The sequence below is a fragment of the Periplaneta americana genome, chromosome 11 (assembly GCF_040183065.1).
Source record: "Periplaneta americana isolate PAMFEO1 chromosome 11, P.americana_PAMFEO1_priV1, whole genome shotgun sequence".
In the NCBI taxonomy this organism is placed as follows: domain Eukaryota; kingdom Metazoa; phylum Arthropoda; class Insecta; order Blattodea; family Blattidae; genus Periplaneta; species Periplaneta americana.
The window spans coordinates 13,634,865-13,779,043 of NC_091127.1; the positions used below are offsets into that span (position 1 = coordinate 13,634,865).

General features: G+C 36.0%; 1 protein-coding gene and 1 non-coding gene across 2 annotated transcripts; both read left to right on the forward strand.

Annotated features, from left to right (window-relative positions):
• Positions 1 to 4,968: 4,968 nt before the first annotated feature.
• THADA (Thyroid adenoma-associated protein homolog) lies at positions 4,969 to 70,965 on the forward strand. Its single transcript, XM_069839026.1, has 26 exons — positions 4,969 to 5,222; positions 5,808 to 5,905; positions 7,970 to 8,100; positions 10,210 to 10,443; positions 13,022 to 13,246; positions 14,441 to 14,597; positions 16,554 to 16,732; positions 19,639 to 19,862; positions 23,474 to 23,664; positions 25,859 to 26,209; positions 29,699 to 29,854; positions 30,449 to 30,652; positions 33,832 to 34,023; positions 36,063 to 36,213; positions 37,287 to 37,461; positions 39,856 to 39,992; positions 41,932 to 42,100; positions 44,587 to 44,857; positions 48,206 to 48,499; positions 50,641 to 50,919; positions 54,583 to 54,771; positions 57,438 to 57,695; positions 65,598 to 66,224; positions 67,947 to 68,097; positions 68,837 to 69,096; positions 70,485 to 70,965. Exons 1-26 carry the CDS (start codon positions 5,114 to 5,116, stop codon positions 70,824 to 70,826), a joined length of 5,754 nt encoding a protein of 1,917 aa, XP_069695127.1. The 5' UTR covers positions 4,969 to 5,113; the 3' UTR covers positions 70,827 to 70,965.
• TRNAS-ACU (transfer RNA serine (anticodon ACU)) lies at positions 66,746 to 66,818 on the forward strand. Its single transcript has one exon. It is a non-coding gene; the product is annotated as a tRNA-Ser (tRNA).
• Positions 70,966 to 144,179: the final 73,214 nt, after the last annotated feature.

The following is a 144,179-nucleotide window of genomic DNA, read 5'->3' on the forward strand; positions in this document are numbered from 1 at the left end:
CCAATATTCGAATAAATGAAATAGATTTACTTCTGATATTTTATAATACGTTAGAAAATACGTAAATAAATTATTTAAGTTATATTGCAAAGAGGGGTGGGGGATGTCTGCTAAGATGACATCTATAATATATCCAATGGCATTTTCTAAACTCGGAATCTACAATACACGTGACAAACATGACAGTGTAAACACACTTCTAATAGTAACATAAATCAAAGGGAACATATTAAGTGGAAAGTAGTTTCATTGTTAATAAAGATTTGCCATTTACCAAAAGCTAGTATTATTTTTAAGAAACGAGTGAAATCGACGCTGGTAGCCCTAATATAGAAAAAAAAAAAATCAGATGTTATCTTGCACTGAGAGATAAATTAATGTTTCACTATCCCAAACCCATAGACTGCTCAATTTCTATTATTCTTATTATAAAATTGACACATTGTTTTTTTTTTCCTTCCATTTTTCATTTGTATTTATACTTGTGTCTTGCATTTGTATCTGTTCTTATATCTTTTTTCATGTTATCTCCATTTTTTATGTTCTAATCAAATATTTGTACTGTGTATTGCAATTGGGGCTTTGCCCTGTTATAGACATAAATAAATAAATACATAAAAAAAATAATTTTTCTCCATCCCAAGACCACAATCTGTTCAATTTTTGTCTGTCAGTCTTAATATCAAGAAAATATAATCTGTCTACGAACTTCCAAATCTAAAGGAAACCCTAGTGTTAGTACTAATATGTACAGAAGTGGCACATGTAAACTCAGAATCCCTAATGCTATTGAATATGAACAAACTACAGTTACGTCAATAGAAAGTAATAAAATTGCCCTTAAAACACAAAAATAAAAACCTGCAAATGCAAACAATTATGCACGTACTGAACAACACTTACCAAATGTCAGTACTCCTATGGCAGAGTTAACCAGGAATGACCCAAAAGAATAAAGTGGAAGATCATAGGAAATGAGAGATGAACGCACCACCTTTATTGCCCATATGGAAGCACCAGCAGATACAAGATGGGCAAAGGCAGTGCTGTAGTATGTTGGCATGTTGCGTTTTAACCTATAATATCACCCGTGAAATATTCATTAGATAAAAATGACACTAGATTTAAATAATGTTTAACATATTTTAAAAAGTTTACCCTACCTAATTACACTTTTTATGTAACCAAGTTTAGATATGATTTTAATTAAATATATTCACCAAACTGAAAATGTATGAAATCATATACAGTAGAACTTGGTTATAGCGACCTCGTTTTGTGCGACATCTCGCCTACAGCGTCAAATATTCTGTGGTCTCAACTAATTCCCCATAAGACATATGCTTTTCTACCTTGCTTAATACAACAACCGTATATGTGTCTACCTCGCATATAACGTCATTTTCAACCTCAGTTTGGAATACAATTTTCTAAGAACCAAAGTATTTTAAGAAATATTTTGTTGAAATCTGGCAAATCCTTTACTGTTCCCTTCTATCATAGACCTCTGGAATGCAGGCAGATTCCCCATCCCATTGTAATCTGCCCGAATTCATGTGGTATTAATGGTACCTGCATGCGGTCAGTTTCGACAGGAAGTTTTCACTAAGTGCACACATTTTAACGCAGTATGGCCACTAAAAGAAGTGAGTGACACTTTAGAAGCCATTAGAATAATTGAGAACATTTCTATGAAGCTAGAGGAGGGAGCAGTGAAATTGCAACTGAAATAATGAACATAGAATTAAATTAAGAAAGTGTATATTGGGCAAGTAGGAGACAACAGAGTAAAATGACTGATTACTTCACTCCTCAGTAAATAAGTTTGATGATTAATGAACAGACTGTTTTAATACAGAATACTGTATTTATAATTGTACGTGTATTTTATTGTGTTCATGGTATGCTTAAAAGTGAATACATAAATCTAAAATAAGCCTAATTATGTTTATTATTTTTCATTTTCCACCTCACTAGACTGATAATGTGAATCTCGGTTACTACGACACTCGTTTATAACAACATAATTTTCAAGGTCCCTTGGATGTCGTTATAACCAAGTTCTACTGTACTTCAATATGCTTTGTAAATTAAACAACGCTGTAATTGAAATTACTATTAGATTCATATAGCTCATGCTTGAATTTGATGTTACATATGGTTACACCTATCTAAATGTCCTTGAAATATATCTAGACATTCATATTCGTCTGCTGACAGAAGAATTAAAAATGTGTGCTTGTAACCATATCTGGACATATGAGAACACACAAAATTTTGGGCAGAAAGGTGGAAAGGATAGCTCGAAAAGAATTTAGTGCTGTGTACATGTCTGTCTCCAGAGAGTTCACAGCTGTCTCTTCTTTTTTCACATTTTTTTTATTTTCCGTAATTTAAAATGCTTTAATTTATAACGACCTAACCATTGGGCCAACTGGGATTCAACAAGCGACTTTTTCTCATTAATTCAGTGTCCTGTTCACTTATCTACATCACAGCTTGACAGTTGACACGAAACGAACTTAAGTGATGCAAGGGTACTTAATACACTTATGCACCGTTGATGTCACTATTATAATTTATTAGGCACAAAATCCAGCCAAACGGGGAGGGGGGAGAGAGGTGTCCGTTTCACACCCATTTATCTTTACACAAAGAGAGAAAACTATCCTCTTCCTTTGAGACCTGTAGCTACTTCTAATCTTCAAGTAATTCGTTTTCCAGTCTGTTATTTAACGACGCTTTATCAACTGCAAGGTTATCTTAGCTTCAAGTAGCTCTTAATGCACATCACTCTGATATGGATGAATTATTCATCCATGCAGCATGGCTTAAAAACTATTTTCCTGATATCCACATTATAACAGGTATGCCTAATAGAGAACACAAAAAATAAGCTACGGTTCTGTTATTGTTATAAAAAATTAAACAATATTTCAGTAAAAAGGAGTGAATCATCCACGTCACTAGTTTATAATAAATTCCTAAGTCCGAAAGCGGTAATAATAGGCCTACTAAATGTCTTTAATGCAGGCCTACTCTTTCTCAAACACGTTTTTGCAACATTCAGAGACTTTAATTCCCAGTTTCTTCATGCATATGATAGATTTTTAAGATAAGAAAAATTGCAAATCAAGAAGACCAGTCATAAGCCCTATCTACTACGTACTCGTATAATTAAAGCCTCTGAAAATATATTTTATTTCCTTAACCACAAGACAGTGCAAGACAGAACTAATTATTTTGTGTTCATTTTGCCTTCCAATGCCTTTTTTTTTCAACAAAATCTATCTCTATGCACAGAAATGCTTGCCATGTCTGAGAAACATGGTACCGTAGGATTCCGATAACTAGCATAAATTTTACACAAGACAGTTCATTAACAAAGTTAAAAGTCACAATATGAAAATAATCTATTACAAAACGGCAAGACGTTAACTTTTTCTTTTGTTACATCATGAACTTCTAAATTACCCAATGTTTCGTTGGTCAAGATAGACATAGTATAGCAGAAACATACAGTTTCTCTTGCGAATTTACGATTAGCTTACTAATGTTATATGGATTATGGTAATATTTTTTAGTATTTGCCATTTGACTGCTTGAAACTTTTTATCCAAAAATTATGTTGTCAATGTCTATTATTTTATTTTAAGAATACAAATGAACGTAATATATAACTGTATTAAAATGTATACTTTTTTGAAGTAATAATTTTATTATAGAACCAATCAAAATAAACAAATGTACCACTCTTATCCAGTCTTTCCATTTATATTCTCCATCATACATATCATGGTTTATGTTTATTAATATATGGGACACTCTCACCCTTGGCACATTTTTGTAAAAAAAACTTTCTGATTTTTCCGGCGCAAATAAACTTCCTGTTATTAGCAAGAAAATAAATTATTACATAATGTGGGCGTGTCCTTTACGCTGTTCATTTGTTTACACAGCAAGCAAATCTAAAACACTGAAGTCTAGACTTTACTGTTTTATAAAGAAAATACAGAAATGGTGTTCACTAAGTATTTATGTGACTATGATTTACCTACTATTAAATATGATGACGAGCTACATAAACTGTGCGGTACAATTACCTTAATTGTCAAAAAATGAATATGCACTCACACTTATCAAGAGACGTCTGCAATTCTGACAGTAACCTTAAATGTCAAACTTAATCATTTTGTACGTTTTGTAGATATAATATTTCCAATATTCAAATTAATATTTGTCGCGCAATATTTCCATTTCAAAGGAACCTCAATGTCTAATGCTATCTATCAATTTAATAATTGAATAACAAACTCTTTTATTGACATTCCAATTTCCCTACAGTCTCAATATTTCCCTCCCACCACAAATACCAAATTTACCTGTTACTATATAAAGACGTGACTTTAATAGTTGGAATACCATTTATTTCAGACACTAACAATATGCTATTATCGGTCATTATATATATAAGCAAGTTTCCTGCACTACATAAAAGCCGATCATGTGATCAGAGATAAAAGTATAGTTTTATAATAGTTTTATGAGAGGATATAATTAGCTTATAAAATGCATTTTCACTCAGCTTTCCTAGGAGAAATATGGTGTTACATAATTTTTAACACGTATAGTATAGAGTTCCTCTATAATAATTGAGCCTGAGTGAACCTCGGGGTCATTCTAAACGTTTGGTGAACTCTCAACAGTTCAACACCACCCGGGATCGAACCCGGGACCTTTCAGTCCGTAACCAGTTACTCTAATGGGGGAATTTACACACACATTTTAATTTAATTTTCGAGAAACTAAATATAAAACAACATAATACTAGCCTCTGCATTCTATGGAAACGAATGATGAATGGAGATATGATGTTCGCCACAGACTGTATTACAGTAATTTGTACTAGGCTGTACTGATTTGTATTTTCACAGATTTTGTGAACGTAAACATAAATGACATTCTACATTGTCATATTAATTTGGAAAACGCTTGTGCTTCCTATTTTACAATTATAGCATAGTGATTTTAATGCATTGTATAATATAATTTGGAATATAATAAAACTATTTTCTCATTTTGGCTTCGAATTTGATGTCAACTGGTGTTTACAATGGCAACAATGACACTTCGTGTAGGTAGTGTACAGAGTGGTAAAATTCACAGCGAACGTAAGGAAATGCGGAAGGTTGCTGTGACAAAAAATTTTGTAGACGAAGCCTGTAAGTGTTTTGATAATTTTATAGCAGGTAGCGGTTAGTCAATGCTTTGAACTCGTGGAATGTGTGAGGTTATGTATAAGGTGGGCGAAACGAAGTAAATAAACTTTGGGAAATATCAGTATATGGACACCTCACTGACAATATACTAAAAAGAGCAGATTTGTTTGTGTTTGTCGAATGCGCATCATCATGCTTACGAAAAGACACTTTTCAGTGCCAATAATTAATTTTTTGTGCACAAGGTTGGAATTTTGGAAGAGGGAAAGAAAGATATCCGTGTTCTGAAATTTATCCACTCGATTTTTTTTTGTGGATATACGTGGTCACATATCAATATTTTCTACTAACACAAAATAAAAAAAAAAGAATATATTTATTAAGGAATGTAGTTGAAAGAGCATGATATTGTAAACATGAGTTTCAGCAATAAAATAAAAGAGAACATGAAAAAGTTAACAAGTTTATGAGTTATGAACTCGTGATTCCATTTTTTTTATACTATTCTTTATTTTCTCTTGAATGAAAGTAGGTACTGTACACACTGAAGGTATACTGTTTATGTACCAACATCATCATTTATTTCAGGTGAGATAGGTGAGGCAGAAGGCGTTCCACTGGGTGAAGATGTGAAGAAACTTGCTTCGGCTGCTACAATTGATGAGCAGCTCATTATTGTAAAAGAGGTAAGTTTTGGATTACTGCAAACTTTAGCAACATGTGTACCAGTATCATGTTCACAAAGAACATGGTGAATGTACAACAAGTATTTTTAACAAAATAATCTGCCCTCAATGAGGGTGACCATAAAGATCCAGAATAAAAGCACTGCAGAATAATTTAGAAAGACAAAAATATTAAATACAGGAATTGTTTAGTAAAACATCCAGAGAAATGCAAACCCAATAGAATCATCAATGGCCAAAATATAAATGGTAATGTAATATTTGGATTGAATCCTTAAGAATATTCAATAAAATTTTTTTAATTTAAAAAAATCGGAGACTGAGTGCTTTTAAAATATTCCATGTGAATTTAGAAAGTGTGCCACGCGCACCAAACAAAAGATCAGAAACACTCCACTGACTAGTGGGAAGGTTATATTTCTCACTTAGATATGGGATGCAGGACTCATAAATGGAAATCTTCTCCTCATCAACGTGTTGTGCCTGCAGGGCATCCCTCTCAAACCGGATTGTAGGATCAAGAACTATTCCCTTAGATTGAGTCCTGTGGATGGCTACAATATCTGCTCTTCTGTTCGAATCTAAGGAGGAAATGCAGTGGATTTCCTCATATACCTCCCATCCGCGACGCTTGATGACATCAGCAATACCGGTCCTGGCCTTACGGTGTCGATTGTTGCGCAGCAGCTCCGTTTTTTGACAGAATCCCAACACGTGACCAAGAGTTTCCGTCTCGTTGCAGCCGGGATGGCGACAACGGGTTGTGTTGAAACTTCTGCCGGGCACAGATCTAACCGCAGATAGATTGCTGGACATTTTAATTGCATTAATGTATTCTGAAATTGATAAATTTGCTTTTGAAGACATCCAGGAATTTGCCTTTGGGCACTCAGGATACAGGATAACACCTTTGCCCTTATGAGGTAATTTACACCATGATTCAAAACTTCTGTTCTGCAAGATCTCCCTCAATTGTCGACCTTTAGTGTTGGGAGCAATAGAAGACTTATTGATGTTTAGTTTACGTAGACTTAGTTGCTGTTCTACGTGCAGGTTCCTTTCAAAGTTAAGATGCATTCACACCCGAAAAAGCGAGATGCTTAAGGTTGAGTGTGACCAATAATGAAAACTGGATAGAAGAAGAAGAAGAGTAAGAAGAAGAAGAAGAAGAAGAAGAGGAAGAAGAAGAAGAGGAAGAAGAAGAGTAAGAAGAAGAAGAAGAGTAAGAAGAAGAAGAGTAAGAAGAAGAAGAAGAGTAAGAAGAAGAGTAAGAAGAAGAAGAGTAAGAAGAAGAAGAGTAAGAAGAAGAAGAAGAGTAAGAAGAAGAAGAAGAGGAGGAAGAGGAGGAGGAGGAAGAAGAAGAAGAGGAGGAAGAGTAAGAGGAGGAAGAAGAAGAGTAAGAAGAAGAAGAGGAGGAGGAGGAGGAAGAGGAGGAAGAAGAGGAGGAGGAGGAGGAGGAAGAATGTTAACTGTAATTACACATAAAATTTAAAAAGAATAAGAAAACAAAAACAATCAAGCAAACAGACATAGCCTATACACAAACATACTAAGTTAAGAATACGACATTATTAAAGTGACAAAAATAAAGGATAAGAATTTACATGATTATAATTTAAAAAAACAATTCAGTCGCTTGTTTTTTTTTTTTAATAATGTATTGACAGATTTGTAACTTTGAAAGATAGGAGGATTAACTTAGTACACAAGGCCCTTTTCCAGCAGCTAACACTGATTTCCAATTTCATATTAAAAATGTTACATGGTCATCATAGAAGTTTTTTTAACGATATATATTTTGAATATATATTATATTGAGACAGTGCTGGGCGAAGTTCCTGGGTTGCTCAATCGATGGAGCATTGGCATGCTTAGCCAAAGGTCTCGGGATCAATACCCGACTCCGGAACAATTTTTCCCTTGAAATTATTCAAGTCTGCTTCACAGGGAGCTCTATCTGAAAGCTAGATTTGCATGACATATATTTTAATAAGATAGTTAATACTTCTCAGTATAGCAATAAGCGTTTGTTCTTAGACATGTTTGTTTGTTTGTTTGTTTCAGATTGTTAAGAAGAATTTAGGCAAAAAGGAAACATTTGAAGAGACACGAACTTCTAATTTCTGCACTCGGCTTCTTGTTGACTTGTATCTGGTGTCGACTCCAAAGAACCCAATGAAAAATGCCATTGCTAGGTGTGTTTTTAATCCAATGAATAACAGGAGTTTAGCACACGAATGTACTTTCTTGATTGTCAGTTCTTTGTTGTTCTCAAATGGTTTTTGAGTATTCGATTTTGTGTATTTGCACTTGCATCCCACTTGTTTAGTCAGCAATCCGAAGACTGGTTGAAACCTTATAAGTGACGTCAATCAATAAGGCATCACTCATGAGCAGGGTTGAGCGAGTAAATTATCTGTACGTATTTTACGTGTAATTTACATGTAAAATACGTAATGTAGAACATTGTTTTATACACGTAGTAATAAACTAACATTTATTGATTTTGACAATCTAAACATCAATTACTTCATTCCTTTTAAATCCTGATAAGAAAAATGTCTGTTGCAGCAGAAAAAAAAAAAATATATTTTTTTTGTAATTTTGTACTATAGTTTTTACATAGATTATAACATTTGTTCATACATACTCTAATACTTAGAAAAATAGCAATGTTTTGCTTACTTTCAGTTTGTTTGTTGGGAAAACTCCATAACATCCTGACTAATTAATTTTTTAGGGGACTTTATGTATATTATAAAAAAACAACTAATAATGAATAAACTTAACATTTAGCAACTAATATTACTTGTTAAATACATTTTAACAATAAAAATAAAAATAATTAAACTAAATAGTTTTTATTGATTTCCCGAAAGTTTTGTTTTTGTCACTTGTGGGGTTTTAAAAATAAACGATTCTAGTGATAAAGGCCTTTTATAGTATAACAGTTTAAGATAAATATTATGATTTGAACATAATAATTAATTAACTGTGGTAAATGACTAATCATCAAAGAGTTGGGAAGCATGGCTGGATAGACTGTTTGTGTGTCAGAACATTAATAAACTTATTTTTTAAATTTTTGCTTCCAGTGACATTACTATCTTTATTGGTCGTAGGCCATGTGTACAGTTTTGTGTAGAAACCTTTCACGTCATCCGCTATGAATTGCAAAATCTTCTTAAGGTCTCCATTTTTTTTAACATTAATTGGTAGCCTCGAGTTATATCTAGGTTTGTTGACAGTTCAAGCTGTAAATTTTCATCACAAACTGAACAAAGAAAGACTAAAAATAAAAGTTTTTGGAGGTTTTTTACGTATTTTACATTTATTACGTTAATTATGCATTATTTACGCATATTTTACTGTAATGTAAATAACCTTTTTTTATGGGTAAAGTTCAAACCCAGCTCATGAGGCATCTAAGCCAGAGTTAATGGGGTACCTATCTAAATAAGGACCAACAACAAATCTTCTTCCTCCCATGTTCTGAAAAAATTTTTCACTAACAAGCAAAGGTTCTGATGGGGGCAGATAAAAAAGTTAAATTTTTTTCTTTCAACATGTTAATAATGTCAAAAGAAGTGCTTATGCAAATTTTGGCCACTCGACCGCAATTACGAGGGCCGTAAAAAAATAAATTCGCCAAGGGCCGTTAACAGAAAAGAAAAACAATTTCATTGGACAAATTTATTGCAATGGACACAGGAATTGTTGAGCTATTTTTCAACATATTTTCCATCGGAATTGAGACATTTTTCATATCATGGGATTGACAGAGAGAGGTGCAGACGAGGCCAAACGCTGGTTCCGATTTGAGGCGGCAGACTTCTACGACACAAAAATTGATCCCATGGTATGACAAATGTCTCAATTCCAATGGGGATATGTTGACAAATAGCGCAACAATTGCTGTATCTGTTTCAATAAATATTTCCATGCAATTGTGCTTTTTTCTAATAACGGCCCCAGGGAAAATCACTTTATGGACGGCCTCGTAATTGCGGTCGAGTGGCCAAAATTTGTATAAGCACTTCTTTTGACATTATTAACATGGTGGAAGAAAAAAAATTAACTTTTTTATCTGCCCCCATCAGAACGTTTGCTTGTAAGTCTTCTAAGTAGATGTCGAACAGGGTAGGTGATAAAAGATATCCTTGTCATACTCGTCTTCCTGTTTCACTTCCCTTTGACATTTCTTCTCCTACCTTGACTTTGACTTATTTAATATAAAGGTTACGGAATAGTCTCCTCGCTTGTATTGGATGTGTGGGAAGAAAATTAATATTGTCTTCTTTTAGGATGTTCCTGACATTGCCTGAGAGTATGCATGGCGACATTGTTGCCTACTTGGCAACACAGCTGCAGGAGATGATGAGGCTTTGCAGGAGCCTGGAAGAGATGAACTCAGCCATCATCACAATCAACTGCTGCTTTGATAACTTTCCAATTGGCGTGCAGGCGGTTGGCCACTGTTTCCTGCCTACACTGCAACTAGTGGAGACGTGTCTCTCCTCTTGCATTGCAGAACTCAGGTACTGTCTGTTAATTACTCCAACAGCTCTACCAATAGCTTGATCAACAAATATGTTGTTGTTTTCTAATGCCAGGCGTTTGACAATAAAGTCATTTGACCTCTTGCACTCCAATATTTTTCAAAGATATTATCATGGCCAGCCACTGAAGCACAGATTTTGAGGTGTTCTGAATTCATTTCTTGGTTTGAGTTGCACAATAGGCAGTTAAGGGACTGATATATTCCAATTCTATGCAGGTGTTTGCCCAAACAATCATGGCCTGTTGCCAATCTAAATGCAGCTACAGACGATTTTCGTGGTAAATCGGGAATTAACTGTGGATTATGATGCAGAGATTTCCATTTTTCCCTTGAGATTGTGTTATCAAATTTTGTTTGTTTAAGTCTAAGTATGTAGATTTAATAAATCTTTTCACAGAGTAATAAGTAGATTTAGTAACAGGTCTGTAAGTAGCAGTGCTGCCCTTCTGTGCTAAAGCATCCGCATTCTCGTTTCCCAGGATTCACAATGGGATGGTATCCATTGGAATACAATTCTTTATTGAGTGATATTAATTGAGAGAGCATTTTAGTTATTTCTGCTGTTTGAGATGAAGGTGTGTGTTTAGAGACTATTGATAGAATAGCTGCTTTGGAGTCTGACAATATAACTGCATTCCTAAATTTATTGATGTGGCATAGAAGATTCCTGAGACATTCACTTATTGCAATGATTTCACCATCAAAACTTGTTGTTCCATATCCAAGAGATCTATAAAGTGAGAAGAGACAGCACGTAACACCTGCACCTGCACCTTGTTCTCTGGAGATCAAGGATCCATCGGTGTATAAATGAAGCCAGTTTTGTGGAGGGTACCTAATATTAATTGTCTTTAAAGACAATTGTTTCATTATTTCAGTACTTACTTCTGGTTTCAGTATTTCTTCTGTTAAATTTAGATTATATTCTATATTTAATAGAGTTAAAGGGTTTGGTTTAATTTGTAAGTTTTCTTTTAAATTCCGGATATTGATTTTCTGTTTTAATTCTTGAACCATGGATATGAAACTTTTTTGGGTTTTCAGTCTACAGAGAGGACTGTATGAATGCCAATTGTTTCCTGGTAATCTGATAAGTTTTTCACATTGAATCAGTGCTTTTGATCAACAGATATAACATTATTAGATTTAGATTACATTATGGACGTAGAGATTAGACGATGCAAGTCTGTTCTGTTTACTTCATATTGATAATGTAGCTTCTCTTATTTCACAAATTTTATTGACTCTGTAGCAGTCTTCCGAGATTTTGCATCATGCTAGGATTCGATTTTATTTTTGTGATTTGGTTATCAGAGTCTCACACACAATGTACTGTATCTTGGACGATATATTGTCGGTGTTTCTTTCTTGAAGCCCACTGATTCAGGGACAGATTCAACACTTTACATAGAAATAAGGCAGCTAAGTCTTAGGCTTCAGGTCATTAAAGAGAAAATACTGTTATAAGACGAGAAACTTGGATAATAAACGAGATTCATTTCGTGCATCTAAGTTGAGCTTTGCTGGTAGGTGGGATGTCATTTCATTTGAGAAACTATATGTTGTTTGAGAAAGGCAACTCACAACACTGAATTTACACACTTAAGGGGTTAGGTACAGCTTACAACAGTAAAATTTTGGAAATATTCAACATTTTTTCCTCCATTACTGTATCTTGTACAATAATCAAAATTAGTATGTGTAAAACACTGTCCTTCTGCTATATGAAAAAAAAAAAATATATTTTTACGATTTAAAAAAATTATTTACATTTTTTTTTTATTTATTTATTTTTTCTCAAAATTCAGTTCACTGTGCAGTGATGAAGCGTTTCCCACATACCTCAAAAACTATCCAACATTCTGTGATGAAATTTTTTGTGTGTATTTATGGAAGTCATATCTATAATATGATCCAAGTTCACTTGTCTACCTTTGATAGATTGTCGATAAAAAATAAATTCATTTAAGAATGGTCAAGTATCAATATCTTTTTCTAACACAAAATAAAACAAATATTATTTATTAAGGAATGTAGTTGAAACAGCATGATATTGTAAACATGAATTTCAGCAATAAAATAAAAGAAAGAGAACATGATAAAGTTAACAAGTTTATGAGTTATGAGGGAAACACTTCATCACTGCACAGTGAACTGCCACCATTTTTACTTTTGAAAAAAAAAAAAAAATTTTTATTTCTAATCGTAAAAATATTTTTTTTCTTATAGCAGAAGGACAGTGTTTTATGCATACCAATTTTCATTATTGTACAAGATACAGTAATGGAGGAAAAAAATGTTGACTATTTTCAAAAATTTTACTGCTGTAAACTGTACCTAACCCCTTAATTCTTAACATGCTCTTTTATTTTCATTGTTATGTATTTTTTTTTTACTTTCAGTTATTTTTTTTGTTATTTGGAAATTCTTGTTTATTGTTGCTGCCAAATAATAAAAAAAAAAAACGTTACAAAAAAAATAATAAAAAATAAAATTTTTTTTGTTACCTAAAAGACCAGAGTTCGATTCATCTTGCTGCCTTGACCCTTTTTCAGTGTGAAGCTGTCCCCAGCAAGACGCATGGAGGTTTGTCAGATGGTACATGGTGCCCTAAGAGCTGCTGTTGCAGTACTGCAGAAGTACCAACCCAATATCAGACAGCTGTTACAGAGCGAAGTAGGACTGAAGGAAGATCAGTCATTGTCCATTACTATTCATAGCCTGACTGCCCTTCTGAGTTTGGACAAACAGAGCACACAGCCAAGTGAAGTAGATGTTTGGTAAGTTTCAAGTGGTTTGCAAGATAGGAATTTCAAATGTCAGTAGGTTAAAGTATGGTATCGCTAAACAAGTATCTCTCTCTCCCTCTCCCTCTAACCACCTATCCACTCCTCTTCCCCACCCGTCCCCATCCACCTCCCTCTCTCTCCCCCTCTCCCACTCTCTCCCTCTCTCCTCCTCTCTCATTATGCATCACAAATCCCACTTGGACTTACTAGGAATTTAGGTGTCAATATGGAAAACTGATGTTTTGGTGAAGTAACTAAAGGTACGGTCACACGTCGCTACTTTTGCAGCGCAACTTTTGTACTGCAGCTGCAAAAGTTGCGTGTTGTGTTCACACGTAAGCCAAAAGTAGCACGCTGCATGCTACTTTTTGTGCTGCGCAACCCGAGTGCAGCAAAAGTTGCAACTGGAGGTTGCGAGTCTGTTCACACGCAAGGCGCTACTTTTGCAGCCGCAGTCATGCTGCACGTTTCCATCTCCGTGTTGACTTCTCAATATACATTTTGTGGTTATGTTCGCATTATTAAGAAACTCATGCGAAAGATTACTTATCTATTATTTGCTTTCCTGTCCTAACTAATATTCAGAAATTGGCATTATTTTTACTATAAAGCTTTTAAAAACGCCTATATACTTAAATGATAACCAACAGCATATTCACGTGATCAATGTTGGCAACCCTCCTGTTTGAAACTACACTACAGAATATTAAAAAAGTGAATTATATCGTCAGCAAATATGCTCAGACTGTGTTGTGTATTTAATAACTGTTACAAATAATTTATTTTCATCACATTTAACATTAAAATATATCCAAACAATAAAAGTATCATTGGCACATTTGGGTGGTAGCACTGGTTGCAACCGCAGCAAAAGTTTCAACAAAACCGATATCAAAAATGCTGCGGCTGCAACCCTGAGAACCCTGTTCACACGTCGCTACTTTTAAGCTGCGCGCGGCATGGAAAAGTAGCGAGCAGCAGGTTCGGCAGCTGCTACTTTTCGGGTTGCACCATTGTTCACACGTCGCAGTACGAGAGTTGCGCAGTTTTTTGTACTGCAGCGCTGCAAAAGTAGCGACGTGTGACCGTACCTTAACAGCGCTTCGTGATGAAGCGAAATTGTGGGAACGAATATGATCAGCTTCTTTTGCTTTCTCTCCAGTAGTGCTCTTACATTGTTTGCAGTGCTAAAGTGTCTTGTCCTGGTGTTGACAACCTGACCTCTCTGCTGGAGTTGGTGTGTGCACTGATGAGCTATGCAGACCTTCCACTAGATACTCACACCAACTGCGGGATGGTGCTCATCTTTCTGAGGATATTGCTGCAAGGAACATCGAGCAAGGTGAGTGTCAGTATTTTCTTGTTACAGAATCCATTCTTATGTTCTTATCAATGTACAGGAAAAACCGTAAATAATCTCATTCATTTCAGGGGGTTATTCTTTGAGATATTTCAAACGAAAAAGTTTAATACGGTTTTGCTTATTTTTGCTTCCTTTTCGAGATAAAAATCGTTTTATATAAAATATTTCATAGCGTGTTTTGGGAAAGCTATTGATTTAATTCCCAATATGCTCAATTAATTTAAGAGAGCAGTGCATTATGATAATAAATGATTGAAAGAATTTTAGTTTTGTCCCTTAAATGTGCAGAAATTTGATCCAAACAAATGTAACATTGTAAAATTCCTTTGCAGAACGAAAAATTACATTTGTTGGGATCAAATTTTTGCACTTGAAGGACAAAACTAAAATTCTTTCAATAATTTATTGTCATAATACACTGCTCTCTTAGATTGACTGAGAATATTAGGAATTAAATCAACTGCTTTCCCAAAACACACTATAAAATGTTTCATATAAAACAATTTTTATCTCTAAAAGGAAGCAAAACCGAGCAAAATTGTATTACATTTTTTGTTCGAAATATCTCAAAGAATAATCCCATGAAATTAATGACATTACTTACAATTCACCCTGTATTTTTTTTTTTTTTCTGTTTTTGATTTATTATTTCTTATCCTTTACCTCCTCCTCCTATTGGTAAAGAATTAGGGTACCAGTGCCTATTTCTAGGTCAGAGTAAATTGCTCTGCCCATTTCTTATGGCATCTTACACTTCATTGTTCCTTTGTTATGTAAAGTGTATTTGTGATTTTGAAGTTCTGATGAACAACAATTACTGTACATATTCTCCTCTTCTTATTAATATATTTTTTCATTAGTTTGCATTTATATTTGAATTATAGTCACTAATAATTACAACTTGTTTGTTATAAGTTGCCACCGACAATTTCTATATCCTTGAACCTATCTTGATGTCACATTAGGTACTTACTGAGCCATGTAAGCCTCCTGACAATAATACTTTGATTATTATAAACAAGTTTTCAATATTTAGGGTGTAGTCTACTTGTAAAATTGGAACAGATGATTTCTCTTGACTCCATTAAATGACATTTGTGAGGTCTCGCATAGACATTCAGCTGCATTGCACAAGTTTCATCAAGTAACATGAATGAAAACTGGAAGAACATTTTGATTATCATCTGTGATGAAATCAAGGTGTGATTTGGAATTTATAGTTTCTGAAATTTCAGAACAAATCTAACATTATGGTCACCGAAACTTTGCCATAAAGCCATGATTTGATAACAAACCAAGATTGCCAATTCATTTTTAACTAGACTCATATTATTCTCCTTTCTTCACTGCATTTGACATTATGGTTGTACTTTGTAATGTTACAATTCGATGCCTCATAAATCAATGACTGTATTGTAGTTTGAAGTGCAGAATTTTAAGTTTACAGTTATTGCCTTTCATTCAGTTTAGTGAGTCGTAATTTGAGGATTGAGTTGAAGGAATCTTGGGACTCGTAGATCGTTGTTCTTCACGAGCATTTTCTATCTCCCAAGTATTTCTACAAAAATTTTAGGATTATTTTTTCTTCACTTGAACATTTTTTACTTTTAAGTTTGATGAAAGCTTTCAATTGTATGCAATTTACCAAGCAATAAAGAAACTAAACAATATTGTCAAAATTTCAGAATGTTCAGGATGTTATGCAATCCTCTTCAAGGCGTTCTGCGACAGTGTATTACTTTTTCATGTCATTTGAAATGTGTATGAAAGATGAATAATATTTAGAAATAGTTTAAATTGAGCACAATGTGTTAATTTCAAGAAAGAAGAAATATTTACTTGAAAGAAATCTTTTGTGATTGAATAAAATTTGTGAAGGCTGCATACAATTGAGGATACATTTAAAACTGCTTTTCTCTCTGTGTTTTATTGTAGACCATCAAGAAACTAGAGATGCCATGGAGAGTGGATCTATCAACTGATGTGTGCCAACTCAGCATTTACTGCGGCATGCTTAATGTTCTCAGTGCTTCAGAGCTGGGTTGCCTTCATCCTGACACTGGCACACCTCTTATACACTTCATATTCCGTCAGCTGTATGAAATTGGTCAGAGGTAATATTGTATTAACTTCTTATATTACATTATATTACATCAGCAGCAGGATATTATATTCCAAAATATCAAGAAAGTTATTTCATACCATGTTCAGCCTCCTCCAGTCTTGACACTGAATCGCTAGCTATTGATGCTGCTCTTCAGTGTGTTACTCAAATTTCTGAAAAATCTATTTGCATACTTACCGACTCCAAGGGGGCTATATTTAATACAATTAAATATGTACCAAACCTATATGCACATAGAATTATTCCAATTCAGAAACAACTAAGTAAACTAAAAGAACTCCAAAAGGAAATAACATTTCAATGGATACCTAGTCATTGTGGTATACCTCTAAACGAGAAAGTCGATAATATTGCAAAACAGGCAACATATTTTGAACCAAGTGATATCTCTATCCAGTGCTATTGCTTCAGTAAAGTCTCATTTTACAAACCTATGGATCAACAATTGGCTCTCTTCTGACAAAGGAAAAATTTTACAGTCTGTTCAAAAGAAACCAAATGACCTGGAAATGTACAAAAACTTGCCCAGACATGTTCAAACATTTTCAACAAGAGCCAGAACAGGTCACATTGTCACACAATTGTACCTACACCGATTTCACCTTTCTGATAATCCTACTTGTCTGTGGTGTAATAATCATGATGAAGATCTGGAACACATTCTTCTATACTATCCAGCCATAAACCACAAAAGAATTAAATTAAACTCATCAATACCGGTTACAGAAAAGACAGCCCTGCAGTATATATTGACTAGACCCCAACTCTGGCTACTAGCAACAGGCATCTATAATGAACACCGATCAAAATACCCCTCATTTCTCGTGAAAAACAACAACTGAATAGACTACAGTGGACTATAGTGGACTTTATGTTGTCAGCAAACAGCTGGATACATTAAGAAGATTGATTGATTATATTACATTAACGAGCTTCTTGTGTCATTTCATTCCTGTGTTATTTTTAGATAATCTCAGTACAGAATAAATAAGATTCAGATTCATAGTACATAGTTACAATCACGATTGTTCTTTGATTAATTTTTCGTGTTCAAAACATATTACCCTGTTTCACCTGGTGTTTGCATATTACTGTGCTAGTAAGTTGTACATTATGACAGCTGAAAGCATCAGATTGACATTTTTTTAATTTGTTATTTTACGACGCTTTATCAACTGCTGTGGTTATCTAGCATCTGAATGAGATGAAAGTGATAATGCCAGCGAAATGAGTCAAAGATCCAGTGCTGAAAGTTACCCAGCATTTCCTCTTAGTAGGTTGAGGGAAAACTTCAACCAGGTAACTTGTCCCAACCAGGATTTGAACCTGGGCCCGCTCGTTTCACGGTCAGGCAGGCTGACCGTTACTCCACAGTGATGGACTAGATTAACATATTATTATACATCCCTAATTTAGTAGTAATTTTTTTTTTTTTCCATGTTGTTCAAACTTCTTAGGTGAATCCGCAGACAACTTTTAGCATGCATCATGTATAGGAATGATATATAAATGATAATCGAATGCTAGTATTGGGCTATTTGTTTTTGTTTTTTTTTTCTTTCGGAGAAGGGCCTACGGGCAAGCACCGCAACCTTAGACTTATTGTGCAACCTTCTTTTATTGGAATGATTGTTGAAGTCCTTAGAATCGGTCTTCAAGCGCATGATCCACTGCATGGTGCCATCGTATCGATAAGTCACATCAGTCAGTTCTGACTGGAGACTGTTCCTCCGTCTGCCTGTGATGTTATTCTGCAGCCTCCTCAGATCGATGGCATCTGTTCGGAATTCATGTGCCTGAATCTGCTGCATCCTCAACCAGAAAAACATGTTGCCATTGATTCCATGACTCACCAAGGCGCCATCTATCTGATCCCGATCACCCACAGTCCACTTATTAAGCCCCCTGCGGCTTCACTGAATATATGCAGTTCCCACAGACAGATGTCGCCTATAGGCAGATCTCAAACTATGTCCACCATGTCCTCCTGGTCGACCTGTAAACTATTGAATGATTAATGGAAATGATACTAATGAAGGCGAAATGGGTCTGAAGTCGAACACCGAAAGTTACCAAGCAATTCTGCTTCGAGTGGTTGAGGAATAACCTCAGAAAAAACCCCACTAGGTAACTTGTCCCGACAGGAAAAATTTTACAGTCTGTACAAAAGAAACCAAATGACCTGGAAATGTACAAAAACTTGCCCAGACATGTTCAAACATTTTTAACAAGAGCCAGAACAGGTCACATTGTCACTCAATTGTACCTACACCGATTTCACATTTCTGATAATCCTACTTGTCTGTGGTGTAATAATCATGATGAAGATCTGGAACACATTCTTCTATACTGTCCATCCATAAACCACAAAAGAAGTAAATTAAAATCATCAGTACCAGTTGCAGAAGACACAGCCCTGCAGTATATATTGACTACACCCCAACTCTGGCTACTAGCAACAGGCATCTGTAATGAACACCGATCAAAATACCCCTCATTTCTCGTGAGAAACAACAACTGAATAGACTACAGTGGACTATAGTGGACTTTATGTTGTCAGCAAACAGCTGGATACATTAAGAAGATTGATTGATTGATTGATCACATTGTGGGTGTCATGGATTGTGGATGTGTTGAAGTCCCAGTGACTTATGCACCAACGAACTAAGATGAATTTAATTTCAGTGTGAAAATGATTAATATACTGTCTAAACCTGATTAAATTTTGTAATATAGAGGGAATGGGCATGAAATTTCATTGCTTAAAAATCGATATTTCAAAGTAGAATGGCACAGTATTAGGGAACTCTTGATGAGAAAGTTGTATTACAGTAAAATTGCTTTCTTAACAACAGAAAATAAAGGACGTGTTATGTGTAATTTATTTATTTGTAGAAGCACTGCCGACTCTGGGATGGTGCTGGTAGTGAGTCGAGCCCTTCTTCTGCTGTCCCGCAACCTGCTGAACATTGGCACTGTCACTGTGGTGGAGGGCATACTGCTGGAGATGCTGCAGTTCATGTGGATACACCTGGAACATTACATGGACAGCGTACGACACAGCGCTGCAGGCATCCTGCACAACTTGGTCAAGCTGGGAGCACTCCTCCAGAACGAAGGTTCGTCACTTGAATTCTTTCTTGTGGTCTGATCATAAATGTCACTTATGTCCGTAATTTTCCAGGTGGTTCGATTAGATTGGTTTGTCTTGTGGTAGTGTGTATGATGAAATCTAGGAACAGTGCTAGGGATTAGTTTTTATATACTACAATGTGTGTGCAAGGTTTGTGATGAATAATAGTGCAGGGATGCAGAACTGGGAGAGAGAGGGGTGGAAGCACGTGAAAGCATTAGTTCCTCTTCCATAGTCCACGAGCGTTGAATGACGTCTCCATGATCCGTCTTCAGCCTGCCTCTCAAGTATTCCCATTTCAGAAATTGAGTTTAACGCTGGCAAATAAGCAGAATTTCAGAAAGGTCTTAGTAGACCATTTCTAGAGGGAATGAAAACCAACCAATCAACCAGCTAATCAAAAATTAATGTAATGAAGCTCGAAACTGAGATGGTCTTTCATCAACAGGACCGATGTTGCATTTCCAGAACATTTTGTCCAAGTGGGCAAAGCAGTTTTGGACATAATTTTCTTCATATACACTACTTTAATTTTCCTGCGTATTTAATTCAACATTTCTCAGCTATCTGCAAATGTTAGTAGCATAGCTGTAGGTCAGCCACCTGATGGCATGGATTTCATTCAATTCCTGCAGATCCTACGAGATTTGTTCTGGAAAAAACATCTGTGTGAAAGAGCTCTCCCAGTATTTCAGTGTCATCTGCTATTCTCATTACAATAGTGTCTCATTGTTACCTTATCATTTCATCATCATCTGTGCAGTTAATCCAGCTGTTAAAGAACTGCTACAAATCTTAATCCCATAAAAAATAAAACGATCTGTTCTTTAAAACGTGCTTGAGCAAGGAAAGGTAATTTTTTTTAAGGATTTTCTACAATGCTGTAGTTTTCCTGAAGCAAATAAATTTGTAAACCATAAAATATCATTGCTCATTTAATTTTTTTCTCCATTGTTCCCAATCCCATGCAATTGCATCTTGCAATCCTTTCAGCCCCATGCACTGTCTCACTCCTTTCATCCATTTTTCAGTTGGTCTTCCTTCCCTGTTCCTTCCTTCTGGTTCCCATTATATCACTTTCTTCAGTATTCTTTCATCTTCTATTCTCATTACATACCATTGCAATCTTTTTTTCATTCACAATTGAGGACTTCACCCGAATAATGGTGTATACGCTTATACATCCTTTTCCGACGATCAAGGGATTAGATAGTTGAATGTACATAGTACACTGTAGTAAATTTTCGTGAGTCTAGCTTCAATACATAACACAGGACACAATGTTACGCATTTACGTTGAACAGGTGAACGCACCTATTACAACGGCAGTCACATGCTGTTGCAAGCCGTACTGTAGTAGGCTAATATTCGATGTTTAGGCCTACTTCAGGTTGTCAGTTGCAGCAGTGAATCATGATCGAAAATATAGGAAAAAAGAAGCTTGTGAACAAAACTAAACTGAAAACTGAATAAAGGAAAATGAATGGAAATAGTGGCAAGTCATACACAACTTGTACAGGCAAGGAAGTGGAAAAGAAGTCATTTACACCGGTAAGAAGATAATGTATGAAAATGTGTACACATGAAATTTCGAAGGACGATCAACTCTCTATTTTTAAACGTTTTTGGGACATGGGTTCGAAATTAGAATATTATTTTATTACTTCTTGCCTTGAAAGAGTGAATCTAAAAGCTAAGAATCTTCAGTCATTCAAGGAAAGGGATAATGTGTGGAAATGTAGTGTTTTCTGTAATGGGGGTAAAAAATTGATGTATGTCGAAATTTTCTATCGAGTCTATTGCAAATTTCAGAGAAACGATTAACAACAGTTCAGAATAAACTGGTTCCAGTTGACATACTCAGTGATAAAAGGGGTACAGACTTAAATCGTCCTCATACAATCATGATGCAAAAGTATAAACAAGTGCAATACAGTACATGAGGAGTATTTTCAGCTTGGACCTCATAATCTGCATAATTTGTTTCCTTCAACATTTGGAAGACGGGAATGGAAGTGTCACAGCTGAAACTTTTGACTCCAACACAAATGAACCCAGTGCCTTTGAAACCCTCCAAGGCGAAGGACTTAAGAGACTTCTTACAGTTTTTAGATGAAGATGTCCAAAGTTGGCTGAACTCAATGCTGAATAAAGCCAGGACATCATCACACAATGGTGAAGATGACTCTAGCAACAATAGTGATGATGCATGAAGAATAAAAAGACATAAAGTACGAGATGTTCCCATATATAATTAATTTTTATGCGAAGTTAGACACCTAGAACATCAGAATAATTAATAACAGTACTAAAACATATTGTCACCGGAAAAGGGCGTATACAGAGTTCCATATTATATTTATTTACTAATAGTAGAACATACTCTTTGCTGTTATGTTTCAATAATTTTGTTTTAAATATCCTCGAAACTATTTAACAGTGATGAAAACTTTTTCGACGCAACTATGATGAACCTGACAGCTGACAAACATTGAAATTAGTTTATATCAGAACTACATTTTGCTGTATACGCCCTTATTCGGGTGATGTCCTCAATTTCTACATTCATTATCTCCCTTATTACTAGGGACCTGAATTTTTAGCATCTGTTTTTCTGAAATTAGCATATACTTTTTCCAAATTAGCATCTGTTTTTTTTCCAAAGGAAACTTTGTGCATTCTACCTTTCATTTCGCAAAAAATAACATTGTGTACAGTTCAGCGTTTTCCTCCTTCAAATTACAGCACCATCCAAAACACATTGTTTGTTGGTGTCCACAATACTTGCAAATAACATGCTGAAAATGTTTTATTCTCTGTTCTTAAAGCATTAAATACTTTCACTATGTCATATTTTTCATTTTTCACCTGCTGTTAAAATAAATTTCTTAAATGAATTGTATGCACTTTGAATTTCTTGTTTTGGTCTACTCGAAAATCCTGGAAATATATCAATATTTGATTCGTCAACATTGTTCAATAGAACTACATTCTTTGGGTAGAATATCTTCGCTACAGCCTCAAAGTTCTTTCGGCCTGGGTCCTTTTTCTTCAAAATTGACAGTTTATTTTTTTCTGACTGAGAAGTTTTGGAAAACACATCTTTACATGTAGCTACATACAATGGACTTAAAAATTGTCTTTAATTTTTTTTTTTTTTTTTTTTGAGATTTTCACTTAAAAAACAGCATTTTACTAATAAATCGTTATTAAATAGTATTTTTCTCGCGATTTTGCAATTTGATAGGAAATTCAAATTTTTTTGCTCTTACAATTCAACCAGAAAATCATGCTAAATCATCTTACAGATGAACAAAAATACTTTCTACCCCACAATTAAAAAATTTGCGAAATTTTCAGATCCCTACTTATTACTGTATTCCTTATTTTTCCCCTTCTTGACTTTCTAGCTGCTCTTCCCCGAAAGTACACTTCAGTGGCTCTTAGTTTTCCTTCTTGTACTCTATTTATTGTCCAAATCTCTGCTCCGTACAGCATTATAAAATATTATATTATCAGAAGATTATTTCAGAGCTGGAAATAATATAATTTTGAATTAATTATTTTTACAATACAGAGCTGTTATTTTGTACGCAGGTTCAAATGGATGTGGAGTGATAACAACGATAATGAAGGAGGTTGTGCAGATTCCAGCACAGAAGAAGTCCAAGTACATTGGTTTGGCAGCTGTGGCAGATGAGATAGGCTGCCAGGTGCTCATAGATCAGATGCCACATCTCGTCAAGGATTTGCTCAAGGCCCTGGCTGATCCCAACCTTACAAGTCATGTGAGTGCACCCATGTGGTATTAGATACGGGGAATTGCTTAACAATACTTATGGTCTTAAATAATGCTTCAACTTTTACATGAAAAAGTCTAGTGCAACTATATCTGCTTATAGCAATTTCTTATACTGTATTTTAAGAAAGTAGTAATCTTGGAAGTAAGGATTTGATCTCTTGACATGATGACAGATATTACCCAAGTGCTGAATAGTCGCCAACAAACATCATAATATTCACGTTTTAAAATAATAAGTGAAAGGAAAAGATATTGAGAGTTTTGAGTAATCTTTTTCTGTACACAACTTTATGTATAATAATTGTATTCTGCGTGTCACTTTACAAAACGTGTATTGAAGATAACTGATGTTACCTTTAGGTCATACCTGCACAAACAACGCTCAATGAGCGCGGGCGCTCCTTCAGAGCGGGAGAGCCGTGTTTATTGCTCGCCGAAACGGAGAGGAAGATACGTCAGAATGACATAGACTTGCTATAGGTAGAGGAGAGGGAAACAACCACTCAGTTATCTAGTGGAGTGCAGTGTGTAGGCCTATTCTCAGTAACTGTTTCACGTTGCTTACCTACTGCTACAGTACAGTATGGAGGAATCTAAAACACGGAACATAACATTTAACATTTAACGATTTACAGCTCTTAACTTATTGATCTTCAATGTCACCTAAGGGCTAAAGAGTTTTACAAAAACTAAACATTAGCAATAATATCCACGACTACACAGGCTGGCTGTGAAAATGATTGCTATGTTTGGCTCAACATTTATATTTGTGAGCAACTGTTTTCTATTATCAACTTTAATAAAGACAGACATCGAACATCTGTAACTGATGTTTCATTATGATCAGTAGGCTACTGTTCCTTTCAGCTGCCAACAGCATAAAACCTCGTTTTGATGTACTGATAAATAAAAATATAACAAAATGATATTGTACATTTAAGTAGCTATAGAATTTCTATTATTTCTGTAAAATAAATATTTCTTTATTAATTAATAATAGTCAAAGATAGTTTTGCAAGCACTGAACGGGAATTCATTTCATAAACACTCGTAATAGTACTTCATTTTGTGTATATTTTGTACGAGATCACCCCTTCTTCCAGTCCACCCTTATACAGAGCGCAGCTAATATCTGCATTCCGCTCATGAGCTGTGAGCTGGCTCGGAGAGTGCAAACCTTGTGCAGGCCTGCTTTAGGTATTGAACAACAACAAAATTTCAGTCATACATACTTACAGTACATACATAACTTACGTAGTGTTCTGCCAAATGGCAGGTTGCAAACTCAGCATTCTCCAATCTTTCCCATTTTCTGCCTTTATCTTTGTCTCCGCATATGATGTCGTTTATCATCTGACATCTTCTTCTGTCTTGAACTCTTTTTCCCGTTCACCATTCCTTCCAGTGCATCCTTCAGTAGGCAGTGACTCAACAAATTCCTTTTCCTCTTCCTGATCAGTTTCAGCATCATTCTTTCTTCACCCACTCTTTCCAACACAACTTCATTTCTTATTCTGTCTGTCCATTTGACATGCTCCATCCTTCTCCATATCCACATTTCAAATGCCTCTATTTGCTTCTCTTCACTTCGTTGTAATGCCCATGTTTCTGCATCATACAGTGTTACACTCCACACAAAGCACTTCATTAGTCTCTTCCTTAGTTCTTTTTTCAGAGATTCGCAGATAATGTTCCTTTTTGTATTAAAAGCTTCCTTGGCCATTGCTATCCTCCTTTTGACTTCCTGGCAGAATTCCATGGTACTGCTTATAGTACACCCCAAGTATTTGAAGCTGTCCACTTGCTCTACTGCCTGATTTAGTATTCGCAGGTTTAGCTTCTTTATTTTTCTTCCGACAACCATGGCTTTCGTCTTGTTTACATTTATCTTCATCCTATAATGCTCACAGCTGTCATTTAGCTCCACTAGCATATCTCTTAGTATTGTCTGTTCTTCTGCTATTTTCTATTTTCGTTTACTCATTTCAAAGAAACCTTTATTTCCAGCAATGGAAAAAGAAACTTTATATTACAATGCCGGATAGATCCAGTCTTACTCATCACATCCATTAAAATTTCCACTGGTTCTCAGGGCATTAACACATAGAATTTCTGTTCATGAGATAAATATTAAAGGAGATTTCTGAAGTTTGTTGAGTCAGCAAGGCGTGTGATTGCAGGTGTCGTCTGCAGTAGAGCGCCTCATGCTGCAGCATGCGGGCGAGGTGCGAGATGCTGCACTGTGGAGAGACATGTGGGTCACGCCAGTGCTCGACATGCTGGCTTGGGTGCCCCCCTGCCAGTGTGGTCCACTGCAGGCCATACTGGCTACAGCTGTGAGCCGTGTTCCCGGCCTGGCGTCCCATATCTTGCCCTCCAGCCCCACGTCAACTCACTTGCGAACACTTCTTGCCTGTTTCCGTCTGGCCCGCAGGCAGGGTGCTCTAGATGGGCCGTCCAGACCAGGCATGTGGAAGGGTGTTGTTGAGCTTGAGATTTTGGAGCAGGCTCTATATCACCAGGACAGTGAGGTGAGGATGGACTTCTAATAAAATATTGGTCTTGTAAACCAAAAATAAGGAACATCTTTTAAAACTTCAGAAAAAACATGAAGTCTTTTCATTAATTCCCAAAAATAATATTTTAAATAAACTATTTTCTGATACTATAAATATTATAATTATAATATTAACTACAGGAATACTTTTTACACAAATAAATCATCCATGTATTCTTAAGGGAATTTAATTGAACAAGTCATTGAGAGTGTGTTAATCCATAAAATCAGTTTTTGTGTTTTTATTAACTACTAGCCATACCCATGCACTCCGCTGCACCTGTTAGAAATAAATATAAAGTGATTACATAATTAAAATAGGACGTTTGATCCAGGGAAGATTCGTGTTTGATAGAAGGATAAATCGTTTAATATGTTACTTAATTTAAATTGTATTTAAATAATTAAAATGCGGTCATTTTGGTCCAGAGAGCAATCATTTGGTGCAATGACAATTCCTTTAACATATTTCTTAATTGTTATTACATGCAACCATAGTTTAATGAAGATTGACATATCATTTAGTTTTAATGTGTATACTTTATATTACTTGCTATATGTTTCAGAAGTTACTGTAATAATATTGTAAAATTATATCCATCTAGAGAAACTACATCTTCCAATGGTGAAATAATAATTAAACAATTAATTAGCTTCCGATATTACTTCATACAAACACAGAAACATTCTCTGTAGGCTATGTTTAATAGTTTTCGATTGTTGTTGTCCAAGGCCTCTTATAGACGAAGTCATTTGTTTTTATTTCAATACAGCACCGTAGATGACATTGTTATTGTAATTTTAAAACTCATTTATCTCATTAAATATCAGTCCTATCAAACTTTTGTATAGAATAAAACTTATCGGAAATTATTTTTAAAGAAACTTTTGTTATGTAATATTTTTCATGATAATAATAAGCGAGATATTTCGATTTATTTAATTCAGGCCCCCTTATAACACCCCTTTTAAATAAAGTATTTTGAATGCCATATAGCCTAAATTCTAAGTTACAACGAACTTAATTTATATTCCAATTTTCATATAAATCGGTTCAGCCATTATCGCGTGAAAAGGTAACAAACATCCAGACAGACAGACAGACAGACAGACATACAAACAAAAATTTCAAAAAAGCGATTTTCGGTTTCAGGATGGTTAATTATACATGTTAACACCAATTATTTTTGGAAAATCGAAAATTACCAGAAAGATTTTGGCTACAGATTTATTATTAGTATAGATGTTATATCCTTATAACAATAGAGTTGCTATCTATCTTTGATGTGATAGAATTACCCTGGGAATGCCTAGTTTATCCTTGTTTTGCCCTCATTATCATGATATGCTATTTTTTCTCTTCGCAACAACCAGCTCATCTCTAGATTTAAATTTAAATTTAATGACTTATTTTCTATAGTACCTATCAGTAAACTAAATCTTGAATAGTATTTATTTATTTATATACATTTATTTTATTTATTTATTATATTATATTATATTATACACACATGCACACACGCAGTCCCCCCCCCCCCTCTCTCTCTCTCTCTCTCTCTCTCTCATTCTCATGTAAGATTTTAATGACATTTTATTGTTAGTGTAAATAAAAAAAAAATAGTATATTACGATACAAGGTTGGGAAATGCTTTTACAAAATCTCGAACATTGAAAAACTCGCAGATTTGTAATGCACTTCACAAATGTGTATTGTAGAACATTTTTTGCGCGATATTTTTAAAATTGCACATACAGTACAATATATTTTGCATTGAAAATTTAGAGCAATATTATTCCAAAGCCGTCGCAAAACTGCACTGTAATGGTAAATAAGTAACAATAAGTGCACTGTAATGGGTCTGTTTCAGTATAGTTTTATGTTATGATGAATGGTTTCCCTAGCAACAAGTTTCTATGTGGGAATTCTAACTTTCAAGGCCTAACAACAATAGCTATATATACAACAAAAACACGATCGTGCAAAACAGTATCTATACTAATAATAAATCTGTAGCCGAAATTTTTCTGGTAATTTTCGATTTTCCAAAAATAATTGGTCCTAACATATATAATTAACCACCCTGAAACCGAAAATCGCTTTTTTGACATTTTTGTTTGTATGTCTGTCTGTCTGTATGTTTGTTACCTTTTAACGCAATAATGGCTGAACGGATTTCGATGAAAATTGGAATATAAATTAAGTTCGTTGTAACTTAGATTATAGGCTATATGGCATTCAAAATACGTTATTTAAAAGGGGGGTTATAAGGGAGCCTGAATTAAATAAATCGAAATATCTCGCTTATTATTGATTTTTGTGAAATATATTACATAACAAAAGTTTCTTTAAAAATGATTTCTGATAAGTTTTATTCTCTGAAAAATTTTGATAGGACTGATATTTAATGAGATAAATGAGTTTTAAAATTAAAATAACTGCCATCTAAGGCGGTGTATTGAAATAAAAAACAAATGACTTCGTCTATAAGGGGTCTCGGACACAACAATCTAAAGCTATAAAACATAGCCTACAGACAATGTTTCTGTGTTTGTATGAAGTAATATGAGAAGCTAAATTAACCAATTTGTATAATTAATTATTATTTCATCATTGGAAAGTGTAGTTTCTCTGGATGGACATAATGCTATAATGTTATTACAGTAACTTGTGAGTGAATTGAGGACAGGTAAGGTTAAAATAGCTTCTTATGCACAGAAAACTTGATAGGTTATTCTGTATATTCATTTCCTGTATTTCTGAAAATAATGTTTATGAACATATTCATTTTTATCTCAGAGAATTAACGAACAACGAGAGTGTATTGATTTAGTATGCAGTAATAGTACGTTAGCTTAGCAATCCATTATTTTATAATTAAAATTTTAACTATGCACAATTGAATCGTGTTAAAATACATAAAATACATATGCAATAAATGCAATGCAAAAAAATTGGGTAATGAGCCAAGCAGATTATGTTGCGCTGTTGTAAAAGTTGTTCCTCCTGAGATTCAAGAGCTCCCACAACAAATTAAAAACTTTCTAATTCGAATACATCTGTTATCAACACACTTTTTCATAATATAATATAATATAAACACAATAATAAATCTGTAGCCAAAATTTTTCTGTTAATTTTCGCTTTTCCAAAAATAATTGGTAATAACAATTAAGAAACATGTTAAAGGAATTGTCATTGCACCAAATGAGTGGTCTCTGGATCAAAATGATCGCATTTTAATATTTTAAATACAATTTAAATGAAGTAACATATTAAACGATTTATCCTTCTATCAAACACGAATGTTCCCTGGATCAAATGTCCTATTTTAATTATGTAATTACTTTATATTTATTTCTAACGGGTGCAGCGGAGCGCATGGGTATGGCTAGTTTTACATATTATACTTATATGTAACCATGTATGGAGATGCACTTATGTAATGACATTACTGCTTTCCAGATTCGTGTGTCAGCCTTGTCTCTGTTGGCTGTCAGCCATCGCAGCACAGAGGCCTTCTCTCCATGTGAGCTGCAGCTGATTAAGACGTATTTGGTGTACAACGTGAACACGGAGGACCCATCATCTAGGCAGCAGACTCTCGCCCTCATGAAGAAGGTGTGTTACATACCATGACTTCTTTTTTTGCAGAAATTGTTTATGTCAACTTTTTCAGCCTTTACAAAAAGTTAGTTGTTAGATTATTTGAATAACAACTCTAGATTGGTTGGTTGACGGGTCCACTGGACCTAGCTGAGAGATCTTGTTGATCACCAGCTTTCCCTCCTTAAGCCACTGGAGGACGATTTTAGTGCCATAGCAGGTCAGCACTAGGAACAGAAAAGTAGAAAGAGGAGGAAGGAAAGGGAAATGAACCCCTAGGCCTCAAATGCTCTAATGCCGTCGGGGTCGAAGAAAGTAAGAGTTCAGTCAGAGGACTGGATAGGAAAGGGTAAAGAGGGAATTAGGTATTGAATAGAGGAAAATTATACCAAATTCAGTCATTAATTCATCAAGCTGACCAGTGCTAATTGATGAGTAGCCTCTCTATTTAGTTCAGCTTGTAAACAAAGAAATTGTGCTCTCTTAAATAATAGAAATTTACAATTGTGTATATAGTGTCACATTGTTTGTTCCCTTTGTGACGAAATTGTAATCTGGATGGGCGTAATGAAATCATTGTCTTGTTATGCCAACTGGGCATTGTTCCAGGTACTGACAAGACTTCATGGCAGCTCACAGGTTCTCTTTCGGAAAATAGAGCAAGGAAAGGCAAAGAAAAAGGAGCTGGAAACTGATAGTAACGAGGCCCATCTGCTCAAGAGTTACAACACTTTTCTTCTGTGGCTGCTTGACTTCTGCTTTATCAATTTGTTTCCAGGAGCGAATTTTGGACGTCGTGGATCTTCATTGCAGGTAACATATCCGGATCTTCACTAGCATGAAACAATATGATCATTTTTATAATTAGTGTAATTCATCAGTTGGATAGTATATGGTCATACTCAAGTTTGTTTTTTATGTTTAGTAACTGATAAAATATAGCATGCTAAACGTTTTATAATTACTTCGGAGATTTAGTGCTTTGAATTTTCGTATGAGGTTTATTTTTCTCTGTGAACTGAACGTTTTATTGCTGTTATTTACAAGTTTTCGATCTTATCCAGAATGAGTTCAGTTGATGATTTCTTACAACTGGCCGTGTTGTACATCTTCATTACATTTACGTCTGCTCTGATTTTCTTAATTGCCCCTCTTTCCCCTTTCGTCTTTCAACTAAGAATTTGTAAGCTCTCATTCATCACAGTTATAGTTTTTGATAAAAATTCTGAGAAAAATATGTATTGAAGAGAAAATAAGATATTTAGAAAATTCAGTCCATTTTTTTATGAAGCATGTATGGTTACAAAAATTCTATTTGGATTCTGGGTTACAAAAACACTAGAATATGTTAAAATATTATATATAAATATTTTATAAATTGAAATACTGGTACTTGAAAATATTTCCAAAATCATTGTTATTACAATATCAGGAGCATTTTAACTATTTTCTTAAAAAGCATTAATTTTGTATTTTACGTAATTGTGTCTCAATCTTACCATGAATTATATGGATTTTTCTATGCACACCATACAATTATTTGATGTTACATAAATTATATATAAGGTCCCATAAAAGGAACTGGCCACCCTACCTCATTATCTCCTGGCATTGTTGCCTCATGAGTGATGCCTTATTGGTGTTACTTATGAGGTTCAAACCTGTCTTCGGACAGTTGACTAAACAACAACAACTACAACAACAAGATCCCATAAAAGTTGGTTGGTTGGTTGGTTGGTTGGTAATGCTTAGAGTTCTTCCATTTGCCTTCTTGCTTCCCAGTATTGTAATGGCAGATCTGTAGCTGTTAAATTTGTACAGTTCTAGAGGTGTGTCATATCCATTATAGTATTATCTTCTGTATAAAGTAAACAGGAGTAGGAATAGTTCATTATGCAACGAGCCTATATTGATAGTAATTAAGACGCGAGTATGTTTGTTTATGAAACTCGCTTGCGCTCGTTTCATAATTTTCATATGAGCGTCTTAATTACCATTATAGGCAAGTTTCATATGACTTTTTATGCTCGACCATATTTCTAACTTGAAATTATTCAGAAGTATTCATTTTATTTGTATCTGACTGAAGATCGGAAGTGACCTTGTGCATAGCTCGTGAATTGTGAGATGTGCGCAGACGCGAAAGTATTGATTTTTTCCGAGGAACAATAATGTCATTGACCTTGATGTAATGTAAAGAATAATATTAATAATAATAATAATAATAATAATAATAATAATAATAATAATAATAATAATAATAATAGCCTAATGTGTCCCTTGAAGGGCAAAGGCCTCCTGCTAGAGGGTAGCTCTGTTTCACTAACGCAGTGAGTTACTCCGCGTTAGGTTGTGTCTAGTGTTTCTTTGTCTGGTTGGAGTTGATTTCACTGTCACTTTGATTAATTTGATTTCACTAACACTTTTATTATATTGAATGCACTTTCACTGAGTCAACTTGGGATGTTGTTTGTGGCTGGCACTGTCTTCGTTTGTAGTCGACTTCCAATTGTTCTCCATGTTCCCCTGTTTCTTGCTATTCTGGACCATTGCTGGCCTGCTTGTGTTGTGTAGAAGTCTGCCCACCTCTTCCTTGGTCTGCCTCTGTGCCGGTCTCCTGTGCACGGGTCCCACATGGTGGCTCTGTATGTCCATCTTTCGTCTTTCATCCGCGCGATGTGGCCTCCCCACTTCCACTTCAATTTGTTTGCTCTTTGTGTGACGTTTGTTGTTGATGCCATTTGGGACAGCGAATCATTGGAAATTCTGTCTCTCATAGTTATTCCCAATATCTTTCGTTCCATTTTCCTTTGGCATATTTCTAGTGGATTCATCTGTCTGTTTGTTGTCGACCATGTTTGGCATCCATAAAGTAGTGTTGGGTAGACGCAGGTTTGTAGTACTTCGAATTTGAGTCTTCTGCTGATTGTCTTATCCAGAAGTTGTAGAGAATAACATGAACTAATTTTGATATAACCTGGAAATTGATTTAGAATTGAAAAACGAGATGACAAATTGAATTTATTTGAATATTATTTACAATTAACGCTAATTATTATAGTAACAGAACATAACCTTCTGCGACAGTATTGGATTTCCAGCCTCCATGACGTTTCCCTCGTTGTCTTTCGATTGCATATCCGAGAATAATCGAAAACCTGAACTTTAATGAATAGGTGTACTTTAATGACATGCATTAAAGGACTGCTACCAGGTGTATAATTACTACATTTCGGCATGGTCGAGTATAAAAATATTTATTTTATGTAGATGGTCTCACAAAAAGTAGTTTGATTTCTTTCTGTGTTATTGCCAATTTGGAAGTGTTATTTTACAATTATGTTTTATGCAAGTTTTATAATCCTGGCCTAAGTTACTAAATACGATAAGAATGATATATTCAGCATTTTCAGTAATACCCATTTTCAGTTTTTACAATATGTTGTTGTTGATTTTATGAAACCTCCTATGTGACAGTACAGAGCGTAATTTTTCAGAAAGAGGAAAAAATTAATTAAATATCAATAGGTAATACACTGATCGTCGATGATATCATTCATGTCCATCATATTCACTAACATTTTCTACCGAATTCTCTAATATTCTTAAGTAGGCCTATTGATATTTAATTACTTTTCCCTTCCTCCTAAAAAAAAAAGTTCTGTACTGTCACATAGAAGGTTTCATATAATCAGTGAAGATATATAGATTTTAATACATGGCTGCCTCATTTGTCGATAAAATGGCGGAACGAAGTACAGAAATTACGGAACTTTAATTTAAATTTACTGTTAAGATTTTGTAAATAAAACAACAGGTATTGCAAAAATTCGTTTAAAAACTTGAATTATGTTTTTTTGCAATTTTATGAGAATTCCCGATTAAAAAGTGCGTTTTTTTTTAGGTTACGAGAAGAAGTATAAAGAAATGGTGTAAAAGATTTCTCAAATTTCACAGACCTGTAATTGTATATTGTGACCTTTCATTTCCAGTTGCTGACTTTGTGCCATGAAATCTTTGGATTTGATGCAACTGAGCCAGTGTGGAGCCCTTCTGCCCCCATGGTCTGGATACAGAGCAATGCCAACATTCTTCTGGAGTGCCTTAAAGACACATTCGAAAACAATAAACTGATGGCTTTACGTCTTCTCACTACATTCCCTGCAGAAGCAATTGGATTAGATGTTAGTTCAACTTGTAATAATTATATTTATGCTTCTTGAAGTGATCTTGGAGTTATATTTCCACTTGCATTGCAGATTAAGATCTGTTTCAGAATATCAGTATCTGTGAAATCCTTCGAAGTCTTTCGTGTAAAGTGCATACCTCGTCCAAGCATCATTGACCCAAATGTCCTGTTTCAGGAGTAATGCGGTGAAAATATAAAGCACTTCTACCTCTAGCAGATAAATAAAAAAGTACATCACAGTGCCTATTACGAACAAAACATGAAGAGATTCTCTATCTCTTGATATAACCCTTTCTGCTGTGTTTCTGTTGTCAGAATTCTGGAAGAACTTATTAATTGCCCTGTATAAAACATGTTTTATACATTTTGTTAATACTGTATCTAAAAATCTCTGAATTGTTTTTCTTTCATATCTTTGGTTTGGCTTATAATAAAAAAAAAAATATTGCTGTGTTGGTACTTGATTTGAGATTTACAACTTTAAAATTGAGGGAGAAAAGGAAATTTTTCAGAGCCAGCTTTCTTTTCAAGGAAGATATCTTGTCACTGTGCCTTCAAAATCCGCTGTGTGTTTTAAACAAGATTTTGGAGGAGAAAGAAAAAGCATTGTCACTTTTAATTCTCTTGATTTTAAAAGCTACTTTCGGTATAATTTCATTATTTTTCGTGTAATGTTTGAAATTATACCGAAAGTAGCTTTTAAAATCAAGAGAATTAAAAGTGACAATGCTTTTTCTTTCTCCTGCAAAATCTTTTTAAAAACACATAGTGGTAGCGGATTTTGGAGGTGCAGCGACAATATATGTCCTAATTTATACGTTTATTTATGAGGTAAGGAGTCAAATTTCTTAATCATTATTTCCCCATATAAGGATTACAAAATGGGTGTGATCATTCATTATTTCCAAGTAGACTTACAACAAACAAACAAACAAACAAACAAAGTAATTCGTGAAGATGTTACTTGTTTCTTTCTTCAATTGATTACAACTTATTTACTATATTCGTTCAAAATACTTCTTACAAACACAATGTTGTATTTTTTTCCAGCATTTCCCATATAACGTTATTTGTAAGAAAATAAATAGACTTTGTGTCGAGTTGCTAAACAAAATAACATTTGAAACAGAAGCCCTAGAGGGTATTTGTTAGATCACTTTTTTTTGCGTAAAACTACTAACGATTTTGTACTTATTGTATTTATATATATTATTTTATTTTAATGTACCGAAGTACATATGATATTTCCATGCAGATATTCTGCGTCATCATACGATGAAAGAGTAATGAAACGGAGAAAAATTCTCTCCGGCACCGGGATTTGAACCCGGGTTTTCAGCTCTATGTGCTAATGCTTTATCCACTAAGCCACACTGGATACCCATCCTGGTGTCGGATAGAATCGTCTCAGTTTAAGTTCCAACTCTTGGGTTCCCTCTAGTGGCCGCCCTCTGCACTACGTCATAGATGTCTATGAACGTAGGACTGAAGTCCACACATGTGCTGAGGTGCACTCGTTATGAGTGACTAGTTGGCCAGGTTCTGACGGAATAAGCGCCGTCTTAAATCACGAAGTGATTTACGCATATCATATATATTATTTTAATGTACCGAAGTACATATGATATTTTCATGCAGATATTCTGCGTCATCATGCGATGATCGTGATTTAAGACGGTGCTTATTCTGCCGGATCCCGGCCAACTAGTCACTCATAACGAGTGCACCTCAGCACATGTGTGTGGACTTCAGTCCTATGTTCATAGACATCTATGACGTAGTGCAGAGGGCGGCCACTAGAGGGAACCCAAGAGTTGGAACTTAAACTGAGACGATTCTGTCTGACACCGGGATGGGTATCCGGTGTGGCTTAGTGGATAAAGCATCAGCATGTAGAGCTGAAAACCCGGGTTCAAATCCCAGTGCTGGAGAGAATTTTTCTGAGTTCCATTACTCTTTCATCATATTATTGTATTTAGTTTGCTGTTATACAACACACAGAAGAAAATGCTTATACACTGTTTGTTGTGATAGGTACCTGAGCAAGCTACTTCATTGTTGGAAGTTTGCCTGCAGCTGGCATCGAGTTGTCGGCCCCCAGACTGCATGACTGCTGCGTACTTGCTGCGTGTTTTGATTCCTTTCCATAACACAGCTGTAGCTCTGAGAGCCTTATTGCCAGGAGGTATTCATCTCTTCTTTTAATTCCATTTGTTTAGAGTAGCTTATCACAGTCCATCGCTGTGGAGTAACGGTTAACACGTCTGACCGTGAAACGAGCAGGCCTGGGTTCAAATCCTGGTTGGGACAAGTTACCTAGTTGAGGTTTTTTCCATGGTTTTCCCTCAACCCATTAAGAGCAAATGCTGGGTAACTTTCGGCACTGAACTCTGGGCTCTCGCTAGCATTATTACCTTCATCTCACAAGTTGCTTTATGTATCTTCATGTTCAGCCATTATAATTTGTTCGTCAGCAAATACAGAGCATTCGCCTACGAGTGAAGCCAGGTAAGCGGCATGTACTGATATGCCGCTTTGTGCGCGCAGTTGTTGAGACACGCTCGACAATCAAGGACATCAAGGTCGACAAGTTATCAGTTGTGAGCCAGATGTTGCAGTATTTAACACGTACAGTGCAGTTTCTTGACACAGTTGCTTAAATATTCAGCGTGTGTGTAAAATTTGTTAACAATGCAAAATGCAAAATTCACGCTTGAACAGAGAGTTTTTATGTATGATGCACATGTGAAAACAGAGTCATGTAGTGAGGTGCGTAGGCAATTTGAAGTGAAATATTCGGGTGCTCCAATTCAGGGTAGAGAAGCTGTTAGACGTCTTGTTAACAAATTAAGGACAACAGGATCGCTAAATGCTACAATTCCTAAGCAAAGACAAAGAGTATTGATGGAAGAAACAATTGATGAAATCAGTGCATCATTTACACGCTCTCCTTATTAATTTCTAAGACGTGTTTCACAGGAAGTTAGTGTTTCAAAAACATCAGTCTTTACTGCTGCTAAACTTTTAAAATGAAAACCCTACAGACTATAGTATAGAAAGCGGAAGCTTACGGATAGACGATTCCCGCAAGCAACACCGCAGCCAGGCCGCTTTCCTGGCCCCACCCGTAGGCGAACGCTCTGTATAATATGTATTGTTCTGCTTCTTTCAGATTTTTTACTTTGTTATAGTACAAGTGTCCTATACAAATTTCATTGCTAGCCTGTCAATATAACAAGGTTTATCTCTTGTTGACAGATTGTGGCACACCATCGTCCTACTCAACAGTCTACTTAGCTGTGTCTGTTCTGGTTGGTCGTCTGAGTGCAGAACTTTCTGAGGCACGTAAAAGCTTGTTGAAAGCTGCCTCTGCAGGCCCCATGTATGGAAGCCTGTTCTGCGTACGACAGCTCTTTTCTGATGTGGATTGGACGTAAGTTAATCACATTTAGTATGTTGCAAAATTATACTTTGTAGCAGTGTTTTCCAGTCTGGAAGAATGGTTATATTAATTGCATCCAATTTTTACAATAATTGAATTAGTGATCGTATTTAAAATCTGTGTTGAAGTTCATTTGGGCAGTCAAATGTAACAAAGTAGTCACAGCATAAACGGCAAAATTTATTGTAAGAAATGACGAATCAGTAGTGAAATGTAGTATTAATTAGGATTTACTTGTATATAACTGATGTAGTCAACTGATCTTGCTCAATCAAAAATTGTGTCGTTGATGCAATCAGTGAAATTTGTGACTAGTATTTTGCTCCAGAATTTTCACTTTAAGCTTATATATTGTGGTCAGTGTTTTTTGAAATTCATTCTGACGACTACAGAAAAAATGTGTTTTTAGTTTCAGAATTTCATTTTGTGTTAACTTCTTTCTGCTGTTTTATGCAAAATCATTTATAAGTCTTGACAATTTGATGAGAAATACTGTTAATAATAGTTAAGTTGATTTGATTTAATCAAATTTCGTTAAGTTTTGCAAGTTGTTGTTGTTTTCTAATGCCAGGCGTTTGACAATAAAGTCATTTGACCTCTTGCACTCCATATTTTTCAAAGATATTATCATGACCAGCCACTGAAGCACAGATTTTGAGGTGAAGTTTTGCAAGTTTATGTAATATGTTGTTGTTGTTATCTAATGCCGGGCTTTGGCAACGAAGCCATTGGTGTTCTTGCTCTCCAATATTTCTCTGTGGTGGATCCATCAGGTAGAACTTCACAGAGTTTATGTAATATTGAAGTCGAAACATTTATGTAAAAATGTAGTAAATATCGGGGAAATATGTAATTAAATGTTTAATAGTAATAAAATATGTAATTTAAAATCACTGTTTATTAATGCATTAAATTCACAAAATTGTCACCACAATTTAACTGGTCGGTTGAGGTGAGAGAATGCAGCCTGATGGCTTAAATGACAAGCGCACCTGACCGTCCCATATTCTGAGAAAACATTAGTGCAAATATAGAGAGTTGAGGCACTTCGAACTTCTGTGTTTTACAGAAGAAGAGTATTTTGTATTTTATATAATTATTTTTTTGCCAGCAATAAAAAAGTCCAGTCCAAACCTCTTTTGAAAATGTGATACATTAAATAAGAACCGTAAAAGTGTAAAAGCCCATTCACAATGAAAATTAAACATAAACATAACGTAAGCATAAAACCTTGTGTCCATGTTATTTAATGAAAGCATTCACAATGAATTACATAAGCATAAACTTAATCTTAATCATAAGACGTTAACATGAAAGTTTGCAAACTCCAAACTTTCATGCTTATGTTTATGCGATTTGGAAACAGTACACAAGCGGAAAGCGTGTTTTCACTTTTTGTTTAACATCTCATGGGCTTTGCCTACAAGCAATATTTTGATCTATTGGCCGTGATGATAGCTAGGCGCGCAACATGGAATCATATGACGAAAAGTTGATTATTTTATACCAAGAAAACACTTGTCTATACGACAAGAAACATAAAACATACAAAGGTATTACATTAAAGGAGAATGTATGGAAAAAAATAGCACTGGAAATGAATTCTGAAGGTAGGTATTAGTTAAATCATTTTATTGGTGTTTCAAAATATATTAGTATGTGAATGTGGGTATAAAAGTCCCCCTGTTGTATTCTTCTCTGATTCAATGGATGAATCCACCATCGTTTTTTACATCTCCGTTTCTTTGATTTCAAGTATTGAAAGCCATATACTGATGCCATTGTAGTTATTAGAAACATAAATTGAATAGCTACATCGTCAGTCATTGTGCAATCCTCCATTTTTATGTAATAGATTCTGTAGTTTTGTTGATTCGGTATGTTTGTTTCCACACACGTGTTATGTTTACGTTATGTTTAATTTTCATTGTGAATGAGCCTTGGCTACTTAAATTTGTGGCATATGTTTATGTGCTTATGTTAATGTTTACGTTATGTTTAATTTTCATTGTGAATGAGCCTTGGCTACTTAAATTTGTGGCATATGTTTATGTGCTTATGTTAATGTTTACGTTATGTTTAATTTTCATTGTGAATGAGCCTTGGCTACTTAAATTTGTGGCATATGTTTATGTGCTTATGTTAATGTTTACGTTATGTTTAATTTTCATTGTGAATGGGCCTTAAATGCCTGAACAGCAACAGCACAGCTGGGCTACATTTAAGAAGTCAAAGGAAAAATTACGCAAATAAGTAAATCTCTGTTGTCACTGGACATTCAACTGTGAAACTTGCTTTTTCATTCTGTCTATTGTGATTATAAATGTTGGAAAATGAATTACATTAATGCAATGTTAATTCCCTTTCTCTCCTTACTACTTTCAGCTGCATCAGCCATGACAAATTGTGGCGTACTCTAATGGGTGAGGTGGTGTCCTTGTGCTTTCAACTGAGTGAGGTGGTGAGTCCTGTGGTGAACAGCTCTTCACCTGAAGGACTTCTACCTTCGGATTTTCAGCCAGGTAAAATAACCAAAATGTTAGTGTCAGACTTATGAAATATGTCGTTATTTTACATTCTTAAATATACTTTTAGCTCTGGAGTATTTTTTTTGTATGTACAATGTAGTTCTGACTGTCATTGTTTCTGCTAACTGTTGTGCGGTATTTAATTCCGTTAAATTTGATTATCGTCAAAATTTTTCTAATCGTCATTTTTTGTTTAAATCATGTATTGCTTCATTTCACGAGAACTCATACGAAATTTACAATGACAAGTGTCAGTTGGTTGTTTTTATAATGTTTTGCCTTGATCTACTGTTCCACAGCATAATGTTCAGCGTTTGTTTCATAAGAGGATTGGTTCAGCAGGTTCTCTATTCTAGCTTTGGGCATGCCATTTCATTGAATCTGGAATTAATTGTTGACGGGGAAAATTTACATTAAATTTACTCCCAAGTGCTGTACATTTTAATGTTATATCAATTTTTATACATTTTCCCGTAATATTATTCCTTTAAAGTCAGATAAGTAAGATATATTGTGTTAAATTATATTGTGTATTCTTACTGTATTGTGTATAAAATTGTATTGTGTATTGTATAATTGTATTGTGTATAAAATTGTATTGTGTATTGTATAATTGTATTGTGTATAAAATTGTATTGTGTATTGTATAATTGTATTGTGTATAAAATTGCATTGTGTATTGTATAATTGTATTGTGTATTGTATAATTGTATTGTGTATAAAATTGTATTGTGTATTGTATAATTGTATTGTGTATAAAATTGTATTGTGTATTGTATAATTGTATTGTGTATAAAATTGTATTGTGTATAAAATTGTATTGTGTATTGTATAATTGTATTGTGTATAAAATTGTATTGTGTATAAAATTGTATTGTGTATTGTATAATTGTATTGTGTATAAAATTGTATTGTGTATTGTATAATTGTATTGTGTATAAAATTGTATTGTGTATTGTATAATTGTATTGTGTATTGTAAATTTATTGTGTATTGCTTATCATTTTTTTTGTGTATTGTTTATATTGTGTATACCACTGCCACCCGGTGCTTGCCAACTAGCAGTGTAAATAAATACATGTTGTTGTTGTTGTTTTCTAATGTCAGGCGTTTGACAATAAAGTCATCTGACCTCTTGCACTCCAATATTTTTCAAAGATATTATCATGACTAGCCACTGAAGCACAGATTTTGAGGTGTTCCGAATCCATTTCTTGGTTTGAGTTGCACAGTGGGCAGTTAGGGGACTGATATATTCCAATTCTATGCAGGTGTTTGGCCAAACAATCATGGGCTATTGCCAATCTAAATGCAGCTACAGACGAGTAAATAAATACATACATACATACATATGATATAATGAAGAAAGTCATTTTTATAGTTCAGACCAGACATGAGCAAACGTGACTCAAATAAGCCAGCATGCTTTGCAGCTTTCAATACAGTGACATAAGCTAATTCAGCCCCTTGCTATCAGCATTCTTTTCAACTCTGCCAGTCATAACAAGTGCAGTGCGGCTGCGGGTAGTATCAGTGTGCTTTGGTGAATGTCTCGTGTTGGCCATCCCTAGTTTAGACATTGAAAGCTTGTTCTGTTTTCCCTTGTTCGTTTAACTCCACTTTTTGTTAGGACACTCATAATTTCTTTTGCCTTTAAGTTGATACTTTCGTATCAGTTCTGGTATTCTTTCATATTCATCCAAGATAGATGATGTTTCCAATTTTGTTTATATTCATCTATTTTATCATTTAGGAAGTATGTGCACTTTACATCACTGGTTTTTTTTGTTACAAATGCTGAACCGTTATGATGGGATACTTATGCTGAGTAGTCATACCCTTGAGTTAATTTAATTACTAGTTTAAATTCAGTCAGTGGTATCTATAGAGCTACAGACACATTAATGTAAATATGATGTATGGATTTTGTTAGGGATAAATCTCTTACTGGAGGATCGAAGTAGTCTTGAACCTGGAGTTTTGAACGTCACCGCCCAGATGTTGCTGTTGTGTTCATGGCGTACAGTGAAGGAAGTGTCTCTATTCCTTGGAGAGGTGGTGGAGAAGGCGTCCATCTCCAGTGAGAGTGACACCAGTCAAGAGTAAGTAGTACATAAAAAACTGCATGCCCCTACGATCGTTTTTATTTTTTTCTTCTTTCATTGTTATGAAAACTTGATATATTTGTCTTGAAATTATTTAATTTTACTTCCTCTAATTGAAGGGTGAAACTGGCAAAATGTTCTATGTGCCGTTGTGAATAATTTTACAGGAAGACAAAAAACTTTGTACAGCTTGAACAAAAGGTTATAAAATTAATTTCTTCGACGCAAAGTATCTTCATTGCTTGTAGTAAGCATATCCATGCACATTTACAACACAGTATCATGGCACATAGAAGTGAATTACGAGAAAAACAGTTTTGAAAGAAATGGCGCTTAGAATGTTTTGCCAGTTGTGCACCCTTCAATTATGAAGTCCAGAGAAATTGATTGTTGAAACAGAGCTTCCGGGCTAAGATGCCGTGGTCTACTGGTGCTGACGTTACCAGACGTTTCGTCTACTTCTACGGCAGACATCTTCAGTGGTTAGGTATCCTCGGTCGAAGTCTTCTGCTCGGGATACCTGTAGCAACTGATGACCTGACTGGTTGCTCGTCCTTATTTATAGCGCCGAGACTTGGTGTTCCGTTGTCGCGGCGGTCCGCGCCCGTCAGATCGTGACCTTGGACTGGCCGTGGCGTTGATTGGTCGCGGCGGCTCGCACCTGCTCGGTCCCGGTGGCCTTGGGCTGGTCGTGGCGCACAGTTGTTGCGGCGGTCCGCGCTCGCTAGAGTGCGGTGGCCTTGGCATCCTGTCCTGAAACGGACTCGTACAAAACCTGTGCACAGCGACGGTACGACGGATGGAAACCGAAATCCTGCGAGGGCTGTCCGCCACGATATTGGAACACAACAACCAGCCCAAGGCCACCGCACTCTAGCGAGCGCGGACCGCCGCAACAACTGTGCGCCACGACCAGCCCAAGGCCACCGGGACCGAGCAGGTGCGAGCCGCCGCGACCAATCAACGCCACGGCCAGTCCAAGGTCACGATCTGACGGGCGCGGACCGCCGCGACAACGGAACACCAAGTCTCGGCGCTATAAATAAGGACGAGCAACCAGTCAGGTCATCAGTTGCTACAGGTATCCCGAGCAGAAGACTTCGACCGAGGATACCTAACCACTGAAGATGTCTGCCGTAGAAGTAGACGAAACGTCTGGTAACGTCAGCACCAGTAGACCACGGCATCTTAGCCCGGAAGCTCTGTTTCAACTAGACACCGGCCGTGAAAGCCTGCATGCTAAGATCCAGAGAAATTATTGTGATGGTTCCAAAAATCAGTTGGGAGAAGATTTTTACGAAAATAAACACTTTCAGCAATCCTTATACTGATATAAAATGGTTCTTGACAAGCTGTCGCATGTGTTTCTGTCTGTCTGTGTACAGTTTTATTTTCTAAATGTTGTACTTCTTTTATTAATTTATTATATTCAGTATCATAATAACCTATATATGGTGCTAGGTCTCCCATGATTTATTTATTTATTTAAATGGTAAATATGAATAGTGCTATGATGCTGTGACAGTGATTATAATATATATTTTGAGTGTAATCTACAATGACAAATTCTCATTAATTTTCCAACCTGTTTTGTTAAGGGAAATTTCAATTGTAAAAGTTTCTGAATGAATACAAAGCAAGTGTTAAATATTAATAGTGCTATGAGATTCATTTTAAATTACTTTTGCTTACAGTTTTACTGTATATAACATGCTTCTAAAGGTAAAACATGTCGATAATATCTTGATGGAACGATTTTGGAAATTATTTACAAAATCTCCTGTATCTTCAGTTTGAAATCTGGCAACCCTAATCCTATAGTTTTTGTTAAAGAGAAAGCAATTATTGTGTATAGTATTTTTCATCCAGTTGAACATTTTTAAGGTAGAAAATTTAATATTAAACAGATCTACAAAAATTATTTAGAAAATTTAATGTAATATTTTCCATTTAGACAGTAGAGCAAAGAGGAGTATAGGTATCAAGCCAGTCATTTGTAAGATACAGTACTGAAAAAAATTATAAATGTACAACAGCGTGTCATAAATATTTTGAGTCCGCACCTGTGGAGTAATGATTAGCGCATCTGGCCACGAAACCAGGTGGCCTGGGTTCGATTCCCGGTCGGGGCAAGTTACCTGGTTGAGGTTTTACCGGGGTTTTTCCTCAACCCAATATGAACAAATGCTGGGTAACTTTCGGTGCTGGACCCTGGCATTATCACCTTCATCTCATTCTGACGCTAAATAACCTAAGATGTTGGTAAAGCATCGTAAAATAACCTACTAAAATAAAAAATAAATATTTTGATGAAATCTACCTCTATTTTCGTGGTGGGGAGAGGTGATACGGACTATGAGAATCAATGAACTGTGGAGGTCTTGGGTGCTTCTTTTTCTCATTTTGGCAGCTGGCGGTATTGTAGAAAGGAACGAATGTTAACATAATGATTTAATTTTTTATTATCTCCTTCTTGCTTGCAGTGCTGAATTTTCGATGCTCACAGAAACTCAAGTGCTTGCTATTGGCACACAGTTGGCCACACTACTGTCAGAGACAAAGCATCGTGGTGCATTTGAACAGGCTTATGTAGGATTTTCACGGTTGTGTGGACGACTGTGGAAGCATCCATCCCCTAAATTGCATTGTCTTCCTCAGCAATGGCTTGCAGAGCTTATGAATGCCATCACGTGGGGAACCAGCACCAAACTCTGTGCCACCAGACGGTCTGCAGGGCTGCCTTTCATGGTTCAGGTGTGTTACACTCATCATTCTTTTCCTTAATAATGTACAGAGTATTACTAACTTGATGTATCAGACTCACCTCTCAACTTTCCTTAGATAACTAAGTAACAGTGACAGTAAAACTTCGAGCACAAGCAAAATTCTATCAGGCATCATTTTTACTACAGCAGATAAAGCTGATAAAAAAAATGTATTTTTTATAGCTTATGCCATTCTAGAAATTTAAATCCATGTTGAATCTTTAGAAATTTAAAGATAATCTTAATTACTTACTTACTTATGGCTTTTAAAGAACCCGGAGGTTCATTGCCATCCTCACATAAGCCTGCCATCAGTCCCTATCCTGAGCAGATTAAGGGGTTAGGTACAGTTTACAGCAGTAAAAGTTTTGGAAATATTCATCATTTTTTTCCTCCATTACTGTATCTTGTACATTAATGAAAATTGGTATGTGTAAAACACTGTCCTTCTGCTATATAAAAAATATACTTTTACGATTTAAAAAAAATATTTCTATATATTTTTTCAAAATTCAAAATGTTGACAGTTCATTGTGAAATGATGAAGCATTTCCCTCATAACTCATAAACGTGTTAACTTTTTCATGTTCTCTCTCTTTTATTTTATTGCTGAAACTCATGTTTACAATATCATGCTCTTTCAACTACATTCCTTAATAAATAATAATTATTTTGTGTTAGAAGAAAATGCTGATATTTGACCATTTTTTAAAATGAATTTATTTTTTGTCAGACAATCTATCAAAAGTAGAGAAGTGATCTTGCATCGTATTGTAGATATGACATGCACAAAAAAAAAATATATATATCACAGAATGTTGGATAGTTTTTGAGTTATCTGGGAAACGCTTCGTCACTGCACAGTGAACTGAAATTTGGAGGAGGGGGGGGGGGGAAAGTAAATAATTTTTTTTAAATCAAAAAAATATATTTTTTTTTTTTCATATAGCAGAAGGACAGTGTTTTACACATACCAATTTTCATTATTGTACAAGATACAGTAATGGAGGAAAAAAATGTTGAATATTTCCAAAATTTTACTGCTGTAAGCTGTACCTAACCCCTTAATCCAGTCCCTACCATCATATTCCATCTCCCTCAAATCTACTCTAATATTATCTTTCCTTCTACGTCTCGGCCCCCCCCAAAGGTCTTTTCCCCTTAGGTCTTCCAACTAACAATTTATATGCATTTCTGAATTAACACATACATTAGGTGAATATAGGTTAAATGGGTCCGTCTTCTTGCTTGCTTTAACCTACCTCAGCTGTATTTTAAATATTTATTTAACATTTTAATATTTATCACTATTTTAATTCTCATGTCAAGCTACCATGGGTAACTACTAGAATATGTAAATACAATTTTAACAGCAAGGCTTTTAACACACAGCAATCATTTGTATCAAGCATGCTCTTAATTTATTTGTTTTCAACTTACATAACATATGGAACATAATATTTTCCACATGAAGAGTCAATAGCATATTGTCATTTTGTTTTCACATTTTATTCTATGCTCAGTGTTTAACAATATGATATCTTGACATTATATGTATTCCTCAATAGCATAATTTTTCAAACAGAGTAATCATTTAGCATCAAGCATGTTCATAACCTGTTAGTTTAATTTACGTATTATATGGAACACAATACTTCCACATGAATATTTAATAATAAATGTAATTATTGCACGTCATAATTCCATTTGTGTCTAATCTTAATATTATGATATTGTTCATGTAAACAGCTGAGTCAGTGCACGTCTAATTATAATGTAACATTTATCTAGTCACGTGGTAAGCGTGTTTGTTTGTCCGAATATTACTTCATTCCACTTAATTTCGTAATTCAGTATTCAGTGTGTATAACATGATATTTATGATGATCTGATGATGGCAAATAATTGTCGGAAAAAAAAATTACTTGATAAGCAAGAAGACGGACCCATTTAATCTATATTCACCTAATTTAATTGCTTAACGGTCTATACCACGTTTTCAAAATGAAAAATAACCCATACATGCTTCATAATACATCAACAGTGAAATAAAGGTGGAATGTACAGTACTTCTGGCAAAAATTGTTTCACAGCCTCTTTGACCATCACATATTATACTGGGTGTTCAGTTCAAAATGTGTCTTGGCTCGCTGTATGCCGTCGTGTGGCTAGCTGATGAGCCTAGAGAATTCAATCTTCCTACACTTCCGCAGCTCAGGTGTATAATCTAAGAGGCAGAGAAGTTGGCTAGCAAGTACGGCGTTCATTCTGAAGAGTACGTGCCGATACGTACGGTAACGCCGGTAGTGGCAGGAATGTGAACTGTTTGGAAATACGTACTGTCGGGATATGGGGAGAGGGTTAAGACGATTACTTATGTATTTGTTGACATTAACTTCGACGGTCAACATGGACACGGAGCATTTGATTTGTGTTGTGGAATGTTACCGTACGCAACCGATGATAACAAATACCCTGCGTACGACTTGCCGGCGCAAAACACAGTTCGAAAGAGGTTATGGTACACAGACCGTACAGACCGCCATCTGTTGCTACGACGTTCAAGTTATACCGTACACGTTCTCAAGTTCAGATTGAGGAACGCCTTAAATAATAGGCAACTTCTCTAACATATAAGCTGAAACTCGCTTCAAATCGGTGACCCAACAACAGTGACGTCATGACACACTTTGAAATGAACACCCAGTATAGTAATAGAACATCCCACTATTCATCCTCTTTTACTGTCTCAGTTCCCCGTGAATGGAATTCTCTACCTCAGAAGATTAGGGGCTGCCAGACAATAACCACTTTCAAGAAAAGGCTAAACAATTTCTTACGGGCGCAGTCAAATTGAAATTATACTTGTGATCGAGCTTAATAATTTAATTTAATTTAGATATGACTATTATTATTATTATTATTATTATTATTATTATTATTATTATTATTATTATTATTACGTAATTATTTTATTGGTGTTGTGAAGACGAAAAGAATTGTCATTGTATTATATTAATTATGTATTATATTGTCTTGTATTTGTAGTATTGTATTGCTTTGAATTGTATTGTATTGTATTAATTATGTTATATTCATAGCACTGTAGTAATTTTTTATCATACTGGTTGAGTGGAAGAGGAGGCCGAATGGCCTTAACTCTGCCAGTTAAAATAAACCATTATTATTATTATTATTATTATTATTATTATTATTATTATTTTCTGAGAACCAAACACCTTCCTTTTTGTAAAAAGTTATCAGCTTACTAAATTATAAATTGACAGCAGGAAAGAGTGGAAGTATTAAGTCGTATGGCATTTGTGTTATCCAACAGGCATTGGTAACGTCGGAACTTCAAGTTGGAGGGAATCGTGGCTGTTTTCAGCATTCGATGACAACGCTGTTGGCCCTTGCATGTAACACTGAGGTCACAGACATCAAAACAGACTCTGCGGAGCTCCCGAAACTGCCTGCACATGATAGCCAGATTGCTGAAGAGGCTCGAATTCACGCACTTAACATTCTGCGCTCCCTCTTCCGCCATTCCGTGTTGGGGGAGCTAATTTCACCGTACATTGCAAAGGGAGTTATAGTTGCTCTCCAAGGATACAAAAGTAGCAGCTGGATGGTCAGTAACAGCTATGGTCTATCTTACAGTATTACATTCTGTTGGGAAAGCATTTTGGGAATCATGGAATGTTAATATTTGTGTGTTTGTGAGGGGGGGGGGGTTGGGCGTGTGTGCATGCACGCGTACACACTGTGTATATGTGTGTGTGTTTGTGTGTATTTGTGTGCCTGTGATGGTGCTATAAATTTGTCTCAATGTGGCCCATATTCAGTGGCGGCTTCCCCCTATGTGCTGAAGTGCTGCAGCACGCCATAAAATTATCGTCGAAATGGTATTGTTAAAAAAAAACTCGCACACAATACAAATTCTACTTATAATAGTTTACGATTTTCGATAATTAGTGTTATAGACCCAATGGAATCCATCCTTACTCTCAAACGTTTCCAGCGTGCTAATTCCCAATTCAGCATGGCTAGCAGTGTCTGTTTTTTGCGCAGAACAGCACTTCACCTTGCCCCTCCATGATATTTTGTCCTGCTTTTTCACACAACACCGTGCTCATTATTGTGTATTATTTTGGTGAAATTGCTCTCTTCCCATTTATATTCTTTGGTTTGTATTGTATTGTATTGTATTTATTAACATTCCATGGTATTCATACATGCTTACAGCTAGAATATGGAACAAGTCAAAAACTTAATACTATTATAAAATCTTAATTTATAGTCACAGTCTAGATGAAATATATACAGACGAGATTTACAATATAGTCTACTAGTACAACACATAGTTTTAGTATCAATTTCATGAAGCGTTATTGAATGTCATGAATTCGCCTACAGAATAGAAGGCGTGAGAAATTAGGTACTTCTTTAATTTGGCCCTAAATAATTTTATGTTTTGAGTTTCATTTTTTTATATCGATAGGGAGGCTATTAAAAATGTTTACTGCCATATAACGCACTCCTTTTTGATAGCACAATAGACTTGTCGATGGAGTATGAAAGTCATTTTTTTGACGTGTATTTATGCTATGAACTGTTGAATTAGTTACAAAGTTTTCACGATTACACACGAGGAAGACTATTAATGAAAAGATATACTGACAAGCCATGGGCATTATTTGTAGTTTTTTGAAAATAGTCCTACACGATTCCCTAGATTTGGCACCTACTATTATTCTAATTACTCTTTTTTGTTTTTTGTAGCAGTCGACGGAACAGTACTGCCTTCACACTGCTAAAGATATAACTTTGAAATAAAGAAATGTTTTATATACATAGTCTATTTTTGCTCTTTATGTTTTTCATAAATATAGCTGTATTGAAATACATTTTTAATATTTGTGTAAACAGGAATACTTTTATATAATCTCAGCAGATAGTTTATTATCTACGAGTTATAGGTCTATGTTGACATGCGTTTCCACGGGAGTCGGTTAAAAATAGGGGTTATTTTCCACTTTCAAAACAGTGTGTGCAAGTTTATAGGGTACATCATCTTGTACTGTGGATATTTTAAAAGCCTATTCTATATTTTGTGCCTAGTGTAATTAAAAAAGTGTGACATATAAGTTTAGTGTGTGTGTGTAAATCCAAACTTAGCCTAGATTAAAAAATATATAGTAGCTATATCACGAACTCCGTCGATTCATTACTCAAAACTGCTTTTTTTAAGCAGCCATTAGAAGATACAATTAGAATTTAAAATCTAGGGCTCAATATTGTGCAGAAAGCAAAGAATGGTAAAAACTATGTGTACACTAGAAAATTTATGAAAATAGCGACAGGATATGTTCTGCTTCCCTTGCCTATTATTCCGTAGCGGTAATTCATGATCTATGACAAGTGGCAAAAAAAAAAAAAGATAAATCTCAGAACACGGATACCTTCCTTTCCATCTTACTCCAAAATTCCAATCTTGTACTACACACAAAATGAATTATTGGCACTGAAAAGTGCTTTTTCGGAAATATGCGAATTCGATAAACACAGACAAATCTGCTTTTTTTAGTATATTAAGATAATTGTCAGTGAGGTATCCGTATACTAAAATTTTCCCAATATTTTGTAGCACTCTATTATTTTCAGGTACGAGCTGCTACTGCCCATATTTACAAGCATTTAATATAGCTGATGAGCTAATTAATAGCCACCTTAATGAATTAAAAATTTGGGTAACTTTTTTTCATTTTGCAGGAACGAAATGCAGCCACATTGCTGTTTTCTGCCTTGATGACACGCATTTTTGGCGTCAGTCGATCTAGGGAGGAGCTGAACATCCGTAACCGCATGACAGGACGCATATTCTTCCAGCGTTACCCAATATTGTATGACTTCATCCTCCGTCAACTGATTCAGGGTATGAACGAGATGGAGGAATGCCACACCACTGTGCGACCCTCCCTCTTCCCAGTGTTATTGCTGCTTTCTCGACTCTATCCATCTTCACTGGAAGGGACTGATTCTAACTTGCAGGTACGTGAATTACTGTCACTGATGAACGTTATTGATTGTACGAAATGGAAATATAAAAATTGGAAATTTATCTTTTGAAGAGGTGGAAAGATTCAAATACCTGGGAGCAACAGTAACAAATATAAATGATACTCCGGAGGAAATTAAACATAGAATAAATATGGGAAATGCATGTTATTCGGTTGAGAAGCTTTTATCATCAAGTCTGCTGTCAAAACGTCTGAAAGTTAGAGTTTATAAAACAGTTATATTACCGGCTGTTCTTTATGGTTGTGAAACTTGGACTCTCACTTTGAGAGAGGAACATAGGTTAAGGGTGTTTGAGAGTAAGGTGCTTAGGAAAATATTTGGTGCTAAGAGGGATGAAGTTACAGGAGAATGGAGAAAGTTACACAACACAGAACTGCACGCATTGTATTCTTCACCTAACATAATTAGGAACATTAAATTCAGACGTTTGAGATGGACAGGGCATGTAGCACATATGGGCGAATCCAGAAATACATATAGAGTGTTAGTTGGGAGAGCAGAGGGAAAAAGACCTTTGGGGAGGCCGAGACATAGATGGGAAGATAATATTAAAATGGATTTGAGGGAGGTGGGATATGATGATAGAGACCGAATTAATCTTGCTCAGGATAGGGACCAATGGCGGGCTTATGTGAGGGTGACAATGAACCTCCGGGTTCCTTAAAAGCCAGTAAGTAAGTAATGAACTTTATTGAACAAATAATAACTACTTCACTGTGTTAATATTGTAAATTTTGGTGGTAAATTACCTGGTTGACTGGTTTCGACGTGGTTTGCGTCATCCTCTGAATCCTAGTGAGTTAGTGCTATCTTCTGGTTTCATGTTGTGGTGGGATGTGTTCATGATTGTATCGAAAAGGGTATGTGTTTTGAAATTCAGTTGAGTGTTCAGTAAATTTCATATCGTTCTAGAGTATCAAGTTTCTGTTTTTTTGGTTGAATGTTTAGTATTTTCATGTCGGTGTCTATGTTGCTGTAGTTGTGATTGGAGTCTGTGATGTGTTCTGCGTAGGTTGAATTGTTGTGTGGCTTATGGCTGTGATATGTTTCTTGTAACGTGTTTGAAATGATCTTCTAGTCTGTCGAATTGTATGATAGTTCGTATACACCTCTTGTATTAGTTTGTGTGTCTTGTCTGTGTGCTAAGATGGTTTTGTAGTGTGTTTTGTGTTCTATATGCAATGTTCTGCGGTATTTCTAGTTTCTTGGAAGATGATGCAATTTTGTATGTGTTCTTGTTTTCGTATGTTAGTGTGATGTGTTTCATTTTGAATCTTGTGTACACTACTTTTAACACTTGAATATAAGTAATTGATTAACTAGCGGACTTACTCGTGTTAATTATGTAAATCTGTGCGGCTTACAGCTTTTTCGGTGCTTCATCACACCATCCTCAGAGCCTACTAGATCTCGGCGTCATCTCGAACTTCTCTGCCTGTTGTGTGGGTGCGTTTGATTGTTGAAAAGTGTTGTTGTTGTTGTTGTTTTCTAATGCCAGGCATTTGACAATAAAGTCATTTGACCTCTTGCATTCCAATATTTTTCAAAGATATCATCATGGCCAGCCCCTGAAGCACAGATTTTGAGGTGTTCCGAATCCATTTCTTGGTTTGAGTTGCACAATGGGCAGTTAGGGGACTGATATATTCCAATTCTATGCAGGCGTTTGGCCAAACAGTCATGGCCTATTGCCAATCTAAATGCAGCTACAGACGATTTTCGTGGTAAATTGGGACTTAACTGTGGATTTTGATGCAGAGAGTTCCATTTTTTCTCTTGGGATTGTGTTATCAAATTTTGTTTGTTTAAGTCTAAGTATGTAGATTTAATAAATCTTTTCACAGAGTAATACGTAGATTTAGTAACAGGTCTGTAAGTAGCAGTGCTGCCCTTCTTTGCTAAAGCATCCGCATTCTCGTTTCCCAGGATTCCACAATGGGATGCTATCCATTGGAATACAATTCTTTTATTGAGTGATATTAATTGAGAGAGCATTTTAATTATTTCTGCTGTTTAAGATGAAGGTGTGTGTTTAGAGACTATTGATAAAATTGTTGAAAAGTGTTGAAAAGTGGAGTCAAATAGTGTGTGTGTACAGAAATTGATCTGTGTATTGAGAATTTGATCAGGTTGTGTTTTAGTGTGTTTGTATATTTCGTATTGATCTAGTGTGTTGAGTTTTTGGTTCTTGGGTTGTATGTGTAGGATTTCCATGTCCGCATTTATGTTATTGTATTTATGTTATGTTTCCAAACACTCTACAAAGAACACATTAAAGCAATAACCAGAGGACACAATACATCTACATACGCCGATCACATAACCAATGCTAACCATACATACAATAACATAAATGGGGACATGGAAATCCTACACATACAACCTAAGAACCGAAAACTCAACACACTAGAACAATACGAAATATATAAACACACTAAAACACACCCTGATCAAATTCTCAACACACAGATCAATTTCAGTACACACACACTATTCGACTCCACTTTTCAACACCTTTCAACAATCAAACGCACCCACATAACAGGCAGAGAAGTTCGAGATGACGCCGAGATCTAGTAGGCTCTGAGGATGGTGTGATAAGCACTGAAACAGCTGTAAGCTGCACAAACTTACATAATTAACACGAGTAAGTCTGCTAGTTAATCAATTACTTATGTTTGTTGTCTGTATTTGTTATTGTGATGTATAAGAAATTTATGGATTTGTTAGGCCTATTTTCTATTTCTAGTATGTAATGTAGTTTTGGGTGAATTTTGTTTTTTGGTAGGTTTTCAATCTGTCTTTTGTTTTCTTTGTATAATATTAGTATGTCGTCTACGTATCTGTGGCAGTAAATGATGATGTCTGCATGTTTATTGTTGTCCTTGTTTAGAATGTGTGTCTGTTGTTATTATTGTTCTCCAATGACACTGGGGATTACTTGATCTGCATCATTTTCCCCCTAGCTTCCCAATATAATGAAGTCAGACTATTGCCCGTCAGTCCTTTACAATTTTCCAGGTGGTATTTATTCAATAGTCCACACCTGTGAAGTAACGGTCAGTGTGTCTGGCCATGAAACCAGGTGGCCTGGGTTCGAATCCCGGTCGGAGCAGGTTACCTGGTTGAGGTTTTTTCCAGGGTTTTCCCTCAACCCAATACGAGCAAATGCTGGGTAACTTTCGGTGCTGGACCCCGGACTCATTTCACCAGCATTATCATCTTCATTTCATTCAGACGCTAAATAACCAGAGATGTTGATATCGCGTCGTAAAATAACCCAATAAAAAAAATAAATTCAATATGGCATCTTCTTGTCAGTGCTGTAATCCATTTTGCGTTATCCAGGGGACACCACGAGGAGGCGGATGTGTGTCTGTTGTGTATGAAAATTTTGCTAGGATGTTGGAGATGGGTAGGCCTTCAGTTTAGGTGAATTATTGTGTCCGATCTTGTTTTAACAACTACGAAGTTGAGATGATATGCTAATTAAACTCTTATCTTAAGAAAGCATTGTAATATTTTACACATTACTGTAACATTAGAAACTAGAACTTTGTACAGTGTATAATTTTTTATTTGTTATATCTATGGAGCTTGATGGTCATGTGAGTGGTTGGTGCTTTCTTGCAGCTAGGTGTATATGCACCGTTTGTGCAGCGATGTGTCCTGAACTCTGTGTTGAAGACCAGGTCGCTGGCTGCCCAGGCCCTGGTGCCTCTTATAGACCCACATCAACACTTGGAGCTCATCATGGAGCTAGTCTCCTCTGCAACATCAGTTTGGGTCACAGAGAACTACAGACATGGGTTGCTGCTGCAGGTAATTAGAGGATTGATAACAAGAGCTTTCAGTATTTGTCAAAGGCAAGGTTTTGTTCTCAGAAATTGATGTTCCATGAAAGTGTTGTCAGCTTTTTTCTCTTGACAATTGAGGCATTTGTCATATCTTGTAGTTTGTTCAGCCAAATGTATAGAAAACATGTTTCTGTTGTTGCAGAAGTCTTGTTTGACATTTACAATCTTCTTAATGTATCCAGCTGTTTGCTGACAACATAAAGTCCACTATAGTCCACTGTAGTCTATTCAGTTGTTGTTTTTCACGAGAAATGAGGGGTATTTTGATCGGTGTTCATTATAGATGCCTATTTCTAGTAGCCAGAGTTGGAGTGTAGTCAATATATACTGCAGGGCTGTGTTGTTTGACATTTACATTGTACATGAAAATGTTCCTTCAGTACAGAAGTGAGTATACCTAACTGACATACTTACTTACTTACTTACAAATGGCTTTTAAGGAACCCGAAGGTTCATTGCCGCCCTCACATAAGCCCGCCATCGGTCCCTATCCTGTGCAAGATTAAGCCAGTCTCTATCATCATACCCCACCTCCCTCAAATCCATTTTAATATTATCCTCCCATCTACGTCTCGGCCTCCCTAAAGGTCTTTTTCCCTCCGGTCTCCCAACTAACACTCTATATGCATTTCTGGATTCGCCCATACGTGCTACATGCCCTGCCCATCTCAAACGTCTGGATTTCAAGTTCCTAATTATGTCAGGTGAAGAATACAATGCGTGCAGTTCTGTGTTGTGTAACTTTCTCCATTCTCCTGTAACTTCATCCCGCTTAGCCCCAAATATTTTCCTAAGCACCTTATTCTCAAAGACCCTTAACCTATGTTCCTCTCTCAGAGTGAGAGTCCAAGTTTCACAGCCATATAGAAGAACCGGTAATATAACTGTTTTATAAATTCTAATACCTAACTGACATAGACGATTTATACTATTTTATTAGATTTTTCATATAATAATAATAATAATAATAATAATAATAATAATAATAATAATAATAATAATGATAATAATGGTTTATTTTAACTGACAGAGTTAAGGCCATTCGGCCTTCTCTTCCACTCAACCAGTATGACACAAAATTATTACATTGCTATAAACAAAACATAATTAATACAATACGTAATTAATATAATACAATGACAATTCTTTTTATCTTCCCAACACACCAATGAAATAATAATAATAATAATAATAATAATAATAATAATACTCATACCTAAATATAATTAAATTATTAAACTCGATCATGATTATAATTATAACTTCAATTTGACTGTGTCTGTAAGAAATCGTTCAGCCTTTTCTTGAAAGTAGTTATTGTCTGGCAGCCCCTAATTTTGTGAGGTAGAGAATTTCATTCATGGGGGACGGAGACGGTAAAAGAGGATGAATAGTAGGATGTTCTATGAGAAGGAATTGTTAAGATTTGGCTCTCCTGTGACCTGGTGTTTAGATTGTGATTGGAGGACAAGTAGTTAAACCGGGAATGAAGATAATTTGGAGTAGAAGTGTGGAGAACTCGAAACAAAAGAGACAGCGAATGAAGTTCTTTTACAGTTATTGAGTTACAGCCAGGATAAATATTTGGACGAGGGTGTAATATGGTCAAATTTGCGAGCATTGCTGATGAATCATATGTATAGTACGACAAAAATACCCCTCTTCAGTCTTGCGATATCACATTAGTTTTTGTAGTATAAAAAAATATTCTGAAACATTTATACGTAACTCAATAATAAAAATACGATAATAATACTTTATTGTTGTATATACACTTTTAACACTTATATAATCACTGATTAACTTCTTTACTGTGTTAACTTTTTAGGAAATTGTCTAAATTTGGACAATGAAGAATAACACTTCGAAACTAATCAGCCTAAAAAGTTAACACAGTAAAGAAGTTGTAAAATTAATCAGCGATAATAATAGAATGCAAGCAGAAATCCTTTAATTTTATTGTGAATTGGTTCCACATACTCACTCTCTTACGTCAGTGTGAATAGTGAACCTGAAATCCTTGCAGATATTTCTGTGCGACTGCATTAATGTAACGAAATGTTCATTTATTTATTTATTTAATGTATTTATTTATTTATTTTATTTTAATTTAATTTAATTTAATTTAATTTAAATTTATTTTTATTTTATTTTTATTTTATTTTATTTTATTTTATTTATTTGATTTTATTCAATTTATTTTATTTTATTTTATTCGATTTATTTTATTTTATTCAATTTATTTAATCTATTTTATTCAATTTATTTAATCTATTTTATTCAATTTATTTAATCTAATTTATTCAATTTATTTAATCTAATTTATTCAATTTATTTAATCTAATTTATTTAACGTAATTCATTTAATTTATTTAATGTATTTAATTTAATTTATTTAATGTATTTAATTTAATTACTTAATCTATTTAATTTAATTTATTTAATCTATTTAATTTATTTATTTAAATTTAATTAATTTATTTAATTTAAATTTAATTAATTTAATTTATTTTATTTTATTTTATTTATTTTATTTATTTTATTTATTTATTTGAGGTTTGGTTTTTGGTTTGGTTAAGGCCATCAGGCCTTCTCTTCCACACCACCATTTAGTGTCACGTTGTGTTTCAGGTGCTGGTTCTTGTGCGAGAAGGCATATCAGTTGGTACAGTAGGAAATGAGAGCGCAGAGCAGATCGAGCAGTGGGTCGTGAGCTTACAGTTTCTGTTAGGGTCGCAGGAAAGTCTTCACATCAGCCTTGTTACCTCACAAGTCTACTTGTGCGTACTTCAGACCCTGGCAGGAAACTTGTTTACAGCTGTCAGATGTGAAGTGTGGCAAGAGATTCTTGATCGCCTTCATTTGCACTTGGAACTACTGAAATCAAAGGTAATTATATGGTATGATATTTATTGTCTTCAACTTCCAATGATAGTAGTGACCCTTCACAATTTATATACAGCTCCACCACTTCATTTGTTTACATTTACATCATCAATGTTTCCTTATCATATGAGTCCCTCTTATTCTTTCCCAATCCTGTTATTCCTAAATTCTATAATTTCATGTACTTACCTTCTCCTTTCCTATTCATATTTCTTTACCTCCTACTCTCACCCTATCATTATTCTAAACTTACTAACGCCTACTCCCCTCAGTGTATTCATTTTTATAATAACTATCCCCTATTATATACACCAGAGGTCTGCATCGGACGTTTTCGCTGGAGTGTCAAGTAGTTCATAGCATAATCGGATAGGTAGCGCACATGCATGATGGGTAAAATTGTCACGAGCGATAAATCCTTGAACGGTATAAGCCGAGTGTTAGACATTCGTTCTTGTTATAGTGATGAACTGTGTAGTAACATCAAACTTTGCAGTGTTTAACTAACCTCTTCATAGTACAACTATAAAACTTGCTTTAAAATGTAATATAAATGTTGTACGCTAATATGTTTTCTCGGGATATCAGCCGAGTTAAGATTTTGGAATGCTCCAAGCTTTCGACTGCTATCTCTGCAGCCATCTTCAGGGAAGTGATGTCCGAACAGAAAGTCGAAAGGTTATATAGATGTTAGGCTGTCTCAGGTGAAACGGGATTGGTTGGCGGATCGGCCAATCTGGGGCTGGGAATTGTCATCCCTTGTAAGCTCCGCCCCTCCTGGGATTCCTGCGTGAAGTTTGGCGGGCGGCGAGCCCTGTTCCGCCGGTTGGAATCAGTTGCCGTCCTCAGTCCGTGATCTTCATGACCTTGATTGTAAGAGGACCTAAGTTGGTCTAAGGCCGGTGTCCATGCCTGACTGAGCTGGAGTCCACTGTCTCTGTTAAAGTTGTTTTTCTCCAGCTTGATCTCTAAGGCCTCCTTGATTGTACGATCCCAGTAGTGGCTTGGTTTGTTAATGATCTTGGTGTGGTCAAACAGTATTTTATGCTCCTTTTCTATGCTGTGTTGCGCCACTGCAGATTTTTCCGGGTAATACAGCCTCAGGTTCCTCTTATGCTCTTTGATTCTGTCTTCTATTGTGCGGCCAGTCTGCCCTATGTATACTCCGCCACACTCGCATGGAATCTTGTAAATCCCTGGAGTTCTTAAGCCCTGACTGTCTTTAACCTGACGTAGATGACTCCGGATTTTGCTCTGTGGTTTATGGATGGTTTTGATATTTACCTTCTGGAGGATTCTGCTTATTTTGTGTGACACGCTCCCTCAGAATGGAATGAAAGCTTTCTTTGTCGGTTCTTGCTTGCTGTCTAAGTCTATGGTGTTACATCTCGTGGTAACTTGTTTGAGGGCTTTGTTGATGTCTCTCCGGCTATAGTTGTTTTGTTGTAGTGTTCTACGAAGATGGTCCATTTCTGCAGGCAAGTTGTTGATATCGGAAATGACTATGGCGCGATGTAGTAGACTAGTCAGGACGGACTTCTTCTGCGAAGGGTGGTGGAGGCTGAGTGCATTCAGGTACAGATCTGTGTGCGTCGGCTTTCTATACACGCCATGTCCGAGAGTACCATCTGCTTTCCTGTGTATGTGGATATCCAGGAACGGCAGTGAGCCCTCTGACTCCACCTCCATGGTGAACTGGATATTCGCGTGGATGCTGTTGAGATGTTGTAGGAACTCTTGTAGCTTGTCTTGTCCGTGCGGCCAGACCACGAAGGTGTCGTCTACGTAGCGGAAGAAGTGGCTCGGCTTGTGTGTGGCTGAGTCTAGGGGCCTGGTGTTCGAAGTGCTGCATGTAAAAGTTAGCAATAGCAGGTGACAGCGGGGAGCCCATTGCCACGCCGTCGGTTTGTTCGTAGAATTCACTGTTGTACGTGAAGTAAGTAGTAGTCAAGGCCAGTCGGAAGAGTTGTAAAATATCATCCGGGAATTGTTCCGCTACCAGTTCTAGAGCCTCTTTTATCGGAACCTTTGTGAAGAGTGAAATTACATCGAAGCTCACTAGTAGATCTGATGGGACCACTCTGATGTTCTCCAGAATTCTAACAAATTCTGTAGAGTTTTTCACATGATGTTCAAATCATACATAAATGTTGTAGATAAATGTTTTTTTTCCACACAGAAGTGATTTTGTTTTTGCCACATCTGATAGATGTTATTGGATGTAAATGTAATTATTATAAACGGAGAACACAATCACGATAATGCAAGAACTGTATCAAGTTTTCTAGTAGTAGTAATAATAATAATAATAATAATAATAATAATAATAATAATAATAATAATAATCTCTAATAATTAGTGTATCAATCTTTGCGTCTGTAACAGTTGTGCAGCATGATTATTCGTTTTATTATATTTTCTGTGACGTTATGTCTGTACTAATATTGTTATTAATCTACTGCTATATCAATAATATTTTGTAAAACATTTCTACATTGTCGCAGTATATAGGCGGAACACTATATATATATATATATATATATATATGGTAAATCAAATATTGAATAATTATTAATTAGCAATAATAACTGTATATCGAAGTTTTTCATACTATTTTATTTATAACTTCATGTTCCTGTTTTGGTACGTTCCATTGACTGTTTCATTAAACGTTTGTCATAAACACAGAAAATAAAGCCTTATTTTTACAGTGTGAGCAAAACATATGTGTATCTTATTTTTTTTATTTTATTGGGTTATTTTACGACGCTGTATCAACATCTCGGTTATTTAGCGTCTGAATGATATGAAGGTGATAATGCCAGTGAAATGAGTCCGGGGTCCAGCACCGAAAGTTACCCAGCATTTGCTCGTATTGGGTTGAGGGAAAACCCCGGAAAAAACCTCAACCAGGTAACTTGCCCTGACCGGGATTCGAACCCGGGCCATCTGGTTTCGCAGCCAGATGCGCTGACCGTTACTCCACAGGTGTGGACTGTATCTTATCTGTCGCCTTCCATACAAGATAAGACATGTCGGTGAGATGACCTTGTACTGTGCTTCTATTTATTACGAGTGTATCACGACCGATCGTATCTCACTCGAGGGTGCGACACTCAACCGAGTTCAAGTGAGCGATTTAACTCCAATGCAGCACTCTGATATACACCCTACCAAATACTTGGATCCTGTCTAAAATTCCTGTAAAGCAGGTTTGAATAATTGTGATGGTGTCGTGTATAGTTCCTGAGCGTTCACGCGCTAAGCGAAGGGTCCTGGGATCGATACCCGGCCCCGGAACAATTTTTCCTTGAAATTATTCAAACCTGCTTTACAGGGAGCTACTACCTGAAAGCTAGATTTGCATAATACATTCGTTACTGGAGGTACGTTAACAGACAGCCACAAACAAACGGTCACAGTAGCATGTTCTGTGTGTGATATAGGCAACTTCGATAGCATAATTTTTAGTAGGTTATTTAACGACGCTGTATCAACTACCAGGTTATTTAGCATTGATAGAATTGGTGATATTGAGATGGTATTTGGCGAGATAATGCCGAGGATTCGTCATGTCATAACCTGACATTCGTCTTACAGTTGGGGAAACCTCGGAAAAAACTGATACAGGTAATCGGCCTAAGCAGGTATCAAACCCATGCCCTTGCGCAGCTCTGGTTTAGCAGGCAAACGTGCTACTGCATCGAAATAATGAGATAAATTTCTTAAAAAAAATCATTCCTTTAATTATTATTCAGTTCTGAGATTATTTCTACTTTCTCGATGTTATTATGTATTTATTATTCCATTAAATAACATTGTAAAGCTCTCTGCTATAAGTATTTTTGATTCCATTTATTTGCGTGTATGAAAATGATTCTGATTTCATATTTAACATTTTCATTAAATTGGCTAGACCAGATGGTTTTTAGTGAACATGAGTTAAATTTACAGAGAGTTGCAGGACTCAGGTTACAAGAATTATCATTTTGTTGTGTTCCAAAGAAATATTGACACCAGTGAAAATTAAAATGAGAACACTGTACAGTAGCCTTCTGAACCAATCAGAACACTCCATTTTCTATCAGCTGCTACTGGTGCAACACAGAATGCTACCACAGTCTACTATATACAGTCGCGAAGCTTGAGGTGTTTTTTTGCAAATCTCGTGATAAAGTGCTCCAAGCGGTTAGCAACTAGAAACAATATACTGTCCATGGTCGACTTTGGACTGTGTTGTATTTCCATCGAGTGCTAGCTCGTTGCGTATTTCACATTGATGCTTGTGAAATGCTCGTATTGGTATAATGAAAATGTTAATGGCTAAAATATAATAATTGGAATAATAATATGGGACAAGGAGGAGACGTTTGTAGTGCTATAAATTGTAGCAACAGTAAGAGAAAGAGGCCAGAGTTATCCTTTTTCCGATTTCCGAAAGATTCAGAAAGGTTCCTGGATTTCCACAAGAATGCTGTGCAGAAACAAAACTGTTAATTTGAAGTTCTTTGTGACTGCTAGAATACATTATATCCTTAAATTTCACAATGAAATGTTTCAGTCTAACCGAAAGGACATTAGATACCGGTTAAAGTTCTGTCACTTAGGCTGCTAAATTTCCAGAGAAATAAAGGTTAAGTCTACTTTTTTTTTTTTTCAGAGGATATATTTTTAATTGTAGCTATTAATTTTGTTATTATTTTTATGTGTTATTTTACTAAAGACGTAGAAAAATTAAGTTTGTTTTAATGAAATTTATTGATCACGTTTTATTTTCAATTCTGGTGGGATTATTATTGCTTAGGCCTACTTTTTTCTTCAAAGGATATGTTTTTAATTATAGCTGTTAATTTTGTTGTTTTTTTATTTGTTGCTTTACTAGAGACGTAGAAAAAGTCTGTTACAATAAAATTTATTGATCACGTTTTATTTCCAATTCTGGTGTGATTATTATTGCTTAACCTCATCCCACTTTGTTAACTACATAAGCATACACTACAAGTACCGGTACGCGTAAGTTACTCCATTAATTCATATTTCCATTATTATTGTTGTAAAGAGAAATGCAAATTAATATTTATTGGTTTCATAGTTAATTATCGCTATAATCTTGAATGAGTGAAGCTATTATAGTAAATTTCAGTTCGTTTTGCAGAAACAAAAATTATATTAACTTATTTCTTGCAGGTATCTTCGAGTTTATGGTGGAATTTAATATACTTCATTAAAATAATAAATTAACTTTATGCATTTAATATTTCATCAATGGAAGGAAGGTGTTAATTTTTCCAAAAGAACACGACAACGAAAGTGTAACATATTTTGTCGGCTGCTAGGAGAGAGATCTGCGATGATGAGGCGATAGTAGCGATCCTAGTGGTGGGCAACTACCCATGTTTGCATTTTTACTACATATTGAGTTTCGCGACTGTATATAGTAGACTGTGATGCTACTGTGTTGTCAGTTTTCTACGTGCTGTGTTACATGGTGTTACTATACCAAGTGCGTAATTTGTGTCAGTGTTATAAATAATTTGCAGTGTTGCTGTGAAATGTCGCAAAAAAGATATAATTCGGAAAATGATGACTCAAGAGTGAGAAGCCTTTTGTAGAGGCGTAGCATTAAATAGTCAGGTGTCAAAGATTCAACAGCTGTTGTGCAGTGGTTATTGTGGCAACATTGCATCTCTTGCTGCCAACATTACGCAAAGCTGTCAGGTGCATAGTTCAGTGGCTTGGGTATAAATAAACAGAAAAATTTTATGGACATTTTAAATTTTTTTTTTATTCTAGCAGTAATATAATCAGAATGGTGGGATAACTGAAGTACTCAAGAAAAATCTCTCCTTCAGCTACTTTGTTTTTCAGAAATATCTCAGGACCTGCCTATTATAAAACCACATGTCCTATGAAGCGAAATCATTAGCTGACTGAATTACTTACAGCTAATGCTGTTAACAGTATTAAATACAGTAAAACCTCGATAAGATGCGCCCGCTTATTATGCTATCCCGTGTAATACGCTTTTTTTGTCCGATCCCTGCACATTTCATATATAACGCCTTTATAAAATACCCCATTGCTCAAGTCCCGCATAATACGCTGTTTTTGTGGAATATGTTCGATGTAATTTTCAACAATGTACTGTAACAGCAATGAAACATTTTGGCCATTGAACTCACTGGTGCCATTAACCTGAAAAATATTGGTATACGATCCTTTACCTGCGCATTTAAACCTTCATACTTCATACCTTAGTATACCCCACCCTCTTGTTACGCTCTCTTATTCGACTCCTTATCTGCGCGCTTAAAGCCTACATACAGTCACAATACCTCACCCTCTTGCTAACCCTCTCTCTCAAACAGCATTTCTCACTCGGTCGTAATAAAATTCTGGAAATTTTTGCTGGGCAGTTTGTTGTCCTTTAGTGTGTTGAAGTGTCGGTGAATGTGATTACAATGAGTGTTAAACAAAAAGCGCTTTCTGTGTGGAAAAAATTGGAAATCTTACGAAAGTACGATGAGAACAGTACTCTTACTCAGAGACAACTCTCTGATGCATTAGGAATCCCATCATCGACGTTAAGAACGATAATAAAAAATCGCGACTCAATCACTACAGCTGCGATGTCAAGAGAATGTAATCGCAGGAAACTGAAGTGTGGTAAACATGAGGACTTGGAGTACACGCACACGGCAAACAACTATAAATTACTTTTTTTTTTTTTTCGAAAGAATTAAGTACAGTACATATTGTAAATGTCTTTGACGTACAGTACAGTAATTACATAATGGAGTAATACTGTATTGCCTTTCATGAATCATGTATTTCAGTAAAGAAAAATGCTAATAGATACTGTATATAAGTCAAAATTAGTATACCCGCCTAATATGCGGTCCCGGTTAATATGCGGTTTACACCTGGTCCCTTGAACAGCGTCTTATCGCGGTTTCGCTGTATATTATTTTAGAACTTCAAATTTTTATCAAACATCTGTGCCGTACATAAATTACTTGATTGACTCATGTGCCAATATAACGAAATAATTAGATTGTTACAATTAATTATTTGAAATAAAATTTAGTTATATCGATACATTTATATTAATTCGTAATTGCCTGAGTAATAAATAATTTTGTGCGAGATCGTGCGTATTTGCTTGGTTTCTGCACAAAACCAATCCGCGGAAAGTCTAAAATTCCCAACCTAACACACATCACAATTTCCCCCTTCTTACCGCTTAAGTGACATATTGATTTTACTGCTTTAGGCTTTTAACATATTATTTTTAGAGACGTTCAATATAGTAATAATTATAAATTGGAAACTTACCACTGCAATTTCACCTAAATTGCACTGTTAATTATTGTTTTTAAATATTTGCAAAAATTAAGTAAACTCTACAACTCCACTAAAGTTACTGCATTCGTGATGCAAGTAATATTAAGGAAGCCGTGAAAAAATCAACAAGATTCCAGACTCATCATAGACTGGGGGGGAAAAAAGACAGACGTATATCACGGCCTGCTGGAGTATAGTAAACACAGAAAACATTTTAAAGCAACAATGTTGAAGATAGATATTTTTGTTTTGCAAATTTGCCGTCATTGAACAGAAACCAACATGGAGATTTCATTGCAACTAATTAGAAATTCCTCTTTCGGGCATGTAATGAACGATCTTCGCACAAAATAATATACGATACACGAGCAGTATGATTTCTTTCAATTCTCGGAAATTAAAAAAGCTCAACTACGTTTCGCTTTTTCAAACTTTTCCTCGAACATGAAAACTTCAACATACCGCTCTTGTAACGCATATTACTATTGTTCATTACATGTTTCATTAATGTAACATGGGTTAAATGCAATTCCATATTGATAGGTTACTGTATTGTTGCAGGAAGAAAAGACAGACAGCGATCCTTCACAAAGCAGATCTCCTGAACAACCCTTCAGCCTCATAGGATACGAGATGTTCTTGCATAGCTTAGTACAGCTTCTGTTGGAGCTTTCACTAGCTCTCTACACTCCAAAGATGCCAACTGCAGAATGGTTAGAGTATATGGAGAAACTGGTAGTGAATCTCCTCTTGTTTGAGAAGTACAATGTTGCCAATGTAGCACTCAACTTTCTACAAGCTCTTCTGAACGGTGATGGAGAGTGTTTGTATGAAGACGAGGAGGAACTGACTACGTCACTGGACAAATACTTCTGCAGTCGTGTCAAGGAATGGGACAGATGTCGTGGTGGAGCTCTGGCTGCTGTGCTGGTAACCTCTCCAAACATGGGAAGGATTCTGACTGAACATGTGGTGTCCCCAGAGAACGACGAGTATACGGAGTTTCACACGAGGGCGTTTTGTGTCTTGAGCTGTTGTCCGAAGGCATTCCTAAGGATGAAATTGGGGGCAGAAGAAGTGTTGCGGATGCTGCTTCAGCAGTCTCAACAGGAGAACGTGCATGAGAGCGTGGTGTGGCCAATGTTGAAGTGTGCTGGAGCTCTCATGAAGACCATGATTCAAGAAAATGTAAGCTTCTTTCATTACTATTTTCCAGCTTCAAAAATAGTAGTAGTTTCTATATCCTCCAGCATTTTTATTTTAAGTATACTCACTCGGAAAACTAAAAAGGCACTTTTCAGACATAAACATAGTTTTTAGGCATTTATAAGAGTTTATGGTTCTATACAAATCTAGCTTTCAGGTAGTAGCTCCCAGTAAAGCAGGTTTGAATAATTGTGACGGTGTCGTGTATAGTTCCTGGGGTAGCTCAGTTGGAAGAGCGTTTGCGCGCTAAGTGAAGGGTCCCGGGATCGATACCCGGCCCCGGAACAATTTTTCCTTGAAATTATTCAAACCTTCTTTACAGGGAGCTACTACCTGAAAGCTAGATTTGTATAATACATTCGTTACTGGAGGTACGTTAACAGAAAGCCACAATTTAAGTCACACAAGTATTAGTGTGCACTCACAGTTGAGTTCTGGCGTCTTGTCAGCTCATTTGAGTCGTGTGGATACAAAGGAAAGATTGTGACGGTGTCGTGTATAGTTCCTGGGTAGCTCAGTTGGAAGAGCGTTCGCGCACTAAGCGAAGGGTCCCGGGATCGATACCCGGCCCCGGAATAATTTTTTCTTGAAATTATTCAGTTTATGGTTCATTTAAGCATTTTAGGTCCTATAGAATTTTAATGCTAAAGTAGGATGGGAGGATATTTTTAAACCAACTATTGGAAAAGAGAGCCTACATGTAACTAGTAATGATAATGGAGTTAGGTTAGTCAACTTTGCCACATCAAAAAATTTAATTGTTAAAAGTACAAATACCTGGGAGCAACAGTAACAAATATAAATGATGCTCGGGAGGAAATTAAACACAGAATAAATATGGGAAATGCCTGTTATTATTCGGTTGAGAAGCTTTTATCATCCAGTCTGCTGTCAAAAAATCTGAAAGTTAGAATTTATAAAACAGCTATATTACCAGTTGTTCTTTATGGTTGTGAAACTTGGACTCTCACTTTGAGAGAGAAACATAGGTGAAGGGTGTTTGAGAATAAGGTGCTTAGGAAAATATTTGGGGCTAAGAGGGATGAAGTTATAGGAGAATGGAGAAAGTTACACAACGCAGAACTGCACGCATTGTATTCTTCACCTGATATAATTAGGAACATTAAATCCCGACGTTTGAGATGGGCAGGCATGTAGCACATATGGGCGAATCCAGAAATGCATATAGAGTGTTAGTTGGGAGACCGGAGGGATGAAGACCTTTGGGGAGGCCGAGACGTAGATGGGAAGATAATATTAAAATGGAATTGAGGGAGGTGGGATATGATGATAGAGACTGGATTAATCTTGCTCAGGTTAGGGACCAATGACGGGCTTATGTGAGGACGGCAATGAACCTCCGGGTTCCTTAAAAGCCAGTTAAGTAAGTATAGAATTTTAATAGGGGATTCTATATCCATGAAACATAGAAATAACTGAATAACATATGTTTAGAACGTAACTATAGCTATGGAACTAGAAATCCGTTCCATACTCATTACATTTATGACCCCCAAAGTATTTTACTATTGGTTTTCACTATAAAGGCATCTTAAGTTAGAAAACAGGTGAAGTAGCATTTATCTCTGCTTTCAGTATGCACGCAGATATGTAACAATTTAGAAAGTTTCCCCAACATTCTCTGTGTGTTAGATTTGCTTTAACATTCTGTGAACTGTGTCCAAGCATACACTTTCTTTTCAGGTGCCATTATCTTCAGAAGTAGCCGGTGAGATGTGTCGAGTCTTACAAGAGTTCTCCACAGCAGAGAAATCTATTATGTGTCGTCTCACTGTGGCAGGTGTCTTATTAGACAACACAGCCTGGCTGAAAGGAAATCTGCCATTTCTATCAGGTACTAACTTCTTGTTATTAAAAGATTTAAGTACTGTTTAAATTAAAAAAATAAAGATATCTTTATATTATGAATGCATAGTTAATATTGTAAATTGTTTTCAGTACTCTTTTTTTTTTTTCTGTTTGTTTTTGAATTGTTCTTTGGGTCAGTGTATCCGCATGGTGTACCCTCCATTAGAATAAATAAATAAATAGTATTTTCTGCAGAGAGAATTGCAAAGTTGTGAAGGAATGCACATGCATACATAGAGAGATTGACATGATGATCTCATAAATTGCCTTTCCTTTAAAGAAGAAAAGCAGTCTAGAATGTCATATACTGTAAATAAAACAGATAATAGATGTAAAACAAGTGCATTCTGAATTACGCATTCTTTCTCTGTATATAGAATACTAAGTGATGTGGAATGATTAGTATTGAGGAAAATTCTGTAAAGAAATTCTAGAGACATGTCATTAGTTTTCCATGTCAGAAGAAAATTTTGGATTCACTGAGTTAGTAGGCGGTAAGCAACACGAAATGACTTACTGACCCAATTAGTTTATTTCCAAATCTCAAAACTGGTCTCTGTCTCTTTCTTTAGCATAATACCTTGTTATTGTTCTTCAAATAATGAGACAGAAAAATTACAAGATAGAAATAGAAGTGGCATACATTTATGAACAACATATTTGGAACATTTGAGCGATAGTCAGAGATTGAGATGACTTTTGGGGATTAATATTTGGTGTTGCAGTTGTGAATGTGAGCTGCCTCTGGTCAGTGATCATGACACTGTTGGTTGATGACTGCACACAAGTGCGCGAATTGATTTCTGGCCTTGCTACACAACTGGGCTGTACCAATTTGCCCGTGATGTCACAGAGGGCTAGAGAGTTGTTGCTGGAACATTTTGTCCATATTATGGAACATTTGGATCCCTTGACATGTACTGTGTGTCTTATGAGCTGGTGCCTGGGTCCAGTTGATGAGGAATCAGATGTTGAAGATATGGAGGTATGTTGGTACTTCTACATACAGTCTAATTTTATAATAAAGTAACTCTTGAGGCTCGCATTTTCTACGTATTTGCTACATAGTTTATGACAATAATGAGGTCAAATACCAGAGAATGTAGTACTGTTCTGGAGTTGTAAATTTTGGACTTGCCTAATGTAGAACAATAATGAGGTCAAATACCAGAGAATGTAGTACTGTCCTGGAGTTGTAAATTTTGGACTTGCCTAATGTAGGACAATAATGAGATCAAATACCAGAGATTATAGTACTGTTCTGGAGTTGTAAATTTTGGACTTGCCTAATGTAGGACAATAATGAGATCAAATTTTGGACTTGCCTAATGTAGGACAATAATGAGATCAAATACTAGAGATTGTAGTACTGTTCTGGAGTTGTAAATTTTGGACTTAGCTAATGTAAGACAATAATGAGATCAAATACCAGAGATTGTAGTACTGTTCTGGAGTTGTAAATTTTGGATTTGCCTAATGTAGGGCAATAATGAGATCAAATTCCGGAGATTGTAGTACTGTTCTGGAGTTGTACATTTTGGACTTGCCTAATGTAGGACAATAATGAGATCAAATACCAGAGATTGTAGTACTGTTCCGGAGTTGTAAATTTTGGACTTGCCTAATGTAGGACAATAATGAGATCAAATACCAGAGATTGTAGTACTGTTATGGAGTTGTAAATTTTGGACTTGCCTAATGTAGGACAATAATGAGGTCAAATACCAGAGATTGTAGTACTGTTCTGGAGTTGTAAATTTTGGACTTACCTAATGTAGGACAATAATGAGATCAAATACCAGAGATTGTAGTACTGTTCTGGAGTTGTAAATTTTGGACTTGCCTAATGTAGGACAATAATGAGATCAAATACCAGAGATTGTAGTACTGTTCCGGAGTTGTAAATTTTGGACTTGCCTAATGTAGGACAATAATGAGATCAAATACCAGAGATTGTAGTACTGTTCTGGAGTTGTAAATTTTGGACTTGCCTAATGTAGGACAATAATGAGATCAAATACCAGAGAATATAGTAATGTCTTATCTTCGAGTCCAGTTTCTGTAACAGGTTCTTATTGCTCTGCATTATCTTTTTTAGTTGTTCCGTCACAGAGAACTGCAGTATTAATCGTTTTTTAATTTATTTTACATAGCTGAAATTGTTTCTGAAGCCACAGATGTGTTCACTTTGCATGATTGTATTTAAGAAGTTGAGAAGTGAAATTAATGAAGAAGCTATTGGTGACGACAAAATTGTACGTGAAACAGAATCTTTGTAAGGTAGTAAATTAATGGCTTTAATGAACAGGTCCATGCATTTGTTCTTTGTCCCATGTTACATTTTCAGTAATTTTATTTGTGTCTCATTTTCAGGACCGAGTATTTGATAAGGGTGAGATGAACATATTCGCAGAACCAGCAGGGTTGTCAGAAATGGTGTGCAGTCACTTAAAGAAACTCCTGGCTGGAGATAGAGGACATCAGTTGCTGGAATCACCCTTACCTGAAGAACTGAAAGATTGGCTGTCAGGAGCGGATGGAATTTGTTTCCAAACACTGGCACAGTTTCTCGATGTAGCAAGAAAGGGAGCCATATTTTCCTCAGGCGAATCTTCGCATTTCCTGTTCCTTAATCAAAAAGCCAGTCTTCTGACCATTTACAGAACTAAGCAGCTCATGGAAGCTGTGTACAGTGCACTCGCTGATGTGGAGTAAGGATTGAAGGAGAGCATACATACCATTGCCTATGTTATTGCAGATGGCTGCAGCAGTGTAGCTCAAAATAATGCCGTTCAGGTTGCAGGTTTAGCTTCAAGGGTTACTGTCATATAAGATTTTCTTATATTTAATTCAGAAAGTAGTAAATTTGCACAAAATTTTATCCAATATTCTTTTGAGAAGATTAACTCCGTACATAGATGAAATTATTGGCAATCATCAGTGCGGTTTTAGGCATAATAGATCGACTATTGATCAGATTTTTTGTATTCGACAGATATTGGAGAAAAAATGGGAGTATAGGGGTACAGTACATCAGTTATTCATAGATTTCAAAAAGGCGTATGACTCGGTTAAGGGAGAAGTTTTATATAATATTCTTATTGAAATTGGTATTCCCAAAAAACTAGTTCGATTAATTAAAATATGTTTGAATAAAACGTACAGCAGAGTCCTTATAGGCCAGTTTCTATCTGATGCTTTTCAAATTCATTGCGGGCTAAAGCAAGGAGATGCACTATCACCTTTACTTTTTAACTTCGCTCTAGAATATGCCATTAGGAAAGTTCAGGATGACAGACAGGGTTTGGAATTGAACGAGTTACATCAGCTTCTTGTCTATGCGGATGGCGTGAATATGTTAGGAGAAAATCCACAAACGATTAGGGAAAACACAGAAATTTTACTTGAAGCAATTAAAGTGATAGGTTTGGAAGTAAATCCTGAAAAGACAAAGTTTATGATTATGTCTCGTGACCAGAATATTGTACGAAATGGAAATATAAAAATTGGAGATTTGTCTTTCGAAGAGGTGGAGAAGTTCAAATATCTTGGAGCAACAGTAACAAATATATATGACACTCAGGAAGAAATTAAACGCAGAATAAATTTGGGAAATGCCTGTTATTATTCGGTTGAGAAGCTTTTATTATCTAATCTGCTGTCTAAAAATCTGAAAGTTAGAATTTATAAAACAGTTATATTACCGGTTGTTCTGTATGGTTGTGAAACTTGGACTCACTTGGAGAGAGGGACAGAGATTAAGGGTGTTTGAGAATAAGGTGCTTAGGAAAATATTTGGGGATAAGAGGGATGAAGTTACAGGAGAATGGATAAAGTTACACAACGCAGAACTGCACGCATTGTATTCTTCACCTGACATAATTAGGAACATTAAATCGAAACGTTTGAGATGGGCAGGGCATTTAACACGTATGAGCGAATCCAGAAATGCATATAGAGTGTTAGTTGGGAGACCGGAGGGAAAAAGAGCTTTGGGGAGGCTGAGACGTAGATGGGAGGATAATATTAAAATGGATTTGAGGGAGGTAAAGAGTGTAAGGTGAGTTGGGGTACGTGCATTCCCTAAATATGAAAGTTCATAGTAGCACCTGAGCCCTTTGTAATTTTGAAATAAGATTTTATTGGTATACTAAGTGGTTAATTCTGTGTGTTTTCATCTTGTGAGTTTCTTAAGTGGTCGAAGCATTTTTTGTGAAACAAATAAATACCATTATAATGTTGAGGATATGCAGTTGCCCAGTGATATGGGGTAAGAGTATCTCCAGGCTGTAACTTTCTGTGGTAATGGATAGAACATAATCAAGGGGCAAGTGCGTATTCTCTGTTCTTTTAGCTACAAATGCACGTTTCAAATTTTGTTTTATTAATTTTTTCTGATGTTATGTATGTCGGCAATAAATGGTGTTCAGAGAGTAAGATTAACACTTCCCGAGATGACAGGACGAATCTGAAATGAACTATAGAGATATGGACTGAAGTTGCACTTGCCCCAGAAATGCAGTTACCCCAACTCACCTTACTGTATGTTCTTATAAAACAAAACCATTTCCATTAAAGGTTCCTTTACATTTTATGTAAAGTCAAAATATCATTGTTACGAATAATACACATTCTAACTCAATTCCCATTTAAATTATTATCTTTGAAGAAATTAAAAATCAATTTCGAAAAGAAATTAAGTTTAAAAAACATAAAATTTAATCTGTCACACGCTAAAAGTGTTGAAATTGTTAAAAAGATATTTACCTTCGACAGACGGCCCTTTTCGACGCTATGTGTCGTCGTCTTCAGTGTCTCTTGAACCACTGGTGATCTTGGCTCTGCGATGTGCAGTTGTCGATGGTAGGGGTGGGGGTGTGTTGCTCCTATGGTGGGGGTTGGCTGTCTGTATGCTATGACGTACTATGACGTCAAACAATGTGTGCGTATTGAACTGTAGTTGCGTGTTAAGTATATATTGTGAGTGTGCTATTGTATTCTTATATATTTCGTACTGTTCTAGGATGTTTAACTGTGAACAATAGCACACCCACAATGTATACTTAACACGCAACTACAGTTCAATACGCACACATTGTTTGACGTCATAGTACGTCATAGCATACAGACAGCCAACCCCCACCATAGGAGCAACACACCCCCACCCCTACCATCGACAACTGCACATCACAGAGCCAAGATCACCAGTGATTCAAGAGACACTGAAGACGACGACACATAGCATCGAAACGGGCCGTCTGTCAAAGGTAAATACCTTTTTAATAATTTTAACACTTTTAACGTGTGACAGAGTAAATTTTATGTTTTTTAACAAAGTGTTAACGAGAACTTTAATCAATGAAATTAAGTTTACAGTAATGTTAAGTAATGTGTTAAGTGTTACATATCTACAGTACTTAAATCGAAAAGTATCTGCTGAGACGTTTTTGTTTACATTCTCTTCTCGCAAGTCTTGCAGAGTGGAGTTCCACTCACCCCCACTGCAGAGCAATAACCTCCAGGAGCACTGCTACTATTTGCAGCGTTGCAACATATTGCATGTTTGCATTGACTTGCTCTATTATCTCCGTGAATTAATGTAATAGATTCCTTTCTTCCTGTACAAAAGTAATTGAATTAGTCACCAAGAATTATGTACATTACCTCAATGTACTTAGAGTCCGTCCTACTTACTGTCCTACTTATTGGTAGAGATAAATTCAATCTTTTGATTTTAAATTTCCATTTTCATTACAATCAGATTCACGGAATTTTTATAAGAAACAATATTAATTTCCTGTACACCCCTCTTAAAGTATCTAAGTGGATCCCGTTGTGAAGTTTGGTGCCCTTTCCTTTGCATACAGACTTTGATAGAAGAATAATTTGCCATGCTGTAATATCATAGGCATTGGTCCACATTATGGCGCATCTCCACTATTAAACATTTAACAACATGTTTAATATAACATGTTGAATTTAACATGTATATGGACATTTCAAATCTCAATTGACTTAACATGTTAACTAAGTATGTTGAATTTAACACTTTTAACATGTTGGCGTGTTTTCCAGCAGAAATGGAAAACATGTCAAGTCAATTCATTTGCTCGTGCAGCGTCGGTACAGTTTCCATAGCAACAACTATAAGTGGCGTATATCTTGATCATTTTTATACTATCATTGGTCCTTGGTGTTGGCTGTAAGTTGTTGGAAGTAATGGAGTGGACGAAAGAAAATACATTAGAATAAAATTAATGCATGGATGGAAAGGCCTTGTTTGTGGGATATGTATGCAAAAGAATACACGGGCAAAACTAAGTGGCCGACTGTTTTAGAGAACTAGAATTATTATTTAATTGTTCTAGAGAATACAATAGAGAGTTTTCGCACTCTCATCGTACGCTAAACGTTAATGCTATGTTGACGTCAGTAATGGTCGTATTTGGTGATGTATGTTAACGTTCGTAAAACTTCGGAAAGAATAATTATACTCTATTACCTGCCCCTTTAACATTTATCATGTCGTAGGTCCTATGATAATCGCGCTGTAATTTTTTTAATTGAGATGAAATGGCTGCTCTTAAATTGTGTATTTCTTTGATCTAACAGGAAGTATTTTTGCAGCACTATATTAAAATCGTGTTCTGACATTCTCAGCAAGTTTTTGAATCCAAATCAATCTTCAACTTTAAGCTCATTTAGAATGTATCCTGCACAGTGTCTTTTACTAAGATATTGCCGTATCCACATTCTCATTTTCTTCCTTTTCAAAGCCTCGTAACAAGCAATAGAGGCAATTACAAAAGTCAGCTCGTCATCTGAGTCCATTGTCCAAGGTTTGAAAATAAAACACTATCTATATTGAAATCTCATAGACTGTTTATGGTGGACTACGCAAAGAAAGTAAGTTTAACACGTTTAACAGTGTGGACAAAGTGCTAAATGAAATTAGCATTAACATGTTCATTCAACATGTTGGGATGTTAACGGTAAACAATTTAACATTTAACATGTTGTTGTTAAATGTTTAATAGTGGAGACGCGCCTTTAGCCATTCTAGTCAGAGCCAAGCCCCTTGAAGCAGTGAGTATGATGTCGTGTAAGTGGAATATTGAATACAATTCAGTGGCTAAGAATAAAAACGGCACATCCTACTTGCATGCTGTTTAGAGAAATAAGCATTCGAAGCTCGGAACCATTCTTTTCTGCCTTTACTATAGGCCTATCGATGAAATAATTTTTTCGTGTAAATACAGTGCCTTTCGCTGTCGAGTCGCCTGTTGTAGTCAGCCGCAGTGCCGGAAGCTCAGTTATCAACGGTTGCTATCGCCGACAATAACCGAGCTCTCGGCACTGCAGCCGACTGCAACGGGCGACTCGACAACGAAAGGCACTGTAGTATGGTGACAAGATAGAAATGTCTGAAAGTAATTAGGACTCTATACTTGTTTTACTGGTATTTATTAATAGTACATTATGCAACGAGCCTATAATGGCAGTAATTAAGACGCGAGTATGTTTGTTTATGAAACGAGCGCAAGCGAGTTTCATAATTTTCATACGAGCGTCTTAATTACAATTATAGGCAAGTTTCATACGACTTTTTATGCTCGACCATATTTCTAACTTAAAATTATTTATAAGTTTTCATGTTATGGTTATGTAGTGACGAACGGAACTGACCTGAATTGTGAGATGTGCGCAGACGCGAAAGTATTGATTTTTTCCGAGGCACGAATATCATTGACCTTGATTAACCTAGAGAACATTAGTCTTGATATAACCTGGAAATTGATTTAGAATTGAAAAACGAGATGACAAATTGAATTTATTTGAATATTATTTACAATTAACGCTAATTATTATAGTAACAGAACATAACCTTCTGCGACAGTATTGGATTTCCAGCCTCCGTGACTTTTCGCTAATTGTCTTTCGATTGCATATCCGAGAATAATCGATACTGGCGGGTTTATAACGGTACAAAGGTGATTTGTCATTGGCTGAACAACTGAATTATAATGAATAGGTGTACTTTAATGAGGTGCATTAAAGGGCTACTACCAGGTGTATAATTACTACATTTCGGCATGGTCGAGCATAAAACATTGTATGTAGACATAAGTAATTTTTAACCCGCAAAAATTGTATCATTGTCATAGTGTTAAATTAATCAGTAACTCTCTTCTTTAAGTACTGTATTTCAACTTCCCACCCTCATCATTAGGGCCCGGATTTTAATGAGTCATCTTTTTTCTGAGTAGTCGGAGATGATGCTTAGTGGCAATTAAGTACGTTCTTCAAGAAATATGTTAGATCTATGGGGTTTTATAGGCCATCAAAATGCATTCTTTCTAAGAGTAAAGTCATTTTTTAACATTTAGATGTAGTTTTAGGTATTTTCTTCACTTAATATGAGTCACTTATAAGGTTCCAACCTGACTTTGGACAGTTGACTAAACAACAACAACCGTTTTTATTCCAAGCCACTCTTTTATAACATGTGTTTGTTTATAGTGTGGGGACTTAATATATTATGTAGTTGATCTCATTACGTGTTGTGACATGATAATTTAAATGAGGGATAACGTATTTTATTCCCAGAATTTGATCTCAGTCAGGGCTCTTACAAGTTTCAAGTTCGGCTCAATTTTTTAAAGATATTTAGACATTTCATATTCCCTTCATAAGTATTTCAGTAATATTTATTGCTCAAATATGTTTTTTATATTTGTAATTTTTTTAAAGTAACAAATAAAGGACTTTTGTATAATATAACAATCATACCGGTAGTGAAAATCTTTCTTTACATATAAAAATCTTTTGCCCATTCCCTCAACAAGCAAGTGAAGATCCTTTGTAATGACTAATGAGACATGTATCGAATACAGTAAAATCCCTCGTATCCGGTACCCAAATAACCGGCAATACCAAAACAACGGCATTTTTGGCTAGGCCAAAAAAAGTTATTCATGCAAAAGAGAAGAGTTTGACGAAGATGTGAGTGGTTTTCATAGATTGCGCATTCAGCATATTGTGTTTACTGTTTACACTGTTCACGCCTGTTAAAAAAAACCTGTTATGTCCCTGGAGTATATCAGGTGGCATTGGTAAGCTGTCACCTGGACCTTGCAAACAATATGCAGAGATGATATCTTTCAGTTTAATACTTGAACTCGCCCGTTTCGAAGGGGTGTTGGATAGGTCTAAATACGAAATTCTCTGTTTCTACAGCGCGTAAAAATTTCATTCGAGTGTTGGATAGTATCATGGCTATTACGGCTAAGCGCTGCTGTTGCACAATGGATTCCGCAAAAAGCAAGCGAAATGTTCTTATGTTCAAATCATCGAGCGCTACTTCAGTTGCGACGTTGGCTACAGTGCTCTTCACGTCACATGACCGCTATTTGAAATTATCATAAGGTTATGAAAGCCTTTACTATTTTTTACGCTATTATGTATTACTGTTTTACAATAATTGTGAACTGATGAATGTACATTACCGTATTCAGTACTAAAAATAAACATTATTCGTATTTCAAAACTTTATTTTTAATAATCTATTTTAAAATTACTAAATTTCAACATGGGACACAATGCTTGTGTAGTACAATGTGTTTTTACATAACCTATAAACGTATTTTCCAATTATCCGGCACTGGCTTTGTCCGACAGTTGCCGGATACGAGGAATTCTACTGTAATTGATTTTTTTTTTTAACTTTAGCACTATTTACAAATTTGGTAAATTGTTGAACTCTTTACTATAGTGTCTGTCTATTAGAATGTTAGAAGTGCAAATTTAGTTAGATTTTGATTGTTGGTTTTCTATACTGTAAGTTCCAGAACTTAATAGCGCAAGGTATTATGGGATAGTCGTTTTTTAATTTATGAATAATTCAGTGTAATATTTTACTATGATTATTTTATTTTATATACACGGTGATTCACGAGAAATTACCGCCCTTCTGGAGCTTATTTCTGAAGACATTCTGAGCAAAAACTGTCATATAAACATGTGTTCTATTTTCAATATTTTCAGAGTTACACTAATTTGAAGTTGTCAAAAAAAACTTTTCCTTTAGTTTTAAGGGTAAAAGAATATTACAAATAGAGAATGAACTATTCAGAAGTATACTTTCTTTAATTGACTAGTATTCTGAAGATAAAAATGTGTCGTTAATTCCTTAGTTGCTTTGTACAAATTTTTTAAAACTAAAAATTACATTATTCTTACTCACTTACCATGGGTGGCATTCGTGAATCCGACGCTGACAGGTGAGCCATCCTGCCGCAGTCCCCGATAGAGTCAGGTCTCATCTGCACAAGAGTAGCCTATGATAAGCCCCAGGGTCCTGGACCCAAGTCCTTCCTCTATCAGCATCGGAAACCCGTACTACTCCCAAGATTTCACCCCAACAGATGATAGATGAAATGAGGGAGATGGAGAGTTTTGGTGGTATGATAGAGGAAAATATCCATATATGTCGGTTAAGACGCTTGTCTACCGATCAGGAGTTGCGTTCGGGCGCGGGTTCGATTCCCGCTTGGGCTGATTACCTGGTTGGGTTTCTTTCCGAGGTTTTCCCCAACCGTAAGGCAAATGTCAGGTAATTTATGGCGAATCCTCGGCCTCATCTCGCCAAATACCATCTCCGATCACCAATCCCATCGACGCTAAAAGTCGACCTGGTTGGCAAGTTGGTATAGCGCTGGCCTATGGCCAAGGTTCGATCCCGGGCCAGGCCGATGGCATTTAAGTGTGCTTAAATGCGACAGGCTCATGTCAGTAGATTTACAGGCATGTAAAAACTCCTGCGGGACAAAATCCCGGCACATTAGGCGACGCTGATATAACCTCTGCAGTTGCGAGCGTCGTCAAATAAAACATAACATTTTTTTTCGACGCTAAATGATCTCGTAGTTGATACAGCGTCGTTAAATAATCAAGTAAAAAAAAAAGAGGAAAATGAGTACCCCGAGAAAAACTCTGCAACGTCTGATTTGTTTACCACAAATTCCGTCACGACCTGACGAGGGATTGAACCCAGTCCTTCTGGATGGAAACCCAATGCGTTAGCACTTGACCTACATACGCAGCTTTGTTTTTTTTCTGAGGAAGTAGGCCTACTGATCTCTAGTTAGTGCTTCCGAAAGTCAAATAATAATCAAAGTAACAATAATATAAAAATTAAAAATGGAAACGAAAATAACTAGAAAAACTACAATCAAGACAATTTTCAATAAAGATAAATAATCGATGAGCGACAAGTCTTGATTTTCATTAGCGGGTGATGAAAATGTTGAAGATAAGAAAAGATGGACTTCAGGCATTGCACTAATAGAACGGAACTTAGTGTTCTTAAAATTTAAAACGTGTTTATGATACTGTATATGAGAAAATCTGGGAATCAGCACAGTTCATCTATTGAATGAGGACCGCACAACAGTGACAGTGGCGCCTGATGATCAGGATGTAGTAACGGTAAGATATAATTATGTTTATATGAGCTTTTCTTCATCAGCATGGTATCGAGAATCAGTTCCTAGATTATTGCATGATATTCGTTGATCACCCTGTATATTAATGTAAGAACTATGATTTATTATACTTTGGTTATTGAGCAACTTGAACTCCCTTGTCTCGTATGAAATGGACTTGTATACTTTCATTTGTTTTAGGCAATACTCCTCTCGTATGATATGGTCTTGCCCTATACTTTCATTTGTTTATTCAATATCGTACATGTCATTGCCTCCAGTTTCATCATAGTCTGAACTCACCAGACGTCATCGTCTTTCGGGGACAGTCTCTGAATTTTGCTTTCTTTCCCCGGACAAAATTCGTCTCCGGAATGTCCCCGAATTTTAAATGTTAATAACGATTTAATGATCCTTGCGCATTGCTGTGATAAATTTTGCTAATGCAACATTGCCGCTTTTTCATGCTGCCATAATCAAAACTGAAAGTGAGCTGTAACTGCAGTAGTCTCTCGTTGTTATCGAAGTTAATAAAAAGACTGAATTCCAGGAAAGAAGGCAAATTTATTCCTTCATTAAGCAACCTTTGGAAATTTTTAGAAGTGGCTTTTATTTCACAACAGAATTCTCAATATCTCACGTGAATTTTATAAAAATGCTGTTGAATATCCCAGTGCTGGGGTTATTCATTCACAAGGTAAAATATCTATGAAATGTACTTATATTGTCGCCCTCGGTAGCGTAGTCGGTATAGCGCTGGCCTTCTATGCTCGAGGTTGCGGGTTGGATCCCGGCCGAGGTCGATGGCATTTAAGTGTGTTTAAATGCGACAGGCTCATGTCAGTAGATTTAATGACATGTAAAAGAACTCCTGCGGGACAAAATTCCGGCACACCGACGACGCTGATATAACCTCTGCAGTTGCTAGCGTCGTTAAATAAACCATAATTTAAATGTTTAAATTTTTTGTACTTATATTGCTGAAATTTCCTCTCAGCTTCAAATACCTACCCACTTCACTTGCGTGATTCGGGTTCCGCATATTGCGGATAGATGGCAGGACATTTTCAAGTTGCACACCACTTCGGTGGGCCACATTATGCATGATGTGTATCTATGAAGAGTTATGTTGTGTAATATGGTGAGTGTATGTGTAAGTGTTCATGTAAGTGTAGTGTAGAGAATGGGTGACGATGAAGATGAAGATGAAGAGAGAAGGGGAAACCTGGTGCCGGCACGTAGCCTACTCCTGTCGAATAGCACCAAGGCGGCCGCCACGCTTAACGTCCTATCCGACGGTCGAATCACTGTCAACAGCGGAGAGATTTGGGAGTTAATTCAGGCGTATCAGTGCAGAATTTAGTGATTAGAAGTTGTGCACCGCCACCTCTCCTAGTTCCGATGTAGAAATTTTACATGCGTCTCTAAAATAGACTATCAAACAATGAATAACAGAGAATTAAAGTGAAAAAAAACATCTGAACAAATGTGAAGTGGAATGAGAGAGAAATTACAAGCGTAATTAAGTGAATTAGATATTTCATGTTTTTCAATGTTATGGGTAGGAATAGTATCAGGGGTACTATAACTGTAGGAGTATTATAGAAATAAATATGTGGAAAGAGGTAATAAAATAGGAAATTTGGGAGTGAAGCGAAAAGAAAGAGATAAATATGTAAATAAACAGAGGATAGAAAAAAACGTGATGTAAGTGTTGGAAATAAGAGTAAACGGAAAAGCCAGCAAGTATTGTAGGAGAAAATAGCGGGAAAACAATGATTAAGAGTAAGTAGGATTTGAGGGTAGAGAAGAAAATAAATAACGCAAATTATTAAGGGAGGAATATGCAATATTTAATAGGTGAGCGAGAAATGGAAGGGAGACAGTCTAGGTAGGAGGGAGATAATAGAAGAGGATAGAGAGGGAAGGACATAGAGCAATTCAGTCATATCAGAACATTAGAAAGTAAGAAATTCTCGGAAAAGAATACATTAATAGAAAAGAGTTATATGTATTAAAGGGATGGTGGATCGAAAAACAGAAATGTGAAGGTCCACCATAACTGTTAATTGTAAAGTTGATTGACAAATAAATATATCATATCAATATATCATGTCATATCGTGCGTCTCTAACCCCGCCGGGAATCGAACCCGCGCCGTTAGTCTGAAGGCAGACGCGCTACCACAGAACTAACTCGGCGGACTAAATACTAAATATACAGGGTGGAAGTGAAATAACCTAGCAGATTAAAGGGATGATAGGGTACACGTAAATGAATAGGAAACCTATATTACGTTTTGTGATTAAATGCACGGTTAATTAGAAAATTAAGTTTGAAGTTTCAGCAGTCCGGCAACATCGCCGCTAACACACTCTGCTCGTGATACAGATGTAAGAGGTCAACGAACTCGGTATGTCTCGCTAGGTGAGCTGCTCTCTGCCAAGATATAGCCACTTGCTTGCATCGTGCAATGCATGGCTTGAATTTAGAGGTTTTTAAAATTTAAATTTACACCAAAACCGTGCGCGTTATTGAAATACGCCAGAGGGTTAAATTATTTTTTTTATTAGATTTCCTATCCTACTCGCAATAGTTACCGAATAAGAGATTGTTTAAACATTTAGGAAAAACTATGAACCTTCCACCAATATGATGGTACGGTATAGTTATTTTTGTTACATACAACATGAGCTATTCTGGAAATCTGTAAGGCTATTTCACTTCCACTCTGTATAGGTCCTCATTATTTATTTGCCTTTTGATATGTAGACCCTAGTGCTTTGGCAGAAATTCTTGGGGACGTTACAGTCGAAGAAGGTGAAACGCAACACTTCCAGGCTACATTGTTTTCCTGCCAGTAACATCGAAGTTGATATTGATGAATGAATAGGGTGACCAGATGCCCTCTTTTGTCCGGACATGTCCTCCTTTTTAGGCCTTTGTCCGGGGTCCTGGCGGATTTAAAAAAAATCAAGGAATGTCCTCCTTTTCGTAGCTTGTATATCTGATATTTTGAAATTATCTGATTTGACGCCCTTTCCAAGTAATTTTCCTAAAGGTGGCAGCAGCATCGACAGAATATACTCTTTGCCAACGATCACAACTCTCTTTGCATACAAAGTGCGGTCTTTTTATGTATTTTGATAATAATTATAGTTCCCTTGGCTTATGTAGTTAACTGTAAAATCATTTTGTAATAAGTTTTATCATAAGTATAATAATAATACGTGGCGCTACAGCCCACGAAGGGCCAAGACCGACCAGCCGGCTGATGGCCTCACGGCCACATGCCGAAGCAGAAGTGAACGATCATCCAACCAGAATGAAGGCATCGTGTGGTTAGCACGATAAGCCCCCCCCCCAGCCGTTATAGCTGGTTTTATCATAAGTATACTGTAATGAAATAGATATTCGCATAATTTTAAGTATAATATAGGCCTTAGCCTAAATATAAATAGGGTAGCTATTTTCTGTCCTCTTTAATAATAATTATGATAGTTCCCTTGACTTTCATATTGTAACTTTTATTCAACAATAATGAGACTTTTATTTACCCGGAAACATTGCGTATTCCACTCAACACTGCAACACAGTAGTCGTTACTGCACTCCACAGAACGACAGTGACTATTCACGTGGATTATTGAGAAGAACAACAATGTACTCTTAATCTAAACTAATGTTCACAAAGCACTATGTACAAACAAAACTGTCAGTTCTCAGTTCACAGTTCGTTCGCCTTGCCTAGTTCTTCTAGCTCACTCACTCAAGTTCACTGCACTTCGAACCCAGGACTTCCAGAGACAGTCCACTGCACTTCGAACCCTAGACTTCCAGAGACAGTTCACTGCACTTCGAACCCAAGACTTCCAGAGACAGTTCACTGCAGTTCGAACCCAAGACTTCCAGAGACAGTTCACTGCAGTTCGAACCCAAGACTTCCGGAGACAGTTCACTGCAGTTCGAACCCAAGACTTTCGGAGACAGTTCACTGCAGTTCGAACCCCAAGACTTCCGGAGACAGTTCACTCCAGTTCGAACCCAAGACTTCCAGAGACAGTCCACTGCAGTTCGAACCCAAGACTTCCAGAGACAGTTCACTGCACTTCGAACCCAAGACTTCCAGAGACAGTCCACTGCAGTTCGAACCCAAGACTTCCAGAGACAGTTCACTGCACTTCGAACCCAAGACTTCCAGAGACAGTTCACTGCAGTTCGAACCCAAGACTTCCAGAGACAGTTCACTGCAGTTCGAAACCAAGACTTCCGGAGACAGTTCACTGCAATCAAACCCAAGACTTCCAGAGACAGTTCACTGCATTTCGAACCCAAGACTTCCAGAGACAGTCCACTGCAGTTCGAACCCAAGACTTCCAGAGACAGTTCACTGCACTTCGAACCCAAGACTTCCAGAGACAGTTCACTGCAGTTCGAACCCAAGACTTCCAGAGACAGTCCACTGCACTTCGAACCCAAGACTTCCAGAGACAGTTCACTGCAGTTCGAACCCAAGACTTCCAGAGACAGTTCACTGCAGTTCGAACCCAAGACTTCCGGAGACAGTTCACTGCAGTTCGAACCCAAGACTTTCGGAGACAGTTCACTGCAGTTCGAACCCCAAGACTTCCGGAGACAGTTCACTCCAGTTCGAACCCAAGACTTCCAGAGACAGTCCACTGCAGTTCGAACCCAAGACTTCCAGAGACAGTTCACTGCACTTCGAACCCAAGACTTCCAGAGAGTTCACTGCATTTCGAACCCAAGACTTCCAGAGACAGTTCACTGCACTTCGAACCCAACACATCCGGACGCGTTGCCTTCGCCTGGACACTGCCACAGTTACTCAAATTCACTGCACCTCGAACTCAGATCCACTGGATACGTCTCCGCTAACTAGCTCTCTCGTAGCTGACTGGCTAAACTAAAACTGACACACTTGAAGGCTGTCCGCGCTTTATTTATTAAATCTCACGTTCTCGAATCTTTGGTTCGCGTGGCTTTGCGAAACTTCCAGATGTTCCCCCCTGCTCCTTCTGCTCCGCGTCACGCCGCACCTTCCCTCGCACTAGATGCGCGCGCAACTTCCCCGATGCGACTAGGTCTTCCAACATGGCGCCACAGTATGTAGCTAACTGTAAAATTATTGTTATTATTATTATTATTATTATTATTATTGTTATTAAGTTTTATCATAATTATTAGGGCTGGATAAAAAGTAATGGCAACAGTTCGATATTTCTGACATGGCTTTATTCACAGGGATACAACATTTACGTACCTTCTATATAGTCGCCCCCCTTATTTATTACCTTTTGCTAAATGTTTGGAAGGTGTCGTACACCATCAGCGCGTCCATCTTTGTTGATGTTCCGTATTGACCGCCCTATCTTTGTAATTTAAATTTATGTATTGTATTGATTAAGGCTGGTTGAGTGGAAGAGAAGGCCTTATGGCCTTAACTCTGCCAGCGAAAATAAAACATTATTATTATTATTATTATTATTATTATTATTATTATTATTATTATTATTATTATTATTATTATTATTATTATTATTATAGCACGAATAAGTTCATCTCGCAGTGGTTCTTTCACTTTGGTGAAAAGATCGTAATCGCATGGACTCATATCGGGTCCTTGACAGCAGCAGCGGTGTGACTCCTTGCATTATCATGAAGAATGATCGGATTCTGTACCACCAAGTGTCGTCGTTTTCTCCTGAGGGCTGGACGAAGGTGGTGCTGCAGGAACCTGCAGTAGTAGTCCGCGTTTTCCGTCTGCCTTGGAGGTACAGCGTGGTGCAGTATTACCCCATCAATGTCATACGCCACAATGAACATCATCTTCACAGCACTTTGTGTAGGGCGCACTTTCTTCGGACGAGAAGAGCCTGGATGCTTCCATTCATTTGATTGACGTTTCAAGTTTGGTCGGTTCGTATGGGCGAGCCAAGGTTTCGTTCATAGCGACGATTCGTCCAAGAAAGTCGTCATCTTTCCTTTGGTACCGGTCCAACAAGGCCTGTGCAACTGCATAGCGGTGCCATTGTTAAACCTCGGAAATTTCATGTGGTATCCAACGCCCTGTAATTTTGCGGTAACCCAGAATGTCTTGCAGAATGTGGAGCACAGTTTTGTGACATACTCCGACTTCCTCTGCTAACTCACGCGCAGTCCATCGGCGATCAGCATCCAACAGGGAAGCAAGGAGTTGAACTGTGTTGTCCTCCACGCTGGGTCGTCCTGTACGGAGATTGTCCTGAACGGCATCTCTGCCTTCCCGGACCGCTTTAACCCGTCGTGCCACTGTGCGATATGGTACATGCTTCACGCAGTCCCTGAAAACATTCTTGTGTCACTTCAATTTTGATCAAGAAACGTTGCTCTAGTTTTGTAAACGTGGTCTTAGGACGCTCGCACTATCCCTATGAAAGTCAACGTTCTACACACTGCAGTAGATTGACAGAGTACTGTCGCCGCTGGCTGCACTAACTCATCTAACAGTCCTTGTTCATGTCCACACAGCTGGCAGCTCTCGAACGCACCATCGTCACGTGGCAGCAGTGTTGCCATAACGTTTTATCCAACCTATGTATTTTTGTAATATTAACATACTTTTAAGTATGATTTAAGCCTAAATCTGTAGGCCTACTGTAAAAATTTGGTAATAAAATAGATATTGACATAATTTATAGTATAATATAAGCTTGGCCTAAATCTAAGTACATGTTTTCTGTCCTCTTTTTTCGAATAATGTCCTCCTTTTTGAAGCTTTGTGTCCTCTTTTCTATCGATGTGAATCTGGTCGCTCTATGAATGAAGGAACAGCGATGGTGCAGAAACATAAATCATTCTTAAAAAAGACTTGCTCTAACATCGCCGATATTTTCATCTTGTTAATGGTGCTCAAATCCGTCGTTCTATCATTTTGGCTGTCGTAATCATTACCACCAAATTATTTGAATATTTTAACGAATAGCAAATCTTGAAGCACAGTTTTATTCTCTGCAGCATCTCGAGGATCTATTTTATAACAAGCAAGTCATTAATATTGTGTCATAGGGCGAACGATTTATCACACACCACGACGCAAAGCACGCGTTGAAGTGATTACAACGCGCATGGAATGAAATGAGGAACTCGTCCAGTCGGAGATGGCATCTTTACGTCATTCAAACAAAAGAATGTCGAATGAATATATTCACAAGAGGGAGGGAAGTGAAGGGGGATATATGGAAGAGGACTTGGTGAATAACCGTGACCTGAATTAAGCAACCATTTTGAACAATAGAGAAATGGCTTCCTAATTCTTATTAGTAAACTAGCCGTACCCGTGCGCTCCGCTGCACCCGTTGGAAATAAATATAAAGTAATTACATAATTAAAATAGGACATTTGATCCAACGAACATTCGTGTTTGATGGAAGGATAAATCGTTTATTATGTTACTTAAATTGTATTAAAAAAATTAAAATGCGATCATTTTGATCCAGAGACCACTCATTTGGTCATAAAAATTATTTTAGGAAATACAGGAAACGAATGCCTATCAAGTTTTCTGTGCATAAGAAGCTATTTTAATCTTACCTGTCCTCGATTCACTCAGACGTTACTGTAATAACATTATAGCATTATGTCCATCTAGAGAAACTACACTTTCCAATGGTGAAATAATAATTAATTATACAAATCGGTTAATTTAGCTTCCGATATTACTTCACACAAACACAGAAACATTGTCTGTAGGCTATCTTTCTTAGCTTTCGATTGTTGTTGTCCAAGGCCCCTTATAGACGAAGTCATTTGTTTTTTATGTCATTACACGTTCTTAGATGGCAATTATTTTAATTTTAAAACTCATTTATCTCATTAAATATCAGTCCTATCAAAATTTTACAAAGGATAAAACTTATCGGAAATGATTTTTAAAGAAACTCTTGTTATGTAACATTTTTCACAAAAATCAATATTAAGCGAGATATTTCGATTTATTTAATTCAGGCCCCCTTATAACTTCCCTTTTAAATAATGTATTTTGAATGCCATATAGCCTAAAATCTAAGTTACAACGAACTTAATTTATATTCCAATTTTCATCGAAATCCGTTCAGCCATTATTGCGTGAAAAGGTAACAAACATACAGACAGACATACAAACAAAAATGTCAAAAAAGCGATTTTCGGTTTTAGGGTGGTTAATTATATACGTTAGGACCAATTATTTTTGGAAAATCGAAAATTACCAGAAAAATTTCGGATACAGATTTATTATTAGCAGGGAACGGATTTATATGGACTAAAAATATATGAAATATGTAAATATATATGTAGTTATTTTTACCAAAATATGGAATTAAATATGGATTTTTACCAAAATATGGAATTAAATATGGACTTAAAATTATAAAAAAATGACTATGTACGTTAAATATTGGTACATTTTAATCAAACTAAACAAAAAATATAATGGACGTACCTTATCTTCCAATGTAGTTTCAACAAAACACAATTTTTATTGTCTGTTACCATAACAATAGGTTACAAACATTTCTTTCAAGTGCTGAAAAGTGAATCTTCTTCTATTGTCTCTGAGGATAGATTTATACTGACTAAAAGAGCGTTCGACGTCACAAGAAGTAACTGGTACATAATTCAATTTCACAATGTCTGCTGGGGATAAGTCCAAGTTAATCTTCACTGTTGATTCACCACTCATCACAGCAACAACCTTTTGTAGTTCTTCATATCCAGGGTTTTTTGAAAGTACAGTGTCCACCTTAGCTCTTACTGCATCTGCAACTTTACCTCTACCACGATTCAGTTGTTCCACAGTACTATTTATAATTTCAAAACTTTCAGATAGTGAAAGGTGCCTATTTTGGAGACTTTTGAGCGTTTTTATGATGCATGAAAATGTATGCTGAATGTGAGCTAAGTCATTCTTCACACTTATGTCACAGGTAACTGTTTTCGCAGTATCAATTGAGACTGCATCTTCAGAGTCCAATGCAAGGAGAACATTGTTAATAGAGTCTATATGTTCGGCATAATATTCAACTGCTTCTAGCCATGTACCCCATCTAGTTAAAATTGGCTTTGGTGGCAATGGAATTTCAGGGTACATTTCTTTCAACACGTTAACTCTACTGGGAGCTTTGAGAAATACTTTTTTCACTGATGAAATCAACAAATCTACTTTAGGGAAATTGTCTCTGACCACTTCTGCCACACGATGAAATGCATGCGCCACACAAGTAAAATGAGTCAATTTAGGATATACAACAGATAATGCTTGTCCAGCTTTGACCATATAAGGGGCAGCATCGCTAATAAAGAATAACACATTATCGTACATAATACCCTTTGGCCACAGGATACCCATAGCTTCGTTGAACAGTTTAACTATAGTTTTGTTATTGCACTTTTCTAGAACATCACAATGTAAAAGAATTCGTTCAGAATATTGTTCACTTAACAAACCGATAACTACATTACCAACAAGTCTACCTTCTTTGTCGGGAGTCTCATCAATGGAAACCCAAATTGAACTATCTTTAATTTCATCTCTTATCTTCTGTATTGTCTCATCGTAGATGGATGGAGCATACGTCTTCCTAAGTGTTGACTCATCCGGGATTGTATGTTGAGTATATTTTTCAAGGAATTCCCTGAAGACCTTATTCTTTAGTTTGTAGAGAGGAATATCAGCAGAGATGAGAGAACGGCACAGGTCGATGTTAAACTCAGATCTTACATTCGATGTTGTTGGTTGTGTTAAAAACAATTGTCTCTGCTTGGAATTTAGTTGTTTGTTGGCCTGATGTTTACTAGTTGTAATGTGTTGTTGCACCAGGAACTTTTGTGTAGATGATACTGCACACTGACACAAATTACAAAATAATATTTTATTGTCAGTTGATAAACCATCTTCTTTAAATTCTGAAATGTAACTTGTTAGTTTTGATTTTAAATTGACTGAATGACGTACTTTTGGCATATTTACCGTCTTTATAGTATGATTTACAAAACTGAACCTATGTGTACTCTGACTGGCATTTAACTGTTGAGCTGCACAACTGAAGTCTGTTAAAAATTTTAAATTAAATTAATACAGTTTTGTAACTTACTTTCCCATTGTTGATAGGACTGCTAATTTTCAAATAACTCTGATGTTAAAGGGATTACTGAACATGTGTTTAAATCTCTATTGTTGAAATGTATTTTTAAAAGTTAATGGAATTTTGTTTTGTTTTATTGTTAAACCTAATATAATATGGACTGTTTTATATGAAATATGGAAAATATATGGAAATTAACGAAAATATGTACTAAACTCTAAAATATGGAAAAATATGGAAAATAAAAGTAGGATTTTTCAACCCTACACATTGTGAAACATAAAGATAATGCAAAATATAAATTATATTAGCTTTATAAGTAAATATGTATTTACATATAAATCCTTTCCCTGATTATTAGTATAGATTCATTCATAGGATAGTGTATATGGTACACAAAGATTATAAGAATAAGTTCCTCCATTACACTCTTTATCGTATTATTGTTATTATTATTATTATTATTATTATTATTATTATTTTTATTCGACAGATATTGGAAAAAAAATGGGAGTATAAGGGTACAGAACACCAGTTATTCATTGATTTCAAAAAGGCATGTGACTCGTTAAGACAGAAGTTTTATATAATATTCTTATTGAATTTGTATTCCCAAGAAGCTAGTTCGATTAATTAAAATGTGTCTCAGTGAAACTTACAGCAGAGTCCATATAGGCCAGTTTCTATCTGATGCTTTTCCAATTCACGGTGGACTAAAGCAAGGAGATGCACTATCACCTTTACTTTTTAATTTGCCATTAGAAAAGTTCAGCATAACAGAGAGGGTTTGGAATTGAACGGGTTACATCAGCTTCTTGTCTATGCGGATGACGTGAATATGTTAGGAGAAAATTCACAAACGATTAGGGAAAACATGGGAATTTAACTGGAAGCAAGTAAAGCGATAGGTTTGGAAGTAAATCCGGAAAAGACAAAGTATATGATTATGTCTCGTGGAAATATAAAAATTGGAGATTTATCTTTCGAGGAGGTTGAAAAATTCAAATATCTTAGAGCAACAGTAACAAATATAAATGACACTCGGGAGGAAATGAAACGCAGACTAAATATGGGAAATGCCTGTTATTATTCGAGTGAGAAGTTTTTGTCATCTAGTCTTCTGTCAAAAAATCTGAAAGTTAGAATTTATAAAACAGTTATATTACCGGTTGTTCTGTATGGTTGTGAAATTTTGATTCTCACTTTGAAAGAGGAAAAGAGATTAAGGGTGTTTGAGAATAAGGTTCTTAGGAAAATATTTGGGGCTAAGTTACAGGAGAATGGAGAAAGCTCCACAACGCAGAACTGCACGCATTGTTTTCTTCACCTGACATAATTAGGAACATTAAATCCAGACCTTTGAGATTGGCAGGGCATGTAGCACGTATGGGCGAATCCAGAAAAGCATATAGAGTGTTAGTTGGGAGACCGGAGGAAAAAGACCTTTGGGGAGGTCGAGACGTAGATGGGAGGATTTATTAATGGATTTGAGGGAGGTAGGATATGATGATAGTCCACACCTGTGGAGTAACGGTCAGCGCGTCTGGCCGCGAAACCAGGTGGCCTGGGTTCGAATCCCAGTCGGGGCGAGTTATCTGGTTGAAATTTTTTCATATCATTCAGACGCTAAATAACCTAGATGTTGATACAGCGTCGTAAAATAACCCAATAAAATAAAAAAAAAAGATATGATGATAGAAACTGAATTAATCTCGCACAGGATAGGGACAGATGGCGGGCTTTTGTGAGGGCGGCAATGAACCTGCGAGTTCCTTAAAAGCCATAAGTAAGTATTATTATTATTATTATTATTATTATTATTATTATTTTTCTTACAGCGAAAACAGTATATATGCAGTTCTGGATTTGCCCATACGTGCTACATGCCTGCCCATCTCAAACGTCTGGATCTAATGTTCCTAATTATGTCAGGTGAAGAATACAATGCGTGCAGTTCTGTGTTGTGTAACTTTCTACATTCTCCTGTAATTTCATCCCTCTTAGCCCCAAATATTTTCCTAAGCACCTTATTCTCAAGCACCCTAACCTATGTTCCTCTCTCAGAGTGAGAGTCCAAGTTTCACAACCATACAGAACAACCGGTAATATAACTATTTTATAAATTCTAACTTTCAGATTTTTTTACAGCAGACTAGATGACAAAAGCTTCTCAACCGAATAATAATAATAATAATAGGCATTTCCCATATTTATTCTGTGTTTAATTTCCTCTGGCCGAAATTGCACGAGGAAAAATTCTCCTTCCTCAGGACTCGAACTAGAGCTCATTTTGTGTCGCTAGTTCAAGACGTGATATCTTGACCAGCCGTCGGCAAATTTGTACTCACGATGACATCACTGGACGCAAGCCGCAATACATAAGATGTAATATCAGACGAGGAGTACAGAGCATTGCGTTCGAATCCCAGTGGCGGACTCTCAACACAAGCATCTGATATAGACTACACAATATTGATTTATACATGAACAGATTATATTTTATTTCACCTTTATTTTTACTGTGCTACAACAACCCACGAAAATACGTCACAAATTACCACTCTTATTTTTTTATTTTAGTAGGTTATTTTACGACGCTTTATCAACAGCTTAGGTTATTTAGCGTCTGAATGAGATGAAGGTGATAATGCCGGTGAAATGAGTGCGGGGTCCAGCACCGAAAGTTACCCAGCATTTGCTAGTATTGGGTTGAGGGTAAACCCCGGAAAAAATCTCAACCAGGTAACTTGCCCCGACCGGGAATCGAATCCGGGCCACCTGGTTTCGCGGCCAGACGCGCCAACCGTTACTCCACAGGTGTGGACTCGCCACTCTTAATACAACTCGTAAATTTTCGTCAGCTAGTCACGATATTTGTTTAGATATTACAGGTTTTTCTTCAGAAAACAAGTTAGTGTTCCGAAATGTATTGAATATATAGAGGCAGACATAGCAGCAGGCAGCGTAGGTTAGCGTAGGGTTGCGGCAGGCGACCTATGATAGGACTACACATAAATTATCATTTTTTTCTATAGAGAGGATTTTAAGTGAATCTAGGCCAATCTGGTGTGTTATACAATGACAACGTTTTATGTCCTCACTTATTTTCAGCTGTCTTAATAACACGTTAGTCCATCTAGTAGACTTTTTAAAAGTCGTATTTCGAGTCCCGTATGTTACTATAGATACAAGTTGCTTTATGTTAAGATTCGTTTCTTCTCTAGGCCTATATTTTCTTCATGCTTGGAAAGCTCCTCTCCTGTTGTATTTTCTTTAATTGCAATGACATAGAGCAAATATTCTTATACAGAGAGATCCTTCGTAACTCCGCGGGTGAACATTACCAATTCTTTTGAATATATTTTAAAAGATTGTCAAATAAGTCGGAATATGATAAAGAGATAATATTGTTTTTTGTTTATTTTCCGTCTTGACTTATTACGATGTTAACTTAATAGTAATATGCGTTACAAGAGCGGTATGTTGAAGTTTTCATGTTCGAGGAAAAGTTTGAAAAAGCGAAACGTAGTTGAGCTTTTTTAATTTCCGAAAATTGAAAGAAAACATACCGCTCGTGTATCATACATTATTTTGTGCGAAGATCGTTTATTACATACCTGAAAGAGGAATTTCTAATTAGTTGCAATGAAATCTCCATCTTGGTTTCTGTTCAATGACGGCAAATTTGCAAAACAAAAATATCTCTCTTCAACATTGTTGCTTTAAAATGTTTTCTGTGTTTACTATACTGCAGCAGGCCGTGATATACGTCTGTCTTTTTTTCCCCCCAGTCTATGATGAGTCTGGAATCTTGTTGATTTTTTCACGGCTTCCTTAATGTTACTTGGATCACGAATGCAGTAACGTTAGTGGAGTTGTAGAGTTTACTTAATTTTTGCAAATATTTAAAAACAATAATTGAGAGTGCAATTTAGGTGAAATTGCAGTGGTAAGTTTCCAATTTATAATTATTACTATATTGAACGTCTCTAAAAATATGTTAAAAGCCTAATGCAGTAAAATCAATATGTCACTTAAGCGGTAAGAAGAGGGAAAAACACAGTGCGAGCATCAGATGAAGATTTAGAAACTGCTTTCAGGCTATAGTAAATCAGTGGCCCAATGATGTTGATCCATCACCAGAGTCTTTCTTCAATGAATTGAAGATGTGGGGGGGGGGAAATTCCTTGATCAGAAAAATCTTCACCTAATGCCTACTGATTTTATATCATCTTTGAACAGGTGCAATGAAATTATTTTTCCCTGCACTCACAAGGCGCTAAAACGTTTCTGTATGTTACCTGTAACTACAGCAACACCAGAACGGTCGTTCTCAACATTGCGGTATTTGAAGACTTACTCGAGGAGCAGACAGATTAAATGGACTGGTCTTGATAATGATACATAAAAATATAGAAATAAAAGCTTATGAAGTACTGGATGAAATATCTAAGAAGTCTCGTCACCTTCTTCTTTAAATATCACTCTGTCATTGTTTTTGTATTCAATCATTGTGAATATATTAAAATTAAAAAATTGTGGTTTATTTAACAACGCTCGCAATTGCCGAGGTTATATCAGCGTCACTGGTGCGCCAGAATTTTTCCCTGCAGGACTTCTTTTACATGCCAATAAATTTACCGATATGATGCCTGTCACATTTAAACACACTTAAATGCCATCGAACTGTGCTGGGATAGAACCCGCAACTTCGAGCACAGAAGGCTATACTGACTACGCTACTCAGGTCAACTTGTAAATGTTTGTGACTCGGAAACAAATTGTGAGTATATAAACTTATTTCTCATTACTCCATTTTTACTATCTCCTCAAATCCCTCCCCGAAAAAAAATCCTGCGTCCGCCCCTGATTAGACCACTGTTTATGCATCTTTTATTTTATTTCTAGTTCAGCTAGTGTTTCAATATCCCTTATCCTCCTTTGTATTGTCCGTGTGGATAATTTCATACTGTTGGAAACATCAGATTATTTGAGACAAATAATGTTAGCAACTTTATTCAGACATGTAGGCCTATTAATGAACTGTCCTTCATTATAAGACTTGGATGATTTTGCGATTTCCAAAACAATAACATAACTTGCATGGAGTTCCCTTTGACTCATAGCTTGTTTCACCATATTTTAGTACCGGAACTATTATTTAAATTTAGTTTTTTATGTTTTAATTGCTTCGTCCCCTCCAGCCCTACGAAAAGAAAATTATGATTATACTTATTTTCTGCTGTAGTCTATACATTTCCGTTTACAATTACATTAGATATGTTCATGCTTACCTATGATTTCGTGATAATCTTATGATGTGTCGTAATGTCACTAGATGTTCGATTTATAAGTGCCTTTTAGACTAGAACACAAGAGGCGTCTATATTGTCACCATGTGCACAACAAATACTGTTCCTCCCATTCTTCCTTAAACACACGTTTCCGAACAGACGTTGTAGCCTAGATCATATATATCCAGATTGTTCGGCCTTATAGGCTTTAACGGTAACAACTTTTGTGAGGTTTACTATGCTGCCATCTAGTTGTTACATAAGGAGTCACGTCATAACTCCCATTTGAATTGCATTAGCGACTGTACTACCATCTCGTGTTGTTTACGGCGGACTGGTGGCGATCCTGGCGGTTGTTCTCTTCAAAGTGCTGCCGATTTTAACATAGGGATGAGCTATCTGTTATATATATGATCTAGGGTTGTAGGTTTTGAGAAAGAAGCAATGTAAATCTAATCAGGTAACCCTCCACGGATAGATGCGTGTGAAATAGAGTTGTAGGGGAGTTGGACGGAAGGGAAGGGGTGAAGCGGTGCCCCTGCAACGTCACTATTGCTAGTGGTCACGATGACATTTCTGCCGATTCCTGCCTTAGACCACGCAGCTACGGTAAGAGACATGCATGAAATAGCTATATGCTATGTATGTTGTAATCATTTTTAATATAATTTTTGTATTTATGAAATCGACCGCGACGTTTTAAAATCATACGACTGTTTTAGTTTGTAGCAGTCTCAGTATTTCGGTTATTCTTGAATATACAGAGACATCATTTTATTTTTACTTCAACTTTTATTGTACCTGAATTTTTTAATGTACTTCACTTCTACCCCTTTTACTAACGAAGTTCCAACTGTCCTCCACATAGAACCAAGGCCGCAGTACTGAGTTAGTGATTATAGTACATTTCAGAAATATGTTCGCGTTCGCACAGGTACTGTCGTCCGTTTGCCTACGTCGCATCCCGATTTCCCCCACCTGCTTCTGCTCGCTCCACTGTAAAGACTAGTGGCTGGGCTTTCTTAGCTCTTTTCTGAAAACATTAATTTCTGTTAGGAATTAATTGGACGTATACGTAATATTATGTAACTGTTTAAAATAACTTAAATAAAAGGGCCTTGTTAAGTAATTAACTGTCACGTGATCCCCCCCCCCCCTTCTACGATCCTGCGACATAACCACTTGGACGGACAGTAGATAGCATGTCTGAGTAATTTTATACACATACACTGCACTTTCAGTGTCTGATTTTTGACATACCTTCTACGCAAAAATGCGACAACAATCTTTCACCGAATAAACTTTCAATTTGTCGGGAAAAGTATGTTGTACTTTTGAATGGTAGTCTGTATAGCTCAATTGATGAATTGTACAGGGACATCATTTTATTTTCACTTCAATTTTTATTGTACCCGAGTTTTTGAATGTACTTCACTCCCACCCCTTCTACTAATGAAGTTCCAGCTGTCCTCCACACAGAATGAAGGCCGCATATAGTAAACAGCACTGAGTTAGTGAGTATAGTACGTTCCAGAAATATGTTCGCGTTTTCCAGTGACGAAAGAGCTTTCAATATTGAATCATATTTTCGCACAGGTACTGTCCGTTTGCCTACGTCGCATCCCGATTTCCCCCACCTGCTTCTGCACGCCCCTCTGTAAAAGCTGGGCTGTCTTAGTTCTTTTCTGAAAACATTAATTTCTGTTGGGAATTGGACGTCTACGTAATATTATACAACTGCTTAAAATAACTTAAATAAAAGGCCTCGTTAAGTAATTAACTGTCACGTGATTTCCCCCCTTTCTACGATCCTGCGGCATAACCACTTGGACGGACAGTAGATAGCATGTCTGAGTAATTTTATATTTTCGGGTCGGGCAGAAGTGAAGATTGAATTTACAGTACGTAGAGTAGGTACAGAATTATTTCAACATGAGTTACTAGTGCGAAGGACGAAACTGGCAATTGGAATTAGACGCAATAGTCTATAGTGCGATAATATGCACATTAGGACTGAAGCCTGTATCGAAATGAACGGCCACCATTTTAAAAAATGTGTTTAAATATCCATATTATGATTATTTTTCAATTTAACTTCATTCTCTATATTGTACGCTAATGTGCTGTAGACAGTATAATATACACTGCATAATGAATACGTTTGCATGGATAACTCAGTTCGTGAGTAAAAACACTTATTGTTAATACTGTACTGTATTTTGATTAAACAAAACCTAATGAAAATTATCAAACTCAAAATCGCGATATTTCCTACTTTACGTAAATGGATGAACTACTTTTCTTCACTCCTGTACCTAGTAAAGTGATTTGTTTGTATTTTACGCCAGTATCATCGAACTCCAGTTGTGGAAGGAGGTAGGAAACGGTTTTTCAGGGTCTCAGTCATTAATCCAAAGGTATAGCCAGGTTAATATTAAAAATGTTAGTAAAAATAAAATGATGTCCCTGTAGTACGTGTGGTTGTAAGCAGTGTAGTGCAGTGAAAGTAGCTATTGAAATGGACGAGAGAGAATAAGGAAGAATAAGGAGACTACTCTAATTGATAGTGTGGAACGAGAAGAAAATAATTAGTTTAATTATGAAACAAACAAACGAGATGCTATTAGTCGTCAGTTGTTTCCATATAAAGCCCAAGAACAAATTAAGAAAATCCTCTTAAAAATTTATTGTGACTCTCTATTTAGACTGAGCTCAAAAAGCTAATTAATTTTTATTCCCTTGACTATTTTCAAGCTTTTGAGCAAATATGAACTAAAAAAATTCAAAACTTTGTCCCAAGGAGCGTTTTTAGTGACGTCAATATAAATATGTTTAAAAAATATAATTTCAAAACTATTAGCCCTAATGTCACCAAATTTTGTACAGATAGTAGTATTGTAGGCATGTTTATGTAGTTTAAAATTAATAAATTTTGGATGAAAATTGTAGAAGTTTTAAAACTCACATATGTGCCTCCTTAAATAGTACACTGCTGTTCAAATACACCTGACCTACAGTTTTTTGATTGTGTAAGCGAACTTTCTAACCACGCGATAAGTCAGAACCAAAGATGTAACAAATTGATAAACTTTGAAATATTTCCGCTGATTCTGAATAGATGACACCATTATTGGGCAGTTAAAAATGTGTCGGGGAAATTGATTATGTAGATTAAGTATAAATTATTATCATAATTGACAGTATCAGTGGTTTCTCCCTTAATCTGGTGTTTTTTTTACAATCATTAGAAGGGGATGAAAGTAATTGATTAACTAGTGGACTTACTCGTGTTAATTACGTAAGTCTGTGCGGCTTACAGCTGTTTCGGTGCTTCATGACACCATTCTCAGAACCTACTAGATCTCGGCGTCATCTTGAACTTCTCTGCCTGTTGTGTGGGTGCGTTTGATTGTTGAAACGTGGAGTCAAATCGTGTGTGTGTGTTCTGAAATTGATCTGTGTGTTGAGAATTTGATCGGGGTGTGTTTTAGTGTGTTTGTATATTTCGTATTGTTCTAGTGTGTTGAGTTTTTGGTTCTTGGGTTGTATGTGTAGGATTTCCATGTCCGCATTTATGTTATTGTATGTATGATTAGCATTGGTTATGTGATCGGCGTATGTAGATGTAATGCGTCCTCTGGTTATTGCTTTGATGTGTTCTTTGTATCGTGTTTGGAATGATCTGCCTGTCTGTCCAATGTAGAATTGTCGCAACTATTACATGTGAGTTTATATAGCCTACACCTGTGTGGTCGTATTTATTTGTTTGTGTTTTTTGTGTGTTGAGATGTCTTTGTAGTGTGTTTTCTGTTCTGTATGCTATGTTGTATTTCTGCTTTCTGAATGAAGATGCGATCTTATGTGTGCTTTTGTTTTCATATGTTAGTGTGATGTATTTCTTGTGTTCTTGTGTTTGTGTTGTGTTTTGCGTGTTTTTGTGTTTGTTAAGTTTTTGTTTTGTATTTCTTACGATTTTGTCTATTATTTTTGGATTATATCCGTTTTCTTGTGCTATGTATTTGATTGTGTTCACTTCTTCATTGTAGTTTGTTGGCTCATGGGTATGTTGAGTAATCTGTGTACCATTGTCCTGAATGCAGCATGTTTGTGTTGTATGGGGTGGTTAGATGTGTTGCGTATGTGCGTGGTGGTGGTGGTTGGTTTTCTGTATATTTTGAAGGTGTGTTTGTTGTCAATTTTTGTTATGGTGATGTCTAGGAAATTTATGGAGTTGTTGTTTTCAAGTTCCAATGTGTATTGAAGTTTTGGGTGTAATTTGTTTATGTTAGCAGGTTCTGAGGATGGTGTGATGAAGCACCGAAACAGCTGTAAGCCGCACATACTTACATAATTAACACGAGTAAGTCCGCTAGTTAATCAATTACTTATATTCAAGTGTTAAATGTAGTGTACGCAAGATTCAAAAAGGGGATGAAATTTTGAATTCTATAATGCGGTGTATTTATAGGCTATACTATTGGCAACACTGACTGTCATTTTCGACATCTATTCATAGAAGTAATAACTAAAGAAACCACACTTACACGAACAAATTATCGATCACTATCGATTAGTAGGGTCAGGAAGTAGCCCATGGGCTGGGCCGTTGTGCAGGGCTCTGATGTTCGGTTCACGTTTGTCGAGTATGGTGAAGTTCGATGTTCGCCGATGTTCGCTCTGCAGAAGAAGGCCTGTCGAGTTTGTTCCACCTTGTTATAAAAATATTCGCTGTCCTCTATATTATACTATAAAACGTCTTTGTCCTCCACTCCCATCTCTTCATGTTTTAACCGCTTAAGAATTTTAGCACAAACCTTGCGATTAGCTTTTCACATGAAATAAGACAAAGTTTGCAATGTCTTGGTTGCCTGTCATGTTCGAACATTGCAGGACACTAGTGCCAACGGCATAACTCAGGGGTAGACTTCGGGGAATTGCCACGAGAATCATAGAGTTTACTGCGCACGCGGTATAGACTGTATGAGAAGGGGGCGTGCAATGGATGGAGTATGCCTCTGATGTAAACACTGAGCAGTATACTGCGGTTACAATAAAACCTGTATCCTGCATTCAAGAAATATAATGAATGATCACTGAATTAGGAAATGTCTAAACATGTAAATACACAATTATTTTATAGTGAGATATATTAACTCTTAAATTTAAAATACTCACATCATCCTTGAATGTGTGCATTTCGGTGAAGAGTTACGTACATTTTGAGCGACTGCAAAGTAACCTCCGATGGTCATTCAAACAGTTTTTATATTGGATAAATGTACGTTCAACATCACACGGTGTAGTAGGTGCATATTTGAAGGACCGGAATCACTACTTTAATATTTAGTACCAAACTCCTCTCTAAACACGCAATTCTTAAGTATTATATCGCGGCATGTTTGATTGAATTCTTGTCTGCACTGAATAAATGTTAAATTTTGACTATTCCAACCACAGTAATGCAAAAAACAAGTGCTTACATAGGTATACATTAGCTGTAGCTGCTCTATCTATTTGGACCGGTCACAATTCTTAACATGAACTGCTTATACTACGAGACCGGGCGGTCGCTCACCTCCTCTATACTACCGTATATCGACAACCTGATTGCATGCTGCAATTCAACGAAGTCTACTCAGGGGAAAAAGCTAGTCTCCTGATTCGAGACTGTGGAGCATGAGTTCGAATTGCGCATGGTCTGATTATCTAGTTAGAATTTTTAAGAGATTTGTCCCAATTGTAGGACAAATATCAGGTAATCCATGGGTAATCTTGGATTCCATCTCTCCAAAATACTATCTCTCTATTCATTACACCGACTGAAGTTGATGCAGCATCGTTAAATTACAGATAAAATCCCTGCCCCTGCCTTTTCGCGTTCAAATTTTTAAGTCGAGAATGAAACGCAGATTCTGCTAGTGATAGTGTAACTCGACCTACTGGAATGCTTTACCTGCAGACTTACTAAAGGCTTTACCAACAACCAAAAATGTATTTAAAAATAGACTTAAGGACTTTACTAATAGACGGTAATTATACACAGTATTTAAAGGGTGTAAATAATATTTTGTTATTGAAGTGTTGTATCAGTGAAGAATTATGCTGTGTCAGTGAAGTGTGTTGTGTTAGTGAAACGTGTTCCTGTCAGGGAAGCTTTATAGTTTATAGTGGCAATGCAAAGTATTTGAACAGTGAAATGTTTTTGAAGTGTTAGTGAAATCAGGATAGAATCAGTGAAATGTGCCGTAGTTCCAGTGCAGTGAGTGAATTGACAGCGAAATGAGTGTAATGTTGAAAGGTACTTGTGCAGCTATGAACATATCATACTCGTGGGTTTTAGTTCGAACTTAGGTTTAAGATACAAATTAGATTTATTTCAAATGTTATTTTAAGTAATCGTTTCATTTAAATTAGGATATTCCCTGTTGTTGTTGTTGCTGTTATTATTATTATTATTATTATTATTATTATTATTATTATTATAAATTATTGTTAGTATTAATTATTATTATTATTAATTGTATTTTTAATTTTAAGTTTATTATTGTCATTATTGAGTGTAATTAGTTACCACTGCCACCGGGTATATACCCATTGCAGTGTGAATAAATACAGGGACATGACTTTATTTTTACCAACATTTTTAACATTAACCTGGCTATACTCGGAAACACTGTTTCCCCCTTCCATTACAGGAGTTTGATGTTACTAGTGCAATATGTAAACAAATCATTTTACTAGGTATAGGAGGAGAGAAAAGTAGTGTATCCATTTATGTTGTAGGGAAATACGATATTAAAATTTTCAGTTTGATCATCACTTTTACGGAATTTATAAAAATACAGTAGAGTAGTAACATTTTTTTCAAAAACTCAACTTTTCAGGCGGCTATGTTCGTTATGTAATGTCTATTTTATTTAGCATATTAATTATTGATGTTATCATACAATATAGAGAGTGCATTTAAATCGAGGGGATCATAAGTAAAGGGCTGTAAGTGCACTTAAGTTACTTTTGAGAAAATGGGGTTTAAATATTTAAGCTTTCGTAAAATAGGTGAAATTTTTTATTTAAATTTTAATGTGTGATGCGATTAAAATATCCCTTTGCTACTAAAATTATAGATACTTTTGCTTACACTGGATGCACTTAACTCATGTTATTACAAATGTCACTAGCATTCCTTTGCTTCTAGCCACCTCAATTCAAAAAAAGCTAATCTGAATTTTTAAACAAGTTGCTGAAAATGGTTGCCGTTCATTACAATGCAGGCTTCAATTCAGTACGCATATTATTAAAAACATTTTGAAGCATGTTCTCTGAAATTGAATTTATCGTTTCTTGAATATAATTTTGTAGTACGATATTATTAATATAGGTTCTTTCTTCTATAGAAAACGCAATCATATTCATGAAACACACTATATACTGCAGTGTTTACTTCACTGCTTGAAGACTTCGAATGCAACAGCGGCCGTAAGTTTGTGTCTGACGGGAGCAAGGACATTAGTGAAGGGGTGAGAGTGAAGTACATTCAGAAATGCAGGTGCAATAAAAATGCAAGTAAAAATAAAATGATGTCCCTGTACATACATACAGTTGGTTCCTGTTCTTTGTTTTATTACGAAGGCGACTGTAGCATCGTGGTCGCAAAAATTAGTAACAGTGTGAGAACTTTATCGCTTAAATCTAAGCTATAGTTACAAGCGTCGTTGTTTCTGTTCCCATGACGTGGCTATTTCTATTACTCGCTTACTCCAACGCTATAAATAATCGCGAATAGACCATCAGTATATGTTTTCGATGTTTGAAACGAATAAACAGGAAACGACTTGTTGTCTCTGTCAGTTAAGGCTCTAATGCCAAGTATTAGCGAGAGATTCAAAGCTTGTTTAGACTTTTAATGTTGTCACCAATATGTTTGACGTCCGAGATTAGGTACAGAAGGTTGCTTAAAATTTTAACAGCAATGCTGGTAAGAGTCTAGTAAGAAGCAAGCCGCTGACAACTTGAATAGGTGACATACGGTCTTTTGAGGTAAGTTTTGCCAATTTATCTCTATTAAACTATATTTTACCTCTGATTGAAGTTCTGACATATGTACCATACATCTATTATCAGGCAGTACATCTCACTTGACGATATGTGTCAGAGGAAGAACAATTGAGGCGATAGTCGGAAAAAGGGTCCATAAGCAAAAATCATGTTTCGAGAAAACAAAGGTTGAAAGATTTATTTTTATGTAATTGCGATTTAAATGAATTTTTATCAAAATAACAATTAGCATACTGTTACAATAATATTTGTCTACAAGTTTTTGTTAAATAATGCATTCCGATTTTAATAGTGTTATAAATATATTATAGATGATTGATTAAATGGCAAACTTAATAGTGTTAATTATATAAACACGTGTGGCTTACAGCTGTTTCGGTGTATACTGTACACCATCATCAGATCTTGGCGTCATCTCGACATCGCTGCCTGTTGTAGATATCCTACCTAGAACTCGCGTTCTGGAATTCGCACTGGTTCGAGTCCTCATGGGGGAAGAAGTTTTCTCATGAAATTTCGGCCAGTGCCAGTGTATGGGACCGGTGCCCGTGATGCACTTGGGGAGTTACGATAGGCGAAATCTGGTTACGAAAGCCAGCTATAACGGCTGCGGGGCTCGTCGTGCTAACCACACGATACCTCCATTCTGGTTGGATGATCGTCCACCTCTGCTTCGCCATGTGGACGTGAGGCCAGCAGTCGGCTGGTCGGTCATGGTCCTTCATGGGCTGTCGTGCCTTGGATTATCAAATACTTCCTTTCATAAAATTATTAGCAAGTATCCGTGGCGCAACAACCTATGAAGGGCCAAGGCTTACCAGCCTGCTGCTTGTCTCACGTCCATTTTCCTCAATAGAGGATTGGTAAGGAAGGGGTAGAAGACTGCTGAAACAATAGCACATGGGTTTCATGGTTACTAGCATATTATGAACAATATAATAATAATAATAATAATAATAATAATAATAATAATAATAATAATATCTCTTAGAGCTATATTGTCGTTTATTTTTGCAATATATTTACAATAAAAGCTGAAGAATTTCGTGTTAATTAATGATTTTCCTTTCTGTAAAAAGAGCTATTTGTTTAAACTTAAAAAAATAACAACCGGTCCTGCGGACTCCGACAAATTTAACAAGCGCTGTTCGGGCGAACCGGCTGAATGATACCACTGAAAATATTTGTTTTGTATTTTCTGTGAACCTATTGTGGATATAAAAATACAATCAAGCAGAGAAAAAACATTTTAATGACATTTTGCTGAACATCAACGTACCTTAAATTTCCCAGTATTCGATAGATCGATTATGTACGTAGTTTGAAGACGAGCCGCCAGGTTATGCTCGTATCGTCGATACTTGTCAACTGCAGCAGCTGTGCTCGAAATAAGGGTGGTGAGAAGTTTCCATCGAGTTAAAGTGCTATGATTAAAAGAGTTGTAATGATGCATAATTCAATTACTTAGATATTTAGGCACAATAAGAGCCTGGCGTTGTGATATCAGTGTAATGTGTCGGCACGTTGACAAATCGACGTACTCGGTTGATCTGGGAGTGATGTATTGCAGCATAGTCTCTGCATTGTGAAGTGTGCATAGAAATGCGTGTTATTGATGTTACGGATGGTGCATTTATCTCCGTTTGCTGCCTGGGTATGCTTTCTACTTTGTTTTTGTTTAGTCGTTGCTTTTTTGTAGTTCCTACTGGACTGTAATAACCTAACCCGGCCCCTCCTCCATAAACATTGCTGTTGTGTGTGTTAAATTGTGCAGCGTGAATATTCGAAAGGGTTGAAATAATGTGTTATTTACATTCACAACAATGTTTCAGATCTTATCTCCCTCTCCATGCAAACACGATTTTGAGATATGTTGGAAAACGTATGCAAAATAATGCTAGCATGCTTTTGTTGTGTATGGGCTCTTTCTTTCTGTGAATACATATTTTTACTATACCAGCATTTCTACAAAAAATAGAGATATTTGGGAAAAATCTAACTTAAATGTTGCATTGAATTTTAATAAACTTACAAGCATTTAAAGAAATCTACTTCTTTCTTTTAATATAACAAATAAATTGAGAATCTGTTAAAATTGTGTTGAAAAAAACAAAATACCGGTAGTCTTGGAATTCTCGTTTTTTGTTTACATGCTTCGTATAGGCTATAATTATATTCTGTTAGTGGTACAATATTCTAGCAGTACTGACAATAGTTTGATGTATTACAGATTTACAGTTCATTCCTGTAACAAAGTTTACTGAGAGACCAAGATTAGGTTGATTGCATTTGTACAGAGTAAATTACCTTCAGGTATTTTCTAATTCATTGACATATTCAGGAATTTTAATCGCAATTGATATTGGTAAGCAAGATGACATGGACAGTGCGAATTTTCATTGTGCATTAATGAAAAAACAGCTAAGGGTTTAACATACCTGCTTACAAATACAGTAGGTATAGGTCCTATCCATTGTGTCTTGTCATATTTGTGTTTGTATATATGTGTGGACGAACCTTGCATCTAACCTTCTGCATGATATTATTCCGTATTAATTTATGTCCACCATATATAACATAACCTAGTATGTTTAATTTAGAAATAAATGAAATTGTAAGGTGCAGTATCTGTTTGTTGTAGGTTGCCCTTGGCATAATATAACCAATAAGAATCATTAACTTGGAACTACAGATTTACTGTGTTCAGGAAAAACTTTACGATTCTGCAAACAATATGGACATTTTATTAATATTACTAAGAAAGTACAATGTTTTCTCTAATTTCAATGCAGCAAATGTAGTGTTTTAGTGTTCAAATCCTTAAGTTTTATGTTAAACAAGATACAGTAAATTCCAATCAGATTTGCAAGTTTTAATTAAATTAATTTGAAAATTATTTCACAGAAGGCATTAGATAGGCCTACTGGAATTGACATTAAAAATGTTACAAATTTCAGTAATTCACAGCATATCCACCGATTGTTCATCAGAAGCATTAGCCTGTATTCATTCATTACCGGTACATACTTCTTAAGATACAGATTCATTCATTCATTCATTCCATAGATCTTACATGAGCAATGAAGCTTTAAGATGTAGAAGAAGTCAAAATTTTACAATATTACAATTATACAATTTTTACAAATTTTTATAGTTTTACAATTTAGTAATTTTCTACAATTTTTATAATTCTGTGCAATTTTTTTACAATATTTTGGCGAGATGTAGTGAGATGAGGTGAGGTCCGAGGATTCGCCAAAATATTACCCAGCATTTGCCTTTTGGTTGGGGAAAACCTCGGATAAACCCAACCAGGTAATCAAATCAAAGGGGTTGATGCCAAGGACTTGCCATAGACCATCCGGCTTCAATTCCACAGCTATGGAAAACCTCGGAAGAAATAATGACAACATGAGCCAATATAAATCTACAATATAGAGCATCACCTATTATAGAACAATTAATTTATTTTCATGATCATGCCCTAATAATTATTATTATAATTTTAATAGTTGTATCATATATAATAATTGCAATAGTTTTCAATAAATACATTAATCGATTCTTATTGGAAGGTCAAATAATTGAATTAGCATGAACAATTGCTCCTGCAGTAATTCTAGTTTTTATTGCAGTACCATCCTTACGATTACTATATCATCCAACTGAACATCCAGACAGTATGAAATTTCAATTTCTGGACATTTCGACGTCCAGTGCAGGAACAAAATGTTGCCTGAACCAAAACTCCTTTTTCTTGACAGTCCAGGTGAAACCTGGATAGTTAGTAACCCTAGTCTGGAGTCAGCCATACATTGTTTTCTTTTTTTTTCAACTTCCAGACACCACACTCTTTGCTTCCTTATGGACATCATTGACATTTCCTGGGAAAATGAATGACAACTGATTGAACAGGCTATTTTGTGTAATTTTTCTTAATCTCTCTATGCAAATGCTAAAATAGTACAGCAAAACCCCATCACAATGCGGAGGTCTGGGCATGGTTTACACCCACACTATAACAAACCCGTGATGAAACGAAACTTTTGCTCACTGAATACATATAACAAAAATTGAATTAAACATTCTTATGACCTGCACTTACAACTTGATTAACTAGGCTTACTTACTTACTGGCTTTTAACCCGGAGATTCATTGCCGCCCTCACATAAGCCCGCCATCGGTCCCTATCCTGAGCAAGATTAATCCATTCTCTATCATCATATCCCACCTCCCTCAAATCCATTTTAATATTATCTTCCCATCTACGTCTCGGCCTCCCTAAAGGTCTTTTTCCCTCCGGTCTCCCAACTAACACTCTATATGCATTTCTGGATTCGCCCATACGTGCTACATGCCCTGCCCATCTCAAACATCTGGACTTAATGTTCCTAATTATGTCTGGTGAAGAATACAATGCGTGCAGTTCTGCGTTGTGTAACTTTCTCCATTCTCCTGTAACTTCATCCCTCTTAGCCCCAAATATTTTCCTAAGAATCTTATTCTCAAACACCCGTAGTCTCTGTTCCTCTCTCAAAGTGAGAGTCCAAGTTTCACAACCATACAGAACAACCGGTAATATAATTGTTTTATAAATTCTAACTTTCAGGTTTTTCGACAGCAGACTGGATGATAAAAGTGTCTCAACCGAATAATAACAGGCATTTCCCATATTTATTCTGTGTTTAATTTCCTCCCGAGTATCATTTATATTTGTTACTGTTGCTCCCAGATATTTGAACTTCTCCACCTCTTCAAAAGATAAATTTCCAATTTTTATATTTCCATTTCGTACAATATTCTGGTCACGAGACATAAGATTAACTAGGCTACTGTGGGCTTATTAAAACATTTACTATTTTAGATGCACCATTTTAAGCTTTCTCTGTTTTTCTTTCTGTTAGTGTTTGCAAGCATTGCTACCACTCAACTGATACTGTGCGGTAAAATCAGAACCTCTTAAATGAATAAACTTGCCACTCTTACCTGGGCTTTTAATGGGTAATACTACAATAATGCTTAATTCGCTGACACATTTGTGCGGTAGACCCATTATCAGTAAGCAAACAGGTAATGCGCCAAGGTGTCAGACCCAGTGAAGAAAAGAGGTTAAGAACATAAATAAAAGCACCAAGTTTTAAGCCTATATACAATACAATAGACAGTTCCTATGCAGAATGGTTCCACCACTCCACCCTGTACCTAAAAAGTTTGTTGTCAGGCAGTGAGCTAGTCATAAACTGGTATACAGATAGGTCCGTGTACTCTTCCCTACGGAGGTTGGTCCCACTTCACCCCTTCCTGCTTAGCTTCCTCTGGACAGGCATTCCTCACTACAGTCATTAAGCCAATGGAACATTACTACCTGGAACCGGTCTGCATAGGAACTCTATGTACATTACTATAGATCCAACTGCTGGTGTTTGTAGGTAAAAAATAACTGGATTCGTACTCAATTTAGTACGTGCAAAATACAAATAATAATAATACTTACTTACTGGCTTTTAAGGAACCCGGAGGTTCATTGCCGCCCTTACAGAAGCCCGCCATCGGTCCCTATCCTGAGCAAGATTGATCCAGTCCCTATCATCATATCCCACCTCCCTCAAATCCATTTTAATATCTTCCCATCTACGTCTCGGCCTCCCTGAAGGTCTTTTTTCCTCCGGTCTCCCAACTAACACACTATATGCATTTCTGGATTCGCCCATACGTGCTACATGCCCTGCCCATCTGAAACTTCTGGATTTAATGTTCCTAATTATGTCAGGTGAAAAATACAATGTGTGCAGTTCTGTGTTGTGTAACTTTCTCCATTCTCCTGTAACTTCATCCCTCTTAGCCCCAAATATTTTCCTAAGCACCTTATTCTATGTTCCTCTCTCAAAGTGAGAGTCCAAGTTTCACAACCATATAGAACAACCGGTAATATAACTGTTTTATAAATTCTAACTTTCAGACTGGATGATAAAAGCTTGTCAACCGAATAATAACAGGCATTTCCCATATTTATTCTGTGTTTAATTTCCTCCCGAGTATCATTTATATTTGTTACTGTTGCTCCAAGATATTTGAACTTCTCCACCTCTTCAAAAGATAAATTTCCAATTTTTATATTTCCATTTCGTACAATATTCTCGTCACGAGACAATCATGTACTTTGTCTTTTCGTGATTTACTTCCAAACCTATCTCTTTACTTGCTTCCAGTAAAATTCCCGTGTATAAATAATAATAATAATAATAATAATAATAATAATAATAATAATAATAATAATAGCCCATAGAATCCCTTGAAGGCAAGGACCTCTTGCCATAAGCAAGGCAGCATGTTTCCGGGAAGCCACCCTGAGAATGTTCAACTTTAGTTCTTGTGTCTGTTGTATTGGATTCTATTTATTTACATTTCTGGATATTCGTACATTGCTTCACAGCTAGAATATGGAAAATGTCAAACGAAAAAAAAAATCTTAATAGTATTTTAAAATCTTAATTAACTTATAGTCTAGTTGAAATATGTATAGAAGAGTTTTACAATATAGTCTGCTAGTACAACACGAGTTTTAGTATCAATACTTAATACAAGACAGAAATATTCATGCAGTGTTGTTGAATGTCATGAATTCACCTACAGAATATAAGGCTGAGAAATTAGGTACTTCTTTAATTTGGCCCTAAATAATCTTATGTTTTGAGTTTGATTTTTTATATCGATAGGGAGGCTATTAAAAATGTTTACTGCCATATAATGCACTCCTTTTTGATAGCATTATAGACTTGCCGATGGAGTATGAAAGTCATTTTTGTCGCGTATTTATGCTATGAGCTGTTGAACTAGTTACAAAGTTTTCACGATTGCATACGAGGAAGATTATTAATGAAAAAATATACTGACAAGTCATGGGCATTATTTGTACACAATTATACTGTGGAATTTTTCCAGAATATTATTCCAAAACTCATTACCGAGTGGAAATATGCAAAGTATATTGTTTTTAAGGTATTGATATTTACTATCTCTTGCATAGATCTAATAGCAAAACATGCTGAATTTAGCTTAGGGGTAATTTCTTTAATATGATTATTGCAAACACATTATCGATTTGTAAACCAAGAAATTTGGTTGCTGTTTCTGTTGGGGACCTGTTGTTAATTATTGTGCTTGAAATTTGCGAGGTTGAATTTGGACAGGATTTAAGTTGAATTATGTTATGTTGGATTACATGCTGCCATTTCTCCCTTTTCTTTGCCGTGGTCCACTAGTGGCTGCCGAAGTTCCTTCTAAGGTCGTCCCTGCATCTTCTCTTTTGCCTGCCAATGTTCTTGTGGTTAGTTCTTGGTTACCAGCTGTAGCTTGTTAAGTATTAGTATTAGTATTTATTTTATTTAACCTGGTAGAGATAAGGCCGCCAGGCCTTCTCTGCCCCTCTACCAGGAGATTCCAACTACAATATCAACAATAAAATTACAATTAGTATTAAATTTACAATTAGAATAAAATCAAAGTACGAAAAGATTACCTGAATAATTAAAGCTAGATAATTTATCATCGAGAAACAACGAATATTTTATATTTACTGAATTACAAATTAAATCTAGAATAACAAAATTTTATACTGATGAAATTACTGAATATTGAAATATTTTGTGATAGATTAAAGAAACTATTTACAAGTAATCAATTACTGACCAAGTGCCTAGTAAGTTTTCGTTTGAATTCAATTTTATTTCGACAGTCCCTGATGCTAGCAGGTAGCGAATTCCAGAGTCTTGGCAGGGCTATTGTGAAAGAAGATGAGTATGAGGAGGTTAAGTCCATCTGTTAGGGTCCATTCTGATATGGACTTCTATTTCAGAAAACTGACTGACTGTGACTGTGACTGCAGCAACTTTAATTCCTGTCCATTTCCATATTTCTTCATTTCTGACTGTTTTACAATCTGATGCAAGCACTCAGGAAAATATAGATATATTGGTAATAAATTCCTTAAATATTGGGATACATGATTTCATCTGCAGGATATCCGATTCTACAGTATATAGAGAATCGATATAATGGAATTTCACTGCACTTCGGAATAGATGACCATTTCTGTATATGTTATGTTGTGTTTACAAAATCATGATCTTGCATAAATTTATTTAAAATTAAAATTGAATAACTGCTTTTGAGTTTTAATGGTTATTGAAGGATATGGTTCTTATTTCTTTCTTTTGTTATTTAAACTCTTAATCTGTATATATCCTTGGTGCATGAAGATCTTGTGTGTCAGAAGATCTTGCTTACCGGGTATTGTCGAAGCTTGACACTTTCAAATGAGGAAGTTGGTCATATGATGCAAGGAATGCTCAAATACGTTTTGGATTTGCCGAAGTTAGAATCCGGGTCTCTAGTGTGAAGAGTTGACGGACTATCCATTCAACTGAATTTTGTATCAGAGACTTACAGCCATCATGGAAGTAACTGGAACATAGAGGGTTAAATTACTGATTAATGAGTGCTGTGTATTAGGATATTAATATACGAACTGTAGATTTTCATTACTGTAATTATTCCCTGGGACATTTAGTGTTACAGAGGACTTGCCTTAGTTGCGTCGAAGTGTGAAAGGCTCTGGAGAAGTTGTGGAATTATTGTAGAGGAATTAAGATACCCGTACTATACACCAAGAAACTTTCCCCAGCAATATTTTTTTCTACCTTAAATTTACTCGAACTTGCTTTTTCTCTGGAATGGTACTGAACATTATGAAATTTCTAAGAGAAACTAAATACACCAAAAAATTTTCCATGGGAATATTCCCCCTCAAATTTTACTTAAATTTCTTTTGTCTCTGGAATGGACGATTTATATCCTCAGTAGTAAACATTATAGAATTCGTAAATGAAACTAAATCGGTAGATCAAAAACCTTCCCCCAGCAATATTTTTCCCTTCCTCAAATTTTACTTGAACTTGCCTTTTTTCTCTGAAGCGGAAGGTTCAGGCTTATTCTTAGCCCTAAACATCATTGAATTCCTGAGTGAAGTACGCCCCATGGGGCGAGTAACCAACAGGCACCAATAATATTAAGGGAAGATCTTTAATTTTTCAGAAATTATTTTTAATGCGTTTCAAGAATTGTTTATATAAATTATTTGGTAATTTGAAAGATACGTTGGTAGGCCTTGGATCTTGACGTATTTGTAACTAATACAACAAACATATTGAATTAAATAGAGTCGCCATTTTCTTAATATAGGAAATTCACAGAACATAAAATATACAAATGTACACAATTTCAGGGGGACTACAACCCCTAAACCCCAAATATTCACTGCACCAACAAAACTTGGAACCATCATATACCATAACATAACAGAAAAAACTATACATAGCACAAGAAACCAAAATCCGTGTCTTTTTCACAAATTTGCTTACGAAAATAGCGAATCCAATATGACCGCCATATAGAGTACAAAAATGTTCGCTACGTCAACAGTAATGTCACGACCCCCAGTTTACACAACACAAAATTGAAAAGGCACACAAATTAAGAAAAATTACTCAGCCACAACAGAATTCAAAATCACAGACTAAATTAGTAGACTATTTAAATCAACTTCAAAACAGGATAATTCCAATGTACACTACACATTATTCTGTTGAATAAAAAAAATCATTTTTTGTAGTAACGGTTCTCGTTTCTCAAATAACACAAATAGCCTACATAATTACGTTCCTCAGATCGCTTGCAAATCTTTACCTTGTATTTCGCTGCATAAACCACAAAATCCTTCAGACATTACAATGCAATAAATTCCATAAGCCCTTGAAAAAGTAAAACACTTTCCACACTCCTCAGATTATGAACTAAACTTAACCAAGTAATCGGTCACAACCAACGAACTTTCAAATGTCAAAAAGTTCAAATTTGAAATGTGAAAACGACTACGATATACCGCATGACTCCACCTATCGATTGTGATCACAGTACCGCCATTTTATAACGCAATAACTTATGCCATCGATTCCGTCATAATTTCCATCGTATTTTTAAATTTACCAATTATTTTTGCTAGAAAAAATAATTACATAATTCGTCAAAATTAATATTAGCCCTATCGTAGAGAGTAACGGCCTAAATTTGCCTCAAATTGACATTAACACCCATAATAAGAAGACAGACACGTTAAAAATATCCTAGTTCTACTTCTAGGGCTTGTTTTTTTTTTCCTTACTATATGCCTATTCCAGAAAAGTATGGAGTAGAAAATTACAAATAGAAGTTCTCGTGAAGTATAGAGTTGTATTTTTCTTTTTAACGAAAAAAATAGACTATGCAAGTCATATATTATTAGTAGATATAAGCGACATCGTAATTCATTCACTTCGAAACAGTTGAAAGTTTGCGCTTTGTAGATTATTGTTGTGTGAAGAATAAGCTAATATTTATATTGCTGGTAAATACTTAATTTGTTATTTGGTAACAGCTACAAAAGTGACATTACAATTCAGTTATTTATTTACGTTCCAAACTATTGAAATGAGCAATTTGTGGATTCTTGTGATATTATGTAGTGATTGAGCAAGCCGTGTAGTTTGCTGTAGCTTTTGTAGTTGGCAGTCTTTTGTTTCTGTTTGTAGGGTATTTAACATAAATCCATTGTGCTGTAGAAGTTCGTCCAATTTATATTGACCTTAACCTAAAACGCTTATTGTATGCAAATGTTATGCTAAAATGAAAGTTTATTCTTTCTCTGAATATACTGCAATTCTTAATAATTTACCGTCGCCTTGATCTCAATGAGGGAGGAAGCAATGGTAATTGTTGTACATTGGATTTTTTTCCATTTCCGGTAATGATAAGCAAATCACAACGTTGGATTCGGATCATTCAAGCAGATTTAGATTTGTACAACCCAAACGAGTAAGTTACCCTTCTTACCCCATTTTGCGATCGCCTTAAAATGAAGATAGAGCCAATCTACGAAATGTTATTTCCTTTTTCGTTACCAACATGGAAGAAGTCCCATCTATACTTTCTCTCATTAGCTTCACTAAAGTCGGTTAAGGCGCTTGCCTGCCTATCTGAAGTTGCGTTCGGGCGCGGGTTCGATCCCCGCTTGGGCTGATTACCTGGTTGGGTTTTTTCCGAGGTTTTCCCCAACCGTAATGTGAATGCAAGGCAATCTATGGCGAATTCTCGACCTCATCTTGCTATCACCAATCTCATCGACGCTAAATAACCTAGTAGTTGATACAGCGTCGTTAAATAACCAACTAAAATAAAAAAAAACCTTCACTACTGCTACTAGAAGACATATGCAAATCAGCTGATGTAAATACATTCTTTGTAAAATACCAAGACGCTCGGCTAATTCAGTTGGTAGAGCTGGAAGGTCCCGGGTGGTGGCGGAATTTTTGTCGTTGCCGAAACTTCCAGAACTGCCGCATGGTCTACTCATTCTAGTGCCGAAGTCACGAAAACATGGAGCTCTACTTCCATGTCCCCATGCGCCTTTATGGCGTGTAAAGGGGATACAAATGAAGAAAATCAATTCTACTTAGATACAACTGAGTTAACATAGTAATCTTTATTGCCATTTTTAAGGTCCGATAAGTTAACGAAATTTCAGATATATTTGCTGGTAGATTCACTCTCTAACTTACTTATTTGTAGAATGACTTAACAAATAGCCATACTAGCCTAAATGATAATGTGCTTTATTGAACTAACGTTTTAGACATCGCGTCATATTCAGGTCCTATCACATTGGTATATATTTTCCATTATGAACACATATTTTGCTTAACAAACATTGGAACAAACTACAAAACAAGTATATTTGTATTAGAGTCGTGCACAACCAGTTAAAGAAAATAGAAATTATTTATTGCTATTGAACGCCTGGCGCTGTAGTCATTATGCAAAGCTCTTCCGTCTCGCGGAGTATCTCAGGTTCGGTTTAACGAATATTCGAGTTGTTTCTCACTCATTGTGAGTAGACGGCAAAGACAGACCACATTGAGCCATGCAGGAGTTCCAAGAGCCTTTGTAAGAACGCGATTATCGTCGAGCGTCGTGTAGGTAGGCCTACTATTTAATTGATAATTCTTCACTACAAACATTCAATCAATCAATCCATCGGCTCATTGATTCATTCATCCATGGATTCATTGATTGATTCATTGATTGATTCAGTGATTTACTGATTGGTTCATTCATTCATTAATTGTTTCATTCATTAATTCATTAGTTGATTGATTTTTCATTCACATTAATTAACTCACACACTCACTCAGGTATTACAGTTGGTATCGTCAAGAGCAAATCATCTTCTTAAAAATGATTTAGCCTATTAATGAAATAATGCATCTGCTTAGAGTAATTAAAAGGCATTAACAACTACTGTTTTAGAGGTATGCATTTGGAGTTTAAAGTGTAAACGTTAAATAGAATGTATGTACTTATTTTCTTTTCTATTTTGTAAGTAATTGCAATTTATTCTATTCTTGCATTTCTTTACACAACAAATATCATGTTATGCATTATACTTACTTTCTTTGTTATGAATTTGGTGGTCCCTGGCTGGGTTACAGGGGCGGCGCCAGATGTGTAGGGAAACGCCACGTTCATAGTGCTTTAACTCCCTGTTTTGTTGTTGAAAGTAAAGTGAGAATTCAGTAGACGAATAAGGTAATAAATTTCATAAAATGTCAGTACTGAGAGAAAAAGTGAAAGGCGATTGCCATGTGTCATTTCCAAGCTCTGAGATTTTCAGCTATTGAGTGATATGCAGTTCGTTTGAATTTTATTTTTTCTTCTGTTTTTTTTGAAGGACCATAAGGGCAGACATCGAGGACCACAGGTGGTCCGCGGACCATAGTTTGAGAAACGCTGGTTTGGAGAGTTTTTACATATTTATTTCGTTATATGCATCTACGAGTATACTAATAATAAATCTGTAGCCGACATTTTTCTGGTAATTTTCGATTTTCCAAAAATAATTGGTCCTAACATATATAATTAATCGCCCTGAAACCGAAAATCGCGTTTTTGAAATTTTTGTTTATATGTCTGTCTGTCTGTCTGTCTGGATGTTTGTTACCTTTTCACGCGATAATGGCTGAACCGATTTATATGAAAATGGAATATAAATTAAGTTCGTTGTAACTTAGAATTTAGGCTATATGGCGTTCAAAATATTTTACTTAAAGGGGGGGGGTTATAAGGGGGCTTGAATTAAATAAATCGAAATATCTCCCTTATTATTAATTTTCATGAAAAATATTACATAACAGAAGTTTCTTTAAAAATAATTTCCGATAAGTTTTATTCTATGCAAAATTTTGATAGGACTGATATTTAATGAGATAAATGAGTTTCAAAATTACAATAACAACGCCATCAAAGACGGTGTAATGAAATAAAAAACAAATGACTTCGTCTATAAGAGGCCTTGGACAACAACAATCGAAAGTTATGAAACATAGCCTACAGAAAATGTTTCTGTGTTTGTATGAAGTAATATCGGAAGCTAAATTAACCGATTTGGATAATTAATTATTAATTCAACATTGGAAAGTGTAGTTTCTCTAGATGGACATAATGCTATAATGTTATTACAGTAGCTTGTGAGTGAATCGAGGACAGGTAAGATTAAAATAGCTTCTTATGCACAGAAAACTTGATAGGCTATTCTGTACATTCGTTTCCTGTATTTCCTAAAATACTTTTTATGACCAAATGAATGGTCTCTGCATCAAAATGATCGCATTTTAATTTTTTTAATAGAATTTAAATTAAGTAACATGATAAACTATTTATCCTTCTATCAAACACGAATATTCCCTGGATCAAATGTCCTATTTTAATTATGTAATTACTTTATATTTATTTCTAATGGGTGCAGCGGAGCGCACGGGTACGGCTAGTACGAAAATAAAAAAAATGGACTTATTTATTCGTTTGATTTTAAGTATTTTCTACGATAATACCTCTAAAATATTTTAAACTGAAAAGATTTCTACTTTAATACTGAACGCATTATTGCAACGAAAGTGATCGCTTTCCATTCATTTGAAAGTTAACGAACAGTGAGTTACTCGATTCTGATGTTGGTACAAGCAGCCAGTCAGCTTGAATAGCAGTGCTGCTTGTGACGCTGTGACATTCATTCCAGGTTGTTCCACAGATGGACTGACAAAGAATCACCAGCAGTCTATAAATGTTAATTAAAACTTTTCTTCTGCACTCACGTCTACAGTCGATTGTCTGTGCTTTCAGGTGGCCGCTGTGCTGTGTGAAGTCCGGCTCGTTGGATGCTGAAAGTTATGGCGCAGAGTGAGTACAGTCTGATAATAACTAGACGTCGGATATGTTTGCAAAAGCGAATATCAAATATGCAAGCAGTATAGACTTTAGATATGCAATTACAACTAATGTAATTGTAATAGAACACACATTGTGTCAATGAAGTTGTTTATTCCCCACTGTTGCGTTACATAATGAAAAGTGTTCTGAGTTTTACTTTTGTGAAACTTCTCGTATGTCGATATCGCCACGGAATGTTTTATTCAGTGAAAAACTTCTTTATGTCTCACAAAATTTAACCGATATCCCAACTCTTCACAAAATCTTACGTACGTATTGAAATATTCACGGTTTTCCTTCTCTTAAAACAAAATGTTTCTTTATAAATTTGAGTTTTATAATACAGTAGAACTTGGTTATAACGACATCCAAGGGACCTTAAAAATTATGTTGTTATAAAGGAGTGTCGTAGTAACAGAGATTCACATTATCAATCTAGTTAGGTAGAAAATGAAAAATAACAAACTTAATAATTAGACTTATTTTAGATTTATGTATTGACTTTTAAGCCTACAATGAACATAATAAAATACATGTAGGCCTACAATTATAAATACAGTATTCTGTATTAAAACAGTTTGTTCAGTACTCACCAAACTACTTTACTTAGAAGTGAAATAATCAGTCATTTTACTCTGTTGTCTTCTACTTACCCAGTACACACTTTCTAGGGCGAAATTACGTTCTATGTTCATAATTTCAGTTGCAATTTCACTGCTCCCTTCCTAGCTTCATAGAACATGTTCATAATTCTAATGACTTCTAAAGCGTCACTCACTTCTTTTAGTGCCCATACTGCGTTAAAATGCGTGCACTTAGTGAAAACTTCCTGTCGAAACTGATCTAATACCGCATGAATTCGGGCAGGTTACAATGGGGTGGGGAATCCGCCTGCATTCCAGAGGTCTATGACAGAAGGGGACTGTAAAGAATTTGTCAGGGTCAGATTTCAACAAAATACTTCTTAAAATACTTTGGTTCTTAGAAAATCTTATTCCAAATTGAGGTTGAAAATGACGTTTTATGCGAGGTAGACGCATATGCGTTTGTCGTATTAAGCAAGGTAGAAAAGCAAATGTCTTATGGGGAATTAGTTGGGACCACAGAATATTTGACCACAGAGGTGTCGCACAAAACGAGGTCGCTATAACCAAGTTCTACTGTACAGTGAAACCTCTCTAACCTGTCCTACCTAACGGGATATCCAAGGTAAAGGGAAGTAGAAATTTTCAGCATGCAATGGAAAGGACATTACTGTATACAGGGTGTTAAAAAGTATTCAATATTTTGGGAGGTGATAGTATGCATCAAAACAAAAAAAAAAATGTCTAATAAACATGGGTCCTACAGCACATACTTTCTGAGATCTGAACACTTGTTCATAGGAGGTGCTCAATGTGACGTCCTTTCATGGCAATGCATTTTTCTGCCCTACAATAGAATAGACTACCAGATAATCATACCGCAGTTGACACCCCTGGCATGGAATAGTGATACGTCGCAAGGAATACTGAAAAGAAAAGTTTGGTTGCGGATATGAGCGGGGTTCAGCAGAGTTGGTGTTGTGAATTTTCGTAATCACCATATTTGGGTAAATCCTCATGCAGTTGAAGAAATAAAGCATCAGCACCGATTCTCAATCAACATATGGGCAGGCGTTCTCGGTGATAGATTAAGGGCCATACGTGCTACCACAGAGATTAACTGGGGCTCGTTATCAGGACTTTCTTATTAACGTATTGCCTACCTTACTGGAGTATGTGCCATGGCAGCAAAGACTACAGAACTAGGTGGCCCGGGTTCGATTCCCGGTCGGGGCAAGTCATCTGGTTGAGGTTTTTTCCGGGGGTTTCCCTCAACCCAATATGAGCAAATGCTGGGTAACTTTCGATGCTGAACCCAGGACTCATTTCACCGGCATTATCACCTTCATCTCATTCAGACGCTAAATAACCTAAGATGTTGATAAGCGTCATAAAATAACCTACTAAAATAAAAAAAAAACTACAGATCTGGTTCATGGATGATGGCACACCAGCACATTTTTTCCACAATGAGCGTGAACACCTGACGCTGACATTTCAGGACTGCTGTATTGATTGGGGAGGCCCCACACCTTGGCCTGCTCGTTCCCCAAACCTAAATCTCCTAGACTTTTGGTTATCAAGAACAGCCAGGTCAATTTCAAAGAGTGCGTGATCCCTTACGTCGAAGGGCAGGGGAATGCATTGCCATGAATAGACGTCACATTGAGCACCTCCTACGAACAAGTGTTCAGATCTCAGAAAGTAGTGTTGTAGGACTCATGTTTATTCGACATTTTTTTCTCGTTTTGATGCATACTAGCACCTCTTAAAATATTGGGTACTTTTTAACACCTGTATAATGTTCAGGAACTACAGCATTCATACAATTTGTCATTTAGTTCTTCATTAATAGTTTTGCGAACTATTTTCTTTCCCCACTGCAATTTTGTTCCCATGCATTTACAGTAATATTGAGGTCATATTGTTTCTAATGTTTGAAACTGTTAATTTATAAATTCTAATCTCTTCTGCAATTTTCCTGCAACTAACACCATAACGCAAACCATCAATAACTTCTCTCTTCCTTTCAGTGGTTAATTTCATTAACTCACGCTTACTCATATTGAGGCACTATACAAACTGACTCTCGCAGGTGAACACCTCAACGGAGACTGATTTCTATACTGCTCAGTTGCCTCTCTCTCCCTTTTTCCTCATTTGATTCCATTTCAAAAGCTGAGCGTTTAAAACCACATAATTACATACTTCACCGAATCGAATATCGAAATGCACACACCACTTTTTCTGCTCCTTATTTGCTCGCGAGTTTGGATCCATTTCATTTTATTATTGTGATTATCTCCAACACCACCACAACTACAGTATCATTTCATATCTTATTTTTCCTTCTCACCTTCACATTTTTTCTCTCTCTGCTATCAGCGATTAGGTCGCTTGGTTCGTTCCGTTGCTACTTGTTTGTCGATTAAGATTTACCATTTGCAGTGGTGGCTCGTGTCTTTCTTGGATGGGTGTTCACAAAAAAAAAATATGAGTAATGAACACACTGATATATTCTCGTATAGCTGAGTCACACGTCAGAGATAAACCGGTTCTAATATGCATACACCAAATCTACGCATATAAACCAAAATTAAAACCGTTAAAGAAGAGTAGAGTAAAATTAATTCACAGGACTCACCTTCACTGCTGTTGTAGATAGTGTTGAAGATCTAGATTTATTTGTACAGAAACTCCATGCGCCTGCTTTTGAGAGATGCAAATTTATCAATAACTTTATTATTAAGTCTCTAATGTTGTTAGCAAGTTTTTTTCCACTGCGAACATAGGCAATGCAGACCCTACTTAATCGGTCTTCTGTCATGGTGTTACGGAGGAATGTTTTAATCCTCTTTTAATTTACCACACTCACAATTTCATACACGTGCGTCTCCAAACTTCAAGTGCTACTGTTTCAACTTTCAATGCGCACCAATGCAGCTTGTATTTTCCTTACTTTGCTGAATAAAAGACAACAGAATCAGCCCCTGCGCGTAACTGTATTTTGAAAAGAAAGAGTTAAGAGAGAAAACTAGGATAGAAGAAGAAAGGAACAGGATGCCAGACCAAAGAGAGATGGAGCATCACTCTTTCTCTCTCATTAGCAAGTTAAGACCTGTGCGAGCCAGAGCTATTGTAACCATTGTAACAAACCAGAAAATATTCTCGCCTCGGGCTATTCCACCCTGCTAGAGAAAAATTGTGCGAGCTGCTGTCAACCTGTCCAATGGAGATTTAAATACACACGACTCACGAACGGGACATTCTCTCGAGACGAAAAATGTAGGAACTTCATTGCACATAGGAAAGTAATAGATGTAATAATATTAATACAGTAATATGTATGATTATTGTTGGTTTTTAAGGTGTTCACGTGCTCCCGTGCTCACATAGAGGAATCGCCGCTGACAATTTGACATTCATATAAGTTGTACGATTTCTGGTCATATAGGCTAGCAAGCATGGCACAAGACTACGCTTAAGAAAATACAGGAGACACACGAGACATTAAAAATACCCACACACACTCGAGAATCGAACCCTGATATGCAAAATTTATGGCTAGAAACAATAACGCTAGAGGTGTTACAGTATTACTTCTCTCACGCGAAGAGTCAATTCGAGCATTTCATTGCAGAAGTTTTTAATCATACGAAATAGCGGAATTGTCGGGGCTCGTCGAGTTCTCTGTCATGATCAGGGCCTCTGTCCAGTACCTTTTGTGATATTTGACCTCCCACGAGTGTCACGCCATCGGGTGACGTCACTTGTCCAACAAGTGGCGGCACTTAACCCTTAATTATTACCAGTGCCCACGTCCACTGCATTGGCGAGGTCTAGATGAGTAGGCGCCTGGTAGCCACGGCAACCCGACCGGAGATTGTTTTACTACGGTGTATGGAAATAATTATGCTGCTTGTTAATTGCGGGGGTGGATCTTGAGCAGCTTCAGGGTCCCCTCACCCCCTTCTCTGTTGTCTGGCTTAGGCAGAAAATGACAACAGCAATCTGCTGGAAATATAGGTAGTGAACGTTCTTGTAGGGTATGGGAATGTTGAAATTTTTATTTTTTTTTATAATACAGGGTGTTCTGAAAAAAAAAGGTCTCAATATTTGTTGTTGTTGTTTTCTAATGCCAGGCGTTTGACAATAAAGTCATTTGACCTCTTGCACTCCAATATTTTTCAAAGATATTATCATGGCCAGCCACTGAAGCACAGATTTTGAGGTGTTCCGAATCCATTTCTTGGTTTGAGTTGCACAATGGGCAGTTAGGGGACTGATATATTCCAATTCTATGCAGGTGTTTGGCCAAACAATCATGGCCTGTTGCCAATCTAAATGCAGCTACAGACGATTTTCGTGGTAAATCGGGAATTAACTGTGGATTATGATGCAGAGAGTTCCATTTTTTCCCTTGAGATTATGTTATCAAATTTTGTTTGTTGAAGTCTAAGTATGTAGATTTAATAAATCTTTTCACAGAGTAATACGTAGCTTTAATAACAGGTCTGTAAGTAGCAGTGCTGCCCTTCTTTGCTAAAGCATTCGCATTCTCGTTTCCTAGGATTCCACAATGGGATGGTATCCATTGGAATACAATTCTTTTATTGAGTTATATTAATTGAGAGAGCGGAGGTAATATCCATCAAAATAAGAAATAAAAGTCGTACACTGACGTTCAAAGATATCTGACCCTACTAATCGATAGTGATCGATAATTTGTTTGTGTAAGTGTGGCTTCTTTAGTCATTACTTCTTTGAATAGATGGCGAAGATAATAGTCAGTGTCGCCAATGGTACATAAATATACCCGTATCTTAGAATTAAATTTTTCATCCCACTCTACTGATTGTAAAACAACACTGGGTTTACCTGGAAACCGCTGATTTTGTCAATTATGAGAATAATTTTTGCTTAATTTACATACTAATTTTCTCCGACACTTTTTAACCGCCCCAATAATGGTGTCACCTATTGAGAACTAGCGGAACTCTTTCAAATTTTGTCAGTTTTTTATATCTTTGGTTCTGACTTCTGTTGTTGAATGTTCGCATACACGATCATAAAATCGTAGATCAGATATCTTTGAACGTCAGTGTACCAGTCGGGAAGTTAGTTTTGTATCTGTTGAATCGGAGCATGTTTTGTTTCTTGCCAAAGAGCTCACAATAGAAGATATGCTGCCCTTACAATGGTTGTAAACATTTGCTCATTTCTCAGAAGATATTAATTTTAGGACACATGTTTGTACACTGCCGTTCAAAGATATCTGACCTACAATTTTATGATCGTGTAAGCGAATTTTCTAACCACGGAATAGATCAGAACCGAAATATTAAAAAAAAATTGTCAAAATTTGAAAGAGTTCCGCTAGTTCTCAATAAGTGACATCATTATTGGGGCGGTTAAAAAGTGTCAGAGAAAATTATTATGTAGATTAAGCATAAATTATTCTCATAATTGACAATATCAGCTCTTTCCAGCTAAACCCTGTGTTGTTTTACAATCAATAGAGTGGAATGAAAAATTGAACTCTATAATGCGGGTATATTTATGTACGATTGGCGACATTGACTATTATCTTCGCCATCTATTCAAATAAATAATGACTAAAGAAGCCACACTTACACAAACAAATGATCGATCACTGTCGATTAGTACTTACTTACTTACTTACTTACTTACGGGCTTTTAAGGAACCCGGAGGTTCATTGCCACCCTCACATAAGCCCGCCATTGGTCCCTATCCTGAGCAAGATTAATCCAGTCTCTATCATCATATCCCACCTCCCTCAAATCCATTTTAATATTATCTTCCCATCTATGTCTCGGCCTCCCCAGAGGTCTTTTCCCCTCTGGCCTCCCAACTAACATTCTATATGCAATTTCTGGATTCGCCCATACGTGCTACATGCCCTGCCCATCTCAAAAGTCTGGATTTAATGTTCCTAATTATGTCAGGTGAAGGATACAATGCGTGCAGCTCTGCGTTGTGTAACTTTCTCCATTCTCCTGTAACTTCATCCCTTTTAGCCCCAAATATTTTCCTAAGAACCTTATTCTCAAAAACCCTCAATCTCTGTTCCTCTCTCAAAGTGAGAGTCCAAGTTTCGCAGCCATACAGAACAACCGGTAATATAACTGTTTTATAAATTCTAACTTTCAGATTTTTTGATAGCAGACTAGATGACAAAAGCTTCTCAACCGAATAATAACAGGCATTTCCCATATTTATTCTGCGTTTAATTTCCTCCCGAGTGTCATTTATATTTGTTACTGTTGCTCCAAGATATTTGAATTTTCCACCTCTTGGAAGTATAAATCTCCAACTTTTATAGTTCCATTTCGTACAATATTCTGATCACGAGACATAATCATATACTTAGTCTTTTCGGGATTTACTTCCAACCCTATCGTTTTACTTGCTTCAAGTAGAATTTCCGCATTTTCCCTAATCGTTTGTGGATTTTCTCCTAACATATTCACATCATCCGCATAGACAAGAAGCTGATGTAACCCGTTCAGTTCCAAACCCTCTGTGCACTATCGATTAGTAGGGTCAGATATCTTTGAACGTCAGTGTATGACTTTTATTTCTTATTTCGATGCATATTACTTCCTCTCTAAATATTGGAACCTTTTTTTTTCTGAACCTATATAGATAGGGTTACCATACGTACTCATTTTCTCTGACATGTCTCATTTTCAAGAGTTAAATTACCGTCCGGGATACATTTTCGAAATCATCGCAAATGCCCGGAAATTGGACCTGTGGATTTAATTTAAAAAATGCTTGACTTTTAAACAATGGAAGCTAAGATTCTCAACATAACTTGCATCTTCGTTTTTCTCACGAGTCAGGGGCTCAGAATGACACTCGACACTTTTTTAAGTTTTGAAGTACAGAGCCCATTTCACTTTCGTTTCCTTATTCTTACTGCTTGACTAGTCGGTTCGCACACGACTCACAAGAGGTTCTGTTTGTCCTGTTACCTTAATTTTATTTGCCGGCGCGGATGGTTGGCGACCTGATCTTGGTAAGTCCTTTACGCTTCCAATTTCAGTAAATTTCCTTACGATCCTTGTCACTGTTATATGTGGAATTGGATTGCGATCCGAATGCATACCATTAAATAAATTCGCCGCCTCTTGATGAGACCGCTGCCTGTCTCCATAGTCAACCATAATTAAAATTAGAATTCTTTCCCTTTCGCTCAACATCAGGTAGAATTATTTGTGCGAGATCGTGCGTATTTGCTTGGTTTCCGCACAAAACCAATTTGCGGAAAGTCTAAAATTCCACATTCAGTATTCCCAACCTAACACACATAACAATTTCCCTCTTTTTACCGCTTAAGTGACATATTGATTTTACTGCTTTAGGCTTTTAACATATTATTTTTAGAGACGTTCAATATAGTAACAATTATAAATTGGAAACTTACCACTGTAATTTCACCTAAATTGGACTGTTAATTATTGTTTTTAAATATTTGCAAAAATTAAGTAAATTCTCCAACTCCACTAAAGTTACTGCATTCGTGATGCAACTAACATTAAGGAAGCTTGAAAAATCAACAAGATTGCAGACTCATCATAGAGGGGGGAGAAAAAAAAGACAGACATATATCACGGCCTGCTGGAGTATAGTAAACACAGAAAACATTTTAAAGCAACAATGTTGAAGATAGATATTTTTGTTTTGCAAATTTGCAGTCATTGAACAGAAACCAAGATGGAGATTTCATTGCAACTAATTAGAAATTCCTCTTTCAGGCATGTAATAAACGATCTTCGCACGAGCGGTATGTTTTCTTTCAATTCTCGGAAATTAAAAAAGCTCAACTACGTTTCGCTTTTTCAAACTTTTCCTCGAACATGAAAACTTCAACATACCGCTCTTGTAACGCATATTACTATTAACGCACTAGATGTCAGATTCAGTCCCTTAAATAAGATGTTTCTGGTATCAATAAACATGATTCCATGGATATAAACAAAGGACATCAAATCACAATAAACAAAAGAAGCGTTTTACTAGTATTATTCGTTAGACCTACACTTTCCTGTTTTCTTTATTTAGCAACAATAAATTTTTACAGAAGTATCTAATGTGGGTACTTTTTGAAAAGCTCTTAATCAGCGTTATTCGAAAATATAAAAATATGTTGGATATTCCGCTTAAAAATAGGAGAGTTGGAGTTACTTCCGGCTAAACCGGAAGTAGAAGAAACCCGGTAATGCCATTGTTGAGTTCTTAGTATAGGTCTACGGCTATCCTCACACACCGAGTTTCATGTCACTGAACCACATGCTTTAAAACATACCTGCACAAACAGCGCTCAACGAGCGCGCGCGCTCCTTCCGAGCGGGAGAGCTGTGTTTACCGCTCGCCGAATCGGAGAGGAAGATACGTCAGAATGACATAGACCTGCTATAGATAGAGGAGAGGGAAACGACCACCCAGCTATCTAGTAGGGTGGGGTGCAGTGCGTATTCTCAGTAACTGTTTCACGTTGCTTACCTACTGCTACAGAACAGTATGGAGGAATCTAAAAGACGGAAAAGTAGTGATCAGGCAAATTCTTTCAATGTTGCATGGGAAAATGCTTATTTTTTCATAGCTGCTGGAGTAAATATTCAGTGCTTTATCTGCCACAACATTTTGAACGGTAGAAAGAAACATAACATAATACGTCATTACGAGTCCAGACATAAAGATACTAAAGATATTAATCTTCAACAATTTTAATATCTCTCTTCAGGGAAAAGGCCAGCTCAGTGTTGATATGTTGAATAAATTATGGGATTTCAGTCGTAAACTTACACTTTTCGTAAGTCAGTTTCGGGAAGGTAATATGGCTTACTTTCGAACGATAGAAACTGCTCGTGATGAAGCCATGTTAAACGATTATGTGCAGATATTAATTGAAATTAAAAATGAATTTAATTCTAGGTTCCAAGATCTTGTCTTAAGGTCCACACCTGTGGAGTAACGGTTAGCGCGTCTAGCCGCGAAACCAGGTAGCCCGGGTTCGATTCCCGGGTAAAGTTACCTGGTTGAGGTTTTTCCGGGGTTTTCCCTCAACTCAGTATGAGCAAACGCTGAGTAACTTTCGGTGTTGGACCCCGGACTCATTTCACCGGCATTATCACCTTCTTCTCATTCAGACGCTAAATAACATAAATTGTTGATAAAGCGTCGTAAAATAACCTACTAAAAATCTTGTCTTAATTGGAAAGAAGTTTAAACTTATCATAGCCTAATAAATTCAACACCAGTTGAAACAATGCCATATAAATTACAGGTGGGCCTGGTTGGCGCAGTTGGTATAGCTCTGGCCATCTATGCCCGAGGTTGCGGGTTCGATTCCGGGCCAGGTCGATTGCATTTAAGCGTGCTCATATAACCTCGGCAGTTGCGAGCGTCGTTAAATAAAACATAACATTTAACGATTTACAGCTCGGACTTATTGATCTTCAATGTGGCCTAAGGGCTAAAGATCGTTTGAATAATACTACTAGCCTGGTTGAGTTTTACTAGACTAAACATTAGCAATAATATCCACGACTACACAGGCTGGCTGTGAAAATGAATGCTATGTTTGGCTTAACATTTATATTTGTGAGCAACTGTTTTCTATAATCAACTTTAATAAAGGCAGGCATCGAACATCTGTAACGATAATTACGATCAGTAGGTTACTGTTTCTTTCAGCTGCCAACAGCATAAAATCTCGTTTTCATGTACTGATAAATAAAAATATAAGAAAATGATATTGTACATTTAAGTAGGTATAACATTTCTATTATTTCTGTAAAATAAATATTTCTGTATTAATTAATAAGTCCAAGATAGTTTTGCAAACACTGAACGGAAATTCATTTCATAAACACTCGTACTAGTACTTCCCATTTGTGTATATTTTGTACGAGATCACCCCTTCTTCCAGTCCACCCTTATACAGAGCGCAGCTAATACCTGCATTCCGCTCATGAGCTGTGAGCCGGCTCGGAGAGCGCAGACCTTGTGCAGGCCTGCTTTAAAAGTTATTAAGGTGGTGCAGGACTTCTAACTAACCCTGTATACATATTAATATGTACATGTAGCCTATGTATGCGTGTACATGTTCCGACATTCGTTTTATAGGTGATAGTTATGTTCGGTCACGTAGTGTATAGTTGTGTCATCACAGCGTGAGGTTTTAATGGTCCATCTTTTTATACAATGTTTCCAGTTTGCTTGTTGCATGATATTTCCTTGCATCTACTTTCATATTATCCCGTTTTGTCTTCAATATTGCTAAGACATTGGGATGAGGTTTTCTAGCATTGAAATCTCTTTCTACTTATTTCCAATCTTTCCTCTTTTCTTCTAGTGTCTACCTATCCGTCTTTTTGTTTTCGATGAGTTTAATATGTTTTGAGGTTACCTCTGTTTATGACATTTTATTGTCGTAATATAACTAATGAACTCACTATAAAGATCACACTTACATTAACAAGGCACATGGCCTTCGAAATTGCGATTTTACCATGATTCCGAAGGACGTGATGATTTAATTGGGAATTAAATTGACTTTATTTTAAATGCGTATTATTTTAATGAAATGCAAACGAATTAAATAAGATTTAACTTCCGTATTTAAGTTAAGGGGAGTCTGTACACCGAATTTTGACAAAGAAATGTAATTTTGCTTTTTTTTTTTATCGTTTTTAAGTAGTTTAATATGTGTAAAATGATTTTATTTCTTCTAATTGTCAGCTTTTATCCCTATCTTCAGCAAAAATATTGTAGTAATTCTTAATTGCAAAAAAATGTTATTCATGAAAAAAATTTTTCTTGCCAAACGCATTTATTTAGCCGGTTGTATACATAAAAGTATGTTACATATAGGCCTACCCTATTTTTTCTATATTTGTATCTTTTATCACGTCTGAGAAAAGTGCGCCCAAAATTGAGGAATTTAACATTACAAGATATGGAAACTTCGACACCATTTTTCTGCACTTATTTTTATAACTTTGGTACACTTTTCTGAGAAAGTATTGTACCCAGAAGGCTGAAATTAATATACAATACCAATTAATGGGATGGTATTTTACACAGTAGATTAAAAAAATGCTTATTTCTATCTTCAGCAGTAATTGTAAAAAAAAAAAAAAATGTTATCAGTGATTTTTTTTGCCAACCGTTCAGTGGAATTTTAAATTTATTTAAGAGGAGAGAATGGTATTTTTTGGTGAAAAATGAGTAAATTCTCAAAAAAAAAAATATATTTAAAATACTCTGTGATATGTGTGGAATGCATAGCACAATATTTTGTGGGTATTTGTGCCCTTATCAGATGTTGAGACGCCATTTTTAAACTTCCTGCGTTATGGATTTTTAAATCACTCTCCCCCTTTTATTGTTGTTTCCGGTAAATTGAATTTAAAAAAATTCTTTAAAATACTCTTTGATATGTGTGGAATGCATTGCATAACATTTCGTGGGTATTTGTGCCCATATCAGATGTTGAGATGTCATTTTTAAACTTCCTGCGCTATGGATTTTTAAATCACTCGCCCCCTTTTATCGGTTTACTGTAACTTCATTTTTTTGCAACATTGCCAGACAAAAATGGATATAATTTCTGAACTATTAAAAATACATGCATGAAATTTAGAACACACATTCTTTAGACTATTAGGAAACTTTTCTCTGTAACAGAATTTTGTTAATTGATTTCATTTTAAAACTACGTCCGTTTGTTTGCAAGAAAGGAATTCAGAAAAGTGTTATTAAATTTTAATTGTTTATTTTACAAACGTAGGGACTAATATCAAAATTCTGTTACAGACAGATTGTAGAACATGCTTTTGCAAGTACATTGCAAAACACTGGATGAATCTACCTTTAAAAATGGTTAAGATATATCGTTTTAGTAAAATCCTGCATTGGGTATATTTTTTTCAAATCTGGGCCCCCAAATAATTTTTTTCCAAAATATTTATTTTTGGTTGAGTTGCTACAGCTATGAGCACTCTACATGCAAAAAATTAATATTTTACACCAAATAGGAAAAAAAGTTTAAAAAATACCATCCTCTCCCCTTAAACGGTTGTATACATAAAGGTATGTTACATATGCCCTATTTTTTTTTTACCTTTGTATCTTTTATAACTTCTAAGAAAAGTGTGCCCAAAATTGGGGAATTTAACATTGTAAGATATGGAAGTAGAGATTCCCCTTAAATTACAATTTAGTTAATTGTGGATTAGTAACATGTTGGTGAAATCGACCCTTAGTCTCCTCATATGATCCATATATAATCTTAATGTCGTCTATCATCTGATATCTTCTTGTGTCCTGAACTCTTCTCCCGTTCACCATTCCTTCCAGAGCATCCTTCAGTAATATTTGTAATGTTGAATCGTATGTCAAAAGGGTACTGTTTATGTGCAAATGCGTCAGAGTAGTTGTCCAGTTTTGAATAAAGTTGAGTGTGATCAATGGCTTTTTAAAACTGCCATGTTTCATCGAACTCCGTGTCTGTGAACGGACAGAGGGGCGGCAGAAAACAATAGATTCCCCCGCTTACGTGTTCGATATTGGAGACTGCACTTACAAGTCTGTTGTTCCAGAAGTCATTAACGACAAGGGCGTAGATGCAAAATTACGCGTTGAACCCACTCGTATATTCTTCTGTGGGCCGGGAGTACAATGAGAGGACTGGATGTCAGGCACAGCTTTGTGGAGAGCCTGTCACGTGCAGCAGTCACTTTGAAATGTGGCCAACATGTTCCTCTGATGGGTGGGGGCAATGGCCCCTTCACACTTGTTCAGATGCACTGCATACTGGAGTCCGGTGTTCGATTTTGAGTCTTTTGGCCGAGTCCATGAAAGTCTGGAGATTTGCATCGAATGGAGTCCTCGTTCCGTTGAGTCCAGGTGTTGTTCATAACAAAAGAAACGGTTGGACAAGTTATGATCCAAATGCTTAAAGAAACATTGTTGTTAGCCACTGGCGTAGCTCAGTCGGTTAAGGCGCTTGCTTGCCTTACGATTCAGAGTTGCGCTCGGGCGCAGGTTCGATCCCCGCTTGTGTTCACCAGACATAAATCCAGCTGACTACTGGTTAAGGGGTTATCTAAAGAAATAGTACATTATGCAACGAGCCTATAATGGTAGTAATTAAGACGCGAGTATGTTTGTTTATGAAACGAGCGCAAGTGAGTTTCATAATTTTCATACGAGCGTCTTAATTACCATTATAGGCAAGTTTCATACGACTTTTTATGCTCGACCATATTTCTAACTTGAAATTATTCATAAGTTCTCATGTTATGGTTATGTAAGTGAGGAGCGGAACTGACCTGAATTGTGAGATGTGCGCAGACGCGAAAGTATTGATTTTTTCCCCGAGGCCGAATTTCATTGACCTTGATATAATCTAGAGAAGAACGTGAGCATTAGTCTTGATATAACCTGGGAATTGATTTAGAATTGAAAAATGAGATGACAAATTGAGTTTATTTGAATATTATTTACAATTAACGCTGATTATTATAGTAACAGAACATAACCTTCTGCGACAGTATTGGATTTCCAGCCTCCGTGACTTTTCGCTAATTGTCTTTCGATTGCATATCCGAGAATAATCGATACTTGCGGTTTTATTATGGTACAATGGTGATTTCTCATTGGCTAAACAACTGGATTATAATGAATAGGTGTACTTTAATGAGGTGCATTAAAGGGCTACTACCAGATGTATAATTACTACATTTCGGCATGGTCGAGCATAAAGGTATTTCTTAGTAGACCTACTACACGTGAGGAACTGAATAATCAATATCGGAGTCATTGAAAACATCCCTAGGAATGTGCTTACTAATGCCGTTTATAGCATAGAAAAAAGACTGTTTTCTTACCGAACAACACGGTGTGGTGATATTAAATTTTTTCGGTTTTTAATAAAATCCCATTTCTTTAGGAACAAATTGGTGTTTTTATTTGTGTGGAACCTAAAAATTGACAAACTTATTACCATTTCAAAATAGGAACTTACTTTTGAATGACCTTGTATACAGGCTGATTCACGAGGAAAGGTAAAAAATTTAGTATACGATATCTTAGGCCATTCTGAGTCAAAAAGTTCATATGAACATAGGTCCGTTTTCGAACGATGGCGGAGCTAGATGCATTTTTTTTTGTAAAACGTCTCGCCCCAATGTGAATCAGACGTTACCATATGCTGCTGACGTGAGATGTGAGACAAGGTCACGGATCGCAATGAATGCCGTAACATTGGAATCTGCATTGTGAGCGACGATAAGTTTATTCACCTCACAAACCGGGTGATGGGGCATTACAAATGTCCAATCGCCTGCTCTTAGCTGATGTAATGACACAGATCCCGCGCATAACACAAATACACTATCGCTTATCAGTTCAGAGCAGTTCAGTCAGCTGCTTACAGTAGTTATACAGGTACAGTTATCGGAAGTGTTAAGTTGTATTTTTCAAGATGCCTTATAAATTTTCGACTGCAGAATACGCCGATATTGTGTATGTTTATGGTTTGTGCGATGGAAGTTCCTTGCGTGCCGTCGCTGAATATGAACGACGCTTTCCCAACAGAAGAGTGCCATATCGAAGAGTAAAGTATATACTTTATATGGGGTTGGATGAAAGACTTGGTATACCAAAGGAAGGTGAAAACAAGAGAGGCGCTAATCGACCGTATTTTGGATGCTGCACGCCGCATAAAGAACAGCCACGTGCAACTCTCCCGAGCGATGAGCGCGATTTATACCCGAGCGCAATAGTGCATTGAGCCAGAAGGAGGCACCAGCGAATAGGGATTATAAAGAATGGACACTGAACGAATTTTCCTGTTTTTTGTTTCTCTGTGCGCCAGCGTATAGTTCCACTTTCAAGCGCTAGAGGTAGTGTAATCGAGCATACGCTAAGATAATAATTGAGAATAGAATTAAGGCACAGGATCCAAACATCGCTTACCTTATTGCATAATCCAGTAACGCTTTGCTTCAAATAAATTCAAGTTAACATCTTTTCCTTATTTCTCAGTGACAAACTAGTTGTAATAATAATATTTTATGTTTCAGATATCATAAATTATATCATAAAATAATATAATACATTATAAAATTAAGTATCGAATTCGTTTAATATTTGTATATAATATAATATAGGTATATGCTTTTACTTCTCGTAAGAGTTTTGTTTTTCCATTTTCAGCGCTATCAAATCATTACATATTTTAATTGTTGTTGGGGTCAACGTCTCAACTCTCATTATAAAGGAACTCTAGAGTCTAGACATTACAGTTAATGACGGATTTATTATTTTATGGATCCAATTTATTTTGAGTACATAATGTACCTAGATGTATTAATTATATGTGTTATATTTCCGCTGTGTCGACTGCTAGCTGGTGTGATGTCAGCGCCAACTCTAGGGAGAAAGCTCTAGCTGGCTTGAAGGTCATTGAAATCGGTCCGGCTACGTCAAGGGTACGACGCGAAGTGTCCATTCTTTATAATCCCTATTCGCTGGAGGCACCTTTGAAAATGTGCGAAAAAATCGACTCCGACATCAACAATATGAGGTATGTATGCATACGTGAATATAAACTTTAAGTTTGTTCGTTATCTGTCTCTAAATGCGAGTTAGTACAATGGAATCCCAGAAATTTTTGTAAAATCAAAGAGCCATATCTCCGTAACCGTTCGAAAACGGACCCATATTCATATGAACTTTTTGACTCAGAATGACTTCAGAATTCACATCCCAAATTTTTTCCCTTTCCTCGTGAATCATCCTGTATATTCTCCATTGAGGTCCGGGGGGAGGGCAAAGGTTAATTGGAATTTCCTGGTCTTTGATCGGGCCAAAAACCCTGCTAGATCTGATATTTTAACCCTTGCGGTGAATTTCGTTGAAGTTCAGAGGGCCTAATTAGTCAAATACACTCTCCTCACCTCCACCTGAGGCTCCCTGGTGCGAAAGAGAGAATGGTGTGCGGAAAGCAACGGGAAGCTACCGCATTTACCTTTCCCAAGAAAAACTTCAAGAAGAAGATATCAGATGATAGACGATATTAAGATATATGGATCATATGCGGAGACAAAGAGGAAGGCTGAAAAATAGGAATGACTGAGAAAGCTGTGTTTGCAATACAAGACCTGTCTTTGGGCAAATCACTATGAATGAATTGAGGTCCAAACGGTAGAATTTCTATAGAGATCCCCTTTTGTAACTTTCTCACATCTCATTTGTCGTTGGCATGCTTTACGATCCTGACCGTCTCGCTTTAGTAACAAGATCCTGAATTGTGCTTTTAGGTGACATTAGACATCCAGGAAACTTCCTTCTTACTGTGTATAACTTCTGTGATTGATCTAACAGTCGTAAAATAAGCTGACCTAAATTGTAAGGGGTCGTAGTACTATCTAAATAGCTAAAGTGCGGGCCTCGAACTCACCAACACCCACGGGAACATAAACAAGTTGCTGACGGAAACCGGAGAGCCGATTGCAACTGAGGGACTCTTTATTATTTAGGAGGCTTTAAAACGGAACCGCCTGTGGTATGCCAAGGTAGGCAACACGGTGCGCGCCGAAAGCCTCCTTCCTACCAGAATCACATCCTAACGTCAGTTTATAATTATTTATTACTGTATATTATTTCCGTTATCTACCGTCTCCTTTATATTCGTTCATAGAAATAAGCAAAATGCAATAAGTTTGACTGTAGCGTATGTTCTGTTACGAGGAAAAGTGTGTGTGTGTGTGAGAGTTCTTTGTTTTCATTCCTGGAAGTCGTTACATCTTAACCACCCACACTCACACATTCACAAACATTGAATAACGTGCTAGGAATTTCAAATTAGAAGAGTGTTTACTAACACAATAATAATAATAATAGTAATAATAATAATAATAATAATAATAATAATAATAATAATACTTTACTTTATTGCTAGAACAAAGATACATATTGTTTTTTTATACAGGGCTTTCATTTCAAAACTTTCCAATCTAAATAAATAATTATTGAAATTGAAGTCATTTTAAACAAAAAAAACACGCCAATTTAGATATTGAAGGGGGAAGTCTGAAACCAGGCTTAATTGCATTTTATATTTCACTCTCCATCCCCGGCCTCCCCCTTTAGAAATTTCAAATGGCACCCTTATATGTTTATACTTAAATATGAAAGAGCGTTCAATTATTTAAACACCTTATTCATTTATTTCACATCTTTTATTTTATATCGTTGCCTGGCAACCTTGATTGTTGTTACTGTTGATTAGAGCTGAAACTACAAATACCATTGAACATTTCTTGTAATAGTTGTGTTCTTGTATTCAATTATTGTAAAATGATGTATATCCTTCAAGAGAGAACAGAAATCATATTGATTTTTTTAAATAAGGAGAAGCAGCAAATTGTATGTTTGGGAATTTAGCTATTATCTTGATATAAAGCTTTGAACCGAAGTTGCTACTGTGATTAGCCTACATGCTACAGTTGTGGTACATTTAGGTTCTGTCAAGCATATGTTGTCTGATCTTCTACTTTTATATTTATGTGAATATAAATTAAATAGGGCTATATTTCGGTTTTTATGTATATAATTCAATAAGACATTGCTATAAATTTGATGGATTACAAATACTTTAAATTCAGAATACAACAGTTCTGAAGGATAATCATGAGGTTTATTAAGACATGTTTTTATTATTATTTTCTGTATCAGTGTTATTGGCATGAGGGAGGTACTATAAGCTCTACCCTATGACTTGTTATAAGTGCAAAATTTGACGATAATATAAAAATCAGAAAAGTACCCTGACGCCGCCAGGCTTCGAAAAAAGTACCTTGGCGCCGTCGGGCCTGAAATACACCCCTGACTGATGTTGGTTCATAATCTTAAGTTACAATAAAGAATCTAAGTTATTCTGTTACTTTTCGTAATAAAATAATGACGAAACTATGACGTAGTTCTATAACAGTTGTATTGTTATATAGGAAAGTGACATTGTGATACATTTTTGAACTTGTCTTAATGTGTGTAATCAATGTAACATGATTAAAGTATGTAGTGCTATTTGAAAAATTGATGATGTCACGTGTATCTTGTACCATAGTGTAATTGAGGACCGTTTTTGCAAAACTTGCTAACTGCAAAATTTTCAAAATTGAGATTTTGGTGGATTAGTTAACATAAGACAGGCCTCTACATGATGCTAAAGGCTTCTTAGGAAAATCTTATTATTTCCTTCACAATAGTGTGTCAAAGTGTGATCGTTTTTTCAAAACTTGCTTTCTGCTATGTGAAAGCTATAGCAAAACTTGCAGTTATTTCAGTTTTCTGTGTTTCCTATAAAATTTAGTTTTTACAGTTAGCAAGTTTTGCAAAAACGATCCTCAGTTACAGGTATGAAATCTCTAGTTAGCCCTTCGTTCTAACATAACTCTCAAAAACAAAAATTCCAATACCTATCCAAACAAGAAGTTATAATAGGTGCACAAGATAAATGGGACACTCTATATAGTGGTTATTAGTCAGGAATTTACTTACGCACGACTATTGACTATAAGTATAAGGCAATTAAACGTCTGTGTACGAGTTTTTATTAGTAAGAGCGTTACCAGTAAATTTTTCTGGGCTAAGTGAGAAACTTATTCTTACACATTAGTCGGTTTTTCAGGTTGAACATGCGATCTCTCGAATGCACCAGAGCTTTCCACAAAGGCAACATGATCGCTGTAATATCCATTGACAATATAATATAAAGCAGATATTTGTAACAATAGTCTCATGTTAAAACAGTATAATCTAATCTCGCATTTATTTGGGGAAAACGGAACAAGAAATTTCCTTTTTTGTCTCTACTTTCTTTATATTTTACCTTTCATCTGTACGTCCATTTTCTGCTTCTTTTCTCTTCCTCATAGTTGTCATTGCCCTGGACTTTAAGCTGTGACTAAGTCTAGGCAGGCTTAGTCAAAACAATACTTTTACAGGAAGAGTCGAGTACGATGTTTTCCTTCTTCCGTCAAGATTGGGCTGTAGCGGAGAACGGGATGTCGTTCCAAGTTTTAATACTGACGCTATAAAGATTCTTTTCAGGTCTATCGATCCGCCCGAACTTCTGCTTTCCATTTCTGTAGTAAAATTTAGTTTTCCTTTTATGTTATCTTCGTAACTGATTCCGATCTATGCCCCGCCTGCCATATTGTTATTATGCGTTTTCAGGACCATAGCACTGCCATTTTTCACTACCAGTATCCATGCAGTAGCAGTTATCCGACTGATACAGGGTTCTTCATATAGGTACACATCTACGTGCACGCAGAATCACTCCCCAAAGTGTTGCACTGTTCTGCAGGGGAAAAGTATAATTATGTCAAGCATGTACTTAAACCGTACAATTTCTAAATAGGGTCATATCTATCTCTTTTTTTTTCTATTCTTTTTTTGGCATTGTAAAAATGAATTTTTGTGTACACTTTAGGAAATTAAAGTTTACCTTGTTCAGGTGTAGAGTAAATGATTGCAATTGTGTATGACTTTTGAGTGATAGTTCAAGGAAACTTGCAGTGTTTAAATAGTAATATACGTTACAAGAGCGGTATGTTGACGTTTTCATGGTCGAGGAAAAGATTGAAAAAGCGAAACGTAGTTGAGCTTTTTTAATTTCCGAGAACATGAAAACAAGCATACCGCTCGTGTATCGTACATTATTTTGTGCGAAGATCGTTTATTACATACCTGAAAGACGAATTTCTAATTAGTTGCAATGAAATCTCCATGTTGGTTTCTGTTTAATGACGCCAACTTCGGAACACCAAAATATCTTTCTTCAACATTGTTGCTGTAAAATGTTTTCTGTGTTTACTATACTCCAGCAGGCCGTGATATACGTCTGTCTTTTTTTCCCCTCAGTCTATAAATGCGAACTTAAAACAAACGGTAAGGTTATGTAATGATTTATTTTTCATTGTAATATTTTAACAATATTATTTATATAACAAATTGCAGTAATAACATCCGCATCTGGAATCTTGTTGATTTTTTCACGGCTTCCTTAATGTTACTTGTATCAGGAACGCAATAAGTTTCGTGGAGTAGTAGACTTTACTTAATTTTTGCAAATATTTAAAAACAATAATTAACAGTGCAATTTAGGTGAAATTGCAGTGGTAAGTTTCCAATTTATAATTATTACTATGTTAAACGTCTCTAAAAATAATATGTTAAAAGCTTAAAGCAGTAAAATGAATGTCGCGCTTAAGCGGTAAGAAGAGGGAAATTGTTATGTGTGTTACGTTGGGAATACTGAATGTGGTATTTCACACTTACCGCGTATTGGTTCTGTGCGGAAAACAAGCAAATACGCACGATCTCGCACAAAATTACTTTGTTAATCCCACGCGAATGTTTCTCAACAAATGAACGAGCTCTTTGACGCTAGATTGAGCAATGAGAATCGAATTATACTGATAGTTAAAAGCACAGTCTAGTTAGTATATACAGTCACGAAGGTCAATGTGTAGGGAATATGCATCCATAGATAGTTGCTAACCACTAGGAGTGCTACTATCGCCTCATCACATATAATGTGAAAAGTACCGGCGCAGTCTATTGTTCCTATTACCCTCGTCAACTCAAGCTTCGTGACTGTATATACTAGCCTGTGGTTAAAAGTATGCTGCTCAAAATTTAATAAATGATAGTTTTTCCTTCTACGTTCATTTGTTTTATTTGTATCGTCTCTGTTGCGATGTATCGGCAATCAAGCGATTACCTGAGACTCGCATTCTGAACATGCAACAATAATTAATTACAAAAACTGCACAATTACTATAAGTAAAAGTGTTTAAAATAAATTTGTTTATTTATTCGAATGACATGTACATAGATAACTTATCTTTGACCTAAATAAAATTAAACATGTAGAAAATTATAGATAATCAGTGATAAAACAGTTGAAAATAGTGGTGTTATAACCTCAAATGTTCAGTTGTTTTTATTCCAAGGAGCCTTTTATTCTTATCATCTCTGCTTCGATTCCACTGTTTTTCTGGATTTCATTATTATAACCTCGAATGTTTAGTTGTTCAGAATTACAGTTGTTCGCATTGGGATTGTCTTGCCGAATACAATTCGTGATAACAGTTACCTTCAGGTAATTTAATTTCGCTTTTTAAACTTATGTTTGCTGTCATTGGATAATTATTTCTCGTCCTCCGGTCTCGAAATAATTATCATGACAACAAACATTCGTTAAGCTCAATTAAATTACCGGAAAACTATCAGAACTCGTATTATAAGACATAATATCACTGTCTAGTATATACAGTCACGAAGCTCAATACGTAGTAAATATGCATCCATAGATAGTTGCTAACCACTAGGATCGCTACTATCGCCTCATTACAGAATGCGAAATAGTACCTGCACAGTCTATTGTTCCTAGTAACCTCGCAACTCAAGCTTCGTGACTGTATATACTAGACTATGATAATATGTTGATGAAATAGTTAAAACATCTGTAACTTTCTATGCTTCTAGATCTCCTGAATTCTGTGATTAATGTTAATCCCAACACATTAAAAATTGGCTGTGAGCTTTATTTGGATTTATTCACTAAAATTAATATCTAGCGTCTTTTAATTTTTATCTAGAGCAACGTTAGGCGAACGGATAGAGCCAGTGACCCGAGCCCCCAATAATTTGTTGTGTTTATTATTATTATTATTATTATTATTATTATTATTATTATTATTATTATTATTATTATTATTATTGACACTTATTTACAGTATTTCAGGTTATAACTCAAGTGTTTGAGCCCTTTCTATGTTTTGCAAATGTTGGTCCCACTTGCTAGAGCTTCTGTTTTCCACGCTAGTTCGAATCCCTATGGTCCCAAGTGAAATTTGTGGTGGATAAATACTGTGCTTAGTGATAGTTTTCTCCGAGCACTCCCGTTTCCTCTGTATTCAATCGTTGTTCCATTAATCATCATAGTGTGCTGTGTAGTTCGTCTCCCATAGTTCACCGAGAACAACTCTAATGCGGCTTAAAATACAGCTTCAGCTCGTATACGTACATCAGCCACCATCGCTATGAGTCACATATTGGTCGGAGATGGCGATTCTCGGAGCTGTGATTTTAGAACTATAGTCACAATCGGAGCCAGTGACAAGTCTGTCACAGGTCTTCAAATCACACCCCATCGCTATTCCATAGCTGTAATACAGGGTTTCTCAAACTATGGTCCGCGGACCACCTGTGGTTCTCGATGTCTGCCCTTGTGGTCCTTCAAAAAAGACAGAAGAAAAAATAAAATTCAAACGAATTGCGTATTACATTATAGCTGAAAATCTCAGAGATTGGAAAGTATACATGGCAATCGCTTTCACTTTTCCTCCCAGTACTGACATTTTATGAAAGTTATTACCCTACCCGTCTATCGACTTCCCACTCTACTCTCAGCAACAAAAGAGGGATTTAAAGCACTATGAACATGGTGTTTCTCGCCATCTTTTCCCTGCACTTCTGGTGCTGCACCTGTAACCCAGCCAGGGACCATCCGAATTCATTACAGAGGACCAAAGTACCGAACATTTTCATGTATTTATGACTTTAAATCTTTCTTATGTGGTACACGCTAGTAGTTGTCTATGTCTCTGTTAAATAGTGCCCATTATATATACTGAAAAACTGGCTTCGATCCGGATCTTTGAAAAGAAAGGAACGTGATGATACGCTTCAATTGTGCTCTGCTAATAGTTCAGAAGCTGTGTGTGAAGATATTAATATCAGTGATTCTAGTGACATTAAAGAAAATAGGCATTCAAATATAGGCCTTGAACAACCGTGTAAGAATCGACAGGCTCATTCATCTCACTAATGTGAGTACCAACATTTATTTATTAATTTTTTGTTAATAAGTTAAAGATTATCCAAACTCTATTAGCCTTGAATTATTAAAAAAAAAAAACGAAAATAAATTTTCTTCTATTAATATTAACTTAATTAACTAATACTAATATAACATTAAGTGAATTCAATTAATTTTAATTAATTAATTCTAATTTAAGGGTATATGTACGTGAACGATCACAAATATTATCAGAAAATGCGGGCTCTAAATTTCTAAATTTTGTAAGGAAACAAAAATTACAAGGTACCACAACAAGACTTGTTAGAACTTAAATATCTGATAAAAGTATAAAAAAGGTTAGCTACTAATAATATATTTTAGAATTCACTTTTTACTTTAAATTAAATTTTCCAAAATTTGAAAATTTTCACATATATTATTTCATTAGAGATAGAATTCTGAAATTTTGTACACTGATTTAACATGCATTTATGCAAAAGGTAGACTACAATAATGCCCATTTCTTTAAAAATAGGAAAATTAGGTCACAAAACATTATGTAAATTTTAATATACTTTATATAGGACAAATAAAAAATTAATTGTATTAAAATAAACAACTCTACATGTCTGAGAGTAGTCTACTTTTCAGAAATAAATGTTTATTACTTACTTACTTACTTACTGGCTTTTAAGGAACCCGGAGGTTCATTGCCGCCCTCACATAAGCCCGCCATTGGTCCCTATCCTGAGCAAGATTAATCCAGTCTCTACCATCATATCCTACCTCCCTCAAATCCATTTTAATATTATCTTCCCATCTACGTCTCGGCCTCCCCAAAGGTCTTTTTCCCTCCGGCCTCCCAACTAACACTCTATATGCATTTCTGGATTTGCCCATACGTGCTACATGTCCTGCCCATCTCAAACGTCTGGATTTTATGTTCCTAATTATGTCAGGTGAAGTATACAATGCGTGCAGCTCTGCGTTGTGTAACTTTCTCCATTCTCCTGTAACTTCATCCCTCTTAGCCCCAAATATTTTCCTAAGAACCTTATTCTCAAACACCCTTAATCTCTGTTCCTCTCTCAAAGTGAGAGTCCAAGTTTCACAACCATACAGAACAACCGGTAATATAACTGTTTTATAAATTCTAACTTTCAGACTTTTTAACAGAAGATTAGATGACAAAAGCTTCTCAACCGAATAATAACACGCATTTCCCATATTTAATGCGCGTTTAATTTCCTCCCGAGTGTCATTTATATTTGTTGCTGTTGCTCCAAGATATTTGAATTTTTCCACCTCTTCGAAGGATAAATCTCCAATTTTTATAGTTCCATTTCGTACAATATTCTGGTCACGAGACATAATCATATACTTAGTCTTTTCGGGATTTACTTCCAACCCTATCGCTCTACTTGCTTCAACAAGAATTTCCGCGTTTTCCCTAATTGTTTGTGGATTTTCTCCTAACATATTCACGTCATCCGCATAGACAAGAAGCTGATGTAACCCGTTCAATTCCAAACCCTGCCTGTTATCCTGAACTTTCCTAATGGCATATTCTAGAGCGAAGTTAAAAAGTAAAGGTGATAGTGCATCTCCCTGCTTTAGCCCGCAGTGAATTGGAAAAGCATCAGATAGAAAATGGCCTATACGGACTCTGCTGTACGTTTCACTAAGACACATTTTAATTAATCGAACTAGTTTCTTGGGAATACCAAATTCAATAAGAATATTATATAAAACTTCTCTCTTAACCGAATCATACGCTTTTTTGAAATCTATGAATAACTGATGCACTGTACCCTTATACTCCCATTTTTTCTCCAATATCTGTCGAATAGAAAAAATCTGGTCAATAGTCGATCTATTACGTCTAAAACCACACTGATGATCCCCAATAATTTCATCTACATATGGAGTTAATCTTCTCAAAAGGATATTCGACAAAATTTTGTACGACGTCAACAAAAGTGATATTCCTCGAAAGTTACTACAGTTAGTCTTGTCCCCCTTCACATGCAGGAAAAATATTAAAGATGTCAGGGAGACCATAATAATGTTATGGTTACCAAATAATGTAACTGCAGAATTGTTTCTTTTTCGTACTTTGATAAAACTAGTTGGAAAAATTTTATTAGTAATTTTTTATACTTTTATCAGATATTCAAGTTCTAATAATTTTTGTTGTGGTACCTTGTAATTTTTATCCAATTGTGAGTTCATTTTCTTATAAAATTTTAGAAATTTAGAGCCTGCATTTTCTGACAATATTTGTGGTCGTTCACGTACATATACCCTTAAAATATAAGTATACTGGTATTAAAAATGCTACAAAAATTATAAATTCACTTTCGAAGGGAACAAGAATAAGGTGGTCCGCGGAACTGTTCTGACTTAAAAAAAGTGGTCCCCACTTCAAAAAACTTTGAGAAACGCTGCTGTAATAGAACATAAGACCTTCATAGGTGCAGTACAGTTAGCACTGAAGATCCTGTCAAGTGACGCGCTTATTAATCGAGTAGGTCCCTGGGGCCGGGCGGCCGGCGTGTCGCATCGAGGCGTCGGCCCGGACGCAATAAAAGTAACGGCGTGCTGCCTACTTTATGGGGCGGAGATTTGCGACGCTTCGGAAGGGCCCTCGCGGGATACAGCGCTCTAAGAAGCTTCCACTGCGCACAAGAGAGGAGCGACTGGCTCGGCAGTAGGGTCACGCTCCGGCTGTTTTAGCTTATAGCGGCGTGAATTACAGGCGCTATGTTCGGTTCAAGTTTTCCGTGTCTCTGTACACAATATGAAGAAGATACAGTATGGACAACTACCGTATTTCTCTGGTACGAATTCCGAGTGCGGATGTCACGAAGCGGGGTGGAATATCTGGAATCGCCACTAGATGGTACTACGTACATGTGACGAATCTGATAGAGTTAGTATTATCTAATATTAACTGAAGACATTTAGCCTATTACTTGCTTTTTGACCAATTCTAAACCTCGAGGTAAAACATTGGCAACATTATTGTAATAATATTTACTGCCTTACTTCCCTTTCTCTCTTATACCGAATTTTGGACACCTCTACTCCCTCTTACTTATCTGTCCGATTCCACAGTCTTTCTCGGTATCATAACTTAAATACTCGGTCACAATATGACAACACTCTAGAAATACCACTGCACACATCATCTCTTTACTCTTTCACTGTTGCTACTTCTCGTCACTGGAATTCTCTGCCGCCTGAAGTCAGGGCTCCCG

What these genes read in the sequence shown, in the direction of transcription:
- THADA (XM_069839026.1), top strand. Translation starts at nt 5,114, where the DNA reads ATGGCAACAATGACACTTCGTGTAGGTAGTGTACAGAGTGGTAAAATT. An exon ending in AAATTTTGTAGACGAAGCCT is followed by an intron (nt 5,223 to 5,807) that starts GTAAGTGTTTTG and finishes CATTTATTTCAG; the next exon opens with GTGAGATAGGTGAGGCAGAA. An exon ending in AGCTCATTATTGTAAAAGAG is followed by an intron (nt 5,906 to 7,969) that starts GTAAGTTTTGGA and finishes TGTTTGTTTCAG; the next exon opens with ATTGTTAAGAAGAATTTAGG.